We start from the raw sequence: 144,179 nt of genomic DNA on the forward strand, positions 1-144,179 counted from the left end.
TCTACCTATTTCTTTGTTGTTAATTTTCCCTTAGACCTTACCCACTAGAGTGGAATGATCAGGCTCAACCAGAAAACTGAACCACAGGGCTAGACGCCCCATGAGTGGAGTCAGTGCTTCCCCTTTTCCATTCTCTGTCATATGAAGTAGGCTTCATACAGGCAAACATACAGGGTTGTTTTATCCAGTAGGTAGAAAAGAGTCAGGGATCAATAATCTCAGATCAGAAAGGTGAGGAGAGGAATGACCCAGCCTATTCTTATTTCAGGGATTCAGACAGAGATATCCAGGTGTATTGTCATGGTGTCATATTTATGAATGGATTCTTCTTCTAGAAAACATAATGCAGGCTTGCTCTCAACACTATAATATTTGACAGAGGAAAAGAAAAATTGGAGGAAGTAGGCATGATATTTATGTAAACTATATAAATTCTCGTGTTACCTCCTATCCTTATTTCCTGCCTTCCCACAGCCCGTAATATTTCAGCAAGATGTCTAATGGTGACTGACATTTATTTCCATACATATTAAATTTTAATACAAGTTCACTTAATCATGCAAACTGTGTCTTCAGTCTCTTATTATCCCTCTTGTTTTACTAAATTGCCAGTAAAACGGATTCCTTGATCAGCTGAAAAGCAGGGGGTACAAAATAAAATAACATTTTATTTTATAGACCTCTAACAGAGTTTGAGGCATTTGTCTCACTTGCCAGCTATGCAAATCCATGTTGAGAATAAGCATTCATTCTGGTCAAGATCCACCAGTATCTACTTGAAGCTATGGTTAGTGGGCCTAAAATACATATTTAATAGCTGTGTGCTGGCCTTAATTCTCTTGGTTCACAGCCCATAGTTACCTTTAATCTCTGATGCTCTGTTACAAAATCAAAACATTTGATAGTCACATTTCAAGCTTCTAAATGGAATAATAAGATAAGGCTCATATCACTATTCCTGCCAAAACCATATAACTGCATAAAAATAAGAAAAAATTTGAAACAAATTCAAATTGAGGACGTTTTACAAAATAGCTGGCCAGTGACCTTCAAAAGTGTCAAGGTCCTTGTAATGGACGGAAAATTTGTGTCCTTCCCCTCCAAATTTATATATCGAAGCCCTCCCCACCAGTGTAAGGTATTGGGAAATGGGGCCTTTGTGAGGAAATTAGGTTTAGATGAGGTCATGAGGGCATGATCCCCTAATGGAGTTAGTGTCCTTCATTTTCTTTTTTTTTTTGAGATGGAGTCTCGCTCTGTCACCTCGGCTGGTGTGCAGTGGAGCAGTTTCGGTTCACTGCAATCTCCACCTCTTGAGTTCAAGCGATTCTCCTGCCTCATCCTCCTGAGTAGTTGGGACTATAGGTGCGTGCCACCACGCCCAACTAGTTTTTGTATTTTTAGTAGAGACGGGGTTTCACCATGTTGGCCAGGATAGTCTCGATCTCTTGACCTCGTGATCTGCCCTCCTTGGCCTCCAAAGTGCTGACATTGCAGGTGTGAGCGACTATGCCTGTCCTAGTGTCCTTCTAAGACGAGGAAAGAGATCACAGCTCTCCCTCTTCACCATGTAAGGACACAGTGAGGAGACAGGCATTGGTAAGCCAGAAGGAGAGCTCTTACTAGGAACCAAATTGCCTGGCACCTTGATCTTGGACTTCCTGGCCTCCAGAACTGTGAGAGGTAAGTGTCAATTGGTTAAGCTATCCAGCCTATGGTATTTTGTTTTATCAGCCTGAGCAAACTTAACACAGCCCTGAAAGCAAAAGAAGACTGAAGAACTGTCAAATATTAGAAAAGACAAAGGAGACAGGACAACTAAATTCAACAGGGGTTTGGAGAGTCAATCTTGTCTGAGGAGGAACAGTCATATGCAGGCCAAGTGCACGATGTTGAATAATGTCATCAAGGAGTTAATATTACTGTATTGATGCTATTTTCCTTGTTTACAAAAACTGTTTTATGTTTGCCTAAAACAGGAAGCAACTAAAAAGGAGAGGAGAATATACTGGAATATACTGTGGAAACTCACAGAACTAAAAGTATTAGGGAAGTTGAGGATGGGTTATGAAAACTCTCTTTAATGTATCTATAATTTTTCTGTAAAAAATTATCTCAAAACAAGAGGCTGAAACAAAGAATGAATGGGTAAGACTTCCACATTTAAATAGGAAAAAAATTAATTTTAAATGAAAAAAACTTCCACTGGCATCATTATCATTTAACATTATTTCAAAAGCTGTAAATAATGCAATTTAGACACAAAAACGAAGAAGCCTATTAGCACAAAAAAAACTTATAAATTTTTTTTCTTTTTATTATTATTATTATTATTATACCTTAAGTTTTAGGATACATGTGCACAATGTGCAGGTTTGTTACATATGTATCCATGTGCCATGTTGTGTGCTGCACCCATTAACTCGTCGTCATTTAGCATTAGGTATATCTCTTAATGCTGTCCCTCCCCCCTCCTCCCACCCCACAACAGTCCCTGGAGTGTGATCTTCCCCTTCCTGTGTCCATGTGTTCCCATTGTTCAATTCCCACCTATGAGTGAGAACATGCGGTGTTTGATTTTTTGTCCTTGCGATAGTTTACTGAGAATGATGGTTTCCAGTTTCATCCATGTCCCTACAAAGGACACGAACTCATCATGTTTTATGGCTGCATAGTATTCCATGGTGTATATGTGCCACATTTTCTGAATCCAGTCTATCGTTGTTGGACATTTGGGTTGGTTCTAAGTCTTTGCTATTGTGAATAGTGCCGCAATAAACATATGAGTGCATGTGTCTTTATAGCAGCATGATTTATAGTTCTTTTGGTATATACCCAGTAATGGGATGGCTGGGTCAAATGGTATTTCTAGTTCTAGATCCCTGAGGAATCACCACACTGACTTCCACAATGGTTGAACTAGTTTACAGTCCCACCAACAGTGTGAAAGTGTCCCTATTTCTCCACATCCTCTCCAGCACCTGTTGTTTCCTGACTTTTTAATGATTGCCATTCTAACTGGTGTGAGATGGTATCTCATTGTGGTTTTGATTTGCATTTCTCTGATGGCCAATGATGATGAGCATTTTTTCATGTGTTTTTTGGCTGCATAAATGTCTTCTTTTGAGAAGTGTCTGTTCATGTCCTTCGCCCACTGGTTAATGGGTTTTTTTTTTTTTTTCTCGTAAATTTGTTTGAGTTCATTGTAGATTCTGGATATTAGCCCTTTGTCAGATGAGTAGGTTGCAAAAATTTTCTCCCATTTTGTAGGTTGCCTGTTCACTCTGATGGTAGTTTCTTTTGCTGTGCAGAAGCTCTTTAGTTTAATTAGATCCCATTTGTCAATTTTGGCTTTTGTTGCCATTGCTTTTGGTGTTTTAGACATGAAGTCCTTGCCCATGCCTATGTCCTGAATGGTATTGCCTAGGTTTTCTTCTAGGGTTTTTATGGTTTTAGGTCTAACATGGAAGTCTTTAATCCATCTTGAGTTAATTTTTGTATAAGGTGTAAGGAAGGGATCCAGTTTCAGCTTTCTAAGTATGTCTAGCCAGTTTTCCCAGCACCATTTATTAAATAGGGAATCCTTTTCTCATTGCTTGTTTTTGTCAGGTTTGTCAAAGATCAGATAGTTGTAGATATGCAGCATTATTTCTGAGGGCTCTGTTCTGTTCCATTGATCTAAGTCTCTGTTTTGGTACCAGTACCATGCTGTTTTGGTTACTATAGCCTTGTAGTATAGTTTGAAATCAGGTAGCGTGATGCCTCCAGCTTTGTTCTTTTGGCTTCGGATTGACTTGGCAATGCGGGCTCTTTTTTGCTTCGATATGAACTTTAAAGTAGTTTTTTCCAATTCTGTGAAGAAAATCATTGGTAGCTTGATGGGGATGGCATTGAATCTATAAATTACCTTGGGCAGTATGGCCATTTTCACGATATTGATTCTTCCAACCCATGAGCATGGAATGTTCTTCCATTTGTTTGTATCCTCTTTTATTTCATTGAGCAGTGGTTTGTAGTTCTCCTTGAAGAGGTCCTTCATGTCCCTTGTAAGTTGGATTCCTAGGTATTTTATTCTCTTTGAAGCAATTGTGAATGGGAGTTCACTCATGATTTGGCTTTCTGTCTGCGATTGGTGTACAAGAATGCTTGTGATTTTTGTACATTGATTTTCTATCCTGAGACTTTGCTGAAGTTGCTTATCAGGTTAAGGAGATTTTGGGCTGAGACAATGGGGTTTTCTAGATATACAATCATGTCATCTGCAAACAGGGACAATTTGACTTCCTCTTTTCCTAATTGAATACCCTTTATTTCCTTCTCCTGCCTGATTGCCCTGGCCAGAACTTCCAACACTATGTTGAATAGGAGTGGTGAGAGAGGGCATCCCTGTCTTGTGCCAGTTTTCAAAGGGAAGGCTTCCAGTTTTTGCCCATTCAGTATGATATTGGCTGTGGGTTTGTCATAGATAGCTCTTACTATTTTGAGATACGTCCCATCAATACCTAATTTATTGAGAGTGTTTAGCATGAAGGGTTGTTGAATTTTGTCAAAGGCCTTTTCTGCATCTATTGAGATAATCATGTGGTTTTTGTCTTTGGTTCTGTTTATATGCTGGATTACATTTATTGATTTGCGTATGTTGAACCAGCCTTGCATCCCAGGGATGAAGCCCACTTGATCATGGTGGATAAGCTTTTTGATGTGCTGCTGGATTCGGTTTGCCAGTATTTTATTGAATATTTTTGCATCAATGTTTGTTAGGGATATTGGTCTGAAATTCTCTTTTTTCATTGTGTCTCTGCCAGGCTTTGGTATCAGGATGATGCTGGCCTCATAAAATGAGTTAGGGAGGATTCCCTCTTTTTCTATTGATTGGAATAGTTTCAGACGGAATGGTACCAGCTCCTCCTTGTACCTCTGGTAGAATTCAGCTGTAATCCGTCAGGTCCTGGACTCTTTTTGGTTGGTAAGCTATTGATTATTGCCACAATTCAGAGCCTGTTATTGGCCTATTCAGAGATTCAACTTCTTCCTGGTTTAGTCTTGGGAGGGTGTATTTGTCGAGGAATTTATCCATTTCTTCTAGATTTTCTAGTTTATTTGCATAGAGGTGTTTGTAGTATTCTCTGATGGTAGATTGTATTTCTGTGGGATCGGTGGTGATATCTGCTTTATCATTTTTTATTGCGTCTATTTGATTCTTCTCTCTTTTCTTTTTTATTAGTCTTGCTAGCGGTCTATCAATTTTGTTGATCTTTTCAAAAAACCAGCTCCTGGATTCATTAATTTTTTGAAGGGCTTCTTGTGTCTCTATTTCCTTCAATTCTGCTTTGATTTTAGTTATTTCTTGCCTTTTGCTAGCTTTTAAATGTGTTTGCTCTTGCTTTTCTAGTTCTTTTAATTGTGATGTTAGGTTGTCAGTTTTGGATCTTTCCTGCTTTCTCTTGTGGGCATTTAGTGCTATAAATTTCCCTCTACACACTGTTTTGAATGTGTCCCAGAGATTCTGGTATATTGTGTCTTTGTTCTTGTTGGTTTCAAAGAACATATTTATTTCTGCCTTCATTTCATTATGTACCCAGTAGTCATTCAGGAGCAGGTTGTTCAGTTTCCATGTAGTTGAGCGGTTTTGAGTGAGTTTCTTAATCCTGAATTCTAGTTTGATTGCACTGTGGTCTGAGAGACAGTTTGTTATAATTTCTGTTCTTTTACATTTGCTGAGGAGAGCTTTACTTCCAACTATGTGGTCAATTTTGGAATAGGTGTGGTGTGGTGCTGAAAAAAATGTATATTCTGTTGATTTTGGGTGGAGAGTTCTGTAGATGTCTATTAGGTCCGCTTGGTGCAGAGCTGAGTTCAATTCCTGGGTATCCTTGTTAACTTTGTGTCTCGTTGATCTGTCTAATGTTGACAGTGGGGTGTTAAAATCTCCCATTATTATTGTGTGGGAGTCTAAGTCTGTTTGTAGGTCACTCAGGACTTGCTTTATGAATCTGGGTGCTCCTGTATTGGGTGCATATATATTTAGGATAGTTAGCTCTTCTTGTTGAATTGATCCCTTTACCATTATGTAATGGCCTTCTTGGTCTCTTTTGATCTTTGTTGGTTTAAAGTCTATTTTATCAGAGACTAGGATTGCAACTCCTGCCTTTTTTTGTTTTCCATGTGCTTGGTAGATCTTCCTCCATCCCTTTATTTTGAGTCTATGTGTGTCTCTGCGTGTGAGATGGGTTTCCTGAATACAGCACACTGATGGATCTTGACTCCTTATCCAATTTGCCAGTCTGTGTCTTTTAATTGGAGCATTTAGCCCATTTACATTTAAAGTTAATATTGTTATGTGTGAATTTGGTCCTGTCATTATGATGTTAGCTGGTTAATTTGCTCATTAGTTGATGCAGTTTCTTCCTAGCCTTGATGGTCTTTACAATTTGGCATGTTTTTGCAGTGGCTGGTACCGGTTGTTCCTTTCCATGTTTAGTGCTTGCTTCAGGAGCTCTTTTAGGGCAGGCCTGGTGATGACAAAATCTCTCAGCATTTGCTTGTCTATAAAGGATTTTATTTCTCCTTCACTTATGAAGCTTAGTTTGGCTGGATATGAAATTCTGGGTTGAAAATTCTTAAAACTTACAAATTTTACAAGTGATATAGTCACATATTTTGCATACTTTAAAAAGTCAACTGAAAACTGCTAAAATTATATGTATCGTATAAGCAATAATATACCTAGTTATAGGAGGAACACACTCATGTAGGCTCAAGTAGAGCATGCAACCAATACATTAGGGTAGTATTCTCATGTATTTTGTATTAGGTTGGTGCAAAAGCAATTGCTGTTTTTGCCATTACATTCAAATTGCAAAAACCTCAATTACATTTGCACTAGCCTAATAGATTGGCACTTTTTGTTGTAACAAGCTGTAAGTGCTGGCATGTGACCGTGACCCTGGCTTAAGTAAACCAAGTGTTCTGTTCCTAATATATGGCGCACACACACAGAGAGAGAGAGAGAGAGAGAGAACAACATAAGCCAGAACAGGATCAGAGCTTGAAATGTAGCCAGTTCTATGAATCCCAAGTCTTTTTATCTAGAGCTTTAAAGAGAATATAAACTTTTCCTCCTGCAAAATTGCATAGATTACACAATACGTGCTTGAATATGGTAGTCGTGGTGGCAGGGGGTGGAGCCTGTGCCTGGACTCACAATTACAGGCTCCCATTTACCAAGATTAATCTAACTACTGTTACTGCCAAATATCTAACTTGACATCAATAGAAATCAATGATAAGTCGCTGATATAACATTATTAACAAGAGAAACAAACCACATAGTAGCAAATTGGTACTATATCCTTTCTACTCTACACAAGGTAGTAATTAATTCATTCTGACAATAACCAACTCTTTTCACTGCATGTCTTTGCATTTCCTGTGCATAGGGCACATGCACATGAACTCACAAAATGTTTGATCCACCAACACAGCACAATATATTAAAATACATCACATCTTAATAGCACAGAAGTTGCAGAAATTAATGCATGAGAATGGGGTGTGCTGGTCCTGTCATATACCATATATGGAATCACCCAGAAATTAGCAGCATACAGCAATAAAGCAATGGAAGAGCAGCCTGATGAAGTTGCAATGCAGGTGCGAGTTTTGAGATGATGCCCATGAAGATGAGTTGTCATCTGACATGAAACCACTCTAAATTAATAACCATTATACAGTCTGCAAGCTCATTGTATAAAATATAGCAAGGGGTAGAAACAGATATGGCTCCCATTACCCTCATCCCAATGACCCCCATGGGGAATTTTTCCCTCAACTTGAGTCTCTGTTGATTTAATGGTTCTCTTTCCGGAAAAGGGAATACTTCTACCAGAGGAAACAAAAGTCAGTAAACTTTAAGCTAAATCTGCTGCCCAGGAACTTTCGTTTTCTCTCTACAAAAAATCAGCAGGTAAAAAGTAGACTACCTCTTCTAGCAAGGGCAATTGGACCTGATCTGCAGGTTGAGGTAGAATGGCTGTTATGTAATGAGATAAGCAGATATTTGTTTGGTACTCAGATGTGTCACCTGGCCAACTCTTAGATTTTTCTTGAACAGTTTTAAGTAATTTTTTTTGGAATTGTGTTGAATTTATAGATCAAATTGGGGAGAATTGATATGGTATACCTCTCTATCTATGGAGGTCTTCTCTGATTTCTTTCATGAGAATTTGTAACATTCAGCATAAACATCATGCACATATTTTGTTTAGGTTTATACTTAAATGCCCCATTTTGGGGGGGGGGGTGTTATAAGTAGTATTTGTGTTTGATTTCAAATTTCACTGTGTGCATTTCTCATATATAGGAATATAATTGACTTTTTGTGTATTGGTCTTGAATACTCTGACCTTGGTAAATTATTTATTACTTTCATCCTGTTTGGTGTCCTCTGATATTATTGGATTTGGGGTTTAGCATCTGTCAGTAATTTTGAAAAAAAATAATGTTTGCTTTCGTCATCATTTATTCAAGTATTTCTTCTTCCACTTTCTCCCTTTATTTTCCTGCTGAATTACAATTTTGATTATGTTATGTCATTCCATATTGCCTACAGGCAATTCTTGGAAGTGTGATTATTGTGGTTTGTACTCTTTTTCTATTTACCACTACTTTTCTCAGCATTCTTCATTTCTGTTACGTTTTTGACTTCTAGCATTTTCATTAATTCTTTTTTATAATTTTCATCTCTCTCCTGAAATTATCTTTCTGATCTTGTGTGCTGTGAATGTTTTCCAATAGAAACTTTAACATGTCATTCATAGTTACGTGAAATTTCTTCTGGATAATTCATATGCCTGGGTCACATCCAAATTGAGTTCTGGTAATTTCTTTGTTCTTTTCAGACTCTGTTGTTTACTTACCTTTTAGTATGCCTAATAAATGCTTGTTAAAAGCCAGATGTGTTGTATAGGACAATAGATTTAAGTAATTTTTAGTCTTAAAAATTAGCATAACTTCTCTTGTCCTAGGTGTTAATATTTTAAATATTTTTAATCCTACATTATCTATCTATCTATCTATCTATCTATCTATCATCTATCTATCTATCACATTTATTAACTGATCAGCACCTGTGTGCTTGGTACTGTCTTTGGGAATAAGTTAGGATTATTGAACACATCCCCTGAATATAAAAGAAGTTACACACACAAGATCTTACTCAAGGAGCTCCCATTCTGTTTAGAGAAACAGACCTGAATGAAATAATTTCAGAATATTTACAAAATTTTCTTCCACTATCTTTATGTAAATAACAAATTCTTTAGAGAAAACCATATAAATGAGCTGGAATAGTGAGAAATGTCCTCACCTTTAGAATACATAGCCACCAGAATTAGGCGATAGGTTTCTATTAGGTGGGGAGATTTAGAACTTCAAGCCTATATTTCTGCTTTGTGAATTTTAGACTGTTGGGATTGTCAGACTCACAGATCTCATTCATATTAGGGCACCAGAGCCTAGAATGTCTTTCTAAAAACCACATTTCTTAAACATCACTCAGTTTATAAAAATTATTTCTAAGGTTGCATATGCTAACTACTGAATCCTTTGACATGGACTTTGAATACTCCCTATAAAGAAATTTGCCACATTCAAAAGTGGATATGTAATTAAGGTATTTCAAATGCTAACTAATTGTGCAGTTAAAATTAATTTTGTTATAAAAATTATCAAAAATTTGAAAATTTCAGCTTAAAGGTGAATGGCACGTTCTTTCAATGTCATATATGTATGAAGGCCATCCAAGGATTTATCAAGGGCAGAAGCTGACAAACATTTTCTGTAAAGAGCCAAATAGCAAGTCCCTTTTCCAATAAAACTTTATTTATTATAGTAAAACAGAAATCAGGCTAGTTTCAGCCTGAAGCTTGTATTTACTCACCCTTGATCCAGGCATAGGCACTTTTGTGTCTTACTATTTAACATTGATTAAATTTCCCAGAATTTTGATGTGATAACTTTTAGAGGTTGTCAGGCATAGATGAAAATAATTTATTTCCAATATATCCAGTATAAATAATAACTCCCCAAAATACAATTTATTACACTGCAGGAAATTAACCAGTTGTGTATATAATACGATATATAACAAGCTTCTCAAATGTATTACTATCCAACAATTTATATGAAGTATTTCAAAATAACCACAGACAAAACAAATAGGATGCACATTAAAAGAGTGTGATACTCTAAATCAAGGAATTATTGATATCTGGTTTACTATTCCCTAGCAGCCAAAATAAAACATTTATTTCATCTTGATTTCTCTTCCAAGGTTAATTGTATTACTGACTCGTGCTTTGATTTTGATGAAGGAAGTCTGATATGCAACTCTCCAAAACTGTTCAAACAGTCCATGTATCAGATAGAAAAGAAGCTCAGAGTTGAGTCTTGTTGTAGGGAATAGTGGAAAACCCTTCATAATCAAAGACAGAAATTTATTTCTGTCTCTGTCTCTTTCATACACACACACACACACACACACACACAGAAATATACACAAAAATCACATAGAAAAATGTGCATTTTATCAATAGTTTACTAATGTGAACTTTTCCTCCAACTCTCACAATTTAAATATGAATAGAAGGCAAAACTTGAATAATATCAACTACCCGTGGCATCACTAAATGCTGCTAAAATGTTATTTCTTTGATTGCTAAAGAAATTAACGACCACCTTGAGTTGTATTTTAATAGCTGGCATGTATTTAATAGCCTAAGAAATAATATTATAACTGACACTAATTTCTATTGTTACATTTATTGCAAGGCTAAAAATAATGTTGCTAAGCAACAATTTAAAATATAAGAAACTAAAATGTATTTTCCATTCTAAAAACGTGAACAACTTGGCTATACTAAAAACTTTTCATTAATTTAATTGACCAGTTTTGTAACCGATAACTGGAAATCATGATAGATTTCTTTCAAATCCAAGATTACCTGGACTGTTTTCAAATCATTTTTATAGAATAAACAATAGTACAATAGTGTAAATATATATAATTGTGTTTGTTTATTCATTACTCCTCTGAGTGAACATTAGTATTCTACAGAGCTCTAGAGCAATATTGAGTAGTGGTCATGGAGATATTTCAGGTCTATTTTCTTCTTTAAAGACTATGCCTTTGTGCACAGCTCCTTTCCTGACGGACAAGGTGATGTTGGAAGAGCAGCAGACATGGAAATCATGTTGCAGTAACACAGAAAATGAAGGAGTTCTTTGGGGAGAGACTGAAAGAAAACGTTGGGCTTAATTACAGTTGAGTTAGATATAACAAGGGAGAGGAAGGGTTAGAATAAATATTTCGTATTGATTCATGGGTCATTATGAACATCTCAATAGCTTTCAATGATACAAAATTATAGTTTTACATAAAGAACATTGCACATAAGACATTAGTGTCCACAAAGCAATCCAGACAGAAATCAATATGTTTGAAGGTATGTTGAAAATGCAATACTTATACCCATGAAAACAAAACAAAACAAAACAAAAACAAAAAATATTCAGACTCTTGTATTTTCTATAAAGATTTCAAAACATGGGAGAAATAGATTGTTATTACTGCAAATAGCAAACCTTATATTACATTTCTGTGTAGGAAAGTTAAATGTTTAGAAAAATGCTCATAGAATGCATTATGTTAATAAGGGAACATCTTAAAACTAATTCCAAAAATTTGGGAATGCACAGGAAATTGAACACACGACAGTGCTGAGAAAAGAGCCCAGAATAGAAAGTAGTGTGACCTTAGGAAGTCATGTGAGCACTATTCTCCTTAGTTTGGTTCTCTGAAAAACAAAGAAGTTGATTAAAGTCGTCATTGGTATGTTTTTTTTTTTCATCTTCCACCCTTTACTCCATGCCAATCACTATCGCTTAAATCAGAGTCTTAAAATAGGCTGTCATACACTGCCATAGTTGCTTTAATGATTTAATTTTAATTTAATGATTTAATTTTTGCAGTTAAAAATTATATTGTATTATATCTGTCTGATGATACCTCCACATATTGCATTGTTTCTCTCTCTTCCTGTATGTCTTAAAAAATATTTTGTTAAACATAAGAAAAGTTAAACCTAAAAAGAAATATCCTCTCCATAAGTAATATTTTGTTTCCTGTTCTAAAAACAAAGTAAAATACAATTTTAATGAAACATTTCCAGCACCAACAATTAGAGAAAATATCTGTGTATCCAACATTGATAATAACAAACCTTAAGTTATTTCCTTCAGATCAAAATGTTTAAAGATGAATTCCAGTTTAAAGCCCTTAAGCTACGAACCTACTATTTCCCACCCTGTGAGGCATCTTTCATTAGAGAAAGCCATTATCCCAAACTTGGAGTGTATCCTTTGCCTCTATGCTTGTTACTCTCCTATGCTGGGTTTTAAAACAAATTTTATTATGGGCCTTTTGAATTATTTTGAAGCTTAATGTAACTGTCATTATGCTATATCATTCTTCAACTTGATGCTTTTAAGTCACATTTTTGCAATGAATCTATGGTAAAACATACAACTCCTAAAATGGCCATATAGTTCATTACAATTTCTTATGTAAATATAATATGTTATACTTCCTTGTGTAAATACAGTACATTATATTTCCTTGTCCAAATATAGCGCATTTTTCCCATTTGTTACCTATTGTTTCCATTTCATGTAGCGTTGATGACATTCATGAACAATTGTTTTCACAAATTATGAACCAATGTAAAACCATGTATATTTACAGAATTCGCTACACTAATAACATAATAATCAAAGGACCATGTCCTTCCTCAGTTCTTCTAGATATCGATAAATTGCTTTCCAAAACAGCTGGACTGATGAACACTTCCCACATTTGTGTATGAAACTGTTTCTCTACAATATACTAACCATTTAGTATTGATTTTTCACTGATTTCATTAAGTGTCACTAAATGTCAATAGATGTGCAATAGTATGATTTGTTCTTAATTTGTATTTACCTGATTACTAGAGAGTTTGAGCTTCATCCTTAAATATTTCATGAGGTCCACCAAACAATTCTTAAAGATGAAATACTATCAATATTTCCATTCAAGTTAGCAATAAAAAGAAATGCAAATGCTCCTTTACTTATGAGTGGATTATATTCTGATAAACTCATTGTAAGCTGAAAATATTGTGAACTGAAAATGCATTTAATACATCTAACTCGCCAAACATCATAACCTAGCTCATCTTAAACATCTTCAGAATACTTACATTAGTCTACAGTTAGGCAAAAATCATCCAATACAAACCCTATTATATGAGAGATTGTTGAATATTTCATGTAATTTATTGAATAGGGTACTAAAAATAAAAAACAGAATGGATTTATGGGTACTTGAAGTAACAGTAACAAAGTAACAGATTTAATATTGCTTAGTAATAGATAAAATTGCGGCTATGTGATTTTATACCTAGAAAATTCAACAAATATGAGTATTGTTGCTTATAAGATGTAAAAACACATTTTAAAGATATAGTGACTAAAACGTATTTTTAGTGAAAGCATAACTAGATAATTATAGACCTATGATGATAGCAGACTTTAGTGTGTATAAATTTGACATTTAAAATCATTGAAATATGAATCACTATTCACGAAATAATAATGAACCAATTTGCTCATCCAACTGAAAAACAAAAATAAAACTATAATTTTCTTTCACTACAAAAAACTGCATTCATTAAGTTTCAAAGTAAAAATTTACACAAATACAGACAATAAAATACTGAATTAAAGCACAGTTATGATTTATATTATTTTTTTAAACAATAAAAAGTAAAATTCAGAGAGCTTGAAACAAATGTTTTCAGGTCATCTCTAAATATTTTAACAATGTACAGGAAAAAACTAAGAGAAACATTTGAAACATATCATTATAAAATAATTAATGTACATAATTAAAAGAACTACCACAAGCAAGACAATAGACTATTAAGTAGAGGAATCGCACAAGCAATTCACAGAAGAAGTAACTCAAATGGCCCATGAGCATATGAACAATGCCAAACCTTTAGTAATCAGTAAAATGAAATTAAAATAACCAAAATATCGAATGGCTTGCCCACCATGTTATCACTCTTCATTTGTTAATACTACATTTAACAGTATGTGGGGAAAATTATACTTTCATAAAGTTCTATTAATATGTTGTGGAGGACAATTTGAGAGCCCTCAGAACTTAAATGTAAATATTCAAAATTCAACAGTTTGATTTCCTATGGAAACATATTTACGTTTAGACAAAGAGATATATAGAAATGTTTAATTGCATCTTTTACTGTAATAATAAACGATTGGATATTAATGTAATTTTATTAATAGAAAAATGGTTAAGTGATTTATGGCACATCCAATTCAAGCAGATGTTAAATGTGATATAGCTGTTAAACATATTAATCTTTATTGTAGTGATCTAAAAGTATGTTGAAAACACTCGTACTGAATAAAACAAATATAATGAGTAACAATGGCTTTTTCTGAGAAAAGGACTGGAATTATGAATAAGGCTCGGTGAGAGAGATTTTGAACTTTCTACTCTGTACACTCAATTTTTAGAATAACCTTTAATCTACCTTTGTATTACAATATATGTACATTAAAATAGTCAGTTTCAAAAGATATATCTGAAACTATTCATGAACAACTTAAAGTTAATATTACCTTGCAACTCTCATCTTGTGTATACTATCTGATAATATTATTCATGCAACCTGTAAGAATCAAAAATTCAACCCTGATAACTTTTGACTCATTAATTTTAACTTTTTATTTTGAGATATTGTAGATACATAAGCACTTATAAGAAATAATACAGATAGAACTCATGTCCTTCACCCCCAATGGTAATATTTGCTTAGCAATGGACTCATTAAATTTTATATCAAAAAAATACTTAGTGCATTTCTTTACAGGATAAATATGTTTTCAATTACTTTCCCAAGTTATAAAATGACTTTGGATTAAAAATAGAGGTACATAGATTTGTATCTTAGCTTTTGGTAAGGATTTTTGTATGTATTCAAATATTGCAGGAAGATATTATATGAAACCAATTTTCTTTAATTCAATAGTTACCAAAATTTCAATTGTGCACCACTATTAATAAAAAAGATATAAAATGCATGTATGTGCTAGAGTACTAACAATAGTTAAATTACAGACATAAAATAGAAAAATGAGATGAAAAATAAATTAACATATTTAGCAAATATTGTTTATTGTACCTAAATATGATATGAATTTTATTAAAAGTATTATTTTATGCTTTTTAATATGCTTAGTTATATTTGAAAATCTTGTTTTATTCTTTTGAAATAAAGCAGTTCAAACATGCATACCTGTTAGAATTGGAAAAGGAAAAAGTGTCTCCACAAAACAAAAGCACCTTATTTCTGTGTTTTCCAATGTGTGTACATGTGAGTACTTAATTATCATCACAAAAAGATGGAGGCTGAAGACAAAAAAAAAGGAGAGTAAATTGATAGAATGAAGTCCCAGAGGATGTAGAAGAAAGAAGGGTTCTGATGCATGATTCTTGGCTAGGAGGAGCAGTGCCTCACCTGAAAGAGAAGAAAGGAGATTTTGAAAGACAGGTAGGTGTAGATGTTGTGACTACTTCACTTTAGACAAAGTTTCTCATCTTATATGAGAAAAAAACAAATGCTGGCTTTCATCAGATTTAAGCAGAAAAAGGGGAATCCACCGAATCTATAGTTTATCCATTTTTTAATTTATAAAGTTTTAATAGGCCAGATGTTTATGGTTTATTGTATTATAATTGTTTATTGGTTCCAGCTCTTGTAAGCACAGTTACTTGACAAGACCAAGATCTTCATAATCTATATTCTTACAAACTGTGTCCTAACAACACTGGTGTCTAAACAGAACTGGAAGTTTAACATTACAAGATGAAGATTTCACATATTCTTTTTTTTTTTTTGTCTGCATATACACTCCTGTTTACTTCATTCGTCACAAGTTAGATTCTTTGAAGGCATGTGTTGAAAGATGTTTATTATGAACCAAAACCTGTGAAGGGAAGAGGAGGAAGCAGGATTGTGCAGAGAAAGAAGTTCAAGAACTGTGCAGGCTCAGCAAACCTCAATCAACTTAGTGGGAAGCTCAAAAGTGAGATTTCTCATCCCAGAGTCCTGGTTTGGTTGGGATGGCCAGGCCTTTATATCCCTGCTTCATTTAGTCACTCCATGTAAGCTGCCCTGGGAAGGACGTGACTTCTGCCAATGCCATAGCTGAGGCAGCCCTTAAGGAAGTAGCTACAGAGCTCTGTGATTCTATCTTTAGAGCATAGACAGAGCATATCCACCAATTGGTGACCTATGAAGTGTTATATATATATTGAATATGCCTAGTCAGGCTACATCAATTACATTCCCTAGCTAAATATTAGAACTTTATTTTGCTATCATTTGCACATCGTGTCCTCCTCTCCACCCCGTCTCCTACCTTTCAGTGCCAAAACCAAAATATGCTAAATTATTCCCTAAATCACATCAGGAAATTTGACTCTCAAAATTCAAGAAAAGGACATACAGCCTGCCCTTTATATCTGAGAGTGCCACATCCATGGATTCTGCCAATTGCTGATCAAAAATATTTTGGAAAAAAATTGTTACAAAATTCCAAAAAACAGAACTTGAATTTGCTGTGTGCTGAGTATGACATTGAATTCATGTGATGAAGCAATGTTGGGCATTGCATTAGCAGTTATAAGTAACCTAGTGATGATCTGAAGTATTCAGGAGGATGTGTGTAGGTCATATGCAAGTTCGACACCATTTTATAAAAGGGACTTGAGCATCCAGAAATGTTGGTATCTGTAGTGGTTCTGGAACGAATCTCTCATAGATACTGAGAGACAACTGTATTCTCATAACACAGAGGTAACTTTGGACTCAGCGATTAAGTAGTCAGAGTCAGACATATTAACAAACCTGGACAGAAAACATAAAACCAGGACATCATATGGACCTATAGAATCCTACACTCTTAGCATCAACAGGTCAGATGTGTGTTAAAACAAACAAACAAAAGTTCCTCAGTTTGATTGGAATGACTAAGAAATACCTATTCCATAATAAGCTGTATATAAGTTATGAAGAAGTAAGTTCTGAAAGTGTAATTAAGCATGGAGATTTGGGACAGCTGATAAAACAGAACAACCTGATGGCGGTTAGTACAGTTGCCTTGACCTCTTTCCTGGTGGCACTTTTGGAAGGAGATGATTTTTGCCTCCCATATGCCATAAAAGAGAGCATATAGCATAAAAATATAATACAGAAGTGAGAGTAATATGTACAAAGGAATCCAATCTGTGCCAGACATGAAGTAACTTGACCAGGAAAATGTCAGAAACAAGACTGGGATGTAAAAGGTGAGTAAACCTCTCAGGATAAGGATTTGTATCTATGCTCACCTTAGTTCTCTCTTGCACATATCAGGGCATCAATAAATATTTATGAGAAGGAGTTACAAGGAAAGTAGGACAGGTAACTAAGTTCATGAAGAAGTGGAGATAGCACTGATTGCAGGTACGCGGCAGCGCCCACCTGCTGTACCGATGCTCGATGGTGGATTGGACAGCAAACGTGGGAGGCAAAAGTCATCTCCTTCCAAAAGTGCCTCCAGGAAAGAGGCCAAGGCAACTTTGCCAGGACTACCCCTAACCTCCATCAGCAGGCCCACCAGCATATTGAGTTTCCTAGTTTAACAAGAAAGCATCTGCAAATGTGTAGAGAGATGATTTACATTTTATAGTTTAAAATAAACATTGAATATTTCCAATAAAAAATGAATGCATATAATGTCTGTTATGCAACCTTGGCCATTTGTGTTTACTACACGTTTCCTTAAGCATGCCAGAACAGAAATATTTTCTGTAAACACTTAATTACAGAATATTTTTTCGGTAAATTAAATGTAATTAATCTTGCATTTTTTAAGATTCAAATGTTTTATTTAGCTCTGATTATTTAGGCAGAATAAACTTGATAGTAACAATTTAATACATTAATTTTCTATTTCAGATTACAAATTCCTTGCTTACTCATAGCAAAAAATTTGAAACATAATTATGTAATAATTGCCTTAAATTTGTACTTTATTTTTCCTGTGTCATCAGAGACTTGATGTTATTATGGCATTCTGTAACTAAAGTTAAATATTTTACTTTAACAGAAAACTCATGTTAATCCTCTTTTCCTAAAACATCTTCCCATAAACACAAATTTTCTTCCCTTCCCCTTGTTTTGTCCTTTCCTCCTCTCAGATTCTGTTTTTCTCTCTCTCATACAAACACACACAGCTCACAGACACACAAAGTCATTTTGTTACTATATAGTAGACGGAGTACTCATTTTAATTCCAAGGCATAGCCTATTGTATTAGTCAGGGTTTTCTAAAGGTGCAGAAGTAATAGGATAGATGTGTATATGAAGGGGAGTTTACTAAGGAGTGCTGACTCACACAATCACAAGGTGAAGTCCCACAATAGGCCATCTGCAAGCTGAGGAGCAAGAAAGCCAGTCCAAGTGCAAAATACTCAAAAGTAGGGAAGCCAACAGTGCAGCCTTCAGTTTGTGGCTGAAGGCCTGAAAGCTCCTGGCAAACCACTGGTGTAAGTCCAAGAATCCAAAAGCTGAAGAACCTGGAGTCTGATGTTTGAGGGCAGGAAGCATCCAGCATGGGAGACAGGTAAAAGCCTGAAAACTCAGAAACTCGAGTCCTTCCACATTCTTCTGCCTGCTTTATTCTAGCCACACTGGCAGCTGATTAGATGGTGCCCACCCAGATTGAAGGTGGGTCTGCCTCTCCTAGTCCACTGACTCAAATGTTAATCTCCTTTGGCAACACCCTCATAGACACACCCAGGGACAATATTTTGCATCCCTCAATCCCATCAAGTTGACACTCAATATTAACCATCACACCTATTAATAACACTGAGTGCATGTATCAGGCAGCACCATGTTAACTAAAGGCTTTGCTTTAATCCCATAAAGTCCTCACAGTAATTCCAGGAGCAAACATTATTGTTCTTTTTCCACAGATGAAGAAAATGAAGCCCAGAGTGTTCCAATGATGGGCCTCGATTCACTCAGCTTCAAGTCGACCAGACTCCAATGCGCAGGCTCAATCAGGTGCATGTACTGTTTTCTTGTCTATGAAATACTGAATATTTTTAGAGGAAGGGAGGAAATAGAGACAATACTTCTGCCTTGTGGCCTGGTGGTGTACACACATGCCTCTCCATTGTAGAGCCTGCTCAATTCTACCTAATACCCAACAGTGCATTAGAAATGACCAGGGATGAACTCAACAAACATCAAAGTGTTCGGGTAGTGACACCTAGTCAATACAACATGACATTTTGGGGAGAATTCATTGTAAGATGAGTTGGGATAAGGTAAAAACATAAAATTAAGGTAAAAACATAAATGTTAACAAATAAAATTATAAAAGAAGACAGGGAACATTTTCTTTAAAAAAGAAAATGCTAAAAATGTTGATTTCTGTCTTACCTTTGCTAAAAAGTCTATAAATTGTATATCTTGAATATAAGAATGAAGGATTCTGAACTAAGGCAAGATTATTAACATGATTTCTCATACAAGAAAATAAAGCATTTTCTTAAATCAAGAAGAATACTATATTTTTAAAATATAAATAACACCTGCCAAAGGATATTGATATTCTGCACTTTTTTTTAACAGTCTAAATTTACTTAGTTGAATCCCTTTAGCCTTATCTATAAAATGGGAATAATAGTTACAGTCTTACTAAGGGTAGGGGCAAATTAAATGAGATAATATATGAAAGAACACAGCACTACACAAGTCACTGGTACCATTTATTGGTATATACTATAAATGATATATAGTATTTGTAGAATTTATTATAAATTATAGAATTAAGTTTTGGGCTTAGTTCCAATTACACATAGATGTAACCCTAAATTACATTCCAGATTTCTGCCAACATAAATGTACAAAACTTTTGCAATTATTTTGATATATAATCTATTTCTACCCCAGTCAGACTTGGTATTTGTCTTTCTGGATCATGCTGAGATATGATTCTCATTGCGGACAGAATAACAACAAGAAGACCTTGAGAATAAGCATCCATTTGTGAGCCCCAAGGTGAGGTTATAGTATAGGATCTTCTCGTAGGGGAAGACTGGTCTCAGAAACAAAAGAGGAGACTACTTCCACTGGCAAGGGAGGTTCAGGGTGACCAGGGGTTGAAGATTGTCAGCTTAATTTGTATCCAATCCAGTGAAATCTTTTCAATTATGAAGATCCCATTCTTTCCCAAGCAATATCCTAACGTTTAAATGAGAGAATTGATGAGGCTGCAAATTCAACTTCTGTTCTACTTTTGCAACCCACTCAATTAAAATTTATGTCTGATTTTAATTAAGACCAGGCCTGTAGCTATAAAGAATAAGGGTTTATTTTAGGACTGTTATAGAATTTCTACAGTTATCTGACTCTAATTTGAGCTGTGACAGGGCTGAGCTTGTTGTTTTGTTTCTGTAAATAACCCAGTGCACTCCTTGGACTCATCCTGACTACAGTTAACAGTTGAGAGAAGCAGTCACTTGGTGCCCCAAGGTACTTGCTTCATCAACATAAAACAGAGGCAGTAATGTGATTAATCATGATGGCACTACATGTTGTGGGTTAGCTGCATCCATTTGCCACTTGTAAGGAGCTCCGTACTGTGTTCTCTACTAGAGACATAACCAAGCCAATTTCAAACCTCCATCTTTGAAGGGTTCTATTTTTGAGTCCTCGCTCTTGGTACCAATGTCTTTTTCAGCCAGGGAGGTCCAGTAGGGAGATATACACCACATCCATTATTTTAACAGAAAGAATTTAACATAAAGAATTGTTAACTACAGGCTGAAAAAAAAAAAAAAAAGGCTAAAGCAACCACCAAAGTAACATGTAGGTAATAACAGAAAGAAGTATTCAACAACCTTAGGGCTTAGTGACAAAAGGAAGAGTTTGAAATTATTAAAACTTAGAAGCATGAATGAGTCTCTCCATCTATGAAATTCACATATCTGAGGAAGAGATACTGGCTGGGTTTAGCTGGGATCTGTGAGGGAATGTCATGAGCCTTATTTTAGGCGTATTAGAAAAACTGCAAACCAGTATCAAATGTTGCCACTGGAACTATTTCCAGGGCAAAGAAGCTTTCCTGAAGCAACAACAAGAACAGGAAGCAAAAAGGATTTGAAATGAAATAGCAAGGGTTATGTATCTTTTTGATTCTTCCAGCCTTTTGGTCTCTTTTTAAATATTCCTTGTTGTCAGAATCTAATAGGGAGCTAGTTGGCAAAGCAAGAGTATGGTTTGCCAAGTCCTAGCCCTAGTATCGCAGAACAGATGATGAGTTTGGATCTAGGAAAATAACTGGTAAAGGGAATTTGAATTTCAGTGTAAAAAATGAGATACATATTTTATATACAAGAAAGAATGAATATATCTTTCACTTATATTAAATTAGTTGTATGGTTCACAAAGTTTTAGAACATTATTAATTTGAGTTCTGAAAGAGAAATTACTATTTGTAAAACAGGTAATTTATTTCACAATGTAGGAAATTGTATATGGAAAGCTTCATATACATATATGACCATGGCAATGGGTTACAATATGAACTCCCTTTCTGAGACAATATGAGAAGAGGGTATAATACTTTAAGAAGAGTATTCTCACACAGAGTAAAGGTTAAACAAGAATGCATAAGAAGCCTCCTTATGTCTTATCTCTACTTCACACATTCATTCTACATGGTATTTTTCTTTTTCTTTTTTTTTCTTTTCTTTTTTTTTTTTTGAGACAGTCTTTCTCTGTTGCCCAGGCTGGAGTGCAGTGGCGCAATCTCGGTTCACTGCAAGCTCCGCCTCCCGGATTCATGCCATTCTCCTGCCTCAGCCTCCCAAGTAGCTAGGACTATGCCCGGCTAATTTTTTTTTGTATTTTTAGTAGAGATGGAGTGTTAGCCAGGATGGTCTCGATCTCCTGACCTCGTAATCCACCCACCTCGGCCTCCCAAAGTGCTGGGATTATAGGCGTGAGCCACCGCGCCAGGCTGGTATTTTTATTTTTCAAATCTTCCTAAAACATTTTAATTTTCCTCTGTTTTGGGGAGAGTCATATATTTTCTTTTTCTTCTTGTATCAAGTAAAATCTTCTCTAGTTTACTTACAAGGAAATGAATGATTTAACCCTTCCATATCTGCCTTCAGACACTTCCACTCTTAGCTCTGCTTTGCTTCTAATAGAATAAAAACTACGGTAGAGTCATTATTCTCACTGCCCTTGTTTTCATTTCCTTTTGTTTCTTTTAGATTCCTGATGCATGGAATAACACCTTCTATTACTAGTCTTATGCAGATATTATGTACTTTTGAAGGCCCAGCCCAAATTTTTTTTTGGCTGACCTGATTATCCATTATGTATTTGATAGTCACACATAGCAGAGTGTAATATTGGGATAATAAATTGTTTTTGTTTTCAGTATGTTACCTTTGCCCCAATTCAAACTTTTTCTAGTTGCTTAGTATTTGCTGGCCCCAGATAAAATATTAGATGACACTATCTCTCCAGGCTCTCGCTAAAAGCCTGAACTCATTGTGGGTTATCAAAGGGTGGGCTGGATGAGCTGGATGAGCCGATTGATAGGACTCCGAGGAGAGAGCAAGACTCAGAGGGGGAGGGTAAATGAGAGCACTACAGAAGCTAAACCAATAGGACAAGAGTGCCTCATACTTTCATGTGTCCTGTGCTTGGGGGGATGGCCCTGAAGCAGCAAAGCCATTTGCTGAGAGATTACTTCACACAGCCCTGGTGATAGAACCTGGGCTTTTTGGATAAAGCAACTGAGTCAAGCCAAGCTTTCCTTGTAACAAGTGACAGGGAAAGAAGAACAAGGTATAACAAATATGCTTATGATGTATTCTTCTTTTTAGTATTAGGAACTGGATTGAATAAGTTAACTGATACTTCAGACATCTTCCACTCCTTAAATTGAGACACTGGAATACTACTATTTATATTCCATTTTTGTTTCTTTAAATTTTTTTTTATTTATTTACAGATATCATACAATGAGGGAAATGTTTATAGGTTATGTTTGGCTATAGTTTCGGGTGCATGATGCAGTAATAATCTCCTTAGGTCCTAATTTCTGATGCTTCTTGAATATTTTGTTAAACTTTGTGGGAGGATATGGGAGGATAGATAATTTGCTATGTATTTAGTGTGAACATAATAATTGTAATTGGAGAAAATTCATTTTATTGCTATCATTTTGATTTGATTTTGGAAAATAGCATTTTGCTTTTCATTTGGCAAATAAAATCTTTTATGAATTTTTAATGAGATACATATGGAAGTAGTTCATCAAAGGTTTATTTCTCTATGGCCATATTTGATGTAAAATACAAACGCCAAAATGTCATTTACAGAGATTTTGTTCAAGAACAGGAATAAACTGACAGACTTTCAGCCATACAAATGAAGTGCATTTTTATTGGCTGCATTTCAGATAATGACAAGGTTATAACACTGTTGACAGATATTTTTCACCCATCTGTTAAAACTGCTTCATGCTGCTGAGTGTAAAGTCTTTTAACGTCAACAATACCAAAAATTAAAACATTTCACCTTGTGCTTCATTTTTGCCATTATTCTTATATGAACATAATTTTTACATGTAAAATCATTACTCCTTTACTGTTTGATAGGCTTTACCCCAAAATTGAGTAATTATCAACTATAATCATTATAATTCATATAGAAATATTTCATCATTTAGATCCACTTACAGGAAGGTTTTTCTTTCCCATGATAAAGTTTACATAGTAAAATCAAGATGCTAATGGTTTTGTTTTAAAAACAAAATAAAATCATGGTTATAAGGAAAATAAAACATAAACTAAAAATGTTAGGTATTAAGAGATAACACTTCCCATAAATATAGTAAAAGAACAAGGCATGCAAGAGGAAACAAACAATTTAAAACTTCAAAAATTGATTATTATTTGTGTTTCATTTTACTATTTCCAGAGCTCACAATTTCTTTGTGTAGATTCAAGTTTCTGTCTGCATTCATATTTCTTCTGCCTGAAGATCTCCCTTTAACATTTCTTGTATTGTATACCTACTGGCAATGAATTTTCTCAGCTTTTGTCAGAAAAAGTGTTTGTGTTAATTTCATTTTGTAAAGCTATTTCTACTTGTTAGAGAATTCTGAGTTGACAGGGTTTTTCTTTTTTCATTCAGTACTTTAAACAAGTCAATTCATTGGCTTCTGAATGCATATTTCCTGAAGAAATATGCATTATATATGCAATATAGGTCTACTATAATTCTCTCTCCCATTTTTCTTCCTTCCCTCCTTCCTTCCTTCCTTCCTTCCTTCCTTCCTTCCTTCCTTCCTTCCTTCCTTCCTTCCTTCCTTTCTTTCTTTTTTTTCCTTTCTTTCTTTCTTTTCTTTCCCTTTCTTTCTTTCTTTCTTTTCTTTCCCTTTCTTTCTTTCTTTTCTTTCAGTCTTTCTCTGTCACCCAGGTTGGAGTGCAGTGGCATGGTCATGGCTCACTGCAGCCTTAACTTCCTAGGCTCAAGGGATTCTTCCACCTCAGGCTCCTGAGTAGCTGGGACCAAAGGCATACACCATCACACCGGCATAATTTATTTAAATTTTTTTCACTTTTGACAGGGACAGTGTCTCTACAGACAGTTTGCTCAAGCTGGTCTCAAACTCCGGGGCTTACGTGATCCTCCTGCCTCAACCTCTCCAAATGCTTGGATTACAAGTGTGAGCCACCATGCCCAGCTATATTTTTTATCTTTGTTTTTCTGTATGTAATGTGTCTGTCTTAGTTTGTTTTGTGCTGCTATAACAGAATGCCACAGACTGAATAATTTATAAAGAATGGAGATTTATTTTCTCATAGTTGTGGAGGCTGGGAAGTCCAGGATCAATGTGCCAGCAACTGGCATCTGGTGAGGCCCTTCTTGTTGCATCTTCACATGACAGAAGAAAGAAGGGCAAAACGAGATGAACTCGATGTCTTCATACGGCAGGAGAGCAGAAGACAACAAATCCACTCCTGTAAGCCCTTTTTATTAAAGGCTTTTATCTATTTATAGTGGTGGAAACTACATGATTTAAACACCTTCCATTAGGCCCCACCTTCCAACACTGTTGCACTGGGAATTAGGTTTTCAACACGTGAATTTTAGAGAGGACAAAAACATTCATACCATGAATTCATACCAATGTCCTTTTTCTCCTCTGGCTGCCTTTAAAATTTGGGTTTTTTTTTTGGGGGGGAAGGGGGGTAAGCAATTTAAAAATATGTCTGTTTGTGAATGTGTATGTATTTAACATTCCTCTTACTTAGGGTCTTTGGGCTTCTTGTACCCTTGATTTGATATATTTCACTATTTTGGACATTTTGAGCCATACATTTTTTCTTTTTCATGTATTTTTTGCTCTTTTATCTATATCTTATCCTTCATTTGCTCCAATTAAATCTATGTCAGAATATATGATATATATATATGATATGTATATGATATATATGTATATTCCATGGCCTTGGGCAGCCCCTCCCCTGTGGCTTTGCAGGGTACAGCCCACCTCCTGGCTGCTTTCACGGGCTGGACTTAAGTGTCTGTGGCTTTTCCAGGGACACAGTACAAGCTGTTGGTGGATTTAGCGTTCTTGGGTCTGGAGAATGGTGGCCTTCTTCTCACAGCTCCACTTGGCAGTTCCACAGTGGGGACTCTGTGTGGAGGCTCCTGCCCCACATTTCCTTTCCATACTGCCCTAGCAGAGGTTCTCCATGAGGGCTACACCCCTGCAGCACACCTCTGCCTGGACATCCAGGAGTTTCCATGCCTCCTCTGAAATCTAGGGGGAGGTTCCCAAACTTCAATTCTTGACATTTGTGCACTCTCAGGCCCAACACTCTGTGTAAGCTGCCAAGACTTGGGGTTTGCACTCTCTGAAGCAATGCCCTGAGCTCTATGTTGGCTCCTTTGGGCCAAGGCTGGGCACCAATGCAGGGCACCAAGTCTGAGACTACACAAAGCAGAAAGGCCCTATGGCTGGCCCATGAAACCATTTTTTTCTCATAGGCCTCCCAGCTAGTGAGGGGGGCTGCCATAAGGTCTCTGACATGCCCTGGAGATATTTTCCCCATTGTCTTGGCAATTAACATTTGGCTGCTCGTTACTTATGGACATTTCTGCAGCTGGCTTCAATTTCTCCTCAGAAAATTGTTTTTTCTTTTCTGTTGAATCATCAGGCTGCAAACTTTCCAAGATTTATTACTTCCCTTTTAAATATAAGTTCTAATTCCAAACCATATCTTTGTGAATACATAAAACTGATTTTTTTCTTTTTGAGACATAGTCTCGCACTGTCACCCAGGCTGGAGTGCAGTGGCGTGATCTCAGCTCATGGCAACCTCTGCCTCCTGGGTTCAAGTGATTCTCCTGCCTCAGCCTCCCAAGTAGCTGGGACTACAGGTGCATGCCAGCATGCCTAGCTAATTTTTGTATTTTTGGTAGACACGGGGGTTCACAATGTTGGCCAGGATGTTCTCAATCTCTTGACCTCATGATCCACCCACCTTGGCCTCCCAAAGTGCTGGGATTACAGGCATGAACCACAGGTGCCTGGCAAAACAGAGTGTTTCTAAGAGCACCCAAGTCACCTGTTGAATGCTTTGTTGCTTAGAAATTTCTTCCACCAGATATCCTAAATCATCTCTCTCAAATTCAAAGCTTCATTGATCTCTAGGGCAGGGTAAAAATGCTGCCAGTCTCTTTGGTAAAGCATAGCAAAAATCATCTTTGCTCCAGTTCCCAATAAGTTCCTCACCTCCATCTGAGATCACCTCAGCCTGGACTTTTTGGTCAAAACCATTCTACAGGTCTCTAGGAAGTTCCAAACTTTCCCACATCTTCCTGTCTTCTGAGCCCTCCAAGTCCCTAGGAAGTTCCAAACATTCCCACATCTTCCTGTCTTCCGAGCCCTCCAAGTCCCTAAGAAGTTCCAAACTTTCCTACATTTTCTTGTCTCCTTCTGTGTCCTCCAAACTGTTCCAACCTCAGTCTGTTACCCATTTTTGGGTATCTTCCACATTTTTGGGTATCTTAATAGCAGTGCCCCACTCTACTGGTGCCAATTTACTGTATTAGTCCATTTTTATACTGCTGTGAAGAAATACCCAAGACTGGGTAATTTATAAAGAAAAAGAGGTTTAATGGACTCACAGTTCCACATGGCTGAGAAGGCCTCAGAATCATGGCATAAGGCAAAATAGGAGCAAAGGCACATCTTACATGGTGGCAGGCAAGAGAGCATGTGCAGGGGAACTGCCCTTTATATAACCACCAGATCTCACGAGACGTGTTCACTATCACAAGAACAGCATAGGAAAACCTGCCCCCATGATTCACTTACCTCCCACAAAAACATATGGGGATTATGGGAGCTACAATTCAGGATGAGATTTGGGTGGGGACACAGCCAAACCATATCACAGAGTGTATGTATGTACTTATATAAATTTAGGTAGTATAGCCTATTACATGCCTAGTATCTAAGGTATAGCCTATTGCTCCTAGGCTACAAACCTGTACAGATGTTACTGTACTGAATACTATAGGCAGTTGTAACACGGTAATGGTATTTGTATATTTAAACTTATCTAAACATAGGAAAGATACGGTAAACACATGGTATTATAATCTTATGGAACCACTGTCATATATGTGATCTGCTGTTGACCAAAATTCTACTATGTTGTAATAGCTTTTAATACTGAAGATAGTTGCAGCCAGACACTGGAAAAGCGTTGAAATATCTGTGATCTGCAGAAAGTCAGAGTTTCTACAACATTCATGGAGATCTGAGCCTGTTTGAGAGGAACTCCTTGGAGAAGCAGAACATCATATAAAACGTCCATATAGATGGCTATAAAAAGTAGACCATGGGCATGTTGTAATAACATTTCAGTCAGCAACAGGTCATATATATGACAGTGGTCTCATAAGATTATACTACCATATGTTTACTGTACATTTCCTATGTTTAGACGTGTTTGAATACACAAATACCATTACTGTGTTACAACTGCCTATAGTATTCAACTACAGTGATATCTGTACAGGTTTGTAGACTAGGAGCAATAGGCTATACCATAGATCCTAGGTGGGTAGTAGGCTATACTATCTAGGTTTATATAAGTACACACACGCTGTGATAGTCACACAACAACAAAATTGTCTAATGATGCATCTCTATTGCCGAGAGATATGCTGAGCTCTGCCTCACATCCTAAGCACACTTTATATAATTAAACTTCCCTTTCAAGATTTGTATATAGTCTATCTATATCCACCTTTTAGGCTAAAATGTTATAATAAAATTACATTGTACTTTAAAAAATCCCTATGTTTTTCATAAATTCTTCAAGAGCTCCTTAAATTTTTTGCTGAATTTCCTTACGAAAGTGGATACCAACATATTAAGTAACAATTAAAAATTTTGGACATGAGGCAGACAGACAAAATTTCTCTTATTTTTCTCTTTTTTTTCTGTTCTATGCCTCAATTTATATCCCTTCAAGGAAGTTAGCTTCTCTTGTCAATGAAGTGTGCGTGTGTGTGTGTGTGTGTGTGTGTGTGTGTGTTTAATAAGTCAATGTGAGGGTGAATTAAGCTCCATATGGGTCCTCAGTCATCATGGAAAAAAGTTGTTCTAAGACTGGGCAAGTCTTAGAACTCAACACTCTTATACTTAAGTAGAAATGTATGAATAATATTTAGAATGATAATAAAAATAACTAATAAATATTGAAGATTTATTATATGTCAGGACCGTTACATAGATTATTTCTTTGGATACTCTGACAACCTCTTTGGGAGGTGCTATTAATTATCACATGATAGCTGTCTCTGCTGTTGGCTCCATTTTCTCCATGTCAAGTTTAGCATGACATTTTCCCTCAGTCACCCATAGCTAAGGTGCCCATTGTCTAGTTCTCATAGGCATCAACATCGACATTTCATATGATGTTCTGCTTCTCCAAGGAGTTCCTCTCAGACTCCGATCTCCATGAATGTTGTAGAAACTCTGACTTTCTATCAGTTCTCAGATATTTCTCTGCTTTTCAAGTGTATGGCTGAGACCATCTTCAGTACCATTATACAACACATTTGTATTTTCTATCTTGAAAAATCAGACATACAATTACCCAGGATCTTAACGGTGGGGTAGTATACTCCACTTACCAAGTTTATTTTTTCTCATAGAAACAGGCAATATGCTATCGATTACCCCCATGTATAAGAACTGTCTAGATTTCTGAAACACAAAGTCCTGATAATTCACCAGGATTGGCATGGAGACAGGTACAGGGAGAGCAGCTTTTTCATTTTTTGCTTGGAGAAAACAGCACTCCTTTATACTCTCAGAAATAAATTTATAACTAATATTTTGGGATGGAGTGGGGTGAGATGAAAATCAAGACACATTCAAGTGTACACTGAATTCAATGCCTCCATGAAAACAAAACACTGTCTTATTTTCCTTGTAGATGTTTCATAATAGATAGATTTTCGCAGTGGGCTTCAAGCAAAGAAGTGGCCACAGCTCATGTAACAGAGCTAGCTGGATGTCAAGTGTCCTTCACAGTCTAGTAACTTTATAATTTAGTTGTTTGTAAGTTAGAAAGTATCATTTCTAAAAATTAGAATATATTAGATTAATTCCAAAAATTGTCTCTTTGTAGAAATATATCATATGAAATCAGCCCTGTGCTGCTTATGAAGATTAATGCTTATCCTCAAACTGACAGCCAATATTCCTATCATTTTCCTCTAAGTCTATCTCTCAGGGCAAATCATAAGTAAATACATGTCAAACTTCTCTTTCACCCACAGATAACAACCATTCTGAAAATATCATTTTGAATGCTTATAATGATTTTATAAGTAAGCTTTTAAAATTTAGTAGGGAGAAACATAAATGGCAAATCTAGTGTGTATCAGTTGAAACAAAAGATCAGATTTTTATTTCATAGCATGCTTAACACATGTAGAACATGTGCATCAGACATTAAGTTGATATTTGAGACACTTTTACTTATACCTTTGTGATAAATTTGTTTAGGAGGAGACAACACACATTGTATATTACAATCAGAAAACATCTCATCTCAAGCGATTGATTTATAAAAAGATCTTGAGCTTTGTGGAGCATCAACAAACTATACAGTATCAATCAGCTAAGAATTCATCAACAAACTATACAATATCAATCAGCCTTAGAAATTGTTCAGTTCTTCAGGGTATAGGATAAAAATTCTTGCTTATATTTTTCCTGAAGACATTTTTAAAATATATTAACATGCATTTTATTGAGCTAATACTTGAGTAAATGACACTAAGATTTTAAAATTTGAGGTTCTATTTCTGTTAAGCTGTTGGTCAATAAAATCATAGATTGCATTTTAATGATTTATCACTCTTGACTTTGGAGTAATAAAAATTAATAAATTACATATAAAAGAAATGTACCTTAACATTCTATAGGAAAACCATTATAAGAAAGAAATCATTTCAATTCTACCTATGTAAGTTTTCTCTTCATACTTAATCTTTAGATAAATTTTTTGTAATTTTGATTAATATATATGCATAAAGGTATGATTGATGTTAAGCCAGAAATATCCAAAGTTTTCATATTCTTTTTATTTACTTAACATCTTTTTTCTATTCTACAAATTATTTTATATTTAGTTAAAAGTCTACATTCTTTGAAAATTAATTAACAGAAGAGTAATATATCATTGATATGGCAGTAATTCTTATCTGCTTAGAATCACTGTTTATCCTTCAGATAAAACAAAAATAAAAAGCAAAAAACACCAAAGTGACAAGAAAAATATTAATTTAGGCAAAAATCTATTTACATACAATAAGTGAGCATTACTTGTTTAAGCTTGTGAAAGAATAAGTACTGTTTAGTGATCAGATTTAAATTTGAGGATTCTCATGTGATCCTCACATATAAAGAACATATGCAATCTCCTCCATACAGACTTAAATAGATACATACAAATATGCATATATACATACACATTATATGCTCCATGGTCCCATCTTTGCTCTATGTCAAATTAGAAACATGAATATTTGTCTTCCAAAAACAATTGCAAATCTCCTGCAAGTTATCTTTATAGTCTCTCAAAAAAATGAGAGTCACAAATTTTGCTCAAAATGTACTTCAAAAAATTTTCCTCTCTGCTCTTTCTCATTCCAGTTTTTCCTCTTCTTTCAAATGACCAAGAATGGCCATAATCAAAAAATAAATAGATAAAATAATAATAGATGTTGGTGTGGATGCAGTGAACAGGGAACACTTCTACACTGCTATTGGGAATCTAAACTAGTATAACCACTATGAAAAACAGTGTGGAGATTCCTCAAAGAACTAAAAGTAGATCTACCATTGATCCAGCAATTACACTACTGGATATCTACCCAGAGGAAAAGAAGTCATTATACAAAAAAAAAAAAAAAAAAAAAAAATACTTGCACACACGTTTATAGCAGCACAATTAACATTTACGAAAATGTGGAACCAAACCAAATGCTCATCAATCAACAAGTGGATAAAGAAACTGTGGTACACACATACACACACACACAGACACACACACACACACACACACACAATGGAATACTACTCAGCCATAAAAAGGAATAAATTAATGGCATTTGCAATGACCTGAATGAGATTGGAGACTATTATTCTAAGTGATGTAACTCAGGAATGGAAAACCAAACATCTGATGTTCTCATAAGTGGGAACTAAGCTAGGGGATGCAAAGGTGTAAGAATAACACAGTGGAATTTGGGGACTCAGAAGGAAAGGGTGGAAAGGGGCTGAGGGATACAAGACTACAAACAGGGTGCAGTGTATACTGCTAAGGTGATGGGTGCACCAAAATCTCACAAATCACCACTAAAGAACTTACCTATCTAAACAAACACCATCTGTTCCCCAATAATCTATGGAAATAAGTTAAACAACAACAACAATAACAAAATCAAATGACCATGAGTCAAATGGGGACATAATAGGACTTATGTCATAATGTCATGAAGATTTTGAAAGACAATAAACATCAAGTGTTTGTAACAAAGCTTGACACATGGTAAACACCTAAAAATGTTAACAATTCATATTATTTTATGGATCAATTAAAATTTAATGCTGGCTATAACAGCATGGCCTATTTTTTATTTTGTGGTTAAAAACAATCTGTGATTTCACAGAAAGCACTGTGGTAAGAAAATTATTCTCTTACATAGAGATAACATTCTTTTGAAGCCCGTCCATTTTGCTATATTCTGTATGTGCTGGGACTGAATACATTAATTATTGTATATGTCTTGTTTGGTGAAGTCTCAGCTTAATTAATGTTGCATTACCAAGGTTTAAATACGTTCATCAAGTTTTCCCTTTGCTCTTAGAAGATGAGTAATAAAGTACTTTATACAGGTAGCTCTTAACAAAAGCAAAAGGGAAAGAAGAAAAATGTAAAAGTGAAGGGAGAAAAGCTGTGCTTGCACCTTGGTCTGAAGGCCTCGGGGGAAAACCATGATCTGGATTGACTCTGGGACAACACTGATTTCAGGTGGTGGCCAGTGTAGGCTCACCTCACGCTGTAGTAGCTATTTAGCTGCTTTACCATGAAATGTGCTCCAAAACCACGGCATTCAGAAAGACTGTTAGTATTACATTAGTTCGGGGCTGGATAGATTTGATTATGTTCTTTCATTATTCATAAAGTAAAAGCCTTGAGCCATGGGGTAGCAAGCAAACACCTTTATCAGCAACTGTTTATAAACATCCACTGTCCCCAAGTCTTCATCTTTTCAGGGATGTTGTGCAGTGAGCGTAAAGGAGTGAGGGAGCATTGAGTATTAAATATGGATGACCTTCTCTTCCTGTTTGGATGTTCACACGCTTTCTTCCCATGCAGTGGAAACACATTATTATCAAATATTTAAAAACTTATATTCAAGCAACATTTATTCAGTAGCTATGCTTTTACACATTTACCCTTTTAATTCTGATTCATTCAGTCCTCAGTACTAGCAGGAAGGCATTGTTAGTATCATTTAAGTGGTGTTGAAATTGAAGTTCAGGGAGGTGAAGCAACTTGCCCAAACAATCTGAGGACACTGGTCCACACTGCCCTTCAGCCTACAAAAGAGAATCAACACATAGAAGGTCATTACTTTATCATTAGATTCAATGGGCACAGAAAACATGAGCAGTCCGTTCAGTAGCATCTCTTGTGTAGACTTAAGGGCTTAACTTACGATTGCTAAATAATATCCTTTTGCATAATTTCAGTAGAATATATGCTTTAATTCCTAAAACTTCCTTATATATTTGACTTTTTATTTATTAGAATTACTTTAGGAAAGCTCAATATTTTAAAATGACAAATGGTACTAAAATATTTAAAGTCTTCTAGAACTTGTATTTGGAAATCACTTTTTCAAGTTCTTAAAATGCTGCTTTACATTATTTATTTTAAAATAAAAGCAATACAGGCTGGGCGCGGTGGCTCACGCTTGTAATCCTAGCACTTTGGGAGGCCGAGGCGGGCGGATCACGAGGTCAGGAGATCGAGACCACTGTGAAACCCCGTCTCTACTAAAAAATACAAAAAATTAGCCGGGCGTGGTGGCAGGCGCCTGTAGTCCCAGCTACTCGGAGAGGCTGAGGCAGGAGAATGGCGTGAACCCGGGAGGCGGAGCTTGCAGTGAGCCGTGATTGCGCCACTGCACTCCAGCCTGGGCGACAGAGCAAGACTCCGTCTCAAAAAATAAATAAATAAATAAATAAATAAATAAATAAATAAAAGCAATACAAAATAATTTTATAAGGTTAAAAAAACAAATAATTTGTGTGATGAACAATAAAAATTATCCTCTATTACCTCCTCCCAAATGACCCCAAATATTGCAAATGTTAGCATTTTGTTATGCATACTTAGCAGGGTAAGAGCCAACAGGTGGGATTTTGCTACGTATTTACTATTCTCAAGCATGCTTATTCCTCCCAATAATATTTCTAAAGAGTTGTCCATGACAGTCTGCTCCATTTATTTTATTGATTAATTGTATTTAAATTTTAATGGTAGATTACACTAAAAAAATCAAGCTGATATTTATTTTTGATATTTGCAGTTTTTTGTCAATACATTAAATGCAATGATGAAAAACAAATGAGAAGACTCTTCGGAAAGTCTGGGTGAATATGTATCAGGAGAAGTGCTGGGCGAAGTATATATGTTGTTAAAATTTACAGAGCTAATGTCAAATTGCCCTCTAGAAAAACATCAAAAATGTATACTACAATCAAAAAAACATAAAACCATTTGTTTCCAATAGACTCTGCCTTAGTCTGTTTTGCTGTTGGTAGAACAGGATACCACAGACTGAGTAATTTTATAAACAACAGAAACATTTGGGTCATGGTTCTGGAGGCTGGAAAGTCCAAGGCCTAGGGCCTCACCTAGTGAGGGTCTTCTTGTTGTATCATCCCATTGCTAAAGGCAGAAGGGCACAAGAGTATTCACAAGAGAGTAAGAGGGGTTTGAATTTGCTTTTATAACAAACCCATTCTTCAGATAGCTGATGCACTCCCCTGATAATGACATTAATCCACTCACAAGGACAGAATCATCATAATCTAGTCACCTCTTAAAGGTCTCACCTCTCAAAACTGTTGCACTGGGGATTAAATTTTCAACACAAGATCTTTGGGAGACCTATTCAAGCCATAGCACCCTCCAACAACAAAATGTTAATAAACACTACATACACACATATATATTTTTCAACTGGAGAACTGAAAGATATCTGACTTTTATTTTACATTGCTTCAATTATGCAGTGGGACATTCAGATCCTTGATGGTCATTTGCTGTTGTTACTGTTTTCTCAAGCTATCTTATGTTTTGTAAATTGTCTACTAATATTGTCTATTTCTTTTTTGTGTATGTTTTTGTTTAATTAATAAAATTATCTTATTTTCTGCCATAGGTGCTAATTTTTCCCCAGACTTATTCTTTTCTTGGTGTATTTTTTTCATTCAGAATAATTTTTATTACTGCTTTTAAGCTTTCAATTGAAAATAATTTTGGTTTCTAGAGTATTGGTCAAACTTAGAAAAGCTTTCCTCACTTAAAGATTTCTAAAGTGTAGTTAACACATACTGTGTTTTGATACTTTATGTGATTTTAATGTGCTTTCTGTCTTGAAATTGGTAGTAAGTGCTCCCACGTGAAGCATGTTCAGTGATGTTTGCTAACTATTGACAGCTAGGCCACTACGCTGATGCCACAGAGTCACCTGAAGCATCTGCTGGTGTCATCTCAATATGCCCAGCAGACATATTCTTCTTATCTTTTCCCCCTTCTGCCTTTCTCACGTCTTTTTGCCCTGACTGTTTTAATGAACATCTCCAAACAAAGGCAGTAAAAGACAGTATTTAGCCCCTCTAAATTCCCTATTGATTAAGAAATTGATGACACTCTTCTAAATGCCAATGGTTCTCAGGACTGCTGATTGCTATTTTTACTACTGATCATTACTTTTTTATATCCTACTTTTAAAAAAACTTCTTGGAGAATAATGTGACTAGATAATTTACTCTCAAAATTTACTTATCAGGATGAAAGGGACTAATAAAATAATTAAAAAGCATTAACTGATCGCCAGGATAAACTGAGTATATGATCAGCCTACTATGTGTAGTTTTAACCATGGTAATTTGATTATAATCCTGGAAGCAAGAAATGAGTTAATATCTTACATTCTAACCTACCATGGAAAGAAGGCTCAAAGTGAAAGTATTATTTCTCTTTATTTTTCCTTCTGTCCCAAACTACAGTTCACTTATCTTTTCATCTTCCTTTATCTCCACATATTGGAATTCATATACTTCTGTTCCAAATACTGAGCTTACTGATTCAGCTATGGTATTGATTTTTTGTTAAATAATACTTTGAAATTGGACTCAGCAACTCTATATTTGAAGTACTAAAGAGCCAATGGTGACCAGCTATTATACCATGAGGAAAGGCAGTATGTTGAGCTAAGCTTTGTACTAGAATTAATTCAATTTTGGGTTTGAAAGAGTCCAAGATTATCTTTAAGACTATTTTTTTACTTTAATGATTAAACAAACAAAACCTGAAACCAAGAGAAATATAAATGAGTTGCTAAAGATGACCTATTCAGTTGCTTGCAAATTTGTATGATATTAAAAACACATAAAATGCATATAGAATCCAGGGAACAGTAACCTTCCACACATCTAGTAAAAGGATTTTGCTGAGTAGCACTACTTAATTGATGCTTTCCTCCTGTTTTCTCTATTCTCTAGTTTTGGAGCTTCTGTAATTCAATTTTTGGTTCTCTAATTTCTATATGTTGCTTGTCTTTCTTTTTCTTCCTCTCTCTTCCTTTCCCCCCTACCATTTTCCCCAAATCTCTACCATCCAGTAGATTTCCTTGACTTTGCTTCCTATTTTTATTTATTTTACTTGTTTTTAAGTTTTTATTTCCAAGGACTTCTTTTTCATTGTTTGAATGACTATAAATAAAATGGTTTTTTTAATAAGTGTCATATTTTCTAAGAATATGAAAAGTTTTATTTCCAAGTTTTCTTCTTCCTCTTTTTTCTTCCATGGCATTCTATCTTTCATTTATGAGGCTTTCCTCAGATGTCTGGAAACTTTTGCTTGTGTAAGGGCAAATTCAAATTAAAACAAGAGACTTAATTCTCCCTGTTAAAAATAAGTAAAAAGGCACCCCCACTCCTTCTGCATGTATTTTAGAAAACTTGTAATTATAAGTTCTCTGTCTCTTTGAAATGTATGCAAATATTTTTAAAAGCTAAATAAGCCTCTTGCCACCTTTCTGCCTCTCTTCCAACTGTAATCATCAGAAAGGCATCCCTATTTCCATTGGAGCTGAATTTGGGCAGACGTCCTGCTCCAAGTGGCAACACTACTTCCTGTTGTGAAGACACGAGAAGCTTATTTTTCCTTTGAATAAATCATTTAGCTAGCACAGATGGTCACCACAATTACCAAGTGAATTTAGGATAAACTGTGTGTGACAAATGGTGCTGTCAAGTCCTCTTACTTCATGGCCAGTCATTGTTTATCCTGAGAATATGTATGCACTGGGTCATCTCTGATTGCCTATCTGAAAGGGTGACTATATAAAATCTATGAGCGGATTGCCACTGATGCACATCACATTCTGACTTTATTATTCAGTAATAAACTTCTTTTTTTCTCGCTCTCTTTTATCTTTGTGGAGAAGTTATCTGGGCTAGAAAAATATTTAGTTTTTAATTCTTTTTCCCCAACACTTCTGTGCTCCTGTGTAAGAGTGTTGGAACAGGTTACAAGCACAAGCTCTGAGTGCCTGGTGAGGCTGGGGCATTCTGAGCTTCCTTATTTATTTATATATTTCATGGTGAGCTGCCTGTTGAGAAACAGTTGATGCCTTTTAAAAATATATTTTCTTTAAAGCATATTGTGGAAAATTTAGAATATTTCAGATTTAGGATTTGAGAATATAACTATGGGCAACACTGAAAGCTAGAAGATTCTATTAAAGATACTGTAAGCAAAACTTTTAAAAGTCTGGAGGAAATGGATTTCCAACTGGAATTTTTTTGCCAGCCAAGTGAAAGTGAAAAAGGAAGATGCTTACAGAGATTATTAAATGTCAAAAATTTTCTTCCTACATGCTCTTTCTCCCTAAACTGCTGGAGTATATGTTTTACTCAAACAAGAGTACAAACCAGAGAATGAAAAAAGGGGAGGCAAACACATGAGAGAAAGGGAGAGAATCCAAATGGTAATGATGGAGAATAATTGCTGTGCTCCAGGGCAGCCAGTCTAGATCAGATGGTTTAAGGTATCACATCAGAAACCCTTCTTCTCTCCTGAATGAATGCACGGGCAGGGAGAACACTGATGATTTTGATGGGGTGTGCAGTGAAGGTTGTGTGTGGCTGAGAAATAATTTCTTCTTTCTTTCTTAGTCTCACACTGTATCTCAGGCTGGAGTGCAGTGGAGCGATCTCAACTTACTGTCAGCTCTGCCTCCCGGGTTCAAGAGAGTCTCCTGCCTCAGCCTCAGTAGTAGCTGGGATTACAGGTGCGTGCCACCACATCTGGCTAAATTTTTCTATTTTTAGTAGAAATGGGGGTTTCCCCATATTGGCCAGGCTAGTCTCGAACTCCTGATCTCAAGTAATCCGCTCGCCTCGGCCTCCCAAAGTGCTGGGATTACCGGCGTGAGCCACTGCGCCCCGCCGAGAAACAATTTCTTTAATAAAAAATTATGTTTCTAAAACAAATGGTTTGTTATAATAAAACAAAAAAAAGTTTCTAAAACAAATGGTTTAATCTTGGAGAAAAGGAATATGGTCGACATTTACTTTTTACTCTTTTCCTTTTTAAATTTTCCTTTAGAATTGTGTACCATGTGTTTTTACTATTTATATAAAAATGAATAATATGCAAATATTTTCCAAAAAGGTTACTGTAAATTGTTGGGATGCCTAGAGATACCTACTTGCATTCAAATAAAAATCATAGGCAGATCACCAGCCACTTTTGCTTCTCACATATCATTATCAGTTTGCTATGAATTTGGCATACTTATTCAATTTTACAGATGGGCAATTAAGGCTTAGAGATATTTAGGTAACTTATTCTGGTTCAAGACTTGAATCCATGTCCTCTAACAATGGGCAATTGAACTAAATGATCACTAAGACTTTCTCCAATACATTTCAACAATATTTAAATATTCCATAAATATGTATTAGTTATTTCATTTAAAGTTATGGGGCTTCATTTCCTAATCTGAAAAATAATGTCACTGTACCCAATACTTCGTGCAAAGTACAAACAAAGACATGGATGACACCCCTTACACAAATCATTTAATTAATTCAGTTTATGAATATTAGCACATTATTAATTGTGCTGCTGTTCTTCCTATTTGGTGATACGAAGTCAAGTTTAATGGCTTTCTTGATCAAAAAATAGCTACAGACATAAGACAATGAATTCTTTCTGGAGCAGGTACTTAGGCTTTCAGATCCAAGATTGTGCAGGTGCTCCATATGTTATTTTTAAAAATATTAATATAATTTACAGGATTTGAAGCCAGCATTAACTAAAACAGCAGTGAGAATGAGTATGGGCCCTCAAATGCTCAATAAAAAGTAATTGTTTTGACCATGAGGTTGTATCACACCAAAAGCAGTTCCATAGATATTTGAGATTCTGATGTGAGTAAGGGTGTCCTTGATTAAAATCTACCTACTCACTTTGGTGTCAGTGTTAAGAATTGATTATAATTTAGAAAAATGAAAATCTAGCATATATGTGGCTGCAAAAGTCATGAGAATAAAACAAAATTGTGAAATAAATATTCAAAAACTAGATATGACATCTCTGACAGTGTTTAAAAATACTAGATTGAGGACTGATTCATATTAGCAGGGGGTGTGATGGGTTGCATTAGACATCAGTAACGTTGTCATTTTTATTTACTTGAAATGCTTGCTTTTACTTTTATTCTCAAGTTGCTATAAGCTTCTACTACTTTAAAAAAGACTTGTTTTTAATTGACATGTTTAAAATATTAAAGGCTGAATGCTCTGGTGCATTTTAACCAAGTTATATGCAACTTAACTTATTGTTTCTTCAAATAAAACCTTCATTTACCTATATTAGATTGTAATTATTTTTTAAATGATTCTGAGTTTCTACATTTACTTTTGCACATCGCTTTAACAACCAAAAAGTTAAAATGTCTTAATTTACAGTAAAGTAAAACTAAAATAAACTAATCAGTTATTTAATTCTTCATGGTATGTACCTACCCAATATTTACATATTAATTAGGTCACAGGTGGATGGCATTAACCATAAAGATTACATTTTATTTAAAAGAACTTATTATAATATTGAATCGGAATAAAAAGAGATAGATAGGTAGATATTACATCCATATAAATGATGTGGATAAAGTCTGTTTGGATTTATAGTAAAAAATATCATTGCTTTAAATTTCTCTTTGGTCAACATGTGCAGGTTAAAATGGAGTCTATTCAATTTTTCAATAAAATAAAGCAGTAACCAGCAGAAACCTGAGTTTAAAGATTTCAATTTGTCACTCATAGAAAGATGCTTATGTGAGTAATATAGAAAACATATATAATCAGCATCTTCCTGTAAAAATGCTGTGATTATACTTTAATGCTTAATATAAATATGTTGGCACATGCATCATAAAGTACATTATGTCATTTTAAAAACAGATTTTAGCTATTTTAAAAATAATAAATCTTCTTGCCCCTCTCTCTTTTCCAGATAGAGTACCAAAGATATAATTTGAAGACAGGAAACACAATAACACTGCATTTTTATATAAAAGATGATACCTTCTGATTGGAAAAATAACCAGCCAAAAATAAAAAAAACCCACAATTCATGTATCTCAAAAATAAAAGTAAGTTTATTGGAGTTAAAGAAAAGTTCCTGTGGGTAAAATTTTCCATTAAGTAATGTAAAAAAAATCTGGCCTTATGTCCCTACATCCTATTATATCTTTATCCTGACATTTCACTATTTAAATTGCTTTTGCATTCAGAAATATTGAGCAAACATTGCTGACACTGCAGAGCTTATCTGTGTATGGCATTCATTATAGCAGCCCAATTTGTTCCCTTGCTTCAATAATGAAGTTTGCTGTGGTCAGTGGAATCAGACTGATTGGTTTACTGGAGAGACAACCACGTTTGGCAAGTTATACATGTAGCTGGAAAATGTTACTGAGAAATTGCTCAGCACCAGATAGGAATGTACCAGTTTAAATTACTAAGACACACACATGATTTCTTAAAAAAAAAATTAAGATTATAATGAAGGATTTTGGAGACGATTTGTTCTCAGCCCAAAGAAGAAGAGAAGAAAATAAGAAGGCAAAGGAAAAGGAGCAGGAGGGGGAAAAAAACAGTAACAAAATAACTATTGAATTTACCATTGACTGCCTGAATACAAATTATATACTGATAACAATTAAATCTGTATTCATCACTGCAAAACATGCTCAGCTATTCTGGTCAACAATGGTAACTTTCCTCTTCTGAATTCTTCTAGGGTAGTGGTTCTCAAAGTGTAGTCCTTAGATTAGCATATTAACATCATCTGGGAAATTATTAAAAATGGAAAGTGTTGGGCTCTGCCTTAGACTTACTTCCAGATACTCTGGGGTGGGCTTCATAATCCGTGTTCTGTCAAGCATGCTCGAGTTTAAAGATCACTGCTGTAGGACAATGTACCTACAAATAAATGAAGCACATAATTATATGCTTGTTATTGCTTTTAATTTAAAATTTTTAATACCTGAATTTTTATACATTAGTCTTATACCAATATCCAGATAAAAACATCCTGAAGGTAGGGATATTATATATATATATAGTTAAAAGACTTATTAAGATTTTTTTTTGCAGGAAACTTTGTTTCCCAAACAAATCAAATCCAAATATTTAATAATTGACTAAAAATGGAAGCACATTTACCTTAATGTACTAAATAAGTCATCTCTATCTTTTTACTAACAATAATCAGACAACCATATCCTCCTCATAATCTACACTTTTTCTTCAAAATAAGTAATGTGGCTGTCCTGGATATTAACAATTTCCACAAGACAGCTACAATGTTCTAATAGTTTTCAGCCCCAAAGATGCTTTTTTTCCCTTGGCCTTTTTCAGGCAGGTAAAAAAATAATTTATCCTTTCAGTGCCTGAGCCCCTTTCACAATCTGACCAGATCTATCAAGGCAACTGACCTCTGACCAGCCTTTTTGTCTGTTTCTCTATATGATTTTGAGAAATAGAATTTTTGCCATGTCTACAAGTTCTATAAAGCTTCATTTTCACAGTGGAATGACATTCTAACATTCTATTTATATTCCTGGTCACAATTTTTCAACGTTCTTAACTCTGTTCATAAATTTGACTTGCCCACCAGATCTTCTTAAGCCTACAGTTTCTTTAGAATAGTAAAGATAAAAAAGGTATTGAAGTATGAATTTTATTTTCTAATTTATGTTCAAACAAATTTTCAATGTCTCAATTTAAATATCGATATGATTCAGAAATCCCTTTCACCTGCAGGATATTGAGAAGGGTAACTTTATAACATCCCATTTTCCCTTTTTTACAGATTCCATTTAAACTGAACAAAACAAAGAGCTCTCTTCAAAAAATGCACTTGTGATTATATTCACTAACGCACAAGTTCCTCTCACTTAGCCCACACTCACTAAGGCTAAAGCAGTCCAATCCAATAAAGTTATTACACTTCTTTTCCTGGTTCAGCCTAGCATCTTTTGGTTTTGTCTTGATGTCATCAGGGCCATGGGGAATGAAGGTTTATGTAATAACTAACTATGCTGTCAAGTATTTTTGCCCCTGACAGTTTTGTTTGTTTGTTTTGTTTTTGTTTTTTTGAGATGGAATTTCACTTTTGTTGCCCAGGCTGGAGTGCAATGGTGCAAACTCGGCTCACTGCGACCTCCACCTCTCAGGTTCAAGAGATTCTCCTGCCTCAGCCTCCCCCTCCTGAGTAGCTGGGATTACAGGCGTCCACCACCACGCCCAGCTAATTTTTTGTATTTTTAGTAGAGACGGAGTTTCACCACGTTGGCTAGGCTGGTCTCAAACTACTGACCTCAGCTGAGCCACAGCCTCGGCCTGCCAAAGTGCTGGGATTACAGGCGTGAGCCACCGTGCCCGGCCCCTGAAAGTTTTTAGTTTTAAGGTTAAGTTTATTTTTTGGTTGTTTCTCCATCCATAATTTTCACTCTTGCTCTGATGTGATGTCACCTTTTACTTTGTTTTTGAAAAATTTCAGGTAGTTTTTATCTTCATTCCTTGACCTCAAGTATCAAGACTTTTAAAATATGATCTGTCAATCAATCATATCTCTTTAGGAGTCACCATGTTCTTTAATGCTGTCCTGTCCTTAGTTTAACATGCATTGCTTGAGATATCATTCAGGTACTTCCTGTTTCAATCTTGACAATAATGATACAAAAAGATAACAACTCTTTTCACTGCTAACAACAATATACTTTGTTTTTATATCACTGCATGTTTTAGGTTCCCAAGAGGTTGCTTTGTCAGAATGTATCCCTTCATTCAAAATTAAAATTTACATTTTTTTTTTTATGTTTTAAGAGACAAGGTCTTGCTCTGCCACCCAGGCTGAAGTGCAGTGGCACAATCATGGCTCACTGCAGCCTCGAACTTCTGGGCTCAAGTAATCCTTGGGAGCCTTGACCTCTCAAAGTGCCAGAATTCCAGGCGTGAGTCACCACACCCAGCCTACATTTAGTAAGTAAACTTTTATTTCTTATTTTACAATAATCTTAGGTTTTATATCTTCAGCCCATTGGAAACTACCCAATGCTTTGAAAAATACTTATCATTTACTCAGAATATGTCTCTTACTAGAACATTAAAATATACTGAAAAGCTCACATTTATTTTTTAGAAAATGTTCACCCTGTATCAAAATGGTTACAAAATACAAAGTACATGGTTACCAGTGCTTAGTGGAACATTGTAACACCACATCTCTGTGTGTGTGTGTATTTGTGTGCCTGTGTGTTGCTTTTTCTAAGCATGCATAGATTTTTTATAGGACTGTTAATATTTAGCATTTCTCACACTTAAGGAAATTCTGTACAAGGATTATATCAGGATTGATCTTTTACTAGATTAGAGGAACTGTGTGTGTTTATGAAAAGTACTTTCTTCTCTCAGCAGTGGTAGGCCTTATACTATCAGCTTGTGTAACTCTGAATTCATGAAAATATTTCAAAGCATATTGCAGGACAAAGGTGATAATTCCAGGCATGGCTTATGATTTAAAGTTTCAGAAAAACATCCCTTTTCTAACAGAAATATAGAGTGCTACTGCTAAGCAAAACAAAGCAATATTCTTTACTGAGTTGCATCGACTTTAACTACTTCACAATTTACTTTAAAGAAACATTTATAAGATAATTGTAGATTCACATGCAGCCTAAGAAATAATATAGATTCCATATACCCTTAAATTAGTTCTACCATGGTATCATCAGTATTACATAACTATAATACAGAATAACAACCAGAAAATTAACATTGATACATTATCTTCAACCTTATTTAGGTTTTTCAAGTTTTACATGCACTCAAATGGGTGTGTGTGTATGTACATATTTAGTTACATGCAAATTTATCTTGTGTGGATTTGTGACAACCAATACAGTCAAGATACAAATGATTCCATCACCAGAATCCCTCTTACTACCCTTTTATAACCACACCCACCTCCCTCCTGTCCACACCTCCATAAACACTGAAAATGACTAATTTGTCCTCTTTTCTAGAATTTTGTCATTTCAAAATTATTATATAATTGGAATCCTACATTATGTAATGTTTGGGACTGGCTTTTAATTTTACTCAGCATAACTTCCTTGAGATCCACCCATGTTGTATGTATTAATAGTGTTCCTTTTTTATTACTGAGTTGTATTCCATGGCATGGATGTACCACATTTTGTTTAACAAGTCACCTTTTGAAGGGCATTGGGTTGTTTCCAGTTTGGAGTTTATTACAAATAAAGCTGTGACAAACATTCGTGCACAGGATTTTGTGTAAAAAGTTTGCATTTTGCTGAAATATATGGAGCTTTTTTTCATTCCAGTAGTACAATTTCTGGGATATGTGGTAACAGCATGTTTAGTACTATAAGAAGCTTTTAGAGTAGCTGTGCTATTTTATGTTCCCACCTGCAATGTATGAGTGATCCTCTGCATCCTTGCCAGTATTTGGTGTTTCTATTTTCTATTTTAGCTATTCTCATAAGTGTGTATATCTGATTTGCATTCTGTATGGCTAACGATGTTGAATACCTTTTTATGTACTTATTTCCCATCTTATATCCTCTGTGATGAAGGATATGATGCGTCTTTTGCCCATTTTCTAATTAGATTGTTTGTTGTATTTACTGTTGACTTTTGAGAGTTAAGCCTCCCACCACCTTATTCTACTTCCTTGATTGCTGGATGGAGGTAAAAGCTCAGCTCCCTTTTGGGTCCGAGTGACTCTTGGGGGTAGGCACAGAATACCATCCTGTTCCATCTCAAACTGCCTCATTACATCTATTTGTTTCCAGTTGGTGGAAGAGGCTTGCCTTCTCATTGGGCCCCATTTTCAGGGGTGGGGTGTAGGAACTAGAGTACTGACTAGCCTTGCTTTGCATTACCCCATTCAATGGGTTTGCTGCTGGATGTGTGGAAGATCAGCTTCCCACTGGGTCCTGCTTACACCAGGATGTGAAATGCTGACTAGCCCAAGGTAATTGTCACTACCTGGTTCATTCTCCTTGATGCTGGGTGAGGGTGGAGACTAATCTTCCCACTGGATCCTGCTGGCACTGTCCTGATTGAGTAATAACACCACTGTATGATTCCAGCAGTTGTGGGAAGATTAGCTCCCTGCTCAGCCTCTCTGATACAACTGGGCAGCTAGTTTTTGCTTCTGCAACAAGAGGTAGGTTTATGATGAACTTCCTGTTCATCTCTGCTGAAACTAGGGGGAGGTGAGGGTGAGAAGGTGAAGGAAGACAGGAACTGGGAGTATCAATTTCTTTTGGTGATGGCTAGAGTTGGGGGAGTTGAATACCTTTATATGTATTTATTTCCCATCTTGGGAATGGGCAAGAAGATTTTCCATTGTTAGGTCGCTGTTTTTCCTTAGCTAGAGGAAGCAGACTTTCTTAGGTGCTTCTTTTTTTTAATTACTTTTAAATCTGTGTCTGTTAGTGGTTCTAGGTTGGAGGCGTTAGCAGCACTCTGGCTGGGGTATATGGGAGGCAATATGGAAACCACCAAACTTGTTCTCATGTCATTCTGCAAGTCCTGGTGTCCTGAGGTAGGCTGCCTTCTTCTTTCCACCATCCAGAGTCTTTCTGTCTTTGCTTGTTGTGTTTTGTCCAGGATTTTTTAATTGTAAGAAGGAGTAGCTGGGAGGAATGAGCCTATGCCATGTTGGCTGGAACTAAAAGTTCATAGTAATTTACTTTTCACACATGGCAATTTTCAAGAAAATAATAAGTGGAAAGATTCCCATCTTATGCACAGGTGATATTTCATAAGGAAGTTACAATTTTTCTTGTGATATTCTTGACAAAATATTCCTCTTGAAAAAATGTTGACTTTATTTCAACTTCTTTATATCTTAATTGAGCGTGTATGTCTCTTGCTCAAGATAATGTAATATGGTTCAATGTTCCATCCTGACAATTCTAATGTATATTGATGCTATAGATCTGGTTTAAGTTGGCTGTTTTTACCATTTATTAAGGAAGTTTCCACTCGTGGACACTAGTTTAGCTCCTCTTCCATTATACTTATAAATATGCATTGCATGAATATTTAAATGAGCAATGATATTATAAGCACTTTTTATTCAAAACTTACACAAAATAGTTGATCTTGTATGGAGCATCACTAAAGGTATAAATGTAAAGTACTGAGTGGAAATGTGACTCACATGGGTCAGGATGCTCATGGCTGGCAGAGTCCAATGAAAAAGAGCAAGATCTGGTAGAAAGAAAGTGTTTTTATTAACCAAAACTAGAAATGGGGAAGTGGCCGATTTCCTACCCAAAGCAACTGCTTCGATTTCTGGTGGGAAGGCAAGAGTTTAAGAAGAGAAGATTTGATAAGGAAGGCACGCAATAAACATGCTGAGTACAATGTCTGTGTGTCATTTTCCCGTGGCTATCTTGGGTCCCAGCCCACCTGGACTGCAGGCTGGCATTGTCTCGAGTATGGCTGGGTTGTGACTTTGAAGTCATCTCCAGAATTTTGCAGCTGGGTCCCCAGGATTGGTCTGTCTGTCTCAAGCTTAGCCCCTGGAATTTCTAAGAAGGCATGTAAATAGATACTAGAATACAATTAAATAAATGTGAAGGGAGTATACATGGTGAGAAAGGCAGGGATGTGCAGTCTCTTTTAAGGATAAGGAAAAGACTTCTGCAGTTTCAAGGTTTTACTTGAAAACCAGTAGAGAGGGAAAAAAAGTTTAATAATGTATTTTGAAGTTAAGCTGCCTGGTAACAGAACTGTAAGCTCTGAGGAATGTTTTAATTAATCTATTTAAATATATTAGAGTATAAACTATCTGGAGTCCAATGTAGGTTATAAAGAATTTTAAATGTTCTTTTTCTTTCCTCATAAGTTCAAGCATTTCATTTTAAATAAATGTGTTGGCACCATGTGCTCTCTGTAATACTAAATGATGTGCTAGGCACTGATGGATTCTAGATGGAGTAAGGACATGAAATTAAATAAGTCACAGTTTTTAATCTCAGGGAATGAAGATTTCATTGTTAAATACAGCTATGTAAACAAAAATAAAATATAATCATAGAGTTTCATAGTAACTAAAACAAAAAACAACAACAACAAAAAACCCACTACTTAAAAATCTGATGGGAGTAAAATTAAAGGTGTCTCTGTGCTTAGGGAATTTATTAAGCTTGAGAGAGAAAATGGAGTTCACAAGGTAGAAAATAGGGAAAGAGCATTCTTATCTGGGGGACGTAAGAAAAATGGGCTAAAGCATATGTGGCTGGACCAAACTTTTCCAGGGAAGTTGATGAAATTGGGCTGGAAATGTGGTTTGAGCTAGGTCATTATGGCCTTATACACAGTTCTGAGTAAAGGAGAAATAGTAAAGTCCTGTAAACCAACATTAAACAGTAAATGTTCACCGCCAAGTGGTATCAGCACTAGAGATACCTGAAATTCATAGCCTTAATGAATAGCAGAATATATTTTCAAAATGATAGTTATTTCAAGACTTTTGAATCTTATAGAATATGTTATTCCTCAGACATTTTGGAGAAGGAGAGATACATACTTTGAATAAAAAGCTCAGTGGCTAAGACAGTATAAAACCACTAATCTAATTAAGTAACAGTTCACAGAGGAAGACATCAAGCTTAAACTCCTACCACTAATTAGGAGGAAACCCTGTTCTCCTGTTTCCTCATGATAACTCATTAATAAAGAGCTAATCAAAGAAATGTTTCAGTGCAATTTTGAAATGATATAGACTAGTTGAGAGTGGTATTTAGGGAAGTGAGAATAGAGAGAAGAATCAAGGAGTAATAGTAAATAAAACCCTCCTTTAAAAACAAATTAAAGAATCAAAGCCTGCTATAATGAATGTAGTTCCTAAAACTTTTTTTGGCATTATGAAACATGATTATATGCAGAAATATAAAATAAGACATTGCCTTAGATGAAGGTGAAAATCCTCCAAAACAATAAAATGTGGTTTTGTTTTTTAATAAATAAAAAATGAAAATATGGCTCTGTCTGGAAAGAGGTTTTTTAAATTTTAGAATAACTTTAAATTATGGAAAAATTTTAAAGATAGTACAGGAAGTCTCCTAGGTCTTTCAAATAGATTCTTTTAAGATTGACATCTCACATATCCATGGTACCTTTATCAAAATGAAAAATTAACTTTACTACAACACTTTATACAACAAACTATTTTGATTTCCTGTTTTTCCACTAATGTGCTTTGTCCTGGATGTAATCTAGGAGACTATGTGGCTTCTGGTTATGGTGTCTCCTTAGTCTTCTCTGATCTGTAACAGTTTCTTGGTTGGTCCCTTGTTTTTTATAACCTTGCACTTTTTAAAAGTATTGGCCAAGCATTTTGTAGGATGTCCTTCAATTTTTGGTTTGCTGAGGTTTTCTGATTTTTAGACTGGGGTAATGAGTTTGGATGAAGAACAGAACGAGGTGAAGGGCCCGTCATCACATCACATGAGAAAGTCCATGTTATCAACATGACATCACTGGTGGTGCTAGCCATGATTACTGGGTAAGGTGGTGTTTGCCAGGTTTCTCCAGAATAAAGTTACCACTTTTCCCTTTCCTTACTTGGCTTGCTAGAAGAGAGTCGCTAAGTCCAGTCTAAACCCAAAGGGGAGGGGATTACTCTTCACTTGCTCGAGAGAGGAGTATCAAAGGGTTTGTGGGCATGAGTTGACACTGCTAGAGTAATTAACAAATATATTGGAGAAAACAATTTAGGTCTACCTAAGCATTATGTTTCTTTTTACAGTTTCATGGTTCGATGGATCTTTACTGAAGCAATTATTGCTGTGGTGTTCTAAGGATGAATTTTTTATTTCACTCATTCCCTTTTACATTTATTTGAAATCCTTTCATAAGGAAGATTTGTTCCTTCTTTCACATTTACTTATTCTATCATTTATATCACCAGAGACTCAATGTATTTATGTTATTCTTTGGGCTATAAACCAATACTATCATTATTTATTTTTTGCACATTGTTTTATCTTTGGTCAATGGAACCTATTTTAAGGTGCAGCATTATGTATATATATATACACAGAATATACTACATAGATATCATATATATACTATATACTATGTGTGTGTGTGTGTGTGTGTGCGTGTGTCCTTACTTTCTGACAATACAAGTTGCTCCAGGCTTATCTTGGTATTTTTCCCACACCAGCTCTAAAATTTATTCAGGGAGTTGTGGTTTCATTTATTAGAGAATGATACTTAGTAAGTATGATTATAGTCCTAGTTGTGCTCATTGCTACGTGGGTGTTACTGTGTTTAGAACCTTTCAGCAGACAAAGCTAGGAAATATACATACGTATACTGACCCATGTATACACTATAACAATTTGTATTCACCTGTATATGTTTTTGTCTATATATATATGGAAGGGTATATATGTAGAGGAAATATATCACACAGATATTTGGGGAAGACTATTTCAGGTAATGGAAGAACAGGTCCTGTGCTGTCGGATGAGAGCCTGTTTCACGTTTTCAAAGAACAGCAAGGAGATTGAGGTACATGGAGTTCAGTTAAAAAATAAATAAATAAACAGGAAGAGTGATAGGAGATAAATATTGAGAGATATAAAAGAGAAATCTCAGATCAGATCATTTATGTCCTAATAGCTTTTTAAAGTAATTTGGCTTTTACTGTGAGAGACACTCAAATACATTGGAGGCATTTCAACAGATGGGTGACATGATGTGAGTTATTTCTTTTAAATGAACCTCACCATCTGCCATGTTGAGAAGAGAGAGTAGGGGCACAGGAGGCTGTTACTAAGATTACTACCTAGTAATCCACATAAGAAATGGTGGAGCCTTGACTGGAAAGGCCAAGAATAACCAATGACTGAGGCAAAACTAGATAGAATGGATAGAGAACTAAAAAGTTTTGGAGTTGTCAATACAGAATAAGAACATGATGTGGAAGGATTTGAAGTGGAGAAATAAGAACAAAATAACATAAGGAATATAAACTCAGAAGTCAGCATGAAAACTCAATGCTTGCGCGTAGATAAGTTGTGAAAAGGAAGAACTGAGAGGCAAAAAACTAGGGCAAATTTTGCTATATAGAAGACTAAAATTAGGTAGGAAAAACTTCAGCATGACTACCATTTCAGAAAACCTGCAAACTTTAATTAAAATTGATGGACATTCTTGCCCACTAACATGGCTGCTGTCAGACCCATCTGTCAGGGTGGTGTGACTGCCATCAGGAAGAATTATGCCAGATTCACGGGCCATGGGTGCCAATCCAAAATAGTTTTGAAGATTGGTTTGATGAGGTAGAAATATACCAGAAATAGTACAGCTGAACCTGAAACATTCCACAGTGAGTTTTGTCAAACTTTACAATTCTAAGAAAAATGTTAAACCATTTAGAGTCCGAACTGTTAAAAATCTTCCAGGACCTGTAGGCATGGCTATAAAATCTTAGCCGTTTCCACTAAAAAAAATATTTCATTTCAAGAAATACTAATTTTTCACATCATTATATAGTGCAGAATACACAAATATTTCTATTTTATGTTTCTTTTCTAATTTTTCTCTGTATAGTTCCTACATTATCTAAGCCTTCTGGCTTTCACCAGGTGGAAATAAGAAAGTCAAGAATCTCTGTCTCTTTCCTACCACAAAGTATATTTTTACCTATTAATTCAGAATCAATTAATATTTTGTTTTATAGAATTCTCTAATGATAATTAAAAGCTAGTTGTAGGCATTATACAGTGTTTTTGGCCAATTTGATGGCTTAAGATAAGTGGGCTGGTTCTGGTTATATAATATAATGTTATATAAACCATATTTCTATCCCTATTACTTTTCTAGCATATTTTGAAAAAATGGAATGCCTCCTGTTCCTTCCTGAATTACCTACTTGGTAGCTGCATCCCCTGGCCTTATCTTCTGTTATTACATTTTTCTTGAGCCATTTTTCAAACCACTGCTGTTACCTCCAATGTTTTCCTGTTATGATGTTGCTGAAACTGCTGAGAACTCAAAGCCAGAATTAATTCCCTTTTCTTAAATTCATGTTTTAATTACCCTATGCATTGTGAACAGGAAGATATATATACACAGTAGTTTTTTACTGAAGATCTGAGATTAAAAGGATGGCTAAAAGTGTAGGAGATAACACCTAAAACTGAATGTTAAGAGCTCACAGGGAGGGGAGGGAGAGCATTAGGACAAATACCTAATGCATGCGGTGCTTAAAACCTAGATGATGGGTTGATAGGGGCAGCAAACCACCATGGTACATGTATACTTATGTAACAAACCTGCACATTCTGAACATGTATCCCGGGAACTTAAAGCATTTTTTTTAAAAAAAATGAGAAATGGGAGAAGAAAAATACAGGAGAGAGAGAGAAGTTATCCATCTCTCCCCCAATGTGGTTATCATTTTGCACAGATTCCTGTGGGTATAACCCAGTTTCTAGTCTTGTCTTCCTTCTCTTTCTCCAAGTTGGCCTGCCTGTTTTCATCCAGCACTACCTGGGTGACCACTTAGGTCTTCCGTCAGGGAAATCCACGAGATGTGAGAGGCCCTCAGCAGAGAACTTCCTATATTTGACCTTTCCAATTAGAAATTAACATAATGACAATGTCCAAGTTGGGCTTTTGCTAGTCTTGTCCAGCAGAACAGGCCAAGTTGTAATCTGACATCTCAGGTCTGTTATCCTTAATGATTTGTCCCATTGGAAATAAAAAGATGACTTCTTCATTGCTTCTGTAATACTATTTACTTTGGTGAGTTATTTTTGGAACATACACACACCCACACAACACAAAGGACTCAAGGAGAAATAAAAATTTCTTAGAGGCATTACAGTCTAAATTCATATTGAAGAGGCAAAGTTGCATGTTTTTTTTTCTACATGCAAATACACTCTCCCCAAAATTTTATTTTACACTATTTTTTAGAGAAGTTTCCAGATAAATTTATTGCAAAGATATGCTGAATTATAGTACCATTGACTACTAGTGGCAACCTTTATTCACATAAAGATACAGCCCAAATTTGAAATTTAAGGTTTGTTTAACTTGGGCCAGGTCAAATTTGGGGTTAGAGTGTTTGGTCTCTCAATTATTTGTAAAAAGGTGAAATGGCAGAAATAGTTATAACCTCCAGTAATATGAAATTTGCAGTGTTTGTGTAGGGTGGGATGGAGATGCCTTTTGCATTATCAACTTTGTTTCAGAGTACTTAATATAGAAATATCTTGCTGACTATTCAAGGTAGTTCTACAAGGTGCATTTAGAGATACTTACCAGCTGTTACTTATACTCTTAGACAATGAACTTTATGTTCTGTCACATTTTTATCATCGAACTCGGTAAATTTCATCAGTGGAATATGAAATATATGCCCTTTTCTCATGAATACATTTCATGAGATAATTTATCAAAAAACAAGACATCACAGATTAATAGAAAAATTTTGTCTAACAACATTTGACTATTTTACTGAATATTTTCCCATTCTTTATTTATTTTAAGAAAAAAAGAAATTTTGAAGTCTTTTAGTGCAATATTTCAGAAACAGTTAATATGTGTCTTTATGATGGCATTGCAATTTGGATAATACAGATGATTTTGTATTAATCTCATTAAAAACATGTCAATTTGGGATTTTTCAAAGAATTGTGCTTAAGTATAGTATTATCCATATGTATGGTCATAGAAAATATATGTATTATTGTGCTGTGAATATATATTCACAGCATATATATGCACATATCCAAATACGTGTATCTACACACACAAACATATAGGTGTATGGAAGCTTATCACGCCCTATATTTTTATGTTTTTCTCTCTGACTGCTTTCCCTTTCAATAATATTCCTCGACAGTATAGACATATTAGTTCATATTGATCTTCTCATACTTTTAATTGCCACATAATATTTCATTGTATGAATATATGTTTGGTTAACCTTTCCCTTATCAAAAACATTAGGTACTTGTGAATTTCTTACTGTTCTATTTTCTTACATCTCATTTTGTGCTGTTTCCCTAGAAATGAAATTGATGAATTATATGAGCATATAACATTTAAAAAATATATTCCAGATTACCCTGAATGCTTGTTGTAAATTTAAAACTCTATCAGTTGTTTTCAATATCTTCACTGATCTTTAGTATTATCAGACTTTAAGAGTTTTTTCAGTCTATACGAAAATGATACCTGATGCATTGATTTTATTCCCCCAAAGTAGTTATCTTTGGCTTCTTTTTGTTTATTAGACATTTATGTTTAATATTTTGTGAATTTGTTGTTCTTTGCTATATTTTCTATTGGACCTTTTTGTCTTTTTTATTAATATGTATGAATTATGGATAGTTTGATATTTGTTTTATGATACAAATGTATTCTCTGATTTTGCTGGCTGTCTTAAATTCGGGTTATTTTATAGAAGTGTTGACTATGGATGTATTCAAATGTATAAAATCATTCTTGACTTTGTTTTTTAGACCTTGTTTAAGAAAACCTCTACTATTCTGATGGTGTAATTTTTTTAATGAAAAGTCCCTCTTTATCTCACTGATTGTAAATAATTTTGCAAGCTAATAAGTGGCTGTTACAGAATTCTTACACAATCTAATGTGTTGTAAAAGACCATTATTAACACTGTCAAGAACATACACTCTGGTGGATAAGTGAAGACCTGTAAGACCAATTTAGAGGATACTGAAATGTGCAAATGAGAGATGATGATGGTTTTAACAAACTGGTGATGGTATAAACACTGAAAATGGTCTAGTCTTTGAAATATTTTAAAAGCAGGTATGAAAATATTTACTGATTTAATGTGAAATGTGGGAGAAAGATTATGTGTTAAGAATATAACCCCAAAACTTATTTTTTATGTTTACCTTTCCTGTAATCCTGAAAGTCAGTTTCAGAAAAGGAAAATCGTCAGAGGAGCCAGGTGTGGGAAGGATAGAGTGTGGTAAAGGGAATGTAGTCTAGACGAACTTAATTCTGAAAGTGTTTATTAGACCTTTGAATGAAGATGTTGAATATACTGCTGGAAAACTGAGTATGGGGGCAAATTAGGTATGTGTGGTTCAAACACCTTAGAGATTCTATGGACACAGATCTCAAGATAAATAACATAAGAATGTCACAATTGTAGCATTCACTTATACTGGTGGTTCTATAAATTGGTATTTTTAAAAATATATAATACTCAAGTGACAATGCCAATGATTTTGATGAAGCAATTCAAAAATTTATCATAACAAATTATTTAAAACAATTTAAAAAATAAGGTGCAGGCACACACCTTTTGCTTGTATTATTAGCTATCTTACTAAGTCATGCACCAATAACATTAAGAGAATGTAAATAAAGCTGGCCAAATGAAGAGTGTTATACAAGTTAATTGCCAATGAGTATTATACAAGTTATTGCCAATGAGTAATCAGCATATAGATAACCACCTGCTCAAATATAATCTATTGGCCAATCTCTATTGCACCAGCATCATCCCCTTTTTATTTTGATCATCTTATCAGCATACATGTGTGCTGTACTCTCTCATACATACATATATACATACATGTGTGTATACATATACATATATATATATATATATTTTTTTTTTTTGAGTTGGAGTCTCACTCTGTCTCTCAGGCTGGAGTGCACTGGCACGATCTCGGCTCACTGCAGCCTCCGCCTCCTGGGTTCAAGTGATTATCCTGCCTCAGCCTCCTAAGTAGCTGGGATTACAGACGCACACCACCCTGCCTGGCTAATTTTTGTATTTTTAGTAGACACTGGGTTTTACCATGTTGGCCAGGATGGTCTTGATCTCCTGACCTAGTGGATCCACCCACCTCAGTCTCCCAATGTGCTGAGATTACAGGCATGAGCCACCACACCTGGCCCTATCTTTCATATTTTAAAAGTCTTTTTACCTCACATCATCGTTCAGCTACCATCCTATTTCTATGCTCTCCTTTATGGCAAACCTCTTTGAAGAGCTCTTAGTTCCCGTTGTCTTCTTTTCCCTTTCTCCCCGAGACAGCCCTTGGATGTAATCATGAGTCATGTGAAGTGACACTGCAGCAATACTGACAGTCTTTTAAATTGTGCATATAGATATTTACTTTTTCCATAAGATTCTTTATTCTTTTCATCTTGATTAATGCTTTTTCTGTAGTGAATTTGTTAGCAAGTTAATATAATCTTGTCAATAAAATGGAAGATCACATGAACTTTTCCCTCCCCATTAATTGTTTCCCATCATTACAGATGTTAGGTAAAATTAGAAGTATTTATACTATTTAAATAATGCCTAAACTATTATTTTTAAGTGTTACAGATAAACTGCTTATAGTCCACAACTGTTATGATTATCTTAATGAATGAACCATAGGCTCTGAAACATGGGAATAACTTATAATTAAGAAATAATATTGATCATGCCACTGCACCCCAGCCTGGGTGACAGAGCAAGATTCTATCTCAAAAAAAATTATAATATTAATGTTCCAGGAGCTCAAATTCTATTGGAAAAATTCAGGATAGAACTCCTCACTAGAGATAAAAATTTTTGAGTAATCATCATATGAATAGTCCATTGTTCAAAGATTGTTTGTTGACTTGTCTCTCCTTGTATATTGGTTGGAAGCAAAATCAATCCCTTACATACATCAGTCTCTCTCTGAGACTTTTCTAGTCCATTGGGAAAAAAATGTAAATTCCTCTATTAATAACACATTGTTTAAATGCTAACAGTTTTGATATTTCTTGATAAATGGAGGAACAAATAGAGAAATAGTAGGTTCTAAAATTACTGTTATATTATCATCTATATATTAATAGTTTTTCTTTGTTTATGTATGTGGACCTTTGAAATCATATAACTCTTGTTTTCATATAGGTGTGCTGAAGCCCTATCCCCAAGATGACTATATTTGGAGACAGGATTTTTGGAGGTAATTAAGGTCTTAAGAGTAGGATCCTGGTTTTATAGAATTGGTAACCTTATAAGAAGAAGAGAAAGAGTAATATTTCTCTCTCCATGTGCATGAACTGAGGAAAGGCCATGTGAGCCACACAGTGAGGAGAATGGCACTCTAAAAGCCAGAAAGTGAGCCCTTACCAGAATCCAGGCATCCTGGAACCCTGATCTTTAACTTCTAGGCATTGGAACCATGAGAAAATAAATTTCTGTTGTTTAAACCACCTACTCGGCTGGGAGCAGTGGCTCACACTTGTAATCCCAGCACTTTGGGAGGATGAGGTGGGCAGATCACTTGAGGACAGGAGTTCGAGACCAGCCTGGTCAACAGGTGAATCCCATCTCTACTAAAAACACAAAAATTAGCCGAGTGTGGAGGTGCCTACCTGTAGTCCTAGCTACTCAGGGGGCTGAGGCTGGAGAATCACTTGAGCCCGGGAGGCTGTGGTTGCAGTGAGCCAAGATCATGCCACAGTACTCCAGCCTGGGTGACAGAGCGAGACTCTGTCTTGAAAACAAAACCAAACCAAGCACCTACTCTACAGTATTTTCTGTGTCAGCGTAGGACAAGGTGTGAAAATGGGATCTAACTTTATTTTTTTCCAAATGATGAACCATCATGTCAGTATTAATTATTGATTTATTTGACTCTTTGTTTTTCTTTTACAAAATTGCCTCACATACTAAACAATATTTATTATACTGTTTTAACCTTAAAATGAGCTTGCTATTTAGGCAAGTTCTTTTTGGGGTTTTGATTGAAGTTATTTAGAATGATGTGAGAATAATTGAAATTTTTATAGTATATAAATTCTTCCCATGTGTGGATCTTCTATATCTCTCTATTAGTTTACTAAACATCTTTCAAATATTTTGTTATATTTATTCCACAAAATAGATAACTTAGGGAGCTATTATGAATAGAATCCTTTTTTTTTTTTTTTTTTAAATCTCACTCTGTCACTTGGGCGAGTCTTGCTCTGTCATCCAGGCTGGAGTGTAGTGGTGCAATCTCGGCTCACTGCAAGCTACATCTCCCAGGTTCAAGCAATTCTCCTGCCTCAGCCTCCCATGTAGCTGGGACTACAAGTGCATGCCACTATGCCCTGCTAATTTTTGTATTTTTAGTAGAGACGGGGTTTCACCATGTTAGCTAGGCTGGTCTCAAACTCCTGGCCTTAAGTTATCTGCCCGCCTTGGCCGCCCAAAGTGCTGGGATTACAGGCCTGAGCCACAGTGCCCAGCCTTATAGTGATTTTAATTTAGTATATACTATGTATCCATATTTATCCTTGTTTCCTCTCCATCAATATGTTTCTATACAGAAAGAACCTGTTTTAACTTTGAATGTTCAGTATCAGGTATTAATATAATTATTTTAACTTTGATTTTATTGCATTTATCCTGGTATATTTGTAAGTATTTTTAATATTTAATACTTTGTTCTTGTAAATAGCAAATACATGGATTGTCTTTATTTTTTCATTTGGAATATTTCATCTTTTGGTTTAGAAATTCAAAGCATTCAAGTTTATTAAGGTAAATAATACACTTTTAACGTTACCTTCATTGTATTTTTTCTCAAGTGATGTGTTAAATTTAAATGATAAATTTGTCTTTCTAGAAATATGGTTTGTTCTGGGTTATTATGGAATTTCCCATTATAGTATGGTTCTTCAAATAAATTTATAACTATTACTCTTACTCAAATTTTAGTTATAATTATCCACCATAAACATTTCAAACTAATAACTCACTGTGTATTTCTACGAAGTCTCCTTTCTTCTATCTTTAATGTCTGGTCTCATTTTTCATTGAAATGTAGCATGTACCCAAATATTTTCATCTGCTAGGACATAAAGATTAAATACCCTCTGACTCCTTGAATGAAAATAATATATAGGGCAACTCACACGTTACCATTTTGGACCAAGGTAATGACTAGCCACATACAAAAAGTAAACAATACAAAATAAAACAAGCAGGAAATTACTAATCAATGGGCATAAAGTTTCAGTCAAGCAAGATAAATAAGCTCTAGATATCTGCTGTACAACATGGTATCTGTAGTCAACAATAATGTAATATATACTTAAAAATTTGTTAAGAGGGTAGATCAGTATTTTTATTACAATTAAATTTAAAATATGAAATGAAATAAAACAATAAAAATTAACAGGAATATGCAAAGATAAAACAGCAATATCGATTTCCTTAAAAATTATGATTTTTGTATTGCATTGTAACCTTGCTTGACTAATTTTTTTTTACCAGTTTTGATGGATCCATTGCCTTCTCTTAAAATGTAATAGAAGCCCCACAACAGTCCCCGGAGTGTGATGTTCCCCTTCCTGTGTCCATGTGTTCTCATTGTTCAGTTCCCACCTATGAGTGAGAGCATGCGGTGTTTGGTTTTTTGTCCTTGCCATAGTTTACTGAGAATGATGATTTCCGGGGTGGGGGGAGGGGGGAGGGACAGCATCAGGAGATATACCTAATGCTCAATGACGAGTTAATGGGTGCAGCACACCAACATGGCACATGGATACATATGTAACACACCTGCACATTGTGCACATGTACCCTAAAACTTAAAGTACAATAATAAAAAAAAGTAATAGAAGCTTATATTTTTCCTAAGTTTTAAAATACATAAGGTTAGAGAAGTTTTCTTTAAAAATTTTTAGAAACAAAGGAAAGTAACTCTAAATTCTACTCTACTAACCAATGCATACCATCTTATTACCCCCAAATTCTTTATTTTCTGTTTCACCTAGTTAATCCTGAGAATTATTGACAGAGACTTCTTAGTAGTTCAAGTAACTTAAGTAAACAAATCATTTAGAACACAAATTAATTCTTTAAATGTACTGGAAATAACTTGGCTGTTTTCTTAGCATGATACACTGTTGTAACAGGCCATATGGATCAGACTTCTTAACATTAGCTTGACATATAAACAGAGAAGATACTGTCTATATAAAGTAGACAGTTTTTGATTTCGATATACAAAATGTCATCATATTTTAAGTGTGTCCTTGTATTTACCATGATACGTTCATTTAATACTGTAAGATGCCACAGTATTTTGTATACTGTATCAGATTTTAAAAATGCTAGGAATTAAAGTGTAACAATGCTTTCTTTTGTTTTTACAATTTTTATTTTATCAATTTTGAAAGATAACTTTTAGACTATGCATAATTTTAATGTATATTATTATTGTTAATACATACAATGGAAGATAATAACAATTGGTTATCCTTTGAATCCTGTTTAAATTTCGAGCTGTTAACATCTGTTATTCCCCCAAAATACTTTTCATGCCATTATGAGGGTTAGTTTTTAATACAAATTTGCTAAAGTAATCTATAAAAAAATGACAAAACCATTGTTGCTGGTTTTTAAACTGGCTTTGCAGGTCAGTGGAAGTATTCTACTTTGTACTGTTGCTTTGGAAGTGTTAAATGGTCTGACGATTCCATCTCTCTATCAATATTGATAAAAATTTGGTTCCTAAAAGTTATTCTTCTCCAGAATTTCCTCCAGAGCATGGATATTTATTCTGAAAAAAATGATAGTAAAGCTTTTATTATTTGTATATGAACAAGCAATGACAACTCATTCAAGACTGCCACTAGGCCAACTTATATTTTAAGTTGCAATCAATTTTGAGTCAGATTCAGATTTTAGATATGTGTGATGGTTGTGTGTCAGTTTGGCTAGGATATGGTGCCCAGTTGTTTGGTCAAACACTAGTCTAGATTTTGCTGTAACGGTATTTTGTAGATATGACTAACATTTATAATCAGTTGACTTTAAGTTAAAAAGATTACCTCCATAATGGGAGTAGGCCTCCTCTAATTATTTGAAGAGTTTCAAAGCAAAAACTGAGGTTTCCCAGAGAAGACAGAATGCTGCTGCAAAACTGCAATGTAGAAATACTGCCCACATTTCTAGTCTGCTCACCAGCCCTATAGATTTATGACTCAGGACTACAACCTCAATTTTTTACCTGAATTTTCAGCCTGCCGTATAGATTTCAAACTTGCCGGTCCCCATAATTGCAGGATCCCATTCCCTAAAATAAATCTGTGTGTGCGTGTGTGTGTGTGTGTGTGTGTACGTGTGTGTGAGTGTTTATGTATGTGTGTGTATAATTTCCATCCTGGTTGTTATTAAGTACAATATTGATTGCAAATTTATGACAGGATTTAGGTCCATGGAAAAAGCCTTATAAATTGCATTTTTATGTAATCATGATGATAGAATAACACTGCAAAAATTTATAAGATGGTAATTTCTGCAGCAAAATAACTTAAAGAACCTCATGTATCTTGCTAATAGTTATACATTCTAACCTTGTGATAATTTTATTTTATAATCGGTATTTTGTTGGCTCTGGACACAATGAATTGCTGTAAGATTTTACCTGCAAAGTTTCAGTTTCTGGGAATGTCTCACATAGGTTCAATGTTAAATGTTAGATATTCTCTACCCTGAGCAGGCATTTGAGGTTGGAGTCTCTATTCTGTCACTACTGCTACTATCCACTGGGCCCAACAATTCCTCTGCTGTGGCTGCTGTAGGTGTTTCCAAGCTTGCAGACTTACAAGGTGCTAATTTGCCATTCTGGTCTCTTGTTTCCTCAGTGTGCTGAAGCCTTAAAGCCATTTTTGGTTTGTGAAGAAGTACACAAAATATTTCTTTTCCTCACTTGAGTTAGCACTTTGATACCTGGAAAAAAATGTAGTACTCCTTGTACCCTCTTGTCTCACAGAGTTTCTAGTAGAAATGTCCCATTTAGCTTAGCCAGCAGCTCACTCTCACCATAAGCCTCAGAGAAGAAAGGATACATCTGAGACAAGTGTCATCATGCTGTTTTCTGTTCTGCATTCTCCCCCCATTCCTTCTTTTTAAATGAAATTCTGGGTTTTAATATAAACACATTCAGGTTATTCTACCATCTGTATATAATATAGTTTTAGGATATGTTAATTTCTGAAGTACATATATTTTAAGAAAATATATTTAATAATTTCCAAATAAGTGCTTTTACTTTGAAGTATGTATGAAATACAGAAATTCATCATATATTATATAATGCTATTTGAAAGATATAAGTAACAACTTTATATAAATTAAAATCTGCTGATCATTGGAATTATCAAGAGGTAAAGAAGAAATTGGCAAGACTTTAAAAAAATTTTTATTTGTCCAATGTAATCTAAAATGGCATAGATGTCACAGAACTATCCACACTATAGTAGTCATGCAAAACTAGAATGTTATAAATGGACCACAAATATTGACATATTTCTGAAAAAAAATTCAGAACACATCAGTTATAAGTGGAAGAGAAATAAAGCTAGAAAAATCACAGTTCAAGGCATTTACAGTAAGAGACTACTGGAACATTAGGACCATTCTAGAAATTCCTAAACATTGAAGCAGCAGATAAATGGAGCAGGAAATGCTTAGGATCACAAATAGAAGGTGGCATGGATATGGGAGTTCCTCTGCTGCCATGGCTCCTCCCACCTACCTTCTTGTTGAGCTGTGGGCAGTAATATTTTTACCAAACCAAATCACTGAGTGTGGGAACTGGGGCTTAAACACAGGCAATGTCTAGTGTAGAAACATATATTCACAAGTAATGGAAAGCCTCCATAAGCAGAAGACAAAATGCCTGCCAAGGACCCCAGGAATCTCTCATACGACCCCTTAACATGACCAGGGTAGCCTAAAGTGCCAAATCTGGGAAATAAGATATTTCAAATCTTAATGATAAACAATCAAGAATCACAAAACTTTTGAGAAAGACAAGCAGCATGAAGAGAAGCAACTGACTCAACTAAGAAAACTAACATATAAGCAACAAAAAAATTAAGCTGAACGCTCTCTGAAGAAAATATGGCATCTATGAAAACAAATACCTAAAGAATTTTTAAAGTAACAGTTTTATGATCATGGAAAATATCCCAATAAAATAACTGTATAACTTGATTGCCCAATCTTCAGTGACTTGGAAAATTGGACCAGAGGATTCTCCCTGAAATTACTGCAAAATTATAAGACTAGTAAATACAAAAGAAATAGTTTAAAAATTGAGTATTTACCCTAAAATTCCAATATTTATTTGACAGAATAACAGAAGGAAAAATAAGAATGAATAAGGAGGAAGAAAAGCAAATAGAAAAAGAATTGCTAATATTGAAGAAATATAAACTTTCAGATGAAAATGCTCACTAAATAACAGGAAGAATGAACAACTATTTATATCTAGCTGGATTTTAGTGAATTTTCAACACGAATAACGAAATTAAAATTATGAAAAATGACAACAAATTCCAAAGAGACCTACAAACCAAAATCAGAAATGCTTCTACCTTTTTTTATTTGTAAGATCCAATGCTTCTAGATAATAGAACAATGTTGAGAAAGGTCTTAAGGAAAAAAACAATTTGAATTGAGAATCTGTTGATAAACAAACTCTGTAAAATATTTAAAGAGGCTTATTTTAAGCCAAATATGAGTAACCATGACCTGGGGTATAATCTCAAGAAGTCCTGAGAACATGTGCCTGAGATGATTGGGGTATGGTGTGGTTTTACGTATCTTAGAGAGAAATAAGCTACAGGCAAAGACATAAATCAATACATGTAAAGTATAGATGGCCCAGAAAGGTGAGATACCTGGAAGCTGGAGGTGGGCGTGAGTTACAGGTCATAGGTGGATCCAGAGATTTTCTGATTGGCTATTTGGTTGAAAGGGGTTAAGCTTTGCCTAGAGTTGAAGTCAGTAAAAAGAAATGCTTGAGGAAGGAATAGTATTGAATCTGCATATTGCTTTGGGCAGTGTGGCCATTTTAATGGTATTGATTCTTCTAGTCCATGAGCATGGAATGTTTTTCTATTTATTTTTGTTATTTGTGATTTCTTTAAAGGACACATGCACCCGTCTGTTCATCACAGTGCTATTCACAATAGCCAAAACATGGAAACAACCTAAGTGCCCATCAACAGTGGATTAGATAAAGAACATGTGATACATATACACAAAATCATGTCTTTTGCAGCAACATGGAAAAAGCTGGAGGCCATAACTCTAATTGAATTAGTGCAGACAGAAAACCCAGATACTTTTGGTGTCACTTATAGGTTAGAGCTAACATGCAGTACACATGGACATAAAGATGAGACAATAGGCATGGGGAGTACTACAGCAGAGAGAGAGGGATGGGGCCAAGGGCTGAAGAACTACCTATTGGGTACTATGCTGAATACCAGGGAAACTGATTCAGTCATATCCAAAATCTCAGCACCATGCAATATACCTCTGTAACAATCCTTCACATGTAACCCCGATTCTAAAATAAAAGTTGAAAAAACAAATAAAAAGAAACACTTAAGATAAGGGGAGCTGTAGAAGCCAAGGTTCTTGTTAAGAGGATGAAGCCTCCAAGTAGCAAGCTGCAGAGAGAGTAGTTGGTAAATCTCTCTCTTCCAACCTTAAAAAGACCCAGAAAAGACCTACAAAGGGAAGGAGATTCTCTACAGAATGCAAAATTCCTCCACACAAGACAACCTTGCAAAGTCATATCAAAATATGTCAAATGAATATGTTTTGGAGTAAAATACTTTGATTTCTCTCAGGAACCACTGTCTGTCTTGTGGTACTATACCAGAGTCAGGTAGGAATTAGTTATCTTATTGCTACAAAGAACCTGTTTTGTCCATCTTATGAACTGTATTTTAATGTTATTGCTGGTCAGTTATGCCTTAACTCCAAAGGGAGGGGATGTAAGGGCCTGTCCAACCTCCCTTCCCATCATCACCTGAACTAGTTTTTCAGGTATCTTTGGGATCCCCTTGGCCAAGGAGGTGGTCAGTTCAGATGGTTGGGAGGCTTAGAATTTTGTTTTTGGTTTATAAATCCTATTCAGAGCCACTCAGTGTGATTAAAAACAAAACTATTTTCAGATGTGCATAGAATCAGAAAGGTTATTACCATCTGATATTCTCCTAAGAATAACTTAGGAGATGCTTTAAATGAAATAAAAAATGAATTAAAGAAAAATAAAGATTGAGAATCAAGACAGCAGAGCAAAGAAAGAACCACATAAAATAAATTAATTCCAAATGAATGTTAATAATTCTTATTAAAAATAATAACGGAGGTAATTGTATAATTATGTCTTCTGATTTATTAACATGGTAAAAAACATTGACAAATAGCTTTAATTATTAGTCGTTTTTCTTTTGAGTTTCTGTAATGCTAGTACTTAAGCACTGAATCTTCCACTGGTGTAGGGGAATTACAATTAAACGCAAAATCTCTTCCCAACTCAGAAAAGCTTTCCACAAAGGCATAAAAGAAATAAAATAATTTTATTATTGAATTAGCATTGAATTAGAATGTGAGGTGCAGCACAGGTAATCTAAGGGGATTTTAAATACAATAAAATATCACCCTTTTATACAAATAAGCAGATAGAACCAATAACACACATGTTCTCAAGAAAACAACTAGTTTTGAAGTAGGACTGGACAACACCATTGGCCATGCCCAGTTTATCCAGTTTTCACCTGGTAATTTGCGTGGCTGTCTGTGTTAATTGGCCTTATCCAAAATAAAAATAAAAGGCTCAAATCTTTATGACTAAAAGTAGTTATGCACCAAGGTGTCTGCACAAAATTTGGCTGTTGTTCTCCCCACAAAATGGAATAGTGTCCTTTTTGATGATTATATGTCAAAGAGATGGCTTTCTGGTTTTTGAGAAATCCATGCATGGGTTGTAAAGGTGGTAATTTTTATTTGTCCAATTGTTTATTTAGCAGTTTAAAATATTTACATCATTTCAAGGGGACAAAGAAAGAACTGACACATTTTTTAAAGTGAATGCTCTAAGACAAGGAAAAGGGGAAGGAGGAAGTCTCTTCTCTTATTTTCAATAGGGAAAATTAAGACTCTTATTTCTAATTTGTATTTGCCATTATAGGGCATATTTTAGCTAGACTTCATAGGTTCTAATACACATTTGTTTTAGTATCATCACTTATTTTAATTTTTATGGATACATAATACTTAACACATATTCATGGAGTGCATGTGATATTTTGAGAAAAGCATGCAATGTATAATAATCAAGTCTGAGTAATTGAGATATCTATTATCTCAAACATTTATTTTTTTATTTGTAAACATTCCAAATCTACTTATCAAGCAATTTTGAAATACAATAAATTATTATTAAGTATAGTCATCCTACTGCACTACCAAACACTACATCTTATTTCTTCTATCTGACTGTATTTTTGTGCTCATTAATAAACACCTCTTACTCTCCTTCTCCCCACTTCCCTTCCCACACTCTAGTAACCCTGATTTTATTTACTACCTTCATGAGATTAATTTTTTGTAGCTCTCACTTATATGTGAGAACATGTGACATTTTTCTTTCTATGCCTGGCTTATTTCACTTAACCTAATGTCCTCTGGTTCAATCTGTGTTATTACAAATGATAGGATTTTATTCTTATGGTGGAATAATATTCCATTATGTATCTATACCACATTTTCTTTATCTATGCATCCCTTGATGGGCATTTCGCACAGCTAGCATCATACTGAATGGAGAAAATCTTAGTCTTTCCTCTGAAATCTGGAACAAGACAAGGATGTCCACTTTTACCACTTCTATTCAATGTCGTACTGGAAATATTATCCAGAGCAATTAGACATGAGAAAGAAATAAAAGACATCTAAATAAGAAAGAAAGAATTCAAAATGTCCTTGTTTTCACACGATATTATATTTAGAAAAATCTAAAGATTAATGAACGATTGGCACTGATAAATGAATTAAGTAAAGCTACAGGATACAAAATCAACACACAAGACTTGGAAGCATTTCTATATGCAACAGCGAACAATTTGAAAAAGAAATCAAGAAAACAATGCACTTACAAAAAATAAGATAAAATACCAAGGAATAAATATAACCAAAGCAGCAATAGATCTCTTCAATTAAAACTATAAAAAAATTGATGAAAGAAATTGAAGAAGACATGAAAAATATGGAAAGAAACCCCATGTTCATAAATAGAAGAGTCAATATTGTTAAAACATCCACACCACCCAAATTGATTTACAGATTCAATACAATTCCTATTAAAATACCAACAAAATTTCTCACAGAAATAGGAAAAATCTTAAAATTTATAAGAATCACAGAAGACTCAAAATAGCCAAAGTAACACTGAGCAAAAAGTATAAAATTGGAAGCATTACATTACCTGACTTCAAATTATACTACAAAACCAAAATAGCATGATTCTGGCATAAAAACAGACATGTAGACAAATGGGATAGAATATAGAACCCAGAAATAAATCTACACATTTATAGTCAACACATTTTCAACAAAGGTGCCAAGAACATACACTCAGGAAAGGGTAGTCTTCAACAAATTGTTCTGGAAAAACTGGATATCCATATGCAGAAGAATGAAACTAGACCCCTATATTTAACCATATATAAATATAAAATAAAATGGATTAAAGACTTAAATATAAGACCTGAAACAATAAAACTACTGGAAGAAAACATTGATAAATGCTTCGGGACGTGGTTCTGGGCAAAGATTTCTTGACTAAGACCTCAAAAGCACAAGCACCTGAATTAAAAATGGACAATTGGTATCACACCAAGCTAAAAAGTTTTGCACAGCAAAGAAAACAATCAAGGGCAATATACAGGATGGAAGAAAATATCTGCAAAATATCTGGCAAGGGATTAATAACCAGAATACATAAAGAACTCAAAAAACTGAAGAGTAGAAAAATAATCTGATTTTTAAATGAACAAAATAAACTGTACAGTCATTTCTCAAAAGAAGACATATACATGGGTAATTGGCATATGAAAAAAATGCTCAACATCATTAATCACAAGTGAAATGCAAATCAAAATTACCTTGAGATGTTATCCTACCCTGGTTAAAAATGGCTTTTATCCTAAAGATAGGCAATAACAAATGCTGGGGAGAGTGTGGAGAAAAGAAAACCCGAGTACAGTGTTGGTAGGGACGTAAATTAGTACAGTCACCATGGAAAACAGTTAGGAGGTTTCTCAAAAAACTAAAAATAGAGCTGCCATATGATCCAGGGATCCCACTTCTGGGTGAATATGTAAGCAAGAAATTTAGTATATCAAAGAGATATCTGCATTCCTGTGTTTATAGGTCATTGTTTTCTATATTCTTTCCATTTTTATTTTCCCTTCAAATTAAGCATTATTTCAGAAATAAGCTTGATTATTAACTAATATTATAGCATATAAAAATGAAGCTTAATCTGCTTACATTAATTTATATATATATTTGCACATAAAACTATCTTTCTATATAGAATGGTTTTTGTTTTTAACATTTATGTTTTCTTTTTTATAATTTATATCTGTTCCAGACTTTCATTTTACATTTCTCCTTCTGTTAATTTAGGAAATGTATAGTATGTAGTATTTTTTAATGATTTATTAGCATTTACTTTATTTATCTTCAGTTCTAAATTTAAATTTAATGCAGACCAGGATGGATATGTCATCCACAACTTTATTCACTGAGAAATGCTTTTATAACTATTTTATTTTATTTTTTTTAATTGGCAAATCAAATTTTATATACTTATATACAACGTGATATTTTGAAAAATAGAACACACACACACACATATATATATATATATGTACACATTGTGGAATGGCTAAATTCAGCTAGTTAATGTATGCATTACTTCATATAGTTATCACTTTTTGGTAGTAACAATATCTATTCTCTTATGAATTTTCAAGAATACAATATATTGTTATTAACCATAGTCACAGTGTTGTACAATAGATCTCTTGAACTCATTCCTGAAATTTTGTGTCCTTTGCCCAACATTTTCTAATCCTACCCCTCTACCCCACCACTCCAACCTCTAGTATAGTTACTTTTTTAACTCTCTACTTCTATGAATTTCACTTTTTTAGATTCCACATGTAAGTAAGATCATGCAATATTTGTCTTTCTGTGACTGGCTTGTATTATTTATTTATTTATTTTTCCTTATTATTTTTTTTTAGAGGTACACATGCAGGTTTGTTACATGGGCATATTGAGTGCTACGAGGTTTGGGCTTCTATAATCCCATCAATCAAGTAGTGAACATAGAATGCTATAGGTAGTTTTTCAACCCTTGCTCTCTCCTTTCTTCTCCCTCTTCAGAATCTCCAGTGTTTACTGTTTCCATCTTTGTGTTCATGTGTACCCAACATTTATCTCCCACTTATAAGCGAGAACACATGGTATTTAGTTTTCTGTTTCTGTGCTAATTTTCTTAGGATAATGGCCTCCAGCTGAATCCATGTTACTGCAAAGGACATGATTTCATTATTTTTATGGCTGCATAGTATTCCATGGTGTAAATGTAACTTTTAAAAAAAAATCCAAATCTACTGTTGATGGGCACCTAAGTTGATTCCATGTGTTTGCCACTGTGAATAGTGCTGTAATGAACGTATGAGTGCAGGTGTCTTTTTGGTAGAACAATTTATTTTCTTTTGGGTGTATAGCCAGTAATGGAATTGCTGGATGAAACTGTAATTCTATTTTTAGTTATTTGAGAAATCTTCAAACTACTTCCCACAGAAAAGCATTCCCTTTTCTCTGCAACCTCACCAATATCTGTTATTTTCTAAATGTATTAATAATAGCCATTTTGATGGGTGTGAAATGGTATCTCATTACAGTTCTGATTTACATTTCTCTGAAGATTAGTGATTCTGAACATTTTTTCATATATGTTTGTTGGCTGGTTGTATGTTTTCCTTTGAGCAGTGTCTGTTCATGTTCTTTGCCTACTTTTAACTTCTTTGTTTTTCTTTATTTGATTTCTTTAAGTTCCTTATAGATTCTGGATATTAGCCCTTTGTCAGATGCATAGTTTGCAAATGTTTTCTCCCATTCTGTAGGTTCCCTGTTTACTCTGTTGATGTTTCTTTCACTGTGCAGCTCTTTAGTTTAATTAGGTCCCCATTGTCAGTTTTTGTTTTTGTTCCATTAGCTTTTAAAGACTTAAAAATTATTTGCCAAGGTTGATGTCCCAAACAGTATTTCCTAGGTTTTCCTCCAGGATTTTTACAGTTTGACATCTTACATTTAAAAGTCCTTAATCCATCTTGAGTTAATTTTTATATATGGTGAGAGGTAAGGGCTCAGTTTCATTCTTTTGCATATGGCTAGCCAGTTTTCCCAGCGCCACTTATTAAATAGGGTATTCTTCTCCCATTGTTTGTTTTTGTCAACTTTGTTGAAGATCTGTTGGTGGCAGATGTGTGGTTTTACTTCAGGGGTCTCTATTTTGTTACTTTGGTCTATGTATCTATTTTTGTATGACTGGCTTATTTTACTTAACATAATATCCTCTACGTTAATCCATGTTGTCGCAAATGACAGGATTTTCTTCTTTCTTGAGGCTCAGTAGTATCGTTTTGTGTATATGCACCATATTTTCTTTATGTGTTCATCCACTGGTGGACAAAAGTCACAAGCAATATGACAAAATATTAATATTTGTTAGTTATAGTTTTGGCATTGCACATGTTCATAGTACAAGAGTTACTATATTCTTGAAAGTTTAAAACTTCTACCACATTTAAAAAATAGTGGATGATGTAATAATGTAACTGGAGATATTTGGTTGTGGGGGGCAGCAGAAAAAAATAAGTGGAGACTGAGGCGGGATGGGGAGTTAGAGGAAAAACACTGTAGAATACTATTTCCTAGCGCATGTTTACATGACTATGGAAACATTCAATAAAAAGGAAGACAGTAATGACTGAGAAAGAGAGAAAGAAATGATGCAAATCTTAAAGAACCCAAAGAGCAAAGTCCTTGAGAGGGCAAGAGGGAAGAGATGATGTTAATATAGTAAGAACTCAGTAAATGTAGCTGAACGAATGAGTAAATGAACCAATAAATGACCTTCAGCATCCCTTTGGCTTCTTATATTTAATTGTCTTTTCAACTCTCCAAAACAATTAAAAACTTGGATCACTTTCCTCATGTTTATAAGTTCCTTACATTAGCTCTCTCTTTTTTTTAAGCAGAAAATATCCCCTTCTACTTGTAAAAGACAGTAAAGGCCATAACGTTTATTTCCTGCCATTGGTATATATATATTTTACTAAGCACTCAGATTCCAGATGCTGTTTTAGGCAGTGCAGAAACTGCAGTGAGAAATGCAGACAAACAACTATACACTGTATTATTTGGTGATGAAAAGTGATATCAAGAAAATTAGACAGGGTTAAGAGATAGGGAGTAATGAAACATTCTTAAGAGTGTTTAACAAAATTCTTTAAAGGGTGACATTTGAACAATCTTGAATGAAATGACAGAGGACATGCCATTTTTCTGGGACATTAAGTAATTTCTTCTTAAAAGCGTGAAAGCCCATTTCAGTCTTCATATGTCTGTGAAAGAATAGGGTTATTAGATCTCAGGGCTTTTACAAAATTTGTATTTTATTTTAGATCTGGTATATATGTGCAGGACATGCAGGTTTAATTACATATGTAAACATGTGCCATGGGGTGGTTTGCTGCATGTATCAACTCATCACCTATGTATTAAGCCCAGCATGCATTAGCTCTTTTCCCTAATGCTCTCCCCACCTTGTTTGCTGCACCTATCAACCTGTCACCTAGGTATTAAACCCAGCATGCATTAGCTATTTTCCCTAATGCTGTCACCACATTGTCCTCCCCCAACAGCCCCCAGTGAGTGTTGTTACCCTCCTTGTGCCCATGTGTTCTCATTGTTCAGCTCCCATTTATGAGTGAGAACATGTCATGTTTGATTTTCTGTTCCTGTGTTACTTTGCTGAGGATAATGACTTCCAGCTTCATCCATGTCCCTGCAAAGGATATGGTCTCGTTCCTTTCTATAACTGCATAGTATTCCATGGTATATATATACCACATTTTCTTTATCTATTTTATCATTGATGGGCATTTGGGCTGATTCCATGTTGTTGCTATTGTGAATAGTGCTGCAATAAAATAAAAACACATGCATGTATCTTTATAATAGAATGATTTATATTCCTTTGGGTATATACCCAATAATGGGATTTCTGGGTCAAATAGTATTTCTTGTTCCAGGTCCCTGAGGAATTGACACACTGTTTTCCACAATGATTGAACTAATTTGCATTCCCTCCAACAGTGTAAAAGTGTTCCTATTTCTCCACAGTCTCACCAGCATCTGTTGTTTCTTGACTTTTTAATAATTGCCATTCTGACTGGCATGAGATGGTATCTCATTGTGGCTTTAATTTGCATTTCTCTAATGATCAGTGATGTTGAACTTTTTTTCATATATTAGTTGGCCTCATAAATGTCTTCTTTTGAGAAGTGTCTGTTCGTGTCCTTTGCCCACTTTTTGATAGGGTTTTTTTTTTTTTTTTGTAAATGCGTTTATGTTTCTTGTAGATCCTGGATGTTATATCTTTGTTAGACGGTTAGATTGCAACTGTTTTCTCCCATTCCATTAATTGCCTGTTCACTCTGATGATAGTTTCTTTTGCTGTGCCAAAGCTCTTTAGTTTAATTAGGTTCCATTTGTCAACTTTTGCTTTTGTTTCAATTGCTTTTGATGTTTTGGTCGTGAAATTTTTTCCCTTGCCTATGTTCTGAATGGTATTGCCTAGGTTTTCTCCTAGAGTTGTTATATTTTGAGGCTTTAGTTTTAAGTCTTTAATCCCTCTTGAGTTAATTTTTGTGTAAGATGTAAGGAAGGGGTCCAGTTTCAATTTTCTGCATATGGCTAACCAGTTTTCACAGAGCCATTTATTGAGTAGAGAATCCTTTTCCTATTACTTGTTTTTGTCAGGTTTGTCAAAGATTGGATGTTTGTAGATGTGTGGTATTATTTCTGAGGTCTCTTTTCTGTTTCATTGGTCTATGACTGTTTTGGTATCAGTACCATGTTGTTTTGGTTACTGTAGCCTTGTAGTATAGTTTGAAGTTGGGTAGCATGATGCCTCAAGCCTTGTTATTTTTGCTTAGGATTGTCTTGGCAATGCGGGTTTTTTTGGTTCCATATCAAATTTAAAGTAGGTTTTTTCTAATTCTGCAAAAAACGTCACTGGTAGCTTGATGGGAATAGCATTGAATGTATAAATTACTTTAGGCAGAATGGCCACTTTCACAATATTGATTCTTCATATCCATGAGCATGGAATGTTTTCCCATTTGTTTGTGTCCTCTCTTATTACTGTGAGCAGCGGTTTGTAGCTCTCCTTGAAGAGGTTCTTCACATCTCTTGTTAGCGTATTCCTAGGTATTTTATTTTTTGTAGCAATTGTGAATGGGAGTTCTTAGAAACCTACAAAGTGGCTTAGATCCCCACACACTAATAGTGAGAGAATTTAACACCCCATTGTCATTATTAGACAGATCATCAAGACAGAAAATTAATACAATTAATCAGGACTTGAGCTCAGCTCTGGATCCGGTGGACCTGATAGATATCTACAGAATTCACCACCCCTAAACAACAGAATATACAGTCTTTACAGTGCCACATGGCACTTACTCTAAAATTGATCACATAATTGGAAGTAAAACACTCCTCAGAAAATGCAAAAGAACTGAAATAATAACAAATAGTCTCTCAGACCACAGTGCAATCAAATTGGAACTCAAGATTAAGAAACTCACTCAAAACCACATAAATACATGGAAGTTGAAAAATCTGCACCTGATTGACTCCTGGGTAAATAATGGAATTAAGGCAGAAATCAAGAAGTTATTTGAAACCAATGAGAACCAAGAGACAATGTACCAGCATCTCTGGAACAAAGCTAAAACAGTGTTAAGAGGGAAATTTATAGCACTAAATGCCCACATATGAAAGCTAGAAAGAGCTCAGATTGACACCTAACATCGCAACTAAAAGAACTAGAGAAGCAAGAACCAACAAATCCAGAGCTAGCAGAAGACAGAAATAACCAAGATCAGAGTGGAACTGAAAGAGATAGAGACACAAAAAAACCTTCAAAAAAAAAATGAATCCAGGACCTATTTTTTTTCCAAAAAATTAATAAAATAGATAGACTGCTATCTAGACTAATAAAGAAGAAGAGAGAAAAGAATCGAATAGGCACAATAAAAATGATAAAGGGGATATCACCACAGACACTGCAGAAACACAAACAACAATCAGAGAATACTATAAATATCTCTATGCAGCTCTTAGTAATAGCATGACAGTCTTAGTTCCTTCGATTGCAAAATTCTTTAAATTGAGAAATATGTGTTTTCAAATACATAATATGTTTACTAAGAGCTACAAGTACAATTATCTGCAGTTTGGCTCCGTAGACAAAGTGAAAATTTTTGAATGAAATAATACATATTTCTTTAGTGCTTTAACAATACAAATAAATTCAAATGCCTCTTGGAAAAAAAATATCTCTATGCAAATAATCTAGAAAACCTGGAAGAAATGGATAAATTCCTGGACACATACACCCTCCCAAGACTAAACCAGGAAGAAGTTGAATCCCTGAATAGACCAATGTCAAGTTCTGTAATTGAGGCAGTAATAAATAGCCTACCAACCAAAAAAACCCCAGGACCAGATGAATTTACAGCCGAATTCTACCAGAGATACAAAGAGGAGCCAGTACTATTTCTTCTGAAACTATTCCAAACAATTGAAAAGGAGGGACTTTTCCCTACCTCATTTTATGAGGTCAACATTATCCTGATACTAAAACCTGGCAGAGATACAACAAAAAAAGAAAACTTATGGGTCAATAGGTGCAGCAAACCACCATGGCACACATATACCCATGTAACAAATTTGCACGTTCTGCGCATGTATCTTTTTTTTAATTAAGAAGAAATAAAGAAAAGAAAGAATACTTCATGCCAATATCCCTGATGAACATTGATGTGAAAATCCTGAATAAAATACTGCAAACCAAATCCAGCAGCACATCAAAAAGCATATCCACCACAATCAAGTTAGCTTCATCCCTGGGATACAAGACTGGTTCAACATATGCAAATCAATAAACGTAATTCATCACATTACCTGTACTAATGACAAAAACCACATGATTATCTCAATAGACACAGAGAAGGCTTTTGATAAAATTCAACTTCCCTTCATGTTAAAAACTCTCGGTAAACCAGGTATTGATGGAACACATATCAAAACAATAAGAGCCATTTATGATAAACCCACGGCCAATATCATACTGAATGGGCAAAAGCTAGAAGCATTCCCTTTGTAAACCAGCACAGGACAAGGATGCACCTGATTGACTTCTGGGTAAATAATGGAATTAAGGCAGAAATCAAGAAGTTATTTGAAACCAGTGAGAACCAAGAGACAATGGTTCTCACCACTCCTGTTCAACATAGTAGTGGAAGTTCTGGCCAGGGCAATCAGGCAAGAGAAAGAAATAAAGGGCATTCAAATAGGAAGAGAGGAATCAAATTGTCTCTCTTCGCAGATGACATGATTGTATATCGAGGAAACCCCATCATCTGAGCCCAAAATCTGCTTAGGCTGATAAGCAACTTCAGCAAAGTCTCAGGATACAAGATCAATATACAAAAATCACAAGCATTCTTATACACCAGTGATAGACAAACAGAGAGCCAAATCATGAATGAGATCACAGTTATTTTTATCTCACAAACTGTACATGTTTTTCAGCCTTTTTTGTTTTCTGTATTGCAGATACAGTAGGAGGAAATAGTATACCTCTTTTATCTTTTTCAAGGCCTAAAATTGTATTTATTTTTCAATTTAAACACATTGCTGAAGTTGTTTCGAATAGATATTTATCTCTCCTATTAAAGGTGCCCAACAAGCTAAGTCATTTTAGTCTGAAGTATTTATTTGGCTCAGGGAAGTGTTCTATTATAATTTATTTGATTATCTCTTCTCTATTGGTCTTTATATATTAAAGAAGTCTTGTCTCCTAATCAACAATAAAATTTGCACTTGGGGCGAGGACTCAATTTCATTTAATATCCTCAGGGGACTTTTCTACCATGAATTCTCTCTTTTTCTCCTTTCTCCAGCCTCTGTACTTGCGCTTTGTAATCATTATATACATGTGCTTACAATTTATACAATCATAAATAAACTTTTAATGGTATTTTTATCATTTGCATATAAAAGTCAATAGGGTCAACTCTTCTGTATTTCTTTATCCAATTCAATACACCTCATTCTGACTTCTAAAATAGCTTTCTTAAGTTTATCAATAAGTTACTAGTTAAAAACCCCAAATATTTTTAATCATTTTATCATTTGATACCCAGAACATTTGCGAGTTTTGGGCTCTCCTTTTTTCTTGAAACTTTTTTTCTCTTACCTCCTGGGAAACCACTAACTTTTGCTTGTTCTTCCTCTTTTTTTTGTGTTAGATTTGTTTAATTTCCTTTGCAGGGTGATCTTCCTTCACTTTACTCAAATGTTGGTTTGCCCAGAGTTTCATTTTTGTGTGTTCTCTTTACTTTAAACTTTCCCTGCGTAAATATATTTAATTCCATATTTTCAAGTGGAAATTGATTTCTAAATTTATAGCTAATGTAGGATGACTCTGCTGAGTTTTAACAGCCTCTTAAAATAACTTTGTGTCCAGTTGAAAATAACAGGTAAAAATGGAAATGATTCTCTGCAGTCATTCCCTGCAACCGAACCTGCTTATCCCTTTTTTTCAAAATGTTGGTGACTGGTACTTTTCGGCAACTAGTTTTCTATGTAATCACCTAGGTTCATTCTAGATTTTCCTATTTCAACAACCCCAAATCCAAATGATACTAAATTACGCTGAGTTTTACTCAGTTAATAGTATTTAAAACCTTCCACTCTTAATCACATTTCTAATGCTCTGTAGCATTCATGAGGTCAAATCACTGATGACCTGAACACTTCCTCAAAGGCCCCTTCTCCCAATACTGGTACAAGGGGATTTTTAGGGAACAAATTCAGACTATAGATCCTTGATATATCTTACTCATTTTTTACAATAAAGTGTGGAAACACTTTTTCCAAGAAGGCATGCCTGATATCTAGCTGCTTCCATTTCACATAATATGATTTAGGTTATCAATAATTACCATGGTTTCTGTGGTACCTTGGGGAAACCATTATCAGAGCTTTTGTGGCATGATATTCATTAGTATTGATGTTTTTTCTTTGCATTTCTATCCATGTGTTTCCCTACTAGGTGCTGAACTGTTTAATGAGATGAAAGTGTCTTTTTAAAACAACTTATCTTGAAATAATTTTAGGCTTATAAAAGAATTACAAAAATAAGTTCACCCAACTTCTTCTCTTCATGTTAACCTGTCTCATAACATAACGTATTTATCAAAACAAATAAACTAAAGATTTTATTAAGATTTCCCCAGTTGTTTCCCTAATGGCTTTCCACTTTAGATCTCTTAATGGCAAATTAGCATCCTATTTACTTAGCAGACTGTAGCTTTTTCTGTCTGCTAAGACACACTTAAACTAACACTCAATCTTTCAAATATGCTTTCATATGTCCCCTTCACTTTTAATCTTTACCTGTTCTGTGTTTCTTTCCTGATTTAGACAATTGTATTTCTGTAAAATATCTAGTTTGGGTTCCTTGGTGGAGGACAAAATTGCCACATGTGATCAAATCTACCATGGACAGCTAATACCCCAATTATGTAAGATATTATAAAATAAATATGAGGTTGGTTTTGTGATAAAACAGATAAAAATGGGCTAAGAGCTAACTTGTTACATTTGAGTGAGTTACTAAAGAAACAAGAATCTGACAGGATCTAGGAAATGAGATTTTGGTTGTAAAGTTGATTGAAAAAAATTATAAATCACATTGGGAATCCATATGGATAAATCATCTATATATATAGCTCATATCTATATCTATATCTATAATCTATCCATCTATCGTGAATCTATCACTAGTGCCCCCTTGAATTTGAGGACATAGAGGAAAGATAACTGAATCTGTTATTCATTTTCATATGTAACAGTGAGTAGCAATATAGAAAGCCTTTCTTATTCTATCCCTCATTTGGTAATGATTTTTCTACAAGCAGTATTTAAATCATAAAAGAACAGAGAATAGAAACAGAGCAAGAGAAGCTACTTTACAAATGAACCAAAGTACAACCATTTAGTGCAAGGGTTGGCAAACTTTTCCTATAGAAGCATAGAAAGTAAATATCTTAGGCTTTGCAGGTTATGTGTGTTATCTGTTGCAATTTTTCAGACTTGCCGTTGTAGCAGGAAAGCAGCCAGAAGTACCTAAACAGATGGGCATTACTGTGTTCAAATAAAACTTCATTTATAACAACAGGCAGAAGGCTAGATTTGGCCCAAGTTTGGTAGTTTTCTGACTCTTAATTTAGAAAGAACAGATTATATACAAGAAGAAATCGTTTCCAAAGTGCACAATAATTTCAGGACAACAGCCTGGATGCTAGAAGCACTTAAAGTCTAAGTGCCCTGTCACTTAATTCACTATTTGCCATACTCTCTTATAGAAATAAAAACGAACCGGTTATCAATAAGCCATAGACTTCCAGCAATAATTTAAGTGACACTGAGGGATCTTAAAAGCTATAAGGAATATATTTGATATGATGATCTTACTCTATCAAGGAATGACTTCATCTTGTCCATTTGTCAATGAGAATATAAAAATGACTAAAATTTGTCCCTATTTTTTCACCATTTATGTTTGTTATCTAGCACTTGACCAGGAAGAAAGGACCAAAGAGAGACAACATTTTCTCTTATACGCATTGTTTGCACATTGCTCGTTAACACCTCCAGCAAACAGAGCATCACCATGAAATTCTCTATTGAGCAGTAAAGAGAGACAGAGAGAGAGAGAGAGACAAAGAAAAAAGAAACAACAGCCTGGAAGTAGCTTTTTGTCTTTCACCACTATTCACTATTGAGATGCTAACTATAGTAAATGGTAGGTGGTGGCACTAGAGCACTCTAATTTGTGTATGGGATTTGGGATGGAGGAGGAGAAAATATTATATAGTAGGGGTAAAATTGGCCCTAAAGTCTTTCTTCATCCTGTAATGCATTGAAGATAATAGTACTGTCATAACAAGTTGGTCTTAGATACTTTGAACAAAATATATAACATGGAAGAAGTGAGTGAACTAGCACTACCTTTAGGGGAAATTCTGCAATTGCCTAAGTATAAAACCATTTCTAAACACTTCTCTGACATTTCTTCTAGTACCAAGACTTTAGCTTATAAAAATAACGAAAAACATTTGAAATCACACAATCATGTAATTGGTGGAATTAATTGTTGATAAATATAAATTATTTCTCAAAATGATGAATCTGGTCATTAACCAATCTTGTATGTTATACTCTGAAGTTCACTCTTCAGTTTTCTATATATACGATAGTTGTGAAAATTGAGTGGGAGCCTTGGCCACACAAATGCAAACCGTGAATTGGGTTGAACACTTCAGTGACTGTAACAATATAGACACAATTAGTAACAAAATTTATTTGAAGTGAATATGGGGAAGCCTCTGAAAGAAAAAAATCATGATAGTTTGTAATAAATTAGTCAAATACTTTAAAATAGGCATGGTTGAATTGAACAACAAGTTTTTGTTTTGTTTTGTTTTGAGTTTTAATAGCTATAAAAGGAGAGAGAGATTGTCATGCTGCCATGAAATGGATATAAACAATTTTCAGCTGAGACTCTGACCAAAAAGTAAGTTTTCCATCAACAAGAATTTAAAACAGTCCTTGATTTATGGCATCCAGCAGAGAATGCAATCACAGATAGCACAGCCAGGAAAAGAACATTCATTATTTTAGAGAGACAAAGAATTGTGGAATTATGCATCCATTTTCTCTAATAAACATTTTTATCACTTATGGGAGGAAGCTGCTCTCCCTAGTAATAGCAATGATGAGTACTTACATTAAGGAGAGCTTTAAATTGGTTAAAACAAACACCTACCCTAAGAATAAAGAGTAAATAATAAAAGACTGAAAATAAAGACCACAGTCCATGGTAATCAGAAATGATGAATGAGCCACTTGGGACCTCCCAAAAGAGATCAGCAAATCTGAAATCCAAGTGGTGTTAGAATAAAGACCTTTTGATTGATCATATTTGATTAAAGCCTCCAGCAGTTTCTTAGAGAAACATAGAAAATATAAATCAGGAAAACAGAAAAGATATCAAATAATTATCTTACAAAAAATGAGAAAACAAGAAATATCAACAATAACAGCACACCGAAATAGTTTCACAGAAGAATCCTACCAAAGCTTCAAAGATTAAGTAGATCCAGTGTTACATTCTAAATCACAGAAAGTGAAGAAAAGTTTTTAAGTAAATTCTATGAAAACAGTATGAAGTTGATCATTAAATAAGATAAGGAAGGCACCAAAAAATCCACCTAATTCATAGATTAATCTGACTGTAAATTAAAAAAAAAATTCAGAAAAATTCAAAAGAAAATAACAGCAATCAGAATTCACTGTCCACATTAAGGAAAAAATGCATCTTGCTTAAATGGAAAGGATGAGAACAAAATCCCATGCCAATTGTTCATAAAAATGATTGCTGAAATAGGAATTATTAGATACTTTCATATGTGCACATACACATATATAATTATTTAATGGCTAGAAAATGGTTTCAGTTTATAATAAAGAGACATGACAACTAAATAACAAGATAGGATACTGAAGTTTTCAGTAAAACTTCAACGACTGTAACTGAGATAATTGGAAAAACTTTGAATAAGGCCTTTATAATAGATGGTAATTTTCTATCAATATTATGTTTGTTGGGTGTGAAAGTTATGTTGATCTCAGGCTTATGTAGAAAAATAGCATTGTTCTAAGGAGTATATACTGAAATATTTAGGAATAAGTTGTCATAATAATCCCAGAAAAAGTCTCTCTCTCTCTTTATCTACCAATCATTGATTGACCTAGGTGATGATATATGGGTATTAATTGTACTATTCTTCCAGTTTTTTCTGTATGAGTTACATGTTTCCAAAAAAGAGTCTTGGAAAATTGATGTATTAATATTTATTTGAATTTTTGTGCATTTCTCTTTGAGATGGGGGTCTCTCTATGTTGTGTAGGCTGGTCTCGAACTCATGGCCTCAAGTGATTCTCCTGCCTTAGCATCCTGAATAAGCTGGGACTACAGGCATGCACCACAACAATTGGCTTTGTACAGTTTAAAGCCATAGAAGCCAATATGCTAAGAAAATTTTAGAAATAACTCTGATATATAAACAGCCATAATAACTTTTCTGGGTTGAAGCATGTCTACTCATGCAAGCGCTCATCTGTTTCTTAACTCACAGTCTTTAAGACAGCTCTAAGAAATGCTGCATCTTTGGACACTACTTAAAAATAACATTTCCATTCTGTTACACAGTTAAATATGGTAGTGAAACATGAGGTCTTTGTAGATACATTCTCTATAAAATATTTTTCGAGTGTTAACATTTGACACTTAAAGAAATGTATTACAAGTTTGGGAAAATAGTCACTTATAAATACCACTATTTATTTGGCATCTCATGTGTGACTAGTACCATCCTCATTAATGTGTGACTAGCACCATCCTCATTATTTTGCACGAATAGCCCATAAATCCAACAATAACCACATATATTTTAATTAAATTTTAAAATAAATTTGGTAGTAAATAACAGAGCCGGGATTCAACCAATATCTGTTTCTTTCAAAATGTTGTTCTTATCAATGCATGCATATGAAGAAATTTGAAATTTTCCAACATATCAGGATGTAGGGTTATAGAATATAACTTATAATCTAACAAATATACTATACTAATAGGGGATAGAATTAAGTTAGATTATTTCCACTCTATCTAACAAATTTTAATGTTCCTTAGGAAAGAACCTGTCTTCTGAGGTTATGCCTGTCGGTAAAAAATCATGACAGAAATGTTTGAATGAGAGGTTCAAGTAGTTTTATAAATGGTCTTCAGCACAGTTAATTTCCCCAAACTAAGATATCAAAACTGAATAGATTCCACTTTTTAATTTTTCAATTCTCTCTCTCTCTCTCTGGGTGTTTTTTTTTTTTCCCTTGAGACAGAGTCTCACTGTATCACCCAGGCTGGAGTGCAGTAGTGTGATCTCACTGACTGCAACCTCTGCCTCCGGGGTTCAAAAGATTCTCTTGCCTCAGCCTCCGTAGTAGCTGGGATTATAGGCACCTGCCACCCGGCCTGGCTAAGCTGTATTTTTAGTAGAGATGGGATTTCACCATGTTGGCCAGGCTGGTCTCAAACTTTTGACCTCAAGTGATCCGCCTGCTTCAGCCTCCCAAAGTGCTTGGATTACAGGCATGAGCCACTGCGCCCGGCTTTTTCTTTTCAATTCTCATACTTTACTATTATATTCCATACTATAGTAAGTATTCTCATATTTTACTATTATATTATACTATACTGTTATATCACCACCCTCTAAATATTCCAAATTAAGATAGACAGGACAGAAAGTTTTATTGATTTTTGTTCATAAATTAAATTCACTAGACACCACAGTGAATTACATTGACAACATAAAAATATTCACAACTTCTACCCTTATTCTATTTAATATTTATTTAATCTACCACTTCAATAAGTAGAAATTGCAAATAGAGTGAAATAGCCTTGTGTCCTTTTCTCCCTCTGCCTCTCACACACACAACCTGGATTTCTAGCAAATATAAGCTTCAGTAAATAAATTTGGTAGTATATGATGGAGCCAGTATTAGTATTTAGATTGCATTTAGTATTTCAGATTGTTGTTAATTGTATCTTTACTGCTGTTTAGTTTGCTGGGAAGAATGAGCTTTTAAAATATATAAATTAGGCTGGTCAGATTCGTTTTACACGTATTTTATCCAGAGCTAAAGATCATTTTGTTTTCCACCCTTGCCAACTAAAAGTAGAAAAGTGGTTTCTAAACAACAAAGAAATGGGGGTAATATAACAATCCAAAGAAAGTATCCTTAAAGAGCCTGTGGAGCATCTGAAAAATATCGATCCTAGAAAGCAAATGAAATAGCACATTGATCTTGGAAGAAAAAAAAGGTGGTGAGAACCATGAAAACAGCTGGAGAAAAGTCTTAGTAATAAAGAAGATCACACCTTACTGACAGACTTGAAGGAAGACTGAAAATGTGAAGGTACAGGAAAATTTTAAGGTGAAATAGAAAGATCATCTTAAAAGTATAAGTCAAGGTCATTAGCGAATAATAATCCATGTGGGTTTTAAGAAAAACACTTCAGTGGGGGAAAGTGATTAACAACAGATTTTAGTTCCAGCTAAGCCTCCAAATAGAGTGAATTTCAGAAATCACTAAATCCCAGGCACTCATCTTTTATACGTGTAAAAAAGAGCAGTGATAGCAACGTTCCAGTCACAGGATTGCTATAATGACCCATTGGGGAGTTTGTAAAGCATGTCTTTGAATTCTTCTCCCAAAGGGATTCTGTCTTAGGCAATATTAGGTTTGGCATCCATTAAACCAAACAATTGCTAAGGTACAAATAGCCAGCATACTTCCTAAAATATGCTGTATAAGAAAATTAGAGAATCATGGAAAATCCCAAAACCACACTGAGAACAAAAGAATATGGTAAACTTCTCTTAATAGAAAATAAAACTGAATTGAAATTCTCCTCTATATTTTGCATTTTATTCTGTATTTTATGGACTACTCCCTGACCACACACACACTTGTTATATAATTCATTAGTCCATAACAGTCCCAAATCTTTCATGTCATCCCACCTCCACCCTTACCACCAAACAATAACCTAGATTCAGTGAGAAAGTTCTCCTAATTTTACCCATTTATCTCTGAGATTTTCCATGTCCCAATCCACAAAGCTAATGTCTAGATCATGCACTCACAATTTCTTGTCTGGACTAGTGTAATTATTCCCTACTTTTTTCCTCCACCTAAATTCTATATCTCTAATCCATTTTCTGTATTACCAGAACAGTGTTCTTTGCAAACATCACAAACACTTGCTTAAAACCTTTCAGTAGCTCTCAACTTTCTACAAGGTTGTTTCCAGAGAAAAGTTTTTATACTGTATGAGTGACTGAATGATGTGTCGGAAAATCAATTTACTTAAAAACATCTTTTATGAAATAAAAGAAAATGGAATAGACCAAAAGGAATAGAATACAAAAGACCTGGGTACCCATTATCCAGTAAGATGTAATATTTTTGTGAGATTTTAATTTTTATATGTCTATATTTGAGTAATACAAAATATTTTACTATGACTTGTGTTTAAGAAAAAGCTTCAAGAACACTTCTGTAGATCATATAGATCCCATCATAATCTTGCTTTTCCTGTATCTATAGCTTAACACCTCAAAGTTTCAACCATATTTTAGTTGAACAAATAATCCGCACTCTTTCACATCTTGGGACAATCTATATAATTGTCCCCTGCTGAAATGTTTCCCCTTTCACCTCCCTGTCAACTTGGGAAATGCCTACTCAGTTTTCAATATGCAACCCAAATATCATCTGCTTTGTGAACCTTTCAGGAACCCTCCTCCTCATGGTCCCCAGTGCCCCATCTCCAGCTGGCTGTTTTGAACTTGTCTAAAATATTGAGAGTTTGGTGATGCAAAACTATTAGGTTCTTTTTGTTTGATCTCTAACAGCATGAGACAGGAAACAGATAGATGCATATTTTTTAATAACCTGAAACTAGACTACAAGCAATCTCTCCAGAAACCCTTGCTTTCTGGTTTTTGGGGGGTACTCTGAAAAAAATTTTAGAAGGTTTTTTAAGACAAATGTTGGAATATTCATGTTGCATATCCAGGGCATCAGGACTCCTCTGAACTGGTTTGTTTGGAATCAAGCCTGGAGAGCAATGCTTCAGCGTGTAGAACATGTACAAGACTGGCTAGAGTCTTAAGTCTATTAATACATGTTAGAATGGTGTCTCTAAAAATCTTTTTTTCCAGACAATATATTTCCAGTATTATTAATTTCACTAGTGAACACCCCTTTCTAACAATCATTCACTAATAAGCCATTATTTTACAAATGAAAACCAATTATAGTCATGCAAAATAGCAAAACCTCTGTTGTTAATCATGTTAAGGATAGCTGAGGCTTGTATTTCAGATGAAAATGTAGCTGCCTGCCCTGGACTATGAATTCTGGATTAGGACAATTCCTTAAATGGTAATTTAAACAATTTTTATCTGATATCACACTGTTAATAGCAGACATATTTTGAAGCAAATCACACACATTGTTACACTAAAAATTATAAGTAACACATCTTGGCTGCTGGAAGTCAAATTTAGGATGTTTTTATAATGAATTTACTTCACAGATACACAGGTAATGATGATTATAAAAAATCCACAATCCAACATTTTTGTATATTCAGGGGGAAATCTGTTAATGAGAATATGGTTACAAGTGAAAAGAACATGGCTTAAAATTCATACACAAAACAAATTTATCCTTAATTTCCAAAGAATAATGTATATTTTACTTATTGTAATTGGAGCAGAATGTTTAAATAGAATGCTTCTTTCTCCACTTTTGAAAATGTTTTCCGCCCTATAAGTTTAAGAACACCAAAATGTCTATGAACTTCTACTTCCATGTGCAGAATTAGAAAGCTTCCAAAAAATTTATTCCTATTTCTTGGTAGATCCATAAGTCAGATGACAGTTGTAAAAAGAGGTCAAAGACAGTAAAATTAAGTGACTGATGAATACATTTCTTTAGAGAAAGTTGTTACCCTAAACACAGTTCTCACTCCTTCTTTTAGGAAAGGAAAGGAGGTGGTAGTCCACGGAAAATTCTGTTTAGGTGCCTAACTCATAAGTGAGGTCAATAGACAGTGAACTACTGAATACTTCTAGAGGTAAAGGAAAAGTGAGTTGCTTTGGTGGTAGAGCCAGAGAGTGAAGGCTGCTGCGCTGTGTTGAGGAAGTGTGATTAAAAACAAAATCTCAGCTAGGCGTGGTGGCTCACACCTGTAATTCCAGCACATTGAGAGGCTGAGGCAGGAGGATCATTAGAGGTCAGAAGTTAAAGACCAGCCTGGCCAATATGGTGAAACCTTGTCTCTACTAAAAACACAAGAATTAGCTGGGAATGGTGACAGGCACCTGTAATCCCAGCTACTCAGGAGGCTGAGGCAGGAGAAACGCTCAAATTCTGGAGGCGGAGGTTGCAGTGAGCCGAGATCTCACCACTGCACTCCAGTCTGGGTGACAGAGCGAGACTCCATCTCAATAAATAAATAAATAAATAATAAAAATCTCAACCCAGAAAACCTCTCTAAAACAATAAAAGAGAAATAAAATAGTTTTATTGTAAAATATACATTAAACCGGAATACAAGGCGTATCACAGGCAATCCACTAAAAACAGTAAATCTCGAAGGAGGTTGCAGAGACAGAAAGAAATCTTACCTTTTTACATAGGCAAGCAGAAAGAATTAATTACATATGTGTTTGAAAGAAAAACAATAACCAGTCTTCAAGTAAGAGGACTTGACTGCATAGCAAACTCACTTGGTAATTAGGCTGACCATCTGTGGTAGCTAAAAGGCTTTATAAACAAAAAACAACAACAAAAAAACTTCTCATATGTGTGGCAGAAGACAGTTTTGCAATGTTGTGCTGCGTGGTCCACCAAGTTAGTAGGCTCCTATCCCGCCACTGGGAGATAGGGCTCTATTTTCCTTGATTCCATTTCAAACAGGTGCCTCCCAGGTCCTAAAGAATGATATTCCTGGGTTATAAAGCTGGAATTAGGTTTATTTAACTTTTAAAAAGATTTATATATATATATATATAACTCAAGGGGACAGGGAAAGAATATGCAAGTACATATTTTTAAAAGAAAGTGCTCTGAAACATAAAAAGTAGAGGAGTATGTCTTTCTACACAAGGGGGAGTTATTATTTTTTTCTTCTTAATTTACACCTTCTCCTTGCCATTCAAATTATCCTGCTTGCCTAAAGTCTGTCAGAACAAGGAATGGGTGAATATTTCCTATTGACCAGATGTGACTGAGAGAGAGAAATCCATGTGGGGTATGTTCTATCCTATAGAGTCATGTTGGAGAGGATGAGGGAAGACCTCAGAAGAAAGGCTTGAAAGTATCTTGATGCCCAGTGGCTACAGAAGGAGCTCTGAGAGGCACCCACATCAGAGGTGCTTTCTGCCCACCTGAAGAAAGTTCTTCAGAGAAGGCCCACGGGAACATTTTACTGATAGAGAAAGTTAGCTTCTCCCACATAGTGTGGCCATCCAGGAAAGCTACTTTAAATATATTCAAGGACTAAGAGTGTGAAACCAGCCAGCTGCATAGGACCTGACTTATCCTCTTATTTTTCCTTCCTCTCGAGGTTTTGAACATGGCTAGAAACACATCAACTGCTGATCAATGGAGATGAGAGCTAAGGAAAAGAGTAGAGAACATGCCCTTCCTGATGACCGACCCCAGGCTGAACAAGGCCTAAAAAATGGGGGTAGTCATTGCTCCTCATATTGATGGGAAACTCCTGCTAGCACACTCTTCACATTTATGTTTATTTTGATTTTCTTATTATAAATTTAACCCATATTCATTAAATAAAATATAAAAAGAAGAGAGAGAAAAAATGACAATAGAAATTACTGTGTATTCTCATAATAAATTATTTATCCTTTAAAATTAAATGTTGATTCCACTATCCCTACAATTATATATTATCCTATTCTTTATTAAAAATACAGAATGATAGTTACGAGTATATATGTAGGGTCTTCCAAACCGAGCTCAGCTATTTAATAGGTGTATGACATTGAGTAACATACTGATTTTCTCTTTTCCTCAATTTTCTAACATACAAAAGGAAGCTAGTACAACCTACATAATAAGGTTGTTGTGAGGATTAGTATGAGATTATATGTGAATAATTTATCACAGAGCCTGATACATAATATTTGGTCTGAACTGAAAGCTGTTGTTATTCCCAGATTGCAAGATTTTTTCCACATACTTGAATACTTGAATATACACTATTCCCCATAGTTGAATATGGACTATTAAAAAATGTGCTAACCACTCCACTACATTCTCAATTATAGATTTAGTATAAATTAGAAATTTTCTTTTTACAAAAATTCTGCTGTAATTTGTGTGCTTCTTAACATTATATATACATTTTCTGCTCATCTCTTATTCTCTTGGATTATTTACTGTAACTATGCCAAAGGATAATACAAATTCTATAATTTTTTTTAAAAAATTGTATTTTTATCTCTTTTTTTCCCACATAGAATTTAATACAGGGCCTGCCCTACATTAGCTACTGATCAAAGATTTAAGAATATAATAAACTAACACATGCTCCTCAGCACATGGATCACTCTTAAAGATAGACCATATGTTAGATTACAAAACAAGTCCTAAAAAATTAAAAATACTGAAATCATATCAAGTACCTTGTCAGACAACAATGGAATAAAACTAGAAATCAGTAATAAGAAGAACTTTGGAAACTATACAAACACGTGGAAATTAAAGAATATGCTACTGAATGACCAGTGGGTCAATGAAGAAATTAAGAAGGAAGTTTAAAAATTTATTGAAACAAATGAAAATGGAAATAAAAGATACAAAAACCTATAAGGTACAACAAAAACAATAGTAAGAGGAGAGTTTATTGCAATGTGACTACATCCAAAAAGTAGAAAACTTCAAATTAACAATGTAACAATGTATCTTAAAGAACTAGAAAAGCAAGAGCAAACCAAATCCAAATTAGTAGAAGAAAAAATAATAAAGATAATAGCAGAAATAAACTACTAAAAATAGAAAAAGTCAAATGATAGTCTTTTGAAAAGATAAAGTCAACAAACCTTTAGCAAAACTAAGACAAAAAGAAGTAGATTCAAATAAATAAAAGCAGAGATGAAAAAGTAGACATTATAACTGGCACTGCAGAAACTCAAAGGATCATTAGAGATTACTATGAGCAATTCTATGCCAATAAATTGGAAAATCTAGAAGAAATGGATAAATTCCTAGACAACTGCAACCTACCAAGATTGAACCATGAAGAAATAATAATATAACAAGTAACAAGATGAAACCATAATAAAAAGTCTCCCAGCGAAGAAAAGCCCAGGACTTGATGGTTTCACTGATGAATTCTGACACACGTTTTAAGAGAGCTAATACAAATCCTATCCAAAATGTTCCCCCAAAAAAGGAGAGAATGCTTCCAAAATCACCATATAAGGTCAGGATTGCCCTGATGCCAAAACCAGATAAACACACAACAGAAAAAGAAAACTACAGGCCTGTATCTCTGATGAACATTGACCCAAAAATCCTCAACAAAATAGTAGCAAACTGAATTCAGTAATATGTCGTAAAGATTGTTTATCATGACCAAGAGGGATTCATCTCAAGGATGCAAAGATGGTTCAGCATTTGCAAATCAATCAACGTGATACATCACATCAACAGAATAAAGGATAATGATGTGATAATGATGTGAAATGATGTGATCATTTCAATTGATATTGAAAAAGCATTTGATAAAATTCAACATTCCTTCGTGATGAAAGCCCTCAAAAACCTGGGTATAAAAGGAACATACATGAACACAGTTAAGAGCCATATGTGATAGACCCACAGCCAGTATGACATTGAATGGGAAAAATCTCTAAGATCTGGAAAAAGACAAGGATGCCCACTTTTACCACTTTTATTCAACATAGTACTGGAAGTTCTAACTAAAGCAATTAAACAAGATAAAGAAATAAAATGCATTCAGATTGTAAAGGAAGAAGTCAAATTATCCTTGTTTGCAGATGGTATAATCTTATAGTTGGAAAAACCTAAAGACTCAACCAAGAAAACCTTTAGAACTGACTAACAAATTCATTACAATTACAGGATACAAAATCAACGTTCAAAAGTTAGTAGCATTAGTATATGCCAACAGCAAATAATCTACAAAAGAAATCAAGAAAGTAACCCCATTTGCAATAGCTACGAGTAAAATAAAATACCTGGGAATAAACGTAACTAAATAAGTGAAAGATCTCTACAATGAAAACTATAACACATTGATGCAAGAAAATAAAGAAAAATATAATAAAAAGATATTTCTTGTTCATAGATTGTAATGAATATTGAAGTTTTCATAGGACCCAAAGCAATCTATAGATTCAATGCAATTCCTATCAAAATACCAATGACGTCTTCACAGAAATAGAAATAACAATCCTAAAATTTATATGGAACCACAAAAGACCTTGAAGGGCCAAAGCCTTCCTGAGCAAAAATAACAAAACAAGAGGGATCACATTACCTGACTTCAAATTATACTACAGAGTTATAATAACCAAAACAACATGATACCAGTATAAAAAACAGACACATAGACTAGTTTAACAGAATAGGAAACCCAGAAGAAAATCTACACATCTACAGTGAACTCATTTTTGACAAAGATGCCAAGAACATGCATTGGAGAAAAGACAATCTCCCAATTAATGGTGTGGGGAAAACTGAGTATCCATCTGCAGAAGAATGAAACTAAATCCATGTGTCTCACCATATTCAAAAAGCAAATCAAAATGGATTAAAGACATATCTAAGACATGAAAATATGAAACTACTAAGAGAACACGTAGGGGAAACTCTCTAGGACATTGGTCAGGGTAAAGATTTCTTGGGCAATATCCCAAAAGCAGAGGCAACCAAAACTAAAATGAATGAATGAGATCACATTCAGCTAAAAAACTTCTGCACAGCAAAGGAAACAATCTACCAAGTGAAGAGCCAACTCACAGAATGGTGGAAAATATTTGCAAACTACCCTTCTAACAAGGAATTAATTACCAGGTTATATAAGGAGCTCATACAACTCTATAGGAAATAAATTGAATAATCCAATTAAAAATCGGGCAAAAGATCTGAATAGACATTTCTCAAAAGAAGACACAAAAATGGCAAACAGGAATATGAAAAGGTGCTCTACATTACTGATCATCAGAGAAATGCAAATCAAAGCTATAATGAGATATCATCTCACCCCAATTAACATGGCTTTTATCCAAAAGACAGACTATAATGAATACTGACAAGGATGTGGAGGAAAGACAATCCTACTCTGTTGTTGGGAATGTAAATTAGAGAAACATACAGAGATTCCTAAAAAAATGAAAACTATAACTACCACATGATCTGACAATTCTACTGCTAGGTATATACCCAAAAGAAAGAAAAACACTATATTGAAGAGGTATCTGCCTTCTCATATTTACCACAGCACTGTTCACAATAGCCGAGATTTGAGGGCAACCTAAGTGTCCTTCAGCAAAAAAATGAATAAAGAATATGTGGGCCAGGGGTGGTGGTTCATGCCTGTAATCCCAGCACATTGGGAGGCTGAGTGTGGTGGAGCATTTGAGGACAGGAGTTCGAGACCAGCCTGGCCAACATGGTGAAACCCTGTGTCTACTAAAATTACAAAAATTAGCCAGGTGTGGTGGTGCTCACCTGTAATCCCATCTACTCGGGAGGGAGGCTGAGGCAGGAGAATCTTTTGAACCCAGAGGCATAGTTTGCACTGAGTTGAAATTGTGCCATTGCACTCCAGCCTGCTCCAGCCTGGGCAACAGAGTGAGACTCTGTCTCAAATTAAAAAAAAAAAATGTGGTATCTATACACAATGGTATACTTTTCAGCAATAAAGAAGAATGAATGAGACTCTGTTATATGCAAAAATATGAATATAACTGGAGGAGATTATGTTAAGTGAAATAAGCCAGGCACAGAAAGATAAACTTTGCATGTTGTTACCCATTTGTGGGAGCTAAAAATTAAAACAATTGACCTCATGGAGACTCATGGAGACAGAGAGTAGAATGGTAGTTGCCGGAGGCTGGGAAGAGTAGTGAGGTGGGGGGAATAGGAATGGTTAATGGGTACAGAAATACAGTTATAAACAATGAATAAGATTTACTATTTGATAGCACAACGGTGATTACAACAATAATTTTGTTACATTTTAGAATTACTCAGGGAGTACAATTAGAACATTCACAACACAAAGGGATCATGAATGCTTGAGGTGACAGATCTCCTGCTACCCTCAGGTGAGTATTATAAATTGTATGCCTATATAAAATATTTTATGTTCCCCATAATTATATGCACCCACTACGTGCCCGTAAGAATTAAAAAAAAATTAAAAAGAAAAAAATTCTACAATAAAAAACGAATACGTGAATAAATGAATGGGTAAATGAATAAATAAATGAAATATGTATGTAATTAAAAATTGCCTTTCTTAAGATACTTCTGTATATAGTTTTCCATTCTTAGATAGCCAGATCAAAAATAAATAGTTCTACAGAATTTGGATAGGATTTCATTTTCTACAAAATTTGCTAAAATTTTTTTATTGGACATAATACTAAATCAATGTTTATATGATCACAAATATAAAGTTCCCTTTAAGGAATCTTTAATTTAGCACATTTACACAACATTAACCTTACTGTAAAGCTTTCTGGAATTGGCTTGGTAATTCTATTTACAGACAGGAATGGAGATTTGGTTTTGTTTCATTACAGAATTAGCAGTTTTACTAATGACTGGGAAATTGTTCTTGCTGAAGACGAGGGCAAACATTTTAAAACAAGAATAATTGCTTAGTGCAGAAGTTCCCAAACTGTTTTGCACATTAACATCTCTTTGAGAATTTTAAAAAATTTCAAAACTCAGCTCCACTCCCTACCCCCATAGACCAATGAAATAGTAATCTCCACCCCAAATCAATTAGGTCATAATCTCTGGGGATGAGACAGAGACATTCATATGTTTCACAATTATTTTTATTGAAGCATTCCAGCTAATGGTAGGCAAGTTTGGGGACTACCAATGGCTTGATATATGACTACGTTTCTGGCTTATATTAGCAGTAAGAGCAGGCACTCTGCATTAATTTTAACATTCCACGAAGCACTGTTAAAACTTTATTTGCATGCCTACTAAATCTGCTGTGGAGAAAAATATATCTTTGAAAATCCCAATGTGCATATTTATTATACTTTTACCATTGCCATATCAAGGGGCAAAAGCATATTTATCTGTCATAGGAATAACCACATCTGAATAGACATTCATATAGCACATTTACAACTATTTAGCTCCATGTTATAATACTGTATAAATAAACCCCATGAATATAGTAAGTAGCCCAGCTTACAAGATTTCTTAATATATCAGAACACTTTTTAAAATTTGAAACTTTTAAACCTCTTAAGGCTTCAAATTATGTTTTTAATAAAGAATAAATTAAGCTGAATTTTATCATCGTTCTAGTAATACTAGTGCATTTCAATTTCTCATCAAATCTTCAATTAAAAAATATCCATCATCATAGTCAAAGGCTACAAAATCTCAGGAGAAATAAGTATAATTTTTTTGGAGATAAATTATACAGCATGCTGAATATAGCTAATAACTTAATACCCCACATTTCAATATCATAAAGAAAGTACATTTCTAATGTTCTCATCACAAAAATGTTAAATATTTGAGGTGATGGGTATGTTAATTAGCTTAACTTAATAATTCTACACTGTATTCAAAATTCGTAACTTTTTATGTTTGTTGGTCACTTGTCTGTCTTTTGAGAAATCTCTGTTCATGTCCTTTGTCCACTTTTTAATGAGATTATTTGTTTTTTTCTTGTTGAATTGTTAAAGCTCATTGGAGATTGTAGATATTATGCCTTTGTCAAATGCATGGTTTGGAAATATTTTCTTCCATTCTCTAGGGTGATGTTTGCTCTGTTGATAGTTTCTTTTGCTATACAGAAGCTCTTTAGTTCCATTGGATCCCGCTTGTTAATTTTTGTTTTTGTAGCAATTACTTTTGAGGACTTAGTTGTAAATTCCTTTCCAAAGCCAGTCAGTGTCTAGAAGGATATTTACTAGGTTTTCTTCAAGGATTTTTTATAGTTTTAGGTCTTACATTTAAGACTTTAATCCATCTTGTGTTAATTTTTGTTTATGGTGATTGGTAGGGGTCCAGTTTAATTCTTCTGCATATAGATAGCCAGTTATCTCAAAGTTGTTTAAGGAATAGAGAGTCCTTCCTCCATTGCTTATTTTTGTTGGCTTTGTTAAGGATCAGATTGTTGTAGATGTAGATGTGTGGCTTGATTTCTGTGTTCTCTATTCTGTTCTCTTGTTCTATGTGTCTGTTTTTGTACCAGTGCCATGCTGTTTTGCTTACTGTAGCCTTGAAATAATAGAAGAAATAATAAATGTTTGAGTTGATGTATATCCCAATTACCCTGATTTGATCATTACACACTGTATGCATGCATCAAAATATCACATGTAGCCAATGTGCATAGCTATTATGTATCAATAAAAAATAAAAACCACATATTTAAAATACATACAAATAATCAATAACTGGAGCTACAAGCCCATTAAGACGTGACTCATGTCTGCTCTTGAGGCCAGGAAGAGAGATATATAATAAAAAGCTATATGTATTGAAAAAGCAAAGAAGGGAGAATGTACAGTATGTTAAGATAGTGGAGATGAAGGAATAGAAAATTCTTAAGAGAAGTTAAAAAGATAGAGAAAACATCAGGATGAAGATGATAATATTTGAATTGAACCTTAAAGAATCTATGTAATTTCATTGGTATAGTTCATCTTCCAATTGTTGGAAACACATTCTCACCTCCTGCTGTTCAATCATACGGTTGTTCATGGAGCCTATGTACTGTAATAGCTCCTAAAAAGTCTAAACAAATTTAATTAAAATGCCATTTCAAGATAGAATATCTCCTGGAATTACTTATCTTTAACCATTCTATTTAGAATATTTTATAATGGAAGTATAATCAGCATACCTGGAAAGCAAAGAAATAAATCCTCATTGTTAGTGACTTATGTTGAAATCAGTAACTACAACATCATGTCATTAAAAAAAAATTTAGGTCTAATTTAACTGGCTACTTGCTATTTTGTGACACATATCTATTTGGCACTGCTTCCATGAAAGTTATATTTTCTGATTCTTTTAACATGCCACAATTGCATGTTTGTGTATTAATAATTAATTAAACTAAAAAACAGTTTTGAGATTTCCAAGCCAATAAATTTTTACATGTGTGAACCTGTAATAACAACAATAGCTAATATTTACTGAGGGTTTACTCTCTAGGCCAGGCAGGATACTAAGGGATTTCCGTGCATGATCTCCTCGAACTTTTACATAAACCTAGGGAGCTAGTTATTATAATAATCTCCATTATGTGTATTAACAAATGGAGGCCCAGAAGTATTGTCATTTTCAAGGTCACAGCCAATAAATAGAGACCTTACTTTCAGCCCAGGCAGAAGTTCAGTACCATGTCCTTAAGCATGACAACTCTTCTACCTCTTATTTTTAGCTATAGCACTGACACCCCCATTCAAACTGGAATTTTTATCTAATTTAAATTGGACATCTGTATTCTATACATTCATTTGCATACCACTGTTGCTTATTATGGAATTAGATTTGGAAGAATTTTATAGTCTGTTTGTGAGAGACTATTTATTTATAATATCCTTCCATAGAATATGTATTATTTGGTTAAAGAAAAAGTGTATTCATCTACACATGGTATATATAGGATATTTATTTATATATGGCCTCCTGACATGAACCAAAAAGTGGAAACTTCATTTATTATAAGATCATTATTCAACTCAGTTAAGTACCCAAAATAATCATTTGCATGCACTAGAAATGTATAGTGAATGTTGAAGAGATGAGTGTATGAATGAATGAATGAATGCTCTATCCTCTGTAAGAGTCAGTTAACAAAGCTAGTACATGCATTATGAGACTGTGTGTGTGTTTTGATATTTTGAAATTACAGCAAGGGGTCAATTTGTTTATAACCCCTTCTGCAATGTAAATATAGTAATTCCACTTTAAAGGAAATGGATGTGGGCATAGTTCTTCATTCTTTTCTTTAGCATTCAGAGAATAAATTCCCCACTGGCTAGGATGCTAGGATAAGAGCTGCCCCTAAAACAAGAAAATAACCGTAATGTATACTAACATTAACATGAGTGAAAAAGTAAAAATAACACAAACAAACAAACACAAGTCAGTTGAAGTAGGGTGCGGAGATAAGAAATTTCAGGGTCAAGTAGTGCTTCTTTCCACAGTGGTTAAAATGTTCCCAGTTTATGTGAAATGTATGATTGATTCTCTTTCACTTGGAAGAATTTTACTATACCCATAGGGAGAACTGTAAGATTACTGCTATTACTAAAATCAAACATCAGGAATGAAAATCCTACCCTCTCGCAAAATACATGTTTTAATAATCAGCTAAATATCCATATCAGTGATGCTGCTGTAAGTTGTCATTGATAACAGAGCTATTTCGAATTTTAATGTCAACACCGCTCATGGCTTAGCATTACAAATTAGACAACCAAGGATCCCTGTATCCTGCATTATTAAAGACAAATTCAATTCCAGAAAGCACATTGCCATTATTTGACTATTCTGAACATATTTTCATCAGGGCATGACATTATTGGCATGGATTTTATAGTTTTTTATCTCTCTTATATTCTCATTAGAACAGAACATTTTGACAATGGCTACAAAGACTTATTTTGGTATATGTTTATAAATCATTAACAAAATTATTGTCACATTGGTGTGTTGCTTCTACTAAGACATAAACTAGATTATTTATTTTTCTAGGGGCAAGAAAAATAAATAACTACAAAAATGAGATGAAGGAAGGAAGAATAATGGTCTGTTGTTGGATCTAGAGAACTTGAAATGGGAGTGATCTATTAAAACATTTATTAGCAATCTCTCGAAGGCCACAATAAACATCTGCAAACCAACGAGCTTCACTGTTCTAGAGAAGCACAAGTTTAAGAAATGCCATATATATCATTCATTGCCTGCTTGAATAAATACTTTTTTATTGTCTACAGAAAAGTATCTGTCAGCTGCTATGTTACCAGAACAAGTCAAAGTCTATTAACATTTATTGATGCTAGTATTATGAAATGATGAAACTTTAATTTTTGTGTGAAAACAGATGACTGGGGCAAAGACAAGGGATTCTCACCAAGAAATTATCCTAGACTGACTACATTATTTCAAATATGCTTTTCTGTTTGCTGAAGGTGTGAAAATGAGCCATTGTGTGAAATGTGCAACCTTTACCCAAGACATTTCAGTAGCAAAGACACTAAAAATAAAAGCAGAAATGTGTATCCCTCTGCTGGCATTGACAGTGTTGAATATTTTCTGTACTTGAATGATGCAGTAAGAAGCTGGTCACCTAAATCTATTTGGGCTCTTTCTCCAATATGCTGATACTTAATTGAACCTGGCAAAATAAATCATCGCAAATTCAAATGACCCTCTCCACATTGGAGGCACACATAGATGGAATAGCAGCTTATGTTCATTTCTGGAATATAACTGGGCAAAACCATTCCAGTTAGACTTTGCTGCAAGAAAATAAAATGAACTGTACATAAAGAGAAAGCAGGATTTAACATAAAGTGAGTGTCCATAGTGCTATAGGATCTTCTTACAAGTATGTAAGTGAAAGAATCTGGGCCTTTAAGGTAGCACCAGAAAAGATTCTAATGTCCAGATTTTATGTCACAGATTGAAATACGTCAGATGGTAGCAATGGGGCTTCTACCCCATTGAATCAGCTAAAATATCATCAGCATTTTAAATGACCAAAAGCAAGATAAAGAGTAAATAAAATTGTGTAAGTATAAAAATTGTATTGAGGAGAGACAAACACTACTCAAGTAATGCTCTAAAATTATTTTCTATAATGGATTCTTTTCCAGCTTCAATAAGTAAACTGACATATGGTGGCTTGTATTTCAGATGGATCAGCAATGACACATAAATTCAGCAAACCTAGCCTATCTGGTGAGCCAACATTCTGATGTGTACAGGCATCGACCATTACTTACAAGAAGTAAAGAAATCTATATATAAACTATTAAATGATTGTCTTTGTAGTTGAAACAAAACAAAGATTCATTATTTTCAGTTTTTCATGTTAATTATTTTTAAATCCCTATCTCTGGCATTTGGAAAGAGTGAGTAATTTTAGTATATCAAGAGCACAAAATAGCCTTATCTACTAATGAAATTGTGCAGGAGGAATGAAGAAACAACGGATGACTCCAACTATCACTACTAATAATTCAGAACTTCCTGAATGAAGCATATATTACATATTTACCTTTAACCACTAATGCTTCATCAAATCTCACTAACAAAAATAGCATTAATTTGGCAATCTCAAATATTCAGACAAAAATACAAGATCAGGGAAGAACTTCTAAATAGTCAAACAGTCACTCTAAGTTTGCTTCATGTAGAACACTTTAACTCCTCATAAAAGTTTGACAACAGTATTTCCAAAGTCATGTAAATTAGTTCCACTCTTAAGAGAAAATCTCCTAATATCAACTTTAAAAAAAAAAGATAACTTGCACTCTACCAAATAAGAAATGAGACACAGAAAGTCAAACCAATAACCAAATTAATTAATTTTAAAAAGCCCTCTGTGGTACACCATTGTTCTGGTATCTACCTCATTAGCCTTTGAGAGTATGTTTATATAGTGAAGAGTATATTACATGTTCAGGTTGGAGATTTATTACTGATGTACTTGCTTATTGATTTAACAATCTTTCCTTGAGAGGGCACTATATGCCAGGCACTGTGAAAATGGTGAGAACAATATAGTGATTAAACCTCAGTAGACCTAATACATATTCTAGAGAAACCAATAGTTGAGTAAGAATGACAATGAATTTCTACCACCCTAGGAAAATGAAGTCAAAATTTCTCAGTTGGTGGTTTAGAAATTTAGAAAACTTCTCAGTCAGTGGTGATTAGTAGGGAGTTAAACAAGCAACCAAGGAAGCAAGCAAGCAAGCAAACAAACAAACAAACAAACAGAAAAGTAGAATTTCAGGGTAGGAAAAGGCCCCAAGTCAGTGACTCCAATTCCATCTCTTAGATGTTATCTCTCTTTGTGTTTCTTACAGTTCTATTACTGCTAGTACTAACCTAAGACCCTAACAAAATATTTCCAGAATGCAGCTCTAAATTAAGTAGGTACAAAAGGCCCCTCATGTGGTCTTTCTTTATAGTTGAGACAAAATAGAGGTATTACAAAGTTCTTTCTAAATATGAATGGAGAATTACTTAGAAATAAACATGATGAATTACACAAATATTTAGTTCAATATCCTAAATTTAATATCCTATTGTAATATCCATCACATATTCCTAAGGAAGAACTTCTAGTTTGGTGGAGCTGGGCTCAGTGAATCCTCTTCCTCCCACCAAAAATGATAAAACTAAACAAAATTGTTAAAAATGACCATGATAGAAATCTTGAAATTCATCACAGGTCTACAAATAATTAAGAATTGTTTATTTTTAAAAAGATAATGAATCTCAGGTAAAACACAGTTAAATCTACTGCAATTTAGCCCATGACTACTCCTACCCACCATTCATTTCCTTCTGAGCAGTAGTTATACTAGGACAAGGCAGGCCAAGAAAATGAAGGATATTGATGTTACAGGGCACTGACTTGATTTGGAGAAGCCTTGAAAAACCTCATGCACAGGGTCTTTGTTAAAAAATAGAAATTTGGATAATGAAACAAACAATAACAGCAACAACAAAAATCCAAAACAAAATAGCTTCTATTGCTCTAATTATATACCTATGATACAGACTTATCAAATCAGTTTTTAAAATTTCATTTTATATAATTTTATTTTAAATCACTTAAGAAAAGAGACAAATATATTTATACTGTCATTTATATTTACCTATGTGATTACCTTTACAGACAACCTTTATTTTTTATGTGGTTTGATATAAATATATGCATTCCAATATGGTCAATATCATATATGCATATCAGTATATTTATGTATATATATGTAGTTTTCTATGCATACACACACACAAACCAGAAAAAAATTAAAATGGTACACTAGAAGATATATATTTAATACAAATTACAAAAGTAAAGAAGGAAAAGAGGAACAAACAGATATGAGATATACAGAAGATAAATAGTACTTTTGCAAGTGTAGAGCAAATCATATCAAACATTACATTGAATATAATTAATTAAAAGGCAGAGAATATGAGGCTGGACTTAAGCCAAAATAAGATCCATGTGCATACCATATTCAAGAGATACATTTTAGGTTGAAAGACACAAACAGGTAGAAAGTAAAAGTCCATTCTTTGTGTTGCTGTAAATACTTGACTGGGTAATTTATAAAAAAAGGTTTTATTTGGCTCATGGCTCTGCAAGCTTTAAAGAAAACATGGTTCTGGCATCTGCTTCTGGTGAGGCCTCAGAGAGCTACCAACCACGGTGGAAGGCAAAGGGGAGCACCAAATTACATGGTGAGAGTGGGAGCAAGAGAGGGAGAAGGGGAAGGTCTCAGACTCTTTTAAACAGCCAGACCTTGTGTCAAGTAGCTGAGAGAAAATTCAGTTATCATCAACGGGATAGTGCTAAACTATTTATGAGGGATTCACCTACATTATCCAAACATCTCCCACCTGGTCGCACCTCCAACATTGGGAATCACATTTTGACATGAGATTTGGAAGAAACAAATATTCAAACCATATCAAAAAAGATGGACAAACATATATACTATGCAAACAGTAAACATACGTGACGTGGGAGTGCATGCAAATATAATAAAATATAGACATTAAGAAAAAGCTATTACTAGAGAAACAAAAATATTTTATACTGATAAAAGGGTCAGTTAATTGGGAATTTTATATATATATACGTATTTTAAAAACATACTTACTGAGCAATAGAGACTAAATACATAAAGCAAAACTGACATAATTAAAGGGAGAAATAGAGAATTCAACTCTAATAGTTGTAGATTTCAATAACCTATTTTTAATAATTAATAGAAAAACAAGACAAAAGTTAGCAAGTATATAAGATACTTGAAAAATAGTATCAAACCAATTGATATAACTGATATTTCTAGAACACTACACCTAAAAAATCATAATATATATTTATGTCAATTGCACTTGGAACATTTCTCAAGATAGACCATACACTATACCATGAAACAGGTCTAAACATATTGAAAAATTTGAAATCATGCAAAGTATGTTCTCTGATTCTATCACAATTAGAAAAAAACAACAAAACAACATCCAGGAAATCCACAAATATTTGAAAGTTAAGCAATACACTTGTTAATAGCATAAGGATAAAAGAATAAATACAAAGAAAAAGTGAAAAATATTTTGAAGCAAATGAAATAAAATCACAGAATATCTCAATTTATAGGAAACCATTAAAACATTGCTAAAAAGGAACTTTATAGCTATAAACACCTATAATAGAAAAAAAGAAAGATATTAAATAAGTAATCTAACTTTTTACCCTAAGAAATAAGGGAACAATTCCCTTATTGAAGGGTGGATAAAGAATCTCTGAAAATCCACTCCTCCATAAAAGCAACAAAAATGTTTGCAAAAAAAAATCAAAATCAATATTTTTCAGAATTCTGGAAATTAAAAACGTCTTGCGACCATTTGAACATTATTTATTTGTGATAAAAATGCTAAATCTAGGTAAGAAGAGTACATTTTGTGGTGGTTTAATTTGCCACATTCCCACCTTCTCTTGTCCACTTCATGATAGCCTCAAAAACCAACAGTTTGGCTGGGCGCGGTGGCTCATGCCTGTAATCCCAGCACTTTGGGAGGCCGAGGTGAGTGGATCATGAGGTCAAGAGATCGAGACTACAGTGAAACCCCGTCTCTACTAAAAATACAAAAAAGTAGCTGGGTGTGGTAGTGGGCACCTGTAGTCCCAGCTACTCGGGAGGCTGAGGCAGAAGAATGGCATGAACCCAGAAGGCAGAGCTTGCCGTGAGCCAAGATTGCACCACTGCACTCCAGCCTGGGTGACAGAGTAAGACTCCATCTCAAAAAAAAAAAATAAAAATAAATAAATAAACCCAGCAGTTTGACAATCACAATAACTATGAAAACAGGCGGTGAAGGAAAAGGTAAAGTTTAAATTGCCTAACCAAGCATTGGAGGTATGTCTCAACGTTAACATAGAGCCACTTAGCAAAGATCCATAGACTTACTTGTTCAAGGCATGTGAGAAAAACTCTGTTCCATTATTGCAAGACCATCAGGCAAACCAAGCAGAGATGTCAGAAGCCACATACAGAATATATAGTTAACAATAAGTTGTTGTATATTTCAAAATAATTGTAGAATGGAATCGAAATGTTTCTAACACAAAGAAATAATCAATACTTGAGGTGATGGATACCCCAATTACCCTGATTTGATCATTACACATTGTATGCTTGTATCAAAATATCACATGTACTCCACAAATAAGTACAATAATTTTGTTTACATAACAATTCAAAATTTTTTAAAAATTAAAAACATAAAAATTTTGCAGAATTACTCCAGAAGAGTAATCAAACAATTGCACAAACATCAAATGGCAACAACAAATAGCAACAATGGCAACCCCTGGCTGGGTGGTCTAATACTGAGTTGTCAGATTAAGTTATAGAAAGTATTCAGTTTCAAAGATTTTCAAGACATGCAAAGAAACCAGAATGTATGGCCATGTAGTGTGTAGGAGGGAAGATTAACAGAAACTGTACCATAGGAAGTATAGACATTAGATTTACTAGACAAAGACTTTAAATGAACTACTGTAAATATGTTCAAACAACTAAAGAAAACCATGTGTAAAGAACTAAAGGACTGGCTGGGCATGATGACTCATACATGTCCTCCTACCACTTTGGGAAGCTGAGATGAGTGGATCACTTGAGCCCAGGAGTTTGAGACCAGCCTGGGAAATCATGGCAAAACGCCATCTCTCCAAAAAAAAATAAAAATTATCTGGGCACAGTGGCACATGCCTGTAGTTCCAGCTACTTGGAAAGCTGTGGTGATCACCTGAGCCTGGTAAAGTTGAGGTTTCAGTGAGCTATGATCACAATCCTGCACTCCAACCTGGGTGAAACAACAAGACACTGTCTTAAATAAATAAATAAATAAATAAATAAATATATAAATAAAGGATTGTATGAGAATGGTGTCTTATTAAATAAACAATAGCAAAAAAGGTAAAAGTCATTTTAAACAAAGAACTACATTGAAATTTTGAAGTAAAAATGTTAAATAATTGAAATTAAAAAATTTACTTGAGTGACTCAAAAGTATATTTGAGCAGGAAGGAGAAAGAAACTATGAACTTAAGTATAGGCTAATCAAAATTATCCAGTCTGAGAAATGAAAATAATAATGAATGAAGAAAAATGGAGAACCTCAGAGACCCACAAGGACATCATCACTGTGTTAACACATATATAATGTGACTCTCAGAAGGAGAGAAGAAAGATAAAAATGTAGAAATGATATTTGAATAAATAATGACCAATAGCTTCCTAATGGAAGAAAAACATTAACCTACAAATAAAAAAAAACTTCAGGAACTATGGATTTAAGCAAATCCAAATTTAAACATATTATAATCAAACTGTCAAATTCAAAAACAAAAGATCTTAAAAGCAGCAAGAGAGAAACAACTCATCAGGGACAAAAAAGTCTTCAATAAGATGAACAATAACCTCTGATCAGAAGCTATGGAAACCAGAAGGCATTGGAATGACATACTAAAAATGTTAAAACCAAACTATTGTAAAAAAAGAATTATTTATCTACATAACTATATTTCACAAAAGAAGGAGAAATTAAGACATTTTCAGCTTCACAGAAACTTCATATGATAATCTCAAGTGATGTGGAGAAAGCATTTGACAAAATCCAGTATTTTTTGTGATAATAACACTCAATAAACCAAGAAGGCAAATTCTCTAAATTGATGAAACATTTGCAGAAAGCATACAGCTAACACCATACTGAATATTGAGACACTTAAAATTTTCTTCTTCAGATCAGAAACAAGACAAGGATGTCTCTTCTTGTCAATTATATTCAACATTGTATCAGACGTTCTAGCTAGAACAATTATGCCAGAACAATCAACAAAAAGCATCCAGATTTCAAGAAATAAAACAATCTCTATTCATAGAGACATGGTCTTGCATATAGAAACTCTTTGAAAGTTCATTAAAATACCTATCAGAACTAATAAATGAGTTTATCAGGTAACAGTATGTAGGATCAATATAGAAAAATAAATTTTATTTCCATATACTGGCAAGAAACAATCTGAGAGTAAATTAAGAATATAATTCCATTTATAGTAGCATCAAAAATAAAATAGTCATTAATTTAACATAAGAAGAGCAACACTTTCATCTGTGGCCTACAAAACATCTTTAAGAAATTAATGAATTTCTAAATTAATAGAAACACATCTCATGTTCATACATCAGAAGACTTAATATTATGTCAAGATGGCAATGCTCATCAACTTCATCTACATATTCAATGCAATTTTTATCAAAATCCCAATTGGCTTTGTTACAGAAATTGACATACTGATATTAAAATTCACATGAAAATGCTATGATCCAGAATAGTCAGAGAATCTTGAAAAAGAAGAACAAATTTGAAGGGTTTATACTTTCTATTTTTAAATGTACTACAAAGCCATAATAAACAAGATCACATATTATTGGCATAGGAATATACATATAGATCAATGGAATAGAATTCAGAGTCCATGAATCAACCCTTGCTTTGCCTCCATGGTCAACCATTTCTTGACAAGAGTGTCAAGGTTCGTCAGATGGGAAAGAATAATCATTTCAACAAATGGAGTTGTAACAATTGGCTATCTACCTGCAAAAAAGTAAGATTGTACTATGTCTCACATCATATATAAAAGTAAACTAAAAAAGTAACTCATTTAATATAAAATTAACTTAAATCATACACATACATGAAAGAAAAATATATAAAACTCTTAGAAGAAAGTATAGGAGTAAATCTTCCAGAATTCAGGTTATTGGGCAATATTTTCTTAGATATAATGACAAAAGCACAAGGACAAAAAAAAGATGAATTGCACTTAATGACAATTAAAAATCTTTGTGCTTTAATGAATTCCATTGGACAAATGGCCATATGCAGAACAGGAGAAAATATTTACAAATTATATATGTGATATGTGACTTGTATTCAGAATATACTAAGAACTCATACCTCATTAGGAATTAAATGTTTTCATCCCCCTAAAATTCATATTTTGAAGCCTTAACATGCAATGTGAATATACTTGGAGATAGGGCCTATACAGAATTAATAAGCGTTATATTTGGCCATAAGAGTGAGACTCTCGTGATGTTATTCGATCACTTAGAAGAAGAGATACCAGGGTGTTTGCGATTTCTGTTAACATGTGAGGTTACAAAAAGAAGGTGGCTATTTACAAGCCAGAAAGAGAGCCTGCACCAAAACCTGGCCATGCTAGGACCAGGATCTCAGACTTTTCAATCTTTAGAAGTGTAGGAAATAAATTTCTGTTGTGTAAGCCACCTTGCTCTCGATATTTTGTTATGATAGACTGAGCTAAGACATGCCTCTGTAATAAAAAACACAAATAACCTAATTTTAAAAATGGGGGCCGGGTGCGGTGGCTCAAACCCATAATCCCAGCACTTTGGGAGACTGAGGTGGGCAGATCAGGAGGTTGGGAGATTGAGACCATCCTGGCTAACACGGTTAAACCCCATCTCTACTAAAAATAGAAAAAATTAGCCAGGCATGGTGGCATGTGCCTGTAGTCCCAGCTACTCGGGAGGCTGAGGCAGGAGAATTGCTTGAACCTGGGAGGTGGAGGTTGCAGTGAGCCGAGATCGCACCACTGCACTCCAGCCTGGGTGACAGAGCAAAACTCTGTCTAAAAAAAAAAAGGGGGGGAAAGGATTTAAATAGACATTTATCCAAAGGAATTCTAGAAATGACCAATAAGGGGATTAAAAGATATTAAATATCATAAGTCATTATGAAAATGCAAATCAGAACCACAGTGAGATATCAGTTCACATACACAAGGATGGCCATAATGAAAACAACAGGGACAGTAACAAATTGTCAGCAAGATTGTGGAGAAACTAGAATACTAATACACTGATAGTAAGAGTGCAAAATGGTACAGTCACTTTTAAAATAGTTTGCCAATTCCTAAAAAATTTAAACCCCAAATTACCATGTAATGCAGCAATTCTACTCCTGGGTAAATACCCAAGAAAATGGAAAACATATGTCTACACAAAAATGTGTACACAAATATGCATAGTAGTATTACTTATAATAAACAAGTAACTCAAATGCTCATCAACTGATGAATGAACAGATATATGTAATGTTCTTCAGTCATTGGTTTCCTGATATATGTTACAACATGCAAAAACCTTGAAAATATTTTGCTAAATGAAAGAATCCAGACAGAATTGGCCACATATTATGTGATTAAATTTACCTGAAATACCAGAAGAGGCAAATGAATGGAGACAGGAAGAAGATTAGAGGTTTCCAGGGGCTGAGGGGAGAGAAAGTGAGAAGTGACTGTTAATAGGCATGGGGTTTCTTCTTGGGGTAACAAAACTGTTCTGGAATTTAATAGTGATGATGGTTGCACAGCTCTGTGAATATGCCAAAAAGCACTGAAATATATGCTTTAATAGAATGTATATGATGGCATGTGAATTATATTTCAATAAAGCTTTTACACAATAAATAAAATGCAATGACTTTAAAAGAAAAAAGATGTCCAGTTTGAAAGGAAACTAAAATTGTCTTAATTAACAATCAACATGATCTTGTATATACAGAGTACTAAGAAATACAGAAAAAATACTACGAGGTCTAACATATACATTCAACAAATTTTCAAAATACAAGATTCATATATAAAACTTATTTATACAGTCATGCACCACATAATGATGTTTTTGGTCAGTGACCAGTCACATGTATGATGGTGGTTCCACAAAATTGTAATGGAGCTGAAATTTCCTACCACATAGCGATATGGTTTGGCTCCGTGTCCCCACCCAAATCTCATCTTGTAGCTCCCATAATTCTCAAGTATTGTAGGAAGGAGGGTCCTGGGGGGAGATAATTGAATCATTCAGGTGGGTCTTTACCATGCTGTTCTCATGATAGTGAATAAGTCTTATGAGATCTGATGGTTTTAATAACGGGAGTTTCCCTGCACAAGCTCTCTCTCTCTCTTTGCCTGCTGCCATCCATGTAAGATGTTACTTGCTCCTCTGCCATGATTGTGAGGCCTCCCCAGCCACGTGGCACTATAAGTCTATTAAATCTCTTTCTTTGTAAATTGTCAAGTCTTGGGTATGTCTTTATTAGTGACATAAAACAGGCGAACACACAGTGTTTACTATACTTTTTATCATTTAGAGTGAACATCTAATTATTAAAAAAAACTTAACTACAAGACAGCCTCAGGCAGATCCTTTGGGAAGTATTCCTGAAGAAGGCATTGTTATTATAGGAGTTGACAGCTCCATGCATGTTATTTCCCTTGAAGGCTTTCCAGTGGAACAAGGGGACAGTGATATTGATGATCCTTACCCTGTGTAGGCCTAAGCTAATGTGTATGCTGGTGTCTTAATTTTTAACAAAAATTTTTAAAAAGTTAAAACATTGAAAATAGAAAAATGTTTATGTAATAAAGGTGTAAAGAAAATATTTTTTTCAGCTGTACAATGTGTTTGTGTTTTAAGCTAAGTATTATTACAAGACAGTTGAAGTGTTTATAAAATCTACAGCAGTGTACAGTAATGTCCTGGGCCTTCACATTGACTCACTACTCACTCACTGACTCACCCAGAGCCACTTCCAGTCCTGCAAGCTTCATTCACAGTAAGTAGCCTACACAGGTGTACCTTTTTTTGTTTGTTTGTTTGTTTTTTGTGAGACGGAGTCTCATTCTGTCACCCAGGCTGGAGTGCAGTGGTGTGATCTTGGCTCACTGCAAGTTCGGCCTCCCAGGTTCATGTGATTCTCCTGCCTCAGTCTCCCGAGTAGCTGGGACTATAGGCACCTGCCACCACGCCTGGCTAATTTTCTGCATTTTTAGTAGAGATGGGGTTTTACCGGGTTAGCCAGGAGGGTCTTGATCTCCTACCTCGTGATCTGCCCACCTCGGCCTCCCAAAGTGCTGGGATTACAGGTGTGAGCCACCGTGCCCGGCCCAGGTGTACCATTTTTTTATACTTTATATTGCATTTTCACTGTACCTTTTCTATTTTTAGATATGTTTAGATACATAAATACTTACTATTGTGTTACAATTGTTGACAGCATTCAGCACAATAGCAGGCTGAACAGGTTAGTAGTCCAGGAGCAATACACTATACTATATAGCTTAGGTATGCAGTAGGCCAAATCATATAGATTCGTTTAAGTACACTCTGTGATGTTTGCACCATGATGAAATTGCCTAAAAACACATCTCTTAGAATATGCCTCTGTGGTTAAGCAGTACATAACTGTCTGTTTATGTAGTGAAAATGAACATCTGTAAACAAGATTATGAAAACAATTTCATTTTCTGTAGCATCAAAAAATGAAATAAAAATATATTTAGCAATATAAATGAAAAACTCAATGAAAATGACAAAAACATTTCTGAGAAAAATAAATGAAAATATAATTAACTGGAGAGACATTCTATATTCATGGATTGAAAGATCCAATATTATTAAGATGGCAGTTCTCTCAAAAATGATCTGATGCAACACTAATCAAAATCCCAATAGGCTTTTGTTTTCTTTTTCAGAAATAAACTGACTCTACACTTTATATGCAAATGAGAAAAACCCAGAATAACTAAAACAATTTTGAAAATAATAACAAAATTGAGAGACATTATATTTTAGTTTAAAAACTTATTACAAGAGATGGTAATCAACACAGTGTGTACCAACACTAGATTACGCATATTTTACAGTTGGATAATGTAACATACATATTATTAAATATACATGTTTATTCAGTGGTATATAATTCTTTTTTGAGAAGTGGTACTTTGCAGGATGTTTAGCTACATCTTTGGTACTAGCCTTCACTCCCAAGTAATGACAATAAAAAAAAAATCTTCAGACATTGTGTTAGGCTGTTTTTGTGTTGCTATAAAGAAATACCTGAGACTGAGTAATTTATAAAGAAAAGAGGTTTAGCTTGGCTCCTGGCTTTGCAGGCCATACAGGCAGAGTGCCAGCATGTCATTGTCTCCTAGTGATGGCCTCAGGAAGCTTGCATTCATGCTGGTAGGTTCAGGGGAGCCAGCATATCACATGGCAAGAGCAGGACTGAAAGAGAAGAAAGATGTCCCAGACTGTTTTAAACAACCACATTTCACATGAAGTAACTGAGCAAGAATTCACTTATCATCAAGAGGATGAGGCTAAAGCATTCACAAGGTACCCACTCTGATGATTCAATCACCTCCCACCAGGCCTCATGTCCAACAATGAGAATCACATTTCAATATGAGATTTGGAGGGGACAAACATCCAAACCATATCAGATATTGAGAAATATCCTTTGTGGAGAAAAATAACTCCCAGTGGAGAACCACTGATATAGGTCAATGAAAGAATTAAGTGTCCTGAAAGAAACTCTTATATTTATGATGCATTCATTTTCAATCAATGATAGGCTTTTCAACAAATGGTGATGAAGTAATTGGATATCCATTGGCACAAAGCTGGATATAGCCTCTTACATGCTGTCATATATGAAATTAACCCAGAAAGAATCATAGTCTAAATGTAGGAGCTAAAACTATAAAATATTTAGAAGAAACAATAGCAGAAAATTATTGTAACCTTGGATTAGGCAAAGATATTTTAGCATCATTTATAACAAAAAAATCAATAAATTGAACTTCATAAAATTTATAAGCATTTGTACTTCAATAGTACCCTTAAAAAATGAAAAGACCAGTTCCAGGGTGAGAGAAAATATTTTCAAATTATGCATCTTATAAGGGGATTTTATCCAGGATATTATATAAAGAATCTTTGCACCTCAATAATAAGATAAACAACCCAAATTAAAAATGGGCAAAGTATTTTTATAGAATTTTCACCAAAAAACACATAAGAATGACTAATGAGCACATGAAAAATGCTGAACATTAGTAATAAGGGAAATATAAATTAAGACTCCTGTAAGATTCTACTTCACCCACTGAAATTGATATAATCAGTAAGACAAGTGTTGAAGATATGGGGAAACAGGAAGTCTCACATTTTGCAGATAAAAATTTAAAATGTCCAGCTAGTTTGGAAAAAAATTTATTTGTTTCATAAAAGTTAAATATAAGCTTATCATACAACAAGCAATTCCATTCCTAGGAATCTACCCATAATTTCATGTATGAAATATTCTAAATATTCTAATAATTATACTATTATTATACATAATATTGTACATAATAATGTATATTAGAATATTTTCAAAGACATATACATGAATGTTCAAAATAGCATTATTTATAATAGCCCCAAACTGCAAACAATCCAAACACCTAAATGGATAGATAAAATGTGATCTATCATACAATGGAGTACTATATAGCAATGACAAAAAGAATAAACTTCTGATACATGCTACAATATGAATGTAAAAACATTATGCTAGTGAAAGAAAGCAGAAACAGGAAGCTACATATTTTTATAATTTCATTTATATGAAATGCCCGGAAAAGGCAAATCTATTCAAAAAGAACAGATCAGAGGTTGCCTGGCACTTAGGATGGGAGCAGGAGTTGGCCACAATTGGATACAATTCTAAAACTGGATTCTGGTAATGGTTGTATGACTCTGTTATTAAAATCATTAAACTGTACACTTAAAATGGTGACTCTTTTTTTTGTTTGTTTGAGACAGGGTCTCATTCTCTCCCAGACCGGAGTGCAGTGTCACCATCATGGCTCACTGAAGCCTCTACCTCATGGGCTCAAGTGATCCTCCCGCCTCATCCTCCTGAGTAGCTGGGACCATAGGTGTGAGCCACCATGCTTGGCTATTTTTAAAATTTTTTATAGAGGTAGGGTCTCACTGTGTTTCCCAGTCTGATCTTGCACTCCTAGGCTCAAGTGATCCTCTTGCTTCAGCCTCCCAAAGTTCTGGCATTATAGGCAGAACCTACTGAACCTGGACAAAGTGGGTATATATTTCATTGTATGTAGTTAATGCCCAAAAAAGCTGTTTAAAAAGGTATATACTTATAATCTTACATAATTTTTTACTCTAAGCTTGAAAGTCCCATATTAATCCAATTACCATTAGGGTTTGTTCTCTTCCAGCCCTAGTTTCAGGAACTTTGTTGCTTTTCTTCTCAGCTCCTGTCCATTATCTGCATGGAAGTAACCACTACACAAAATTTCAGGCAGAGGCAATCTGCTAGTCATCTTTGATTTGTAAAATGATTATCGAGAGAAGGAGAGTTGTATTTTTCTCTCCCAAGTTTACTTAGAGTTTTCCTTCTAGTTTAGTTGTACACTATTTCTTCAACTGATGAATACCATGAATTATTCCACTTTCAGGGAAGACCCAAACCTCAATATATAATAGTTTTTTCCCTCAGTTCAACCTCAAATCAATAACAAAACCATGAATTATAACTGGTATAACTCAGTTATAACTGAGAAGAGTCATTTCATCCCACAAGGATATAGATATGTAAATAAACAATTATCATCAAGTAAGCAGGAGGAAATGTTCTGAAATTTCCGAGGAGGGAGCTGAGCAAGATTTTTCTAATAGTGGAGTATGGGACTGGGTAATGAAAATCAAAAGGGAGTTCCCAGCCATTGACTGGTGGAAAAGATTATTCTAAACAAAAGAGAGAACATGTATAAATGATTAGTGGAATTGCTTTTTTTTTTTTTAAAAAGGTGTCCAATAAATATTTGTTATAATGAAATGCACTTGGTGAACTGAAGCATTTAATGAAGCTGGGATGTGAGGCATAATTGAAAGATTAATGGAAAATTTAAAATGATGTTTTGGAGTTAAGATACAAGAATTTTGAGAATCTTGTATATCTTATTTAGGAATGCAGACTTTAGTCAATGTTCAAAATATAAAGGTTTTTAATTTTTGTTTTATTTTAAACATAAATGGCAATCAGTTTTGTATTATAAAAAGATCACTTTAGGGGTTCTAAGGAAATTGTGGCATGGGAGAAAAACATGGCAAACTAAAGAACTAAAGAGAAGGCTGTTGTATAGAGTTCTGTAAAGACACTCCATATTTTTATGACACAAATTAAAGAACTAGAATTAATAAAGAGGAGTACAGACAATGGACATTATTTTTTAAAAGTATGTTGCATTCAGAATGCATTATTTAAGAAATCAAAATTACCTATAATGTGTTTAAGATGTTTCCATAATATTCTAGCATAAATTTTTATAAAAGGAATGGCTATATTATAGTCCTAAAATTTTATACCCATGGCCAAACAGTTGATAATTCTTATTATTTGACATTAAAAATATAAAATTAAACATGGATTTACATACACACATATATGTATACAAACATGGAATAATAGATAAATCTGAAAAATATAACAATAAGAGTAAAGAAATGCGCAATAGTTGTATAACTACAGTTAATAATAATGTATTTTAGAAAATTGCTTAAAAATGTACACATAAATATTCTCACCACAAAATGTAAGTATGTGAGGTGATGTACATGTTAGTATACATTAAATATTCTCACACAGGTTGACTTTACAAGATACAGAATTTGTGTATTTCTGAAGATTACACTTATCATTTAGTAATTATTATTTCTTGACATGTTTTGACTATTGCATATCTGTCTTCCAAGAGCTTACAAAATATTGCTTGAGGTTAGGAAGAAAGAGGTCCTTTGAAGATAAAAGGGCATCTCCACTTCCGAAGTCACTTTCTAATTTCATGTAAGCCATGTTAACATTCAATAATTGCTCAGGGTGGACATTTCCTTTGGGTATATACATAGAAATAGAATTGATGAATCATTTGGTAGTTCTATTTTTCATATTTTGAGAAATCTCTGTACTATTTTTCATGATGACTGCACCAATTTACATTCTCACCAATAGTGTACAAGGATTCCTTTTTTCTACACCTTTGCCAACACTTGTTGTTTCTTGTCTTTTTAAAGTATCTATTCTAACATGTATAAGGTGATACCTCATTGTGGTTTTAATTTGCAATTCACTGATGATTAGTGATGTTGAACACATTTTTAAGTGTCTACTGGGCATTTTTCTGATAGCTTTGGGAAAAATATCTATTCAAATCCCATCTCTAAAATGGAGTAATTTATTTTTTTGCTATTGAGTTGTATGAGTTTTTATATATTTTGAATATTAACGCCTTATGAAGATGTATGGTTTGCAAATGTTTTCTCCCATTACATAAGTTGCTTTTTCATTTTGTTGATTTATTTTGTACAGAAGCTTTTTAGTTTGTTGTAGTCTCTTGTGTTTATTTTTGCTTTTCTTGTCTGTGTTTTTGGTGTCTTATGCAAAAACATCATTGCCAAGAACAAGGTCAAACAGCTTTCCTTCTATGTTTTCTTCTAGAAGTTTTAGAGTTTCAGGCCTTATGATTAGGTCTTTAATTCATTTTGAGTCAATTTTTGTGTATGGCGTAAAATAAGCATACAATTTCATTCTTGTGTATGTGGATATTTACTTTTCTTAACACCATTCATTGAAAAGATTCTTATTTTCTCACTGTGTATTCTTTGTGCCATTTTCAAAGATTAGGTGACTATACATGTGTGGGCTTGTTTCTGGGCTCTTTATCCTCTTGTATTGGCCTAGGTATCTGCTTCTATGTCAGTATCATACTGTTTTGGTTATTATAGGTATGTAATATAATTTGAAATCAGGTAGCATTATGTCTCTAGCCCTGGATTTTTTATTCAGTATTGCTTTGGCTATTTGGGGCCTTTTGTGAGTCCATACAAATTTTTGTAATTTTTGTCTTTCTTGGTGAAAAATACCATGGAATTTTGATAGGGATTGCATTGAATATGTAGAATGCTTTAGGCAGTATGGGCATTTTAACAGTATTAATTCTTACAATACATGAACATAGAATATCTTTTCATTTATTTTTGTCTCCAAGTTTTTAAATAGCAGCTTTATTTTCAATAGCTAAGCTAGGGAAACAACCTAAGTGGTCCATCAAAGTGTCCATAAATAGATGAATGGATAAAGACAATGTAGTATATAATAAAATACTATTTAGGTATAAATAAGAAAGAAATCCTGCCATTTGTGACAACATGAGCAAAGCTGAAAGACATTATGCTAAATGAAATCAGCCAGACGCAGAAAGACAGTTACTGTATAATCTCACCTATATGTGGAATCCGAACTAGTCAAAATCATTGAAGCAGAGAATGGAATGGTGGCTGCCAGGGGCTGAGGGAAGAAAGGAAAGTGGGGAAGTGTGGATCAAAGGTTATAAACTTTCATATATTAGTCCATTCTCATACTGCTATAAAGAAATACCTGAAACTAGGTAATTTATAAAGAAAAGAGGTTTAATTAGCTCACTGTTCTGCAGGCTGTACAGGAAGCATAATGCTGGCATCTGCTCGGCTTCTGGGGAGGCCTCAGGAAACTTTTAATCAAGAAGGGGAAACAGGGAAGACTTACATGGCAGGAGGAGAAAGGGTGAGGCGGTGGCACACACTTTTTTTTGTTGTTTAATTTTTTCAATTTTATTTTCCATAAGTTATTGGGGTACAGGTGGTGTTTGGTTACATGAGTAAGTTCTTTAGTAGTGACTTCTGAGATTTTGATGCTTAAAAAAAAAAGAAAAAAGAAACTGTGGTATATATATATATGTATATATATGTGTATATATATATATGTATATATATATATATATACATATATATATATATATATATATGATAAAGTAATACTCAGCCATAAAAAGGAATGAATTAATAGCATTTGCAGTGAACTGGATGAGATTGGAGACTATTATTCTAAGTGAAGTAACTCAGGTACACAGTTTTAAACACCCAGATCTCCTGAGAATTCTATCATGAGACCAGCACTAGGAGGATTGTGCTAAGCCATTAGAAACCATCCACATGATCCAATCACCTCCCACCGAGTCCCATTCCAACACTGGGGACTACAATTCGACATGAGATTTGGGTGGGGACACAGATCCAAACCATATCATTTCAGTTATAAAATGAATACATTCTGTGCATCTATGTACAGCATGATGACTACAGCTAATAATGTTGGATTGTATACTTGAAATTTGCTAAGAGTAAACCTTAAGCACTCTCACTACACACACACACACACGAAAATAAACTATGTGAGGTGATAAATATGTTAATTAGCTTCATTGTGGTAATCATTTCACAATGTGTATATGAAATCACCATGTTGTGCACCTTACATATATACAATTTTAATTTGTCAATTATTCCTGAGTAAAGCTGGAAAATGAAAGTAATTTTCCAAGGTGGCCAAAGACTGTTGCCTACCTGTAAATTTTTAGCATCTGACACTGCTTCTAAATTGCATGATGGTTTGGATTACTGCTTCCTGCAAGATGAGCTAACTTTAGACCTCCATCTGTAAGAGACCTTTCTTTCTTTTCATGTGGCTTTGTTTAGAAAGTGCCAGAACATTAATATGGCTGAAGGTGGGTGTAGGGATATCATATATGCCTAAACATCATTTCTTCTATTGATCACAGAATATTCAACTTCTCTTGCCTTATCTCATCTTTTAACCATTGTTATAGTTTTGCCTGTCATCTCTCTAACAAAGCCACAACACTGGTAAAGATGTGATAAGACCAGAGAAGATTGGTGATTGAATACATCTATCTAGTCCATGTTTTTGGAAAATATCAGATTACACATCTCCTGACAACATGTTCCTTGAGGCAAGAGTGGGTGTCATTTCCACACCTTAGCAGGCCCAGGATCTGGCACATGCATGACATATAGGAAGCCCTCCCTGAAAGAATAAATGGTGATCCATCATATCATTTATATATGAAAGCATGCCGTTTATTTTATGCAAACTAAATCAGTTCTTTATACACAATTGCAATGTATTATTTTGATGGCATCCCCACAGATATTTAAATGTAGCTTTGTAGTGCAATATATAGATAGAAAATAGGGACTAAAGGTGATAATTTCCTTTTGTTACCTGCCAATATTTTAGCTGAAGGCAAAGTTCTACAAATAAAAATGATTAATTTATATAGGTGAGTTAGTTTCTTAAAATTAGAAACAAAGTAGGCTTTTTTTCTGTAGAAGTGAAGTGCCCCAAAACATAAAATATTCCTTTTGATGTGGTGAGACTTTAACGATTTCCTTTGAATGAGATTTCTAAGTTTATGGTGGAATAGGTCATCAATAAATTCTCTTACACACCCAAACGGTAGTGTAGTGTCATGAGTAGTTACTTTAGTAAAAGTTAACAACAAAGTATGCTTTCTTTGTTTCTCACCTCTCATTATGAGCTCTAAATATCTCATTTTCATTTCAGCTTTCTTTTGGTTTCTTTTCTACTTTTTCCCCACATTTAAGTCTAGTTTGTGTAAGAAATATGTATTAGACATATTCTTGTCTGAGATGACATATATGTCTTCATTCTCTTTGAAGTTCAAAGCAATGCTGGCTTCTGGATTTGGATTATGAGCAAATGAATTGTTCTTAGCTTCCAACAAAGATGTCCTGCAGCAGGTCTGCTCAAAACAAAACTGTGCTGTCTGCATTGTGCCTTTGCTTTTTATTGACTATTTCATTATGTATGAGGACATGTTCCACCTTTGTTAACCAGTCTGCTTACTCTTGCTAAATATCACATTCTTAAAAGAGTTTTGGAACGGAAAACAACCTAACACTCTGTTGAGATTTGTGACTGTCATCCTTCTAGTTAGAATTGCTCACAGATCATGCAACAGTAGCAGTGACGCATCCGTAATAGCTGTCAGCCAGGATGGTCATTGAGCGCTGTCTGCAGTCGAGTCCTGTGCCAGATGGCACCTCAGGAACACAAGACGGAGCATTTGAGGCTGCCAAGATTCATTCTGTGCCCTTTTAACTTAGGGCTGGTGGAAAAATAAAATAAAGCAAAAATACTTCTGAGAGTAAAATTCCTACCAGTAGCTTTCTAGCCTTAGGCTTTTTTGTTTATATACAAAGACAAATCAGTCTTCATATTTAGAAATGAATATTTCCTATTAACGTTATATCATATACAACATCACTTAGTTTTCTAAAATGTATTGCTCATTATGATACTGTACTTAAATTGGTGATTTTTTTCTTGTGTTTTGTGGCATGTTTAGCAAATCCTTCAGCCAACATTTCTGATAATTTTTAAAAATATTTGTTCCCTTTTATATCTGAAATTTGTTTCATGCATGAATTTGCAAACTATTTTTTACTAGCATGCAATTAATGATTTCAGGACCATTTATTGTATATCCAATTCTCATGTTTTTGAAATTCCATATGGATTACATTAAATTGTCTAATATATGAGAGTTTCTTTTTTGGGCTATTAATTGTGAGTCAAAGTATGTGTTCTTTTTCACACTAGTGCCACACTGTTTTTATTCTTATTTTGTTGAAATACATTTTAAATTAGGTAGTAACAACAATTCTTTCTTTTTCATAATAATTTTAGCTTTATCTACACATGATTTCCTACAAATACAGTTTTGTATTATTTGGTCAAGTTCTTTAAGAACATATCCTGTTGGAATAGTGATAGACATTACAACAAATGTGCATGCTGATTTTGTGATAGTTGAAGAAAACAAAGAAACTTGTTAATTGGTAAATAATTATTTCACAATTTAGATTTTTGTCTCCCTGAAAACAAGTTCTCTTTGTAAAGATGTAAATATATTTAAGTTAATAGGTGCAACAGGGCTGGGCGTGGTGGCTCATGCCTGTAATCCCAACAATTTGGGAAGCTGAGGCGGGTGGATCACCTGATGTCAGGAGTTTGAGACCAGCCTGGCTAACATGGTGAAACCCCGTCTTTACTAAAAATACAAAAAATTATCCGGGCATGGTGATGTGTGCCTATAATCCCAGCTACTCAGGAGTCTGAGGCAGGAGAATCACTTGAACCCAGGAGGCGGAGCTTGCGGTGAGCTGAGATCGTGCCATTGCACTCCAGCTTGGAAAACAAGAACGAAACTCCATCTCAAAAAAAAAAAAAAAAATAGGTGCAACAGTAGAATATATCTGTTGCCTAACAATTACACTAGCAAAAATATCGTAAAGGAAATCTAACCAAGAAGAGTTCACCTACTCCATGTTACTCTCAACCTTCCTTTTCTAATAAAAAGACACATACTATAAGATTAGGGCTGCAATGACTTTACAAAATAGCTCACTGAATCCTTGAGAGCATGCTACTTCAGGCTTAAAGATATTTTAGGATTTTCTATAAGGAATTTCAGAAGGTGGTGGTGGTAGGGGGTTGGAATCTTTGAGTAATAAATTAGTTGGGGAGCTGTGATGATTTGAAGGGATGCTTAATAAAAATGGTTTTGGAGGGAGCGAACACCTGAGGGCAAAGAAGATGGATTGCGTGTGGATCTCAAAGGTGACTGTTTCCTGGTAAAGAGTCTAAATGCCTGGTAGCAATTCCTTTGAGACTCAAAAGGAATTTCAAGATAATAGTTTCTGAACAAATTAACAAATTAATTACTTTCATTTATCCTCCAATTTCTTTCTAAAATTACTGCAGATCCTCTTCACCTAGATTTTCCATGGTGGTAACCAGGGAGAGAGTGAAGGGATAGCACAGTAAGGTGAAGGGACAATGGTCTCATCTTACTCATTACTTTCAGGGTTATGGATTCTTACTCAAAGTTTCAGGTAGTGACTAAATGTAGGGAAAGGGAACCCAGAAGGGAACTAGCAGAGTTCCCAGGCTTTTCATTGAGAGAGGTATTTTATGTTTTTTTGTTTTGTTTTGTTTTGTTTTAATCACACAGTAAATACTTTTAGACTTGTTATGCGCCAAGTACTCTGAGTGCTAGGGATAGAGCCAAAAGGAAAATTTACAACAGTAGATGACTTCATGGAATTAATATACTAGAGGAGAGAGAACTAAAAATAATCAAAATTAAGAGAAAAATATATAATGCATCACTTGAAAATTGACATGGGAAGAAATAAAACAGCAGCAAGGAATAAGAAATGCTGATAAAGTAAGAGAAAATGAGGTCAGAGAGGGAGCAAGGTGCCAGATCACTTAGCAAATAACTATGGGTTTTATTCTGAGTGAGTCGTAAATTCACTGGAAAATTTTGGGCAGGAAAGTGTCATGATCTGAATTTTGTTTCTAAAATGATTCCTCTTACTGCTTGGCTAAAAATATACAGTAGAGGGCAGGAGAGGAATCAGGAAATTGATTAGGAAGCAATTGCAGTAATTCAAGCAAGAGATGTTGAGGATGTCAGATCAGGCTGTAAGCAGTGGAGGCAGTGAATAATCTCAGAATTTGAATGTTCCCGAAGCAGAGCAAACAGGCTTTAGTTAAATATTACATATGAGAGGTATAAATGAAGCTATTGTTCTACAGCAATAAGATTGGAATTGGGAAGCTGAGGCAGGTGGATCACCTGATATCAGGGGTTCGAGACCAGCCTGGCCAGCATGGTGAAACCCCGTCTTTACTAAAAATACAAAAAAATTCTCTGGACATGGTGGTGTGCACCTGTAATCCTCTTACTGCATGGTTAAAAATATACAGTAGAGGGCAGGGGAGGAATCAGGAAATTGACTAGGAAGCAATTGCAGTAATCCAAGCAAGAGATGTTGAGGATGTCAGATCAGACTGTAAGCAGTGGAGGGATGCTTACTGAGATGGCAGAAACCTAAAAAGCAACAGATTTGTTTGGACATAGTAGAATTCAGGATATTAGTTTTGGATAAATTATATTTGAGCTGTCCATTAGATATTTAAGTAGAGATTTTGTGCAGACAGTTTGGGTATCTGAATCTGATTTAGTAGGAGAGATCTTGGATGGAAACATAAATCTGGGAGTTATTATATAGAAAGTATTTAAAGCCATGAAATGGGATGAAATCACCAAAGGAGTGACTGTAGATACAGGTAAGAGCTGAGGAATGAGCCAGTGATACTACAATATGAGCTTTGAGGATGAAGTAGAATCCCCAAAAGAAGCTGAGGAGGAACATCATTAGCTTAGGAGAAAGACCTACAGAGTGAGGCATCAAGGAAGCTAAGGGAAGGATCAGAATGGACAGTCTGTACCAAGTGGTGCTGATAGGCAAGTGAGATGAGGGCTGAGAATTTGCATCAGGAGTAGCAGCATGAAGCACACTAACACCCTGGCTGAGAACATTGTTAGTAGCATGGTGGGTATCAGAGATAATGAGAGGAGAACATTGGAAGTAATTGTTATATACGACAGTTTTAAAGGGTTTTGCTATGGGGTAGTACCTGGAGAGGAAAGTGGGGCTAAAAAGAGCTTTATGGCTTTGTTTGTTCTTTTTTGTTTGCTTTTTAAGGTAGGAGAAATAACACATTTTTATGCCAATCTGATGGTCCTATGTAGAAGAAAAAGTTGAAGATGTGCAGAGTAGGGTGGAGGGGAATTGACTGAGTCCTATGTAGGTTAGAAGAGATGAAATCTACTGCCAAAGTAGAATTTAGTAAACAATAGGAATTACAAGCCCACATATTTAAGCCACCATTTGAGCCCTGAAAAGGGAGAGAAGAAATTTAAATATGTTAAATAGACTAAGATTTTATTTTGTAGCTTGGTTTTTAGTCATTAGAGACATTTTACTGCATTTCCTTTAATTTAGTGCAATTTTCATCAGATTTTATGTCAGAACAATACTCAATTCGTAAGCTCAATTTACAACCTATCCAAATTTTTTGTTCATTGTGGAGTTGTTTCCATATAAATGGCAACAGATGGAAAATAGATTCTATGTGGAAGAGGAGAAACCTTCATTTATCAGTAAAGTAGAAAGCAGAATTATCCCCTGAGAAACGGTGAGACCATGTGAACAATCAAGATCCAAATCTAAATAACTATTCTGTGCTCTAAGTACTGAGATGCTATATACATGTCAGCCCAGCTCCACCATAAGGAGATTGCCTTCTCACTCTTTATATCTTCATATAGTTCTGGACAATTAGATGTGCAGAATGAGAGTCTACCTCTATGCAGTCATAGTGATTAGACCAGAGGAGAACCTTCACCCAAGTTGAATCAATGTTGCTTTCTTGACAATTAGAAAATTACACCCATTCCAGTATTGACTGATCTATTAAATGACAAAAAACATGGAATAGCTGTGTTTTATGTTTACTGGACTGGCAAAAAAAGAAATTGGCCCTCCAAAACATGGAATATTACAGAACTATTTAGAAAAGCAAAGATGAAAGATGTAGAGAGCACTGAGATTCCTATGGCTGCTCATTAGCATATTTAAGCACATTTCTCAATCCTGACCTAGTGTTCCACAGAATATTCCACATCCTCATGGGACTAAGAAGGGTGAAGAATAGTGGAGTTAATGGGTCAACATGCTTATATAGAGGGCCACTGTACAATAACACTGACATGGGAGATGTCATGGAGTGTGTGGATAGGAAGTCAAGTTTCAATTATGCTCAAGTTTAGAAAAGAACTTTCAGTCAAGAGGTTGAGAACATAATGGGTTTTCAGAGGGCACAGCAAGGAGAGTCAGAAAACAGCTAACAGAGATTAATCAGAAAGTGGTAGCGCGGCATAGGATTGGAGTGAGTTGCTGGATTAGACAGAGGGAATACAGGTTGGCATTTTGGGAACTGAATGACGGTAAGACTAGATGGACATGGAGTTATTAACTGTACAGTGGAACTGTGATAATTTTGCACTACTCTAAGTATCTGACAAGACATTGTTATGATGTATAATATTGTCAAAACTTGTCTTCTTTGGTTGCCTAAAAAAAGACCAGCCCTTTTAGCCTCATTCACACTCACTTTTTAATTTCTGAAGAAACTAGCCTTGAATGCAGCGACCAATGAATGTTTGTCTTGGTTTCAAAGGCTGGAAGGGCTGAGCTCCAGAAATGAGTTGCTCTCCTGTGATGTCTGTGACTCTTCTCTAAGGATTTTATTAAGAAGTCAAACTAAATGCCTAAAAATGAGTGCAGCTTTATTTAATCCACATTCTGAAAATCTTTCACCTATAAACAGGTAGACGGTAGAATAAACTGCAACTGCTATCATTGCTTTTGCAAGTAAATTTACTATAAGGAATAATTCTTTTTTCCAATTTTAGAGCTCAATATTAAATATTAGGATGAACCATAGGAATGAACAAAGGAGAAACAAAGTAGACTTTCTGTAAATTAAGTTTGCCCTGTAAATCATCCTCAGTAATTACACTAGGGCAATCAATTTAGCATTTAATTAATTATTCAATATTTTAATTTAAGCTCAAGTTTTGGACAATATGGTTTTGGAACAAAGAGAACTTGGTTTAACTTTGAACTCTGCCTCCTAGGCTATGGTAAATTACAGGAGCCATAGAGACTGTCAATGTCATCATTTGTTAAAGAAGGTCATTTTCTATTTCATAGATTTTTTTTCCTGCAATTAATTATTCAGTACATATAATATACCTCACAAAAAAAGTCAGCCCAGAATAACCCTTGATTAAATACTTGGTCCCTGCCCTCATTTCTTAAGCAGCAGCCAGTGGCCATGGGCACCACGTAGCTACTTCATCGTGGGTGGGGCTGACTGCTGCCATGCTCATACTACTTAATAGTCGCCAATTAGTTTTAGAAACAACAAGTTCTTAAAAGCCTATTTATTTAAATTCTCTGTATTTATAATGTTTGAGAGACAGATAATAATACTAAAAAATAATTATTTTTTATCACAGTCAAAACTGTTTCCCAAAATCAGTCATCGTTCTTCCCCATGAACATAATAGCAGGAACATGCTATTATGTCTAGTCTTCTTAAAATATTCTGAAGCCTAGCATTTCTCTGTTGGTGGGCACAATTCAACATGTTAATTATATACTTCTTGTTATTGACATTATTTAAAATATTTTTCTAACATGCTAGCATTCAAATATATTTCAGTTTTTTGAATTTGTTATGAAAAGAAAATAATTTGAGATTAGGGTCACAGATATTTATGAATGGGGAATTAAAAGGCATGACTAATATAACTGGCAAGAGATTTGCCTTACTTTTTCACAAGTGGAAAAAGCCATGGTTGCTGCTCTTAAATTAACTTAGTTCAATATTAAAATCAGGTAAAGTAACCAAGTCATGTTTCTCTCTCATTTTGCAAAGCTCAGTGATGTTTTACAAAATTGAAAACTTTACCTGTTCATTCATTTGCTGCATAAATTAAACATTAACAAGATTCAAAGGAGCTTAAAGCCTAGGAAAAAAGGTCAATATACTCCAGGGAAAACTGAAGGTTATTATTTTATGCTATTTTACTGCAGCACTGTGATTTACCACTTAAGCAATCCAGATGGAATATTGATACAGCTGGGTGAGATAAAGTCAACAGCAGGCCTACTTAATCTCTTAATAGGAACTTTCTCAATCCTAACCTTATTATTAGGATTTAGGCTTTTCCATAAAACTTTTGACAAAATATTCTTTAAGTTGTATATATTTTCTGAGCTTATTCCATTATTGAAAAAATCTGATCTATGCCTTATTCATTGATGAGATTTTTAACTAATCACAATTATCAATAACTAAGATTGTAACTTTATTTTTGCATTCATAAATTACACTTAATTAACTGTTATATTTCTACAACTGTTTGAGAGATAAATATAAAATTACTCATCTTAGTAATGATGACTGAAATTGAGCTACCAAAACAGTGAAATAATTTGATTTCTATCTCAAAGAAAAATGTCTAGAGAAATCAATTAAGAAAAATTAACATTTAAAAACTTTGTTATAAGGCTAATGACTTGTTTTATATTTGAATTTTAAAGCCAGTAGTATAAAGGATGACTCACAGGTTGGAAAATGGTTTGTGCCATTTTCAACTCAAATTGGCACCAAAGCAAAGCTGCTAAAATTGTTAAAACTTGGGGTTATCACCTCTTAAAAATCTTTGTCAAATTGATTCATAGAAGATATACCTTCTCTGTAAGAACTACCTGGAAGTGTTTTTGCGATGAGATATTATATGTATGGATAATTATGACCAAGTTATTATTACATTTTGTGCTGATTACAAAGTATTGGTAGCTGGTACTTTTTCTCTAATATTATCATGATTCATTGAAGTGTCATTCATAATGTAAAAATACATTAAATAATCTATTGGCAAACTAAATAATACAATGAAAACTTTATAGTAACGTAGTAGATATAAGTTTACCACATAGGGCATTGACAAGAAAATAAGCCTAGTAGTAATAGGATGACATGTATAATGACTTCAACAGAATGGCTTTTTGAGAAGACAATTGTCAAGCGCGTCCGTGTGAAGAGAGTCCACCAACAGGCTTTGTGTGAGCAACAAGGCTGTTTATTTCACTTGGTGCAAGTGGGCTGAGTCAGAAAAGAGAGTCAGCAAAGAGAGATGGGGTGGGGGAGTTTTATAGGACTGGGGGAAGCAGTGGAAAGTTACAGTTAAAGGTGGTTATCTATGGTTAGCAGAGGAGGGGGTCACAATGTGCATGGTGGGGAGATCATAAGACTCACTGTTCAGAAGAAGAATGTCACGAGGTCGATTGATCAGTTGGGGCAGAGCAGGAGCAAGTCATAATGGAATGCCGTAAGGTTGGTCAATCAGTTAAGACAGGAGCTGGCTGCTTCACTTCTATTGTAGTTTTAGGTTGCCCCAGACTTCTTGGCTCCTGCAGGCCATCTGGACGTATATGTTCAGGTCACAGGGGTTACAATGGCTGAGCTTCAGCTAAGAGGCCTGACAACAATCACATTGGGAAAATATCTTAAAATGTACCAAGGAGACATTTGGTTGAGAGACAATAGGATTTAATCCACAGGATGGTAGGACATTGTGATTAAAAGGAGAAAAAAGTCTGTAATATGAAATAATACCTAGAATTCCCAAAAAGGCAGATATTATAGTTAATAGATTACAGCTTTCTGTGTTTCCAATGATATTACATTCAATGATGACAAAAGAAAAAAAATGGACCTGAAGTCCTTTTGTACTTACCAAATTGTTGATTTTAAGAGTAATTAGTATTGAGAAACTCTGCTCTATCTCTTGAAACTGAAGCTAAAAAGTAATAATTTAATCAGATAGTATTTTAAACTTTCAACTAGTATTAAAGGCATTTCTGAGGAAGACAATTATACAAACTAAAATTAAACACAATTAGATAAGTCAAAACATGAGATCTGTATCACAAATGCTACAGGTTTTATTTCCAGTTAAATCAGATATGCCATACATTGCTTGTGTACTAAATATTGCACTTTGAAATCAACTGACTTATATAGAAAACAACCTTATGATGTTTAGTAGTCATGATTTTCAATAAAAAAATGATTAAAGTTAGAAATGTAAATAAACCTGTATGCAGCATGGTCCTGTGTATGAGAAAGAAATCATCCAGGGTAGGTCAAATTTTGGAATGTCTTTCAGACCTCTAATGCCTGCTTGCATCATTTTTTCCTTTAAATAAAAGCCCCAATGTGAGTATACCCTGTAAGTCTAGTGAGTACTTTCAAAGATCTGAAGTAAGAAAAACAATCTAGCTGCAAACTGGAACTGGGAAATTTAAATTTTAACTCATTCTAGATATCACAACCAAGATTCTGATTTAATTGTTTTGGGGTGTGGCCTGGATTACAGGAGGTTTAGAAGCTTCAGAGGTAATTCTAATGTGGTGGTTATAGTTGGGAAACACTGAACTGAACAAAGATTAGTCATGTCTACAGGTGAATATTCAGGGTAATTAGTAAAGCATGGTATTTGGTGTAGCTGGGACATCAGACTCTTTCCTATTTCAGCCTCTTTGAAAAGCAGAAAACCCTGAATCTCTGGGTCAGATCAGGAGACATCTCTAAGCTGCGTTTTCTTTTGTTTGTTTTGTGTGATTGTTACAGAATACACCATCTGAGACAAATCTGGCTCTTGGATATTACCAGTGGATAAATAATTGTCAGTGCTATAGAAAACTGTATACGTAGAATTTGTTTCAGAGTTTTTGATCGTGAACAATGTTTTTTTATATGGAAGAGGGAATCCACACTCTGGGAAGTTTCATCAATGAAGTACACAGCATCTCAAGACTGTTGAAGTGGATGTTATTAAAGAGATGGCTTATACCATTTTCTCATTCTAATCAATACCCCCAATAAAGGGTTTCTTGCTTAAAAAGCCTAAGAATCAATTTTGCCAAATCAGATTGGTCTCACAAGGAAATGGAAGGAACCAAAAATTAGACTCAGTCCTAAGTAAGAGTACAGCGGTCCATAAGGGTATTTCTTTTTATGTCTCCTCTAAAACTTTTTTTTCCTTTTTCACATACATTTAAATACAAATGTGCAATTAGATTATGAAACATTTCTAATTTTTATCTGTTGTACAGATATTTTGACCACAAATTGTTTGGAACATATTTGCTAGTTTTTAAAATTAATAACTAACTGAAAACATAACTGTTTCCAATTATTTTTCATGTCATAAAATAATGAAACATATAGTTATCTGCTTTATATTCAGAGAAATTTCCACTTAATTATTTCTTTAAAAAATTATTTCACAGAGCATTGCTATTTTTCCCTTTGGTACGCTACATTCTTTTATATTAAAACCATTGTTTTGTCTCCCTTTGCTGTATTTAACAAGGATATAGTTAAGTAAGCCCAGTTTGGAAAAGTAGTTTTTAGAGAGAAATAAAGACAATAAAACTGTACAGGCAATCATGTCTATTTCTTCTAGACTTTAATTATTTTTACCTTAAAATCTTATATTTTAATGGAGTAAGAAAGCACAACCAAAAATGGTTTTAAATATAAAATTTTATCTTTGATTTCTGAGATAGCAATATTCAATAAACAAATAGGTTTCATTGGGAGAAAAAATATACTTTTCAAGAATAGAAAATGTTATTTAATTTAATTCATTATTATTATTTACCATGCAGTGCTATCTAGGTTGAGACAAAACTTCACTGTGAACAGCTCTAGCCTAATTTTCAAGGGTAAACATACAGGAAGAACATTTAGTAATATACTTACTTGTAAAAGAAAAGCCATATGCATTATGTGGGCACATTTTGGTGTCTATAGCCTACAGCAAGCTCTTGGTCTAGATCCATAATGAACAATGAAATCAGGAATTGATTTCTGCCACTGCCTCTTGGATGACATTTATAATTTGCTACATTGTTGTTACATTACATCTCCGTTTTCTAATTAGACTTTACAATCCTTAAGAACATGAAATGTTGTTCACTTTTCACTTTCCATAAATACCTAGAGCACTGTCTAAGTCTGCCAATCTAATTATTCCTGTAGTCTGAAGCTGCCCTAAAGTAGTTGAAATCTAGCCAAAAGGTCGCAGATGTTTAGTCTTGGAAAAGACCTTGAGAGACACTCCTGTTCATATGCCTGATTTGGCACACTGAATAATTTTTTCGTTTTCAGGCAGATGGCATCTGGACTTACATGTATTTCTACTCTAAAAAGCAACGAATGAATATTCCCTGTTTTCATCTGAAGACTCGTAGGATTTCCTGTCTTACCAGGCAATATAACCCTAGTTAGACCATATCCTCTGCCTTCCACACTTTGTTGCATTCCATCTCCCATAAACTTCTATTCTAAATTTACTTCTGTTCTCAAGATATACACCATCCATGACCATTTTCTTGGTGGTCAGGATGAATCAATAAAATAAATATAGAAGGGTATCACTTAAAATACTTAATAACAATTATGGCACAGGCTCAATCTTATCGGAGTGGGGCAATAAAAAAATCAATGCCAGCTACATTTAACTGTATGGCCATATTGGTGCACACCAACTCAATATCAGTCTTAAAAATATACAATCTCATAGAAAACATGAGAATTAAAGAGAATCAATTCTGAAGACTGTATTTGTTTCCTAGGGCTGCTGTAACAAATTATCACATACTTGACAACAAAAACAAACAGAAATGTATTCTCTCCAGTTCTGGAGGCCAGAAGTCCTTAATCAAGGTGTTGGCAGGGATTAATTCCCTCTGGAGGCTCTACAGGAGAATCTATTCCATGCTTTTATTTTAACTTATGCTCGCAGCTCTTAATGATCCTTGGTTAAGGGATTCATACTTTCAACGTCGGCCAGAAAATTTACAAAGACTTTTCTGTGTGTGCCCAATTTCCCTCTTTTTTTTTTCCCTTAAAAGGTCACTAGTAAAAGCCTATCTTAAATTGAAGATAATCTCAAATTAATTACATCTGCAAACTCTCTAATTTAAAATGAGGTCACATTCATGGATATTGGGGTTTAGATGGACATTTTGTTTTGTGGGACACTATTCAACCCACTACAAAGAACATATATCCTGGGTGTTTTACATACAGCCAAATCTTAAATCTTAATTTTATCTGATAAGGCAAATATTATTCACTCTGTTTTTCATATGAGAACTCTAAAGCTTAAAGAAATGGAGTGCCCATTGTGTTAGACTGTATTGCCATAAAATAATACCTGAACCTGGGTAATTTATAAAGAGAGAAGATTTATTTTGACTCACAGTTCTGCAGGCTGCACAGGAAGTATGGCACCAGCATCTGTTCCTTGTGAGGGTACAGGAAGCTTACAATTATGGCAGAAGATGAAGGGGAGCAGGCACATCACATAGTGAGAGCAGGAGTGAGAGAAGTGGGAGAGGAAGTGACACACTCTTTTAGATAACCAGAACTCGTTAATTCAGTGTAAGAATGTACTCACTTTAACAAGGAGGGCACCAAGCCATTCATGAGGGATCTGCCCCAATGATCCAAACACCTCCTACCAGACCCAACATACAAAAGTGGAGATTACATTTCAACATGAGATTTATAGGGGACAAACACCCAAACTACATCATTCCATCCTTGGCCCTCGAAATCTCACATCTTTCTTACAAAGCAAAATGAAATCATGCCTTCCCAACAGTCTCCAAATGTCTTAAATCATTCCAGCATTAACTTAAAGTCCAAAGTCTTATTTGAGGTGCAAAGTAAGTTCCTTCCATTTATGAGCCTGTAAAATAAAAAATAAGATATTTACTTCCAAGATACAATAATGATATAAGAATTGGGTAAACATTCTGATATGGTTTGGCTGTTTCTCCATCCAAATCTCATCTTAAATTGTAGCTCCCATAATTCCCATATGTTATGGGAGGGACCTGGTAGGAGATAATTAAATCATGGGGGAAGTTTCCCCCTTACTGTTTTTGTGGTAGTGAATAAGTCTCACGAGATCTGATGATTTTATAATGAGAAATTCATTTCGTTTGATTTTCATTCTCTCTCTTGCCGCCACCATGTAAGAAGTGCCTTTCACTTTCATCTTCGGACATGATTGTGAGGCCTCCCTAACCTCGTGGAACTGAAAGTTCATTAAACCTCTTTCTTTTGTAAATGGACCAGTCTCTGTTTTTTTTTTTTTTATTAGCAGCATGAAAACAGACTAATATAGTAAATTGGTACCAATAGAGTGAACTACCGAACACCACTAGAACGATAACCAAAAATGTGGACGCAACTTTGGAACTGAGTAACAGGTAGAGGTTGAAACAGTTTGGAGAGCTTAGACTATGACAGGAAAATGAGGGAAAGTTTGCAACACCCTAGAGACTTGTTGAATGGCTTTGACCAAAATACTGATAATGATATGAACAATGAAATCCAGGCTGAGGTGGTCTCAAATAGAGATGAGGAACTTGTTGAGAACTAGAGCAAAGGTGACTCTTGTTATGTTTTAGAAAAAAGACTGGTGGCATTTGCCCCTACCCTAGAGATCTGTGGAACTTTGCACTTGAGGGAGATGATTTAGGGTATATGGCAGAAGAAATGTCTAAGCAGCAAAGCATTCAAGAGGTGACTTCCATGCTGTTAAAAACATTCAGTTTTAAAGGGGAAGCAGAGGATAAAAATTTGGAAAATTTGCAGCCTGATGATGCAATAGAAAAGAAAAACCCATTTTCTGTGAAATTCAATCTGGCTTCAGAAATTTGCATAAGTTACAGGGAGTCAAATGTTAATTGCACAATGGGAAAAATGTCTCCAAGGTGTGTCAGAGACCTTTTTGGCAGCCCCTCCCATCACAAGCCCAGCAACCTAGCAGGAAAAAATGGTCTCATGGACAGGCCTAGGGTCCTCTTGCTGAGTAGAGCCTAGGGACTTGGTATCCTGTGTCCCAGCTGCTCTAGCCACAGCCAAAAGTTGCCATGCTACAGCTCAGGTCATGGCTTCAGAGGGTGCAAGGCCCAAGCCTTGGCAGCTTCCACATGACATTGAGTCTGCAAGTGCACAGAAGTCAAGAATTGGGGTTTGGGAACCTCTGCCTAGATTTCAGAGGATGTATAGAAATACCTGGATATCCAGGCAGAAGTTTGCTGCAGGGGTGGAGCTCTCATGGATAACCTCTGCTAGAGCAGTGAGAAAGGGAAATGTGGGGTTGAAGACCCCACACAGAGTCCCCACAGGAACACTGCCTAGAGGAGCTGTGAGAAGAGGACTACCATCATCCAGACCCCAGAATGTTAGATCCACTGACAGCTTGCACAGTGTGCTTGGAAAAGCTGCAGACCCTCAATGCCAGCCTTTGAAAGCAGCCAGGATGAATGCTGTACTTTGCAAAACCATGGGAGCAGAACTGCTCAAGACTATAGGAACGCACCCCTTGCATCAGTATTCCTTGGATGTGAGACATGGAGTCAAAAGAGATCATTTTGGAGCTTTAAAATTTGACTGCCCTGCTGAATTTCAGACTTGCATGGAACCTATAGCCCCTTTGTTTTGGCCAATTTTTCCCACTGGGAAAGGGTATATTTGCCCAATGCCTGTATCCCCATTGTATCTTTATTACAGGCTTATAGGCAGAAAGGACTTGCCTTGTCTCAGATGAGACGTCGGACTGTGGACTTTTGAATTAATGCTGAAATGAGTTAAGACTTTGAGGGATAGATGGGAAGGCATGATTGCTTTTGAAATGTGAGGACATGAGATTTGGGAGGAACTATGGCAGAATGATATGGTTCGGCTGTTTCCCCACCCAAATCTCATCATACATTATAGCTCCCATAATTTCCACATGTTATGGGAGGGACCTGGTGGAGATATTTGAATCATGGGAGGTAGTTCTCCCATTCTTTTTTTGTGGTAGTGAATAAGTCTCATGAAATCTGGTGGCTTTATAAGGGGAACCCCTTTCACTTGGTTCTTATTCTGTCTCTTGCTGCCATATAAGAAGTGACTTTCACCTTCTATCATGATTGTGAGGCCTTCCTCGCCCTATGGAACTGTAAGTCCACTAAACCTCTTTCTTTCTTAAATTGCCCAGTCTCAGGTATGTCTTTATTAGCAGTGTGAAAACAGACTAATACATGTTCTCATCTCAAAAGGGAGAAATTGGCCAAAAGAAAGGGGCATCAAGCCACATACAGTTCTCTGAAACCCAGAAGGGAAGGCATTAAATTTTAAAGAAAGCACCAAAATAATCCTTGCCTCTGTGTACTGCATCCAGAGCACACTGGGATAAGGGGTGAGCTCCTGAGGCCTTGGGCCGCTCTGCCCCTGTGTCTTTGCAGGGGGAACCCCTGTGACTGTTTTCATGGTTTGGAGGTAAATGCTTGCAGCTTTTCTAGGCTGAAATTGCAGGCTGCTTTGGCTTTACCATGGAGTCTGGAGGGTGGCAGACCCATTCAGACAGCATCTTTAGGCAGTGCCATGCTGGAAACTCTGTGTGGGGCTCCACTTCCACATTTCCCCTCAGCACTGCCCTAGCAGAGACTCTCTGTGAGAGCTCTTCCCCTGAAGCGTGCTTTTGCCTGGGCACCCAGGCTTTCAGATACAACCTCTGAAATGTAGGTGGAGGCGCCAAACTTCCTTCAGTCTTGCATTCTGCATGCCAGCAGGCTTAACAACATGTGGAATCACCAAGGCCTATGGCTTGTGCTCTCTGGAGTGGCAACCCAAGCTTCACCTGAAATCCTTTGAGCCACAGCTGAAGCTGGAGCAGCCAGGATGCCGGCAGCAGTGTCTCAAGGATAAGCAGGACAATGGAGCCCTTGACTTGGCCCATGAAACCTTTCTTTCCTCTTAGACCTTGGTTTGGAAGGGGGACTGTGATGGCAGAACCTGTCTTCAAGATCTCTGAGATGCCCTGAAATCTTTTTCCCATTGTCTTCTATATTAGAACTTGGCTGCCTTTTAGTCATGCTAATCTCTCCAGCAAGTAGTTGCTCCACAGTCCACTTGAATTTCTCTCTTGAAAATGATCTTTTCTTCTCTATCACATGGCCAGATTGTGAGTTTTCCATCTTTTTTCACTCCACTTTCCTTTTAAATATAAGTTACAACTTCAAGTCATTTATTTGGTCCTACATTTGATTTAGGATGTAGAAGAAACAGGAAGACCAAACCTTGAATGGTTAGAAATTTCTTTTGCCAGACAACCAATTCATTACTCTTAAGTTCAAACTTCACAGATACTTAAGATGTGGACACAATGCAGCTAAGTGCTTTGCTAGAGTGTAACATGGGTAACTTTGGCCCCAGTTCCTAATAAAATCCTTACTTTCATCTGAGATGTCATCAGCCTGACCATCACTGTCTACATTTCTATCACCATTTTAGTCACAACCATTTAATAATTTCCTAAGAAGTTCCAAAGTTTCTCCTGTCTTTCTATCTTCTTTTGAGCCCTTCAAACTCTTCCAACCTCTGCCTGTTACCCATTTCTAAAGCTGCCTCCACATTTTTAGGTATCTTTATAGCAAAACTTCTCTCCTGGGTACCAATTTTCTGCATTAGTCCATTTGCATTGCTATAAAATAATACCGGAGATGGAACAATTTCTAAAGATAAGAGGTTTATTTTGACTTATGATTATGCAGGCTATACAGTGAGCATTGTGCTGGCATGTGTTCCTGGTGAGGACCTCAGGAAACTGGCAATCATGGCAGAAGATGAAGGGGGAGTGGGTTCATCATATGGTGAAAGTGGGAACAAAAATGGGGGAAAGTGTCATATGTTTTTAAACAACCAGATCTTGTGTGAACTCATTACCAGGAGTAGGGCACCAAGTCATTCATGGAAGATCCACTCCATGATCCAAACACCTCCTACCAGGCCTTGCCTCCAACATTGGGGATTATATTTTAACATGAGATTTGGAGGGGACACAGATCCAAAATATATCACCTATCAAAAGAGTAACTTAAAAATCTAGAATTAGAATTTAAGCTTTCTCTTTTATAACAAGCACAGCAACTGAGCAAGAAATAAAATCAGACTCATCTCATGATAAGCAGATAAAAGACAAATATTTTATTTTTTCTCTATTATGGTTTGATTTCAAAGATATATTAAATCTGATTATAAATTTATAAAATGTGTACAAGCAGGGGTATTCATTACTTTTTATTATTATTCATGCAGTTCAGAGTGTTAAAAGAAAAGATGGATGTTATTGAACATAATCATAGACAACTAGACAACTGAGTGGAGAGGATGATCAACATGAAGCCTGGCTGAGGAGAGTGAAGAGACGTGTGATGACAGAGAATAGGCCAGGCTTAGTGTGACATTTCTAGGTCGGCAGAACTAATATGGCCTGGCTCTGTGTCCCCAACTAAATCTCATCTTGAATTGTAATCCCCAAGTGTTGATGAAGGGACCTTGTGGGAGGAGATTAGATCATGAGGGTGGTCCCCGCATGCTATTTTCCTGATGTAAGTAAGTACTCATGAAATCTGATGGTTTTATAAGCGGCTCCCCCCTTCAATCTCTCTCATTTTTCTCTCTCCTGCCACCTTGTGGAGAAGGACATGTTTGCTTCCCCTTCCACTATGTTTGAGTTTCCCGAGGCTTCCACAACCCCGGGGAACTGTGAGTCAATTAAACCTCTTTTCTTTATAAATTACCTAGTCTCAGGTATATCTTTATTAACAGCATGAGAACAGACTAATATAGTAAATTGGTACTAGAAGTTGGGTGCTGCTTTAAAGATACCCCAAAATGTGCAAGTGACTTTGGAACTGGGTAACAGGAAGAGGTTGGGACACATTGGAGGGGTCAGAAGACGACTGGAAAATGTGGGAAAGTTTGGAATTCCTAGAGACTTGGAGGGCTCAGAAGACAGGAAGACATGGGAAAGTTTGGAACTTCATAGAGATTTGTTGAATGGCTTTGTGATGCCAAGAGTGATATGGACAATGAAGTCCTGGCTGAGGTGGTCTCAGATGGAGATGAGGAACTTTTTAGGAACTGGAGTAAAGGTCACTCTTGTTATGCAAAGAGACTGGTGGCATTTTGCCCCTACCCTAAAGGTCTGTGGAACTTTGAACTTGAGAGAGATGATTTAGGGTATCTGGTGGAAGAAATTTCTAAGCGGCAAAGCATTCAAGAGGAAGCAGAGCATGAAAGTTTGGAAAATTTGCAGCCTCATGATATGTTAGAAAAAAACATTTTCTGAGGAGAGATTCAAGCTCGCTGAAGAAATTTGCATAAGTAATGAGGAGCCAAATGACAATCATCAAGAAAATGGGGAAAATGTCTCCAGGGCATGTTACAGACCTTCATAGTAGCCCCTCCTATCACAGGCCAGGAGGTGTAAAAGGGAAAACTGGTTTCCCCCTGCTCTGTGCAGCCTTGGGACATAGTGCCTTGCATACCAGCTACTTCAGCTTCAGCCATGACTAAAAGCAGCCAATGTACAGCTCAGGCCATTGCGTCGAGGGTGCAAGCCCCAAGCCTTAGCAGCTTACAAGTGGTGTTGATCCTGTGGATGAACAGAAGTCAAAAATTGAGGTTTGGGAACTTTCGCCTAGATTTCAGAGGATGTATGGAAATGATATCTAAACAGAAGTTTGCAAGGGTGGAGTCCTCATGGAAAATCTCTGCTAGGTTAGTGCAAGAGGGGAATGCAGGGTTGGAGCTCCCACACAGTGTCCCACAACTAGCCACCATCCTCCAGTTCCCAGAATGGTAGATCCACCCACAGCTTGCACAGTGCACCTGGAAAAGCCACAGACACTAAATGCCAACTGTGAAAGCAGCTAGGGTCAGGGGCTTTACCCTGCAAAACCACAGGGATGGAGCTGCCCAAGGCTATGGGAACCCAACACTTGCATCAGTGTGACCTGGATGTGAGACATGGAGTCAAAGGAGATCATTTTGGAACTTTAAGGTTTAATAACTGCTGTAGTGCATTTCAGAATTTCATGGGGCTATAGCTCCTTTGTTTTGGTGAATTTCTCCCTTTTGGAATGGGTGTATTTACCTAATGCCTATAACCCTATTGTGTCTTGGACGTACCTAACTTGCTTTTGATTTTTCAGGCTCATAGGTGAATAAGACTCGCCTTGATTCAGATGAGACTATGGACTTTGACTTTTGGGTAAATGCTGAAATGAATAAAGACTTTGGGGAACTATTGAGAAGGCATAATTGTGTTTTGAAATGTGAGAAAGATGAGATTTGGGAGGGGCAGAATGATATGGTCTGGCTTTGTGTCCCCTTCCACATCTCATCTTGCATTGTAATCTGAATTGTAATCCACATGTGTTGGGGGAGGGACCTCATGGGAGGTAATTAGATGATGGGGTCAGTCCCCACATGCTAGTCTCATGACAGTAAGTTCTCATGAGATGTGATGGTTTTACAAGGGGCTTCCTTCTTCACTCTCTCATTCTTCTCTCTCGATGCCTTGTGAAGGATATATTTGCTTCCCTTTCCATCATGATTGTAAGTTTCCTGAGGCTTCCCAAGCCCTGCAGAACTGTAAGTCACTTAAACCTCTTTCCTTTATAAATTACCTAGTCTTGAGTATGTCTTTATCAGCAGCGTGAGAACAGACTAATACAAGAACTGTCCTCCCCAACATTGGCATTGGCTCCATCTCCATTTTCAGATATTGTCTCATTATCCTCTAGAAATTTTGACCATACATTTCATTAATGTGTCTAATTAATGTTTCTGAGTATTTTTTTCCTATTGTCCATTTTCTTTCCATCTTTTAGTTTTTTGGTAGCATAAGCAAGATATATGGGCTTTAAAAATAGTATGTAAGTGCATTATAAACATTATTTTTCCAATGGACATATCAAATGTCAATACAGTACTCTTAGTCTGTAGGATATACATATTAATTTTAAAACATAAGGCTCATGAACATTTTCTAAATAAGAGAAATACTTGAAATAATCTTTTGAAAACAAGGTTGAAACTATTAAAATTCCTGTGATAAAGAAGAATGATTTTCAAAGGCCTCCAGGTTAGCAATTCATTTTCTGCACAGAAACCATGTTTAATTTATAAATTAAAGAAAGTAAAAGTGGCTGCAGAAACAAATAATATTTGAATTTATTTGGAGCTCTCTAAATCCTCTTATGGAACTGGTTGGTTATAATATATGCACACAGGAGGAGGTCAATATAAATTATCTTATGATAAGTTTTGAATTTTTAAGGATAAGTTATTTTCTGAATTGGGCATTTTGTTTTCAAACATAATATTTTAGTAGTAGAATTTTTACAGTGGAAAAATATGTCAAAAATATGTACGTATTATTTTCAAGATTCTATTTATATCCTAGAAAATAATTAGTTATAAAACTTCAACAGTCCTGATTGAATTCAAGGTAGCAAAGCACTGAATAGAATAATAAATTAGTGTCTAAGCGTTTAGACCTCATAAAATGTATTTTGTGGCATTTAAATATTACACACATTGTTATTATATCTAATACAACTGACTAGAAATAAAGTAGGTAACTGATCATAGGAACACCAGACATATTATTTTTTATTCTGCCTGAAAAAGGTCTTAAGTTCCAAATATGCTCCCCTTTTCCAACTATAGCTGACAGTCCTACAATTGTATTTTTCAAATGTTTGTAGGAATCATGCATTTAATTCAGAGAGAAATAGTATGCTGACAAGTGTGGTACCTGATATCAATGCTAGGGTACTTTCCCATATTTTTAATCTCTATACTATCCTCTACTTCACACCTTGTACACACAAACTTACAGATGAGTATGTGTGCATACCCAACATGCATACACATACACACGCACGTTCTGCATAACTGATGAATGGTTAGATTTTTTGTCATTGTGGTCATCTGACCTCTGAGTGTGTCTTATGTCCTCTTCCTCCTCCTCTTCCTCCTTTTGCTTATGATGCTAAAACTGAAAGGAAACAATAAGGGTGTATTCGGGACATAGTTCTGCCATGCTTATGTTGAACGGCATATATTAAAGAATTGAAGCATGAAACTCTTAAGCTAAAAAAAATTCTTATGCCTGATATTGCTGCATCTAGTTTTCTTTTAAAAGGTATATTGGAATAAGTAAGAATTAAAGGTCCTTAGAACAAAAGACATTAATAAGAGTTCATGTTTGATAAATAGTGTCTTTTGTCCTACCTCAGGACAAGTTTTTTACCCAATTTATCCTTATGAAATGTCATAATAGTTATTACAAGACAAAATAGAATTCAGCTAGTATATATTTTATGAAACCAAGACTTGAAGAATACTATAAATTTCAAAATTTATACATTGGTTTTAAATGGCAGTTACTAACAAGATAGATTCCACAAATAGATTAGAAATCTAGATGACGGGGAAGAAATAGGGTAAAATAGTTCATGAATGCTCATATAGAAGTCAGATCTTTAAATAAAAGTACAAAGTAGACTTTATAGCTTAGCAGTGCAATTCCTTTTGCCCTAAGGTACCTTTCACTGAAATACTTAAACTACTACTGCTGTTTCGGGACAAGATTAAGATTGCTATCTGGGGCTAATTGCCAGGATGTAAGATCAAATTAATATGGTACAAAACTCATAGGCTCATCCAGTGTTACAAACTGGAACAAGTCATTTTAGAACTAATACAACCTAGCAATGTTTAACTGAATCAGAGTTTAGTAACATGAGCCAGCTCGACAACTTCCAGGGCAAAAGAGCCAATCATGAAATAACATTTACTAACTGAATGAGACAAAGGGAGAACAACCTATCAGGTGGGAAACATCACCACACGATTATTGCAAAACCACCACCTGGACTTACAGATCTAGGCCAACTGGGTAACCATTTTAAACACAATCTAAAATGTTAATATTGTGTCTCATTGTTCATTGATTCACTTGCAGCTGAAGGGCCAAACCAAATGAGAGGAAAATCGGAGACTATGTTTTAAAAGATCAATGTAGCCACTTTCTTGAACTGAATATCAAAAAATAAGACTCTTGTATTGAATATAAATTAGGTAAATACTGTGACAGTTAAAGCCTCTTTCCCCCTGCAGTTCACAATTCCTGCTTTTCTTTTAAGGTTGGCAAAGTATTTCCTTTGTTTCTGGCTAATCTGCAGTCCTTACTTCTATTTATGCTAAGCTCATATTCTTCGCTCACATCATGACACTAAACAGGAGATGATTTCTTAACAGAGATAAATATTATTTTTACTAAGGGAATTAAAACTGCAAAGCACCATCATACAAAACAATCAATATTAACAAAATAAAAAAGATAAAGTAAACAAGCAAGAAATAATTCAATTTTTTTACTTTTACAAAGCTCTTCAGAATTCTTATTTTCAAGCTGCTAGATAAAGCCAGGATAAATTAGAACCACTCTTCTTAATATTCACTTTATCTCCTAAATTGCATTTTGCCTAGAAAAAAGCTTAAATGTATCTTAAAATATTGTATTAAAGAATGATAAAAGAAATATCTGTTCCTGGGCCCCCTATAACTTACATCTAAAAAACAAATATTAGATATAGGTCTGTTCTCTTTGGTTAACGTTTTTAGAAAAACTAACCCATAAATCATGTCCATAACTTGTAGTTAAGAAAATGTAGCTGGATAGGAGATTTTCAGGGACTAATAGAGGAATTTGCTTAATTTTTACACATTTACAAACAATCTTTGGTCAATTAGCTTATGTGAAGTATTTTCTAGAAGGATGAAAGTAGTTGTGAGAAGCTGGTATCAATCCTCTTATGTCATACTTTACCAACATGACTTCAACAATTAATTGCCAAGCATTTTATTTAAATAGTGTTTCTATGTGAGTTGAACATTCAAGTGGCAGTTTTAAAATTCCATCTGTCGAATGCTTACTAGGTTGTCTGAGGGTCCTGTCAAGGTTTCTTTGATCTTTCATTCAGCAAGCATCAAGTACCTGCTTGGCTGTGAGGTAACTAGAAACAAGAATGTGCATGACAAGTGGTACGTGACTTCAAGGAGTGTAGTTTGACAGAAGACAAAAATATAAACCAATGATCATCATGATAAATGCATGGTAGCCTGCAAAATAGAAAGATATCAAAAAATTAAGATACAGATTTCCAAACCGTTGAATGTTATCCTTAATAGGTCGCTTACTACTTATCTAAGATCTCAAAGAAAATATATGGACAAAAGATATGGTCAACAAACAAGTAAAAAGCCAAACTGCTTCCACTTGAAGCTTTGATATAAAATGCCTTTTTAGATTTTGGCATGACTGGCCCACACAGAAACTTCTCTTTCTGAGGATAGTGACTAGCTTAAGGCTGAGAATCAAAGTGGACAAGATATTTCCTTTGGCCTATTTGTTTTAAAATATACACCTGGACTTCAGCCCTTTCTAGCCCTCCATGCTGGTGAATAAAAGACCTGTCCAAGAAGAGCCAGCAATCCATAAAGAAAATGCAAATAGAAAAGTAGGGTGAGGAAGTGTTTTGCCCCATGCCTTGCAAAGACCTGGTCTTTGGCTTTTGCCCTAGATACTAGCACTCTGAGGAAACAGGATCAATATCAGTTTGCTTACATTTTAGCATGGAAAGGAGGGTCTCAGTAGGCAGGTGATATTAATGCTGGACCTTCCCAGGTCTTCTAGGAAAAATGCCAGTCTATTAAGAGACCAAATCCACATGAAAAGATCATAGTACTTGTATAGTTTGGAGAAGCACTCCTATTTTGGGGGTAGAACAACACAAACTGAGAAAAAGGGAGAGCTGTGTACTTCCCTATGGGCTAATAGGTCATAACAGAGAAATATACAAAATGCTATGATGGTTTGGTTGGCAATGCAGGGTTAAAATGATCTTCCTGGAGAAGTCAGTAAAGGCTTCAACTAAGAGGAAAAGCTCCAAAATAGTAATCCCAAATATTCCTCATGACTGGATGTGTGTATCTGAGCAAACAGACCTGCTAATTAGAAACATCCCTGTATATCTATTTAGTGTTGTACTTTAATCTGCGTGTACAATAATTGTACTACTTTCAGATACATCCATTTGGGAACTAACGTTGCCCACAACAACTTTATCTGGATTATATTGATTTGTTGTACTGCCTTTTCCTTGGATGAACTTTGAGTGATTTGCATTTTTATTATAATATCCCCTGAGAATAGTAGTGAGTGCTGATTTGTGGAGACCCAAAATTATTCAAAACTGTTTTGGCATGATTGTGAATGAGACTGTAAAAACATTAGATACACTTGCCTCACCCTCTGATCCTGACACTGGACATGTCTGCATGTTAAAATGAAATGAGGATACATTGAAGGCACTAGACTTAGAACCAGGAAATCTCACTCACAACTTCTACACCTATAGATTTAGAAATAGAAAAATTATACCATTCTTCTATTAAGCTCAGTTTTCTGATTTGATTCTCTCTCACAAAATTATGATCATCAAACAAAAGAAATGCAAATGAAATTTTATGTTTGTATAAGCTAGTTTATTATTCATAGAATAGCATCCATGACATTATCACTTTCTTCCTGAGTTCAGTTTTTGGAATTATATGTATAAAGTTAATGGAAATTTTACAAGTTAGATGAAAGGTGGAACTAAGGCAGAGAATTTGGATACAGATGGGTAAGATAATAAATATATTCAGCCTAAGAATTCTTCACTAAAATATTAAGTGCAGTCCTGTACTTTACCTCTAAAAAATGAAAGTAAGAAGAAAGCAAAGTAGTAAAATTTATAATAACATATTCACAATCTTTAATAAAACAAAAACATTTCCATACAGTGAACTTTGGCTTTGAAACCAATTGTATTTTATTCACAGATTTCTAAAAAATTAATAGACATTAAAGGAGAGAATTGTGTTTTAATACAGTAGGAATATCTACTGCAAATGGAACAAAGATCTATAGGCATGCAGTAGTTATACAATAATACACATATGTCAAAACTATTAAATGAATCTGTTTCTTTTCCTACTTATAATAAAAACTGATAGTGGTTCTTTTCAGCCTGATTTTTGCTTTAAAGAGGATATTCTTTATCCGTTAAATAAAAATTAAAATTAAATAAAAAATGTAAATAGAATTATCCACTTGTTATAATCTACATTTTAAATCTTGTTAATATACAAAAAACATAACCAGGTTTTAATTATGGCATATAAGTTTGAGAGCTATTTGCTGCATAATTATGAGTAATTCTATTTTTTTCACCAAATGTAAGTCATTAACAATTATCCCCCCTTACTCTCAGTTAAATTCAATATAAAACACTAAAATGTCTTAGATGTATAAATATACCCCAATATCAACTCCTTCTTATTACAGATAACATCAAAGTGAAGTATTAGTAGTTAACATGACAAATATCTAAATAAACCATGTATGATATACAATATATCTAAGTTGTTCATTTTTAGCATTCTCAGGTCCCCCCTCTTTCTCTCTCTCTACTTTTCAGTCTCTCTCTGTGTGTGTATAAATAACATGTATTATACTTAATACATATATATTATATTTACATAGTAAACATATTGGAAATGTAAATATGATATAAATAGAAAATAAAGTATATTTTATATATTTATATCTCAAAGATTTAAATACAAATAAGAACATATATTTTAAAATTATAACTTGGATTTTCAATTAATAGGAACAGAATGACTAACAGTTTTCAGTTCATATTTCATCTGTTTACTCAATTTACTGCCAATATAAGTATTGAATAAAAAATTATTTCAGGATAGGATTAAACAATGATTAGAAAGAGGTGATTGACGTGTGCATATTTAGAAACATTATGTCCTCCTAGTGAACTGATCAGTGTAATGTTCCTCTTTGTCTCTGGTAATTTTCTTTGCTCTGAAGTCTATTTTATCTGATATTATTATAGTCACTCATGCTTTATTAATGTTTGCATGTATATCTTTTTTCAATTGTTTTCACTTTTAATATACATACATCATTGAATTTGAAGTGAATTTCTGATAAACAGCATGTATTTGGGTCATTTGTCGCAAATAACATAATTTATTTCTTTTTTAAGGTTGAATAGTATTGTATATATGGCTCCAATTATATTTGTATTGAATGATGCAATTCTAGGTAGTGCTACCTTGACTTTGTCAATAGGAATGCTAACAGCATGAAACTGACTTAACCTGGGTACAACTTTTGATGGCAGTCTATAAAACTTGTATCATTAAACACTGTTGATCATGGTTAAAGCAAATCATCTTTTTTGTTCTCTAAATCTCTACTGTGGCTCAAGTTATTATTGGCTCTCTCTTAGTAGAATAGTAAGTGATATGGTTTGGCCATTTGTCCCCACCCAAATCTCATCTCGAATTGTAATCCCCACTTGTCAGGGAGAGACCTGGTGGGAGGTGATTGGACCATGGGGGCAGTTTTTCCCATGCTGTCATCGTGATAGCAAGTGAGTTCTCATGAGATCTTATGGTTTATAAGTGGCAATTTCCCCTGCACTTGTCTCTCTCTCCTGCCACCTTGTGAAGAGGTACCTGCCTCCCCTTCCCCTTCTTCCATGATTGTAAGTTTCCTGAGGCCTCCCCAGCACATGCAAAATTGTGAACCAATTAAACCTCTTTTCTCTATAATTACCCATTCTTGGTTAGTATCTTTATAGCGGTGTGAAAACTGACTAATATAGTAAGAAGAACAATTACAGAAGGGAAATAGTGTATAAAACTTTGGTAATGGCAAGCAAACCTGAGAATAATTTATCTGTTTATGTACTTTGTCCTGATCTAGGTTTTAAAGATATGATACATTCAAAGATGGGACAAGACCATGACATCATGCTGAGTTTAGTACTGAAAGTGGTTAGTATTTATTCAATATTTTTGTATTAGAGGTTACTCTATGCCAGGCTTTTTAAAGGTGCGAAATATTCCCAAAGAAATAAGAAAAAGGAATGTTATCAAACTTCACAAACTTTAAAGACAAATAGAGGGAACATATAAACATATATTTGCAAATATAGGGTGAATGGATTTGTAATAAGCAAATGTGCAAATCATACTGGGTAATAAAATCCACAAACGGACATCTCTACTTGAGGTTGGGACACATGGTTGCAAGGGATCACACAATCTATTACCTTTAGAGATTTTTCAACAGGCCAATGGAAACAAGAAAATGAATTTTTCTAGGCAATGCCAAATCACTGGCATCATGCTCATTATACTTATAGTGATGTTTTTTAGAGGAGCTGGCATTCGCAGCAATACTTTTCAAAGGGAAGAAAGTTTACATTCGGTCTAGGTCACTGGTTTCCAACTGTGATGAAAATATTTAATTTCAAGTGTTAAAAGAGAAAATTCAAACCATTTTTAAACATTATTTTCTCTTCCAAAGTTATTGTACATTTCAGATGCCAAGGAACTACGACTCAGAAGATGATACGTTTCGGAAAAATCACAGTTATTAATGATAGAAAGAAGATCAAATCTTAGGGAAGTTGACATATTTAGATCTCAAATGGAAATAGCATTTAGCATTATAGTAGAACTAAGGTTCAGGAGGAGATATAAGTCAAGAGAATGCTATCACTGAGAAAAATAAGGTGACACACAACATGTGAACGTGACTCAATGATTTGTGAAAAATCAATAAACAAAAAATTGCCTGTCTTACAAAAAAATGTAAGAGGTGCAAATGAAA

General features: G+C 34.8%; 1 protein-coding gene and 1 long non-coding RNA gene across 4 annotated transcripts; one reads left to right on the plus strand and one right to left on the minus strand.

Annotated features, from left to right (window-relative positions):
* Positions 1-15,519: 15,519 nt before the first annotated feature.
* Positions 15,520-45,795, minus strand: LOC129484932 (uncharacterized). The gene is made up of 4 exons (XR_008658568.2): positions 45,706-45,795; positions 41,526-41,610; positions 33,274-33,417; positions 15,520-15,647 (listed from the first exon to the last, which is right to left on the minus strand). It is a non-coding gene; the product is annotated as an uncharacterized lncRNA (long non-coding RNA).
* Positions 15,564-97,309, plus strand: LOC129484933 (putative protein ATXN8OS). Of its 3 annotated transcripts, none has more exons than XM_063642165.1 (5): positions 15,564-15,680; positions 19,154-19,246; positions 24,841-24,939; positions 25,079-25,236; positions 27,952-28,059. In XM_063642165.1, exons 2-5 carry the CDS (start codon positions 19,227-19,229, stop codon positions 27,996-27,998), a joined length of 324 nt encoding a protein of 107 aa, XP_063498235.1. In that variant the 5' UTR covers positions 15,564-15,680; positions 19,154-19,226; the 3' UTR covers positions 27,999-28,059. The 3 variants fall into 3 exon arrangements, 1 of the variants encoding a protein (XP_063498235.1); XR_010121587.1 differs by lacking the exons at positions 15,564-15,680; positions 19,154-19,246; positions 24,841-24,939; positions 25,079-25,236; positions 27,952-28,059 and adding exons at positions 49,124-49,240; positions 78,545-78,776; positions 79,462-79,547; positions 91,912-91,995; positions 96,641-97,308; XR_010121588.1 differs by lacking the exons at positions 15,564-15,680; positions 19,154-19,246; positions 24,841-24,939; positions 25,079-25,236; positions 27,952-28,059 and adding exons at positions 58,209-58,258; positions 91,912-91,995; positions 96,641-97,309.
* Positions 97,310-144,179: the final 46,870 nt, after the last annotated feature.

The sequence above is a fragment of the Symphalangus syndactylus genome, chromosome 6 (assembly GCF_028878055.3).
Source record: "Symphalangus syndactylus isolate Jambi chromosome 6, NHGRI_mSymSyn1-v2.1_pri, whole genome shotgun sequence".
Taxonomy (NCBI): Eukaryota; Metazoa; Chordata; class Mammalia; order Primates; family Hylobatidae; genus Symphalangus; species Symphalangus syndactylus.

What these genes read in the sequence shown, in the direction of transcription:
- LOC129484933 (XM_063642165.1), top strand. Translation starts at nt 19,227, where the DNA reads ATGCGCAGGCTCAATCAGGT. An exon ending in ATGCGCAGGCTCAATCAGGT is followed by an intron (nt 19,247 to 24,840) that starts GCATGTACTGTT and finishes CACTTTTGACAG; the next exon opens with GGACAGTGTCTCTACAGACA. An exon ending in AAGACAACAAATCCACTCCT is followed by an intron (nt 25,237 to 27,951) that starts GTAAGCCCTTTT and finishes ATGTTGTAATAG; the next exon opens with CTTTTAATACTGAAGATAGT.